The sequence below is a fragment of the Hemibagrus wyckioides genome, linkage group LG21, assembly GCF_019097595.1.
Source record: "Hemibagrus wyckioides isolate EC202008001 linkage group LG21, SWU_Hwy_1.0, whole genome shotgun sequence".
NCBI classification, from domain to species: domain Eukaryota; kingdom Metazoa; phylum Chordata; class Actinopteri; order Siluriformes; family Bagridae; genus Hemibagrus; species Hemibagrus wyckioides.
The window spans coordinates 3,533,381-3,677,559 of NC_080730.1; the positions used below are offsets into that span (position 1 = coordinate 3,533,381).

Consider the following 144,179-nt stretch of genomic DNA (forward strand, 5'->3'; position numbering starts at 1 on the left):
GTTTTTCCTCACCACCGTCACCTCAGGCTTCTCATTATGGTTAAATAGTAACTTAACTTTAAACTTTTTTAATTTCTATGTTTCTATACTTCTGTAAAGCTGCTTTGAGACAATGTCCATTGTTAAAAACACTATATAAATAAATTGAATTGTGTCTGTGGGGATTTGTGCTCATTCATTCGCTGCTGTCAAAGGGGAGGTCTGATTTTCCACTGAATCCCCCAATGGTGCAGAGTCAAGGCTCTTTGCAGGAATTTGTATTCTTCTACTCCAACCTTGACAAACCATGTCTTCATGGAGCTCATTTTGTGTCCACGAGCATTGTCCTGCTGGAACAAGTTTGGTCCTCTTAAGGCCAATCTTAACCTAGCATGCAAAGACATTCTAGACGATTATGGGCTTCCAACAGTTTTGGAAAGACCCACATATTGTTGTGAAGGTCAGGTGTCCACATACATTTGGCCAGGTAGCTTATCAGACCCTTAAAGGACACCGTATGTAGAGTGAACCGTGGTGGTGGTGGCATCATGTGATAGGTCTGCTTTTCTTCAGCTGAGACTAGAGATCTATTCTTCAAAGAAGAAGCACAACAATCGTGCAAGCCCTGTAGGTCTCTTTTAGGCAGCTGAAGATGAAGAAAATGTTACTCTGCAGCATAATAAAGACCTTTAGAAAACTTTAAATCAACTAAATCAACAAATTTTGAAGCATTAGTAGCCATTGAAAGTAGATAATCAACATGTTGGTCATAGTCCAGCTCTAAATCCTATGGAAACTGGTGAAATATTGTCAAATCAGGATGTGTAAAGGCGTTGGTAGACTTTTATCACTAAAGACTGAGTGCTGTATTTCAAGCAAAATCTGCCCCAACAACAAAAAACGGTGCCTTACGTCATATTAATGGGGACAAATATGTAATGATCTCTGATTGCGTAGACTTTGTTTATCTCCCGTAATCAACGGACTTTACACAAGATAATCGGTGAATGTTTTGTGGCTGTTTTCACAAATGGCTTCATTGTTTGACCACAGACAAAAGTTGTGACATACACAGTGGGGTCACAGTAATGTAACTATATATAACAACCTGCTTCACAATGTGTGTTATGACCTTTGTCAGTGTGCGCTGTCCTCTTGTCTCTCCAGTATAAATGTCACAAAGTGTAAATAAATAGTCTAAGACCCTGTGGGTACCAGAGGACAGTGTAAATACAGCGGTCACTCCATGTTATGTAACCAACGTACAGAGTATCCATCTGTTTTGGACATGGTGTACAAAAAAAAAGGAAAAAGTCATGCAAAAATCGCACGAGTTGTTGTTTGTTTTTTTCTGAAATCATGAAAGAAGATATAAACTCTAACTTCATCCTTACATTGAAACTTTAATACATTTTTCTCAAACTATATTGGCTTTATTTAAAAAAAAATATTTCTAATAACATTTAATGCACATAATTATAGGGAATCTACAGTATTAATATTTGTATTAATAATTCTTATTTTATTAAAAATTAATTCATAAAAATGTCATAATTTTTCGCTTTTTTTCCTTCAGAAATCTTTCAGTAAAATGCGATCCATTTGCGTACATGTTCCTTTTCGTGTTTAGTAAGCGAGTAATTCATTACAGTAATACTTATTAAAATAAAATGAGCCTACGCTAATGAAGTCATTTCATGTTTATATCGGATTAGCGCGCTGCTAATTTGCAGGTTTTTTCTACTGTATGTAAGTCAAGTAGACTTTCCCTTAATCTATTAGTCATTCATTCATATACTGTACATGAATAAAAATATAATTACATTTTCAGTAAATGGTAAAGGAGTAAGTTCTTCTTATTTGTCTTTCCCGACACCTCGACTATTTTTACATGGTGAAATGAGTTTATTTAGTCTGCCGTCCTTAAGCTCTAATTTTGTTGATTCTTATGTGGGGGGAAGAAAACAAAAAAATCCAACCCAAATGAACCACCATCTCGAGAATTAGGAAATCTCGGTGTCCGAAAACCTAACACTTATCATCTGGGTGAGAAAATGTGCAAGGTGCTGATCCAACACAGCATTGTGACAGCCATGTTTGTTCCTGTCGGCCTCGCTCGGTCTAAAGGGGCTGCTCGGGGTGGCATTAAGCTATTCAGCACTGTCCACGTCCAACCAAACATTCTTCTCAGAGGGGGAACAAAAAAAAAAAGAAAAAGGAGTGCAGAGGACAGAGCTGGCAGAAATTTCCCTGAAGGTTGCCAAGGAGAGAGAACTTGTACTGAAATCGTCGCTATGAAGCCATTTGTTTTGTCTCTCCTCATGCCACATCACTTCCTGCTTGGAAAAAGAGGAGGGAAATAATCAGTGCTCGAGGAAAATCATTAACTCGGAGCATCTGCGCTGACCGAATGACCGATTTAACCAGGTTTTGACATGTTAAAGTTGTCATACAACAGCTGGAACAGGATGACGTCTAATCAGAGACACAAGTTCACCTCCATATAAGCCTAGAAAAGATATTTATTTTTATATTTTCATGATCTCAGCTCGGATTAGAAAGAAGGTGTTTCCGATGTTCGTTACATGAACAGGTCATTGGTTCGACACGAACGGCTCATTCACACAGAGTGTATGGAAACTCGTGCATAGTGCACTAGGGGATGTTTATTTAACACTGATGGAAGGAGTCTCCAGTGTCACAGCAAGTCTTAGCAGACTTAGTAAGCTGTGTTTTTTGTCTTGTTAACTTCCTGACAGAGAAAAAAAAGAGAGACGGATCGGGAACTATTGTTCACAGGCGCTTTAATATTAGTAGGGACTTTAGATAGATTTGGAAATGTGCAATAAAATTTAAAAGAGGAATCAAAGACAGTGATTGTTTTCCTATTCCTTCCTTAAAAGCAGTTTGTGTTTATTTAAGCTGAGTTTTAAGCAGTTTGTGGTCATGCTTTTAGTATTTAGTGTCCTTTCCGACAGCCGTAAGCTTCGGTATCGCTCTGTCATGGTGTCTCTGTTTTCAACATATATTTCTGTACACACACACACGCTGCCATGTGTTTCATCTGTCTTCTGCCTTGATGTAGGCCTCTGACAGTTTCCACTGGCTGACCCCATGTCATCACGTGCATGATCCTAACTCCTAACCCTACATTCCTCATCTGTTTAATTACTTATGTGGTGCGCTGCAGCGAGTCCTGCGTGAAACCAGCAGCAGAGTCGGCTCTTGGAATGTCACAGGTCTTCTCGGTATGACTATGCATATTTTCTCTTATACTCTCTCTCTCCCTCTCTCTCTCTCTCTCTCTCTCTCTAGCTTAAGAGACTCAGTTACTCATACTTACCCTAATTCTTTAGTCAAGGTTAAAATGATCCCCACTACATCCACAGCTCTAATCACGTGAAGGGAAATGTGCACTATGACGTTTTTTATGCTGTCGTTGTTTGTAAATAAAGGAAACATTGACTCAGGAATGGGTTAGACATTTTCCATGAACTATAATGAGGACTGGCATCAGTAAACACAAGCAAAAATAAGCATCGAAAAGAAAATATGGCAGAATCGTTACGGTATTAGCCTTGCACTTTTATGCTAGATAGTTTTATAGAGTCATGTGAAAAACGCGTGCCTGGAAATGAACGCAGGTCATTAGGGTCATGAAAGAGACAGTTCTCCGGCATGTATGGGCCTCAGGGTAGAAAACATAATATCAGTTGTCCTTTATTTGTCACTGTCAAGGCAAAGACAGCGAGTTTGTGTATGAAGACGGATCATAGACTCCTAAGCATTGGCACCAAACAAGGAAAACGTTTTCTTGGACAGAAATGTCATTGAAATGTTTTAGCTAACTGTATGTGAGATAGTTTGCATGATAAGTGCATTTATACTGGAGAGACTAAGCGAAATGTACAAGTTTATGCTCATAAATCCTCTTTAAGGACAGGAAAATAACTTTTTTGTTGCAATATGTAAGAGAATCTGATCTAATCTATACTATAGATATTATGTACATGAATGTGTGTGTGTGCTGTTGCTTGTAGTTATAGCTGTGTGTATGAGTGTGTCTCCATGAAACAGATAAAAGAACTGATGTCCGATCAGACGTCCCATTCAGAACCCTTGATGCCTTCGCTCCTCCTGAAACACTCTGCATTCAGCTGTGACATTTAGTGTTGTCTTTTCGCATCACATCTAAAATAATACACTACATGGTATATACATCGATTAGCCTGAGCAGTGAGAGGTGAAGTGAATAAGACTGATGATCTCCTCATCATGGCACCTGTTAGTGGGTGGGATATATTAGGCAGCAAGTGAACATTTTGTCCTCAAAGTTGATGTTAGAAGCAGGAAAAATGGACAAGTGTAAGGATTTGAGCGAGTTTGATGAAGGACCAAATTGTGATGGCTAGACCACTGGATCAGAGCATCTCCAAAACTGCAGCTCTTGTGGGGTGTTCCCGGTCTGCAGTGGTCAGTATCTATCAAAAGTGGTCCAAGGAACGAACAGTGGTGAACCGGCGACAGGGTCATGGGCGGCCAAGGCTCATTGATGCACGTGGGGAGAGAAGGCTGGCCCGTGTGATCCGATCCAACAGATGAGCTACTGTTGCTCAAACTGCTGAAGAAGTTAATGCTGGTTCTGATAGAAAGGTGTCAGAATACACAGTGCAGGACGGGTCAGGGCTGTGATGGCTGCAAAAGGGAGACCCACACAATATTAGGCAGGTGGTCATAATGTTATGGCTGATCGGTGTATATAACCATCACGCTCACATATATGCTTCCATTCCAGTTCTTCTGAAAAAGCTTTCCACTAGACATAAGATCAGACACTGATGCTGGGATGTTGACGAGGCTCCAGTTCCAGTTCTTCCCAAAGGTGTTCAGTAAGGCTGAGTCAGAATCAGGGCAGTCAAGTTCTTCCACCTACATTAAGCTTAACACAGCACATCGTCATGGAGCTGGCTTTGTGCACGAGGGCATTGTCATGCTGGAAGAGATTTTTTTTTTGGGTCTCTTGGTTCCAAAGACATTCAAGATGATTGTCTTGAACTTCTAGCCATGCTATGTGTCAGACTGATGTGTGAGCTCCTACTATAGTAACAGCATTATTTTTTAAATATACACCCCAACGAAAAATCAAAAATGGGTCATTTTCTGGTACTTCTCTGTTGGCTAAGTATGAAACACAGCTGTAAATTTTTGTTTGGTTGCTAGCAGCTAGTGTCACCAAGTAACCTGTATTCTCCTTTAAAGGCTTTAAGAAACACCACAAGTGTACCTGAGGGATCTTGTTAGGGCCAGGACACGGTGTTTCAAGTTCATTCTTAAGGGAGTGAGTAGTGCATGTGTTGTCCCCATGAGCACTGGTGTCGATCCTCTCTCTGTGATGACGTCCTGACAGAGCTGGAGTCCAGAGAACAATGTTCTGCATTGTGGTTGTTGTTTTTTTTTTCAGTTCAGACATTTCAACACACTGATCACTGTTTCTAAGGATACAGTTCCAAACTGGATAGCTTTTGACTTGTTCTATTACTTCCTTCTGGATGACTGAGGAGTGGTTCAGGTTCTCATAATCAACATGCTGGAGGCAGGAATTCTGGGAAAAACTTGTGTTTTTTAGTGTTTGGGTAAACATGCCTGAGCCATACTCTGAAAAGAAAACTCAGACACTTCTTCAGGTAGAGTGAGAGATGCGAGCGTGTCAGAGTTTACCTTGCAGCTTGCAATGGAAAGTTCCAGGAGTTCCCAGATAAAATCTAAGAAGTCATGTCAGGATACAGAATGAAAGTACACATGCGTTTCGGAGCCGTTCAGCAAAACTGCTAATTTGTAAAAACAAAAAAGGGTTCACCACAAGAAAAATGGCTGCTGTGAAATTACCGGGTTTGATTGCGGCTCTCGTTTTGGTAGAACGTGCTCAGAATGCCACAATCATCGATTTCCCTTGAATAGAAAACCTACTATTTGTTATCATATTTTTGTTAGAAATAGGTCAGGTGATCAGGAGAGGGTTATTTAACATTTATGGAAGGAGTGTCCAGTGTCAGCACTATGGAACCTTCTGAGGTAAAGTGTGTTTATGGTTTCTGACATGTGTACAGATATACTGATATACAGTACAGTCTATTATGATGTTATGGTGTAGATCAGAGATGTCCTCTATATATTGTTGACATCTGTATCATCCTGTTATAGACCCCTGACTGTCATGTGATCTTGATTGACCTCTAGCAAAATATAAGTTGAGTATGTTCATCCGTCTGTTTTGGTCCTACTGAACATGTAAATATACAATAAATATATATTGCCATTTGTGCCATAGCTTTATTGGTACATTAGCAAAGCAATCTAACTGTACTAGCCACATGCTAGCAGAGGCAGCAACAATCTTTGCTACTTCCTTCTAAGACTTATTGTTCTTCCTAACATCTCCGTACACGTTTAATGAGAGGTCGTATATACAGTATATAATGACTGGATAAGTCAAATTGTGAATGAGATTCAGTTGTAGGTGTGAGTGGACTCCTCGTTCGCTTCACGGCTCACACCTCATGCATCATAAAATTCATCTAAAGGAATAATCGGAACCGTCTGTGAATCTATACAGTATTGAGAATATCTCAAGTGACAAAATGTCTCTGAAATCATTCAAGGCTCCATGTGGCTTTGTGGCAGTGTTGAAAATGGCCGCCTGTAGCTTTGTTTTTTTTTTTTTTCTCTTGTATGGACTAAACGTTTGAGTCTAATCTGCTTTTAAGTACTAGCTTATTAGCTTATTTTAGATCACATTTGTACAATGGAGGTTATCTGTATAATGACAGTTATTCCAGTGTTAATAGTGATAATATTTACTCTGTGATATTGCGCAAGACACACGGCGCGCACACTATTTACCACGCGCGCCTCTCGGACACTGCGGGTCACATGGTATACATTTCGAATCGAGCCGAGCCGAGCCGAGTCGAGCCGAGCTGAGGGCGCAAGCGGTGGCGTGATTGGTCCACTGCGCTACGCTGCTCCGCTCCGCTCTGCTCTGCGCTCGAGCCGGGGAAAATTATCATCATCATTATCAATCCGGCTCGCGCTCGCTCTTACGCACGGCACTTCCTGCTTTCGCGCGAGTGATAAAAAGAGGGAGAGAGACAGAGGGAGAGAGGGACTGTGTGTGTGTTAGAGAGAGAGAGAGAGAGAGAGAGCGTCCAATGGAGCTATGTAACTAACTAACGGCTCGGTCACTTATTAACCCGTGTCCGGCGCAACAACCCCGCTACATAAGGCATGCGAAGCGGCGTGGAGGCCGGAGGCTACCGGGGAACGTCGGCGCAGGAAGGTAATGACGAGTGTGCTGTGAATATACTCCTCTTCTTCTTCTTCTTCTTCTTCTTCTTCTTCTTCTTCTTCCTCAGCTGGCCCTGCTTCGGTGTGCGCGCGTGGTGCTTATAGATCTATAATCATATATAGAAATAATCATAATCATATATAATAACATTCAGGATGATGATGATGATGATGATGATGACGATAGACAAGAAGATGATGAGTGCATATTAAATCCATTTCTTACAAGAATTTTCTATTCACTTCTATTCATGTATTATTTATAAGTATAAATATATTATTTATGGGATCGGGATTTTTTATATGCCGGATGTGATGGCATGGTGTGTTGATAAATATGGGCTGGTTGAAAGGATGAGAATGTGAAGCAGAGGCAGAAGCTGCAAACCGGGAGGTTTTAATTTACGCCGCTCGGTGTTGGAGTGTATTTGATCAGACTACTAAGTAGGGGAGTTTGTTTCGGTGTTGGAGGTAATGAGGTAATTGAGGAAACTGGCCTTCGTCCATTGCCGTGGACACGCTGGAAGTGAGAGGTGGCTGCTTATTTAAAGATTAGAATCAGATTATTAAAACAAAACAAAAGAGAGAGAGAGAAACAAAATCATTCAATGTATAAAAGTTGAGTCGAGGAGGAACTTTGCTGAAAAATGTCCAGCTTAGTCTGAGAGGCTATTAGCCTCTAAAACACAGGTCAGGGAAGCTAAGCTCGAGCAGCTGCTTGCCGGTCAGTCCAAGCAGAAAAAGTTTCACAAATAATAAACTAATATAAGGTAAACCTTGTATGTTGTTTTGTACTTGAAAGTCTAAAACAAAGCAAATGAAAATTAGTTGAAAGTTGATTTCCTTTCACTTTTTCTGATTGGTGTGATATATTCAAAAAATATAGATATATTTCAATTCTTTTTCCTTTGTCAGGTGATCACTGGACGACGATCTGACCCTATACACATGTTCCTGAGCCTTGTAACACGATCGCTCAGCTCCAGAGACCTTTAAATATATTTCAGGGTCCACGTGGTGTAAAGTGAGCCAGTACAACTGTCCAGAGCTGCTCGGGACAGTCCTGCCAAGTAAGTGCCTTTTTTTTTGTCACACCGAAAGAGAAGAGAGAGACGTGGATTGCTTCTCGGACGTTCAGATCCTCCCCTGACTTAAATACTGCTGTGAAGTTCTTCTGAGCGGATTGTGAAATGTACCCTCCTCTTATCGGTTGGCCTTAAAAAAAAAAAAAAAAAAAACGGACAAGAAGAAGAAACGGCTGCGGTGAATGGGGAACGTAATTTGTATGCTACCGAAGTTCAGGCAGGATCTTATGCAAAGCCTGGAGAAGGCTAAAGCACCTGCCTCTTTTACTCAACCTGTAGAGCGCGAATTATAAAACCCGAGGAGCCGAGGATCCACGTCTTGGATGGGATAGGTCGACACTGTAGATCAGGTGAAGCGCCGATCGAAAACGTAAAAACTAAAAGCGTCCTTGGTTTCTTCTGATACGACTCACGACTTCAAGGCTTCCGCATGGTCCTCTGGTCGAAAGAGCAAGACAAACTGCCCGACATGTCCGCGGGGACGGAAATCATAGAGGTGAAGAAGGACTTCATCTCGTCGAACGGCTCGGTGCACCCGGTCATCCTGGCCGCAGGGGCTGAGGAGAGGCAGCCGAGCGGCGGCGAGTACGAGCTCACTGAGGTGACCTCTTTGCCGGAGCGACCCGAGGCGGAAAACGAGCGGACGGAAATGGTAGTGATCGACTGTCGCGCCAACGCCAAGGGTCAGAGGGAGGAGGACGCTCTGCTGGAGAATGGCAGCCAAAGCAACGAGAGCGACGACACGAGCACGGACCAAAGCCCAGTGCCACCAGTTCCTCTGAAGGAGACGTCTTTTTCCATAGGACTGCAGGTCGTGTTCCCTTTCCTGCTGGCCGGGTTTGGGACGGTGGCGGCCGGGATGGTCCTGGACATCGTTCAAGTAAGTGTGTGTTGAATCAGACGTCCTGCTCGACCCATACTTTCTATTTAAACCCTAAATTTAACGCGAATTGTCTTACCACAAAATGTCCTACTACTGACATTTGCTTTTATTTCCACTCCAAGAGCATTTTGTGAAAGAGAGAAGATTTATTTATTGGTCTTGAAAGTTCCCCAGAGACCCCAGAGTTTTACAGTGTTTGGCTCTGCTAGGCTTTTGAGCCACTGAAGAGATATTAGGAGTCAAGGTGTTTACATTACACACCATAAAAAGCCCTGGGATGTGCTGATCCAAGCACGTTGCTCCTTGACGATGTGCTTTTGTCCCCCAGAGGCTTCACTACGCTGGTTTACTGTAAATCTGCACAAGGGCTGTTTGTGGAACAGTTTTTCAATACAATTCCACTTTATTACTCAGTCACCTCTTCCTGTTGCCCTCATCTGAATCAGTCAGGCTCCAGAACTGGACTTTTGTTCCAAGTGTGGTTTTAAATATGAACCTTTTTAATGATGAACTCAGAGCAGAAAGACACTTTAGTCAAGGAATTATTTCTCTTTAAAACTGGTCAATTCCATTGGCGACAGATCGAAGACGAGGGCAATATGGTACAAAATATCTTATCACAATACTTAGAACTGATTCCACAGTCTCCGTGAAGGTGTCATGATTGTTATTCTTAAGCTTCACGAAATAAATACGAACAAACACACATTTCGTTCTCATGCCGTCGTTCAAGGATCGAAGAAGAAAGGAAGAAGATACAAAATACAACAAAACACAATCACGTTAGCGAAGCTATTCAGTTATAATATCACTCATTTCCTAACCATTGTCATCAGATTGCAAATCAGTCTGTATTTACTATTTGAGAAAGGCCCGAAAAGTGTATTGTGACATCATTAATCATGATATCAGTATAATATCATCACATCATCCAGCACCAGCACTCAGGCCTTTCACTGGACCGTGACAATAACCATGTTCAGGTCGAGTGTCTCCTGAGTTAAACCTTAAAACCAGCAGAAAGTGAAGCTGAGTGATTTCTGATGAACTCTAAATGACATGCAGATGTGGGATGAAGAAGTTTTCAGCTATTTGCTACAAAATACAGCTGAAGTGTTTCTTTTGTTCTGGCAGAAAGTCAACTATTCAGAGGACTCGTGTAAAGCAAAGGGACTCGGGATGTTAATAACCAGAGAGAGAGAGAGATTAAGAAATAGAGAGAGAACAAGAGATTGTAAGAGAGAGTGTAAGAAATTGCGAGAGAGAACGAGAAAGAGAGAGAGCGAGTGTGATTATGGAAGAAAGAGAGAGATAGACAGACACAGAGAGAGAGAGAACAAGAGATTGTGAGAGAGAGAGAGAGTGTAAGAAAGAGAGAGAAATTATGAGAGAGAACGAGAGAGAGCGCGAATGAGATTATGAAAGAGAGAGAGACAGACAGACAGAGAGAACAAGAGATTGTAAAAGTGAGTGTTAGAAAGAGAGAGAAATTACGAGAGAGAACGATAGAGAGAGAGAGATTATGGAAGAGAGAGAGAGAAAGAGAGAGAAATACTGGGAGAGAATGAGAGACAGAGCCAGCGAGTGAGATTATGGAAGAGAGAGAGAGGCAGTGATACAGAGAGAACAAGAGTGTAAGAGAGAGTGTAAGAAAGAGAGAGAGAGACATGGACAGAACAAGAGTGCAAGGAAGAGAGAGAAATAACAAGAGAGAACGACAGAGAGATATAGAGAATAAGAAATTCAGAGAAAGAGAACAAGAGATTGAGATAGAGAGAAATACCGAGAGTGAGTGAGAGTATAGAAGAGTGAGAGACAGACAGACAGAGAGAGAGTGAGAGAGAGAGAGTGAGAGAGAGAGAGAACGCTGTAATTACTCGCCCATTCTTTTCCCTGTTTACTTTGTGTGCTTTTGTTTTATGTGCTTTTTTATTCCAGAAGGTTTAAAAATAACTTTAAAAGACTCTTGGTTCTCTAAAGTGACATTCAGGAAGCACTGATAGAAATGACAGGCCATCATTATCAAAATAATTCTATTTGTATTTATATTTATATTTATATTTATATTTATATTTATTATTGCATTCTTCTGATTACTCTGTAACCTGCAGCTTATTTCACTGGCCACTGGAATTATATAGGATTAATCTGAACTGGAAAAAATACAAGACTGCTTATAAATAACCTCAGATTTAATCCAGAGTTGTTGATTTGATAGATTATATGATATGATATAATATGATATGATATGATGTGATATGATATGATATGATATGATATGATATGATGTGATATGATATGATATGATATGATATGATATGATATGATATGATATGATGTGATATGATGTGATATGATGTGATATGATGTGATATGATATGATATGATGTGATATGATATGGTGTCACAGTACTTGCTGCACGACATATACAGAGCAAAATATTTAGTTTTGCTCAAAACCTCCCAAGAAAAACGTGTGAATTTAATCATAGACTTTTATTTGTGATAACACGGTAAAGCACAGGGCAAGGAAAATCTACATACATCTAATCAACCTTAAATCTAATATAATTTATCATTTTTTTAACATTCATTCTGGAAAAATGAGCAACAAAGTATTTATTTTTTTTTAAAATTAATTATTAAAAATAAAAATAAAAGATGACTACAGTATCAGAATAAAGTTCTCTCCTTTCACCTAGCCATACTTGGACCTTGGGTGTTTTGTCTGTTGAAATAAATAAATAATATTTAATAATAAATAAATAAATATTTAATTAATAAATAAATAAATAAAAAGCTCTGTGTTTGAAATAAAAATCCTCATTATGAAATAATATTTATTTATGTATTTATTTATATTTATATATTTATTTTGTTTGTTTGTTTGCTTACTTTTATTAAACTAAAGTTTTAATAAATTATATTTTATTAAATTTTAATATTTAATAAAATATAAATGTATAAAATAATAAATGTAACAAAATATAATATATAATAATAAATGTATTTTTTTTTAATATACAATTAGAGTCTGCTGCTTTAGCTTCTATTATTATAACATTTCTGTTTCTTAAAAGAAGTCCAAAATTCCACCTGAACATCATGTTTTTGTATTCCTTTATTCATTTTATTTGTTCTTTTACGCCGAGGATTTTTACTAATAATGCCGCATCATCCCTCCGTCACTTTGACGTCACCCGTGCGTGCTCTGGACCACGCCGAGCCTCATGGGAAATTGATTAATGAACTGATTATCAGAGCAAACAGGACATCAGAACACGAGTGATTTATTTCCCAGTTTCAGTCACAGACACCTTAGCACAAATACACTCAATAACAACACGCACTTACAGGAAGCATGAGGTAAACTGTTTTCTTTTTTCTTTCTTCTTGTAACTTTATGACCTTGAGATATAAAGGCAGGAAATTAACTTGAAAACCCGCTAAAGGTGTTTATTTGGAAACTGGTGAGTTTGTTTTTTTAGCGTAAGAATTGATGGCGTAATATTTCTGGAAAGTGTTCAAGAAAAAAAACACGTAAGATCAGTTTCCTTACATGTGGTGAAGACGGTGTGATCTTTGAGCTTGATGAGGCGCTACACTGGAACCGCATGATGCAGAGACGGGTGGATTAGGATTAGACTTTAGCATCCGGCAGAAATCCGATCTCGATCTGTACTGTGGATCGAGCAGAGAAAACATCAGGATGTTTCCTAACCCGCTTTCATCGATTACTTTACCTCTGAATGTATCCTGACGTATCGTGAGTCATCTGTTACGACTAATGACCGCATTTTAACGACCGGGTCAAAAACGTCAATCAAATCAAAAGCCAGTCATATCAGTCACATCATAGCTAAAGTGCGTAGGAGAGAGAGAGAGAGAGAGAGTAGACTCTGATGCTCACTCGACAAGTCAGCGAATTCTCCATTCAGGCTTGTTATCACGTCTCTAATCGATGCCTGGACATGTGCAGATAAGAAAAAGTGATCGCTGTTTATAATTTGTCTTTAGAAGTCTTAAGAAGATTTCCAGCTAAATCAAAGCAAAGCATGGTCTAGTAAGGTTGTTTGGAAAGTATGGAAAGTGCCTGGTGGTTTGGTCAAGACACAAAAACAAAAACGAGAAGAAGGCGAGAAGGAGAGCGAGTCCAGACAGTCAGCAGCCTATTTTTACCAGCAGGAGGAAAACAGACTCAACATCAAGCCCTCACACCAGCCGGTGTCTCAGCACTCCCACAGGAAGCCATTTTGGGTCTACCGCATCCAGACTGTCACTCCATTCTTACAGGAATCAGTGCAGACAAACAAGCGTGGGCAGTGCTGTGTTCTCGTTCCACACGCTCTCTTACCAACCTCATCGTTTTACAACAAGAAGCTTCTTTTTTTTTTTTTTATGTACTATACCGACGGGAGCTTTATTATTTTCTTTATTTTTCTTCCGTCTGTTTTTAACTCTTATGCTGTTTTGAAGTCTAAAGCAACACATCACATCCCTGACTTCCTGTGGGGGTAAAAAAAAACGCGTCCGGTTATCAGGAAGTCGAGTTTTTCCGCCTTTGAGTCACTGAAAGAAAGAATCGCCCCGGATTTTTTTACGAGGCCATAAACCAAAGTTCAGCTGATAGATAAATACCTTTATACACACAGGTGGTTTATAGCAAGTTTTTCAGCTTCTATAATAATAAAAATAATGATACTACTACTACTACTACTAATAATAATAATAATAGTAATATTGAAACATTTTTTAATGCACCTGAAAGAAAAAGTATAAATAAACAAACAAATTAATAAATAAGGAAGAAAAACTACATCTATCTAAAATACATTTTAAAAATGCGTCAAATGAGAGCAGTGAAATAAAAAAGGAAAATGAAAACAATATTAAATGTAATAAATAATAAGAAAGAAAGAAAGAAAGAAAAACATTCTATTTAAAAAATTAAATAAATAAAAAAATACAACAAATGAAAGCAGTGACAGAAAATAAAAGAAAAACAATATAAAATGTGAATAATAAATAAAAAGTATAAATAAATAAGGAGGAAAAACAGTCAATTGAAAGATAAAATAAATTTAAAAAATGCAACAAATGACAGCAGTCACACAAAAAAGAAAATTGAAAACAATCTAAAATGTAAATAATAATGTATAAATAAACAAATAATGAATACATGAAAATGTAATAAATAAATACATAAATAAAAAGAACAGAGTAGGGAGTTAATAGTTGACTGAAGCAGAGAAACAGAAGTGTATTAGTTAGTTTTGATTAGTATGGCTGCCTGGGTCACGGGGATCAGCACTGCACACTGACTCCATGACGCTGGTGTCTTCTCGGCTGCGTCACTGGATTCCTCTGTGACCATATATACCACAGCTTTAGAGGCTGTGCAATCTGAGACACGCTAAACCTGCAAGTGCTCAGGCTTCGAGGAGGCGCTGGCCGAGGCAGAGCTGCTCCCCAGAGACATCATCTAATATCTCAGAAGATGAGTGAGTTTACAGGAGAGGAGAGGAGGGAGGGGAGAGAAGAAAGAAGGAGAGGAGAATAGGAGGACAGGATTGGGGAAATTAGTAGAAAAGAGAAGGGGAGAGGTGAAGAGAAAAGGTGGAGAAGAGAAGGGAGGAGAAAAAAAGAGAAGGGAGGAGAGAAGAATGGAGGGGAACAAACAAGAAGGAAGAAGAAGAGAAGGGAAGAGTGGAGAGGAGATAAAGAGGATAGGATTGGAGAAAAGCGAAGGAAAGAGGAGAGGAGAGAAGGGAGGAGAGGAGATAAAGAGGATAGGATTGGAGAAAAGCGAAGGAAGGAGAAGAGGAGAGGAGAAGTGGAGAGGAAAAGAGAAGGGAGGAGAGCAGAAAAGGAGAACAGAGGAGAGGATAGGAGAAAAGGTGGAGAAGAAAAGGGAGGAAGGGAGAGATGAGAAGAGAGGAGAAAAGGAGGAGAGGAGAGAAGCAGGGAAGAGAGGAGAGGAAAAAAGGAGGACTCTCAGTAGCAAAGAAACCAAAGCCAATGTGGCAGCTGGCCAATTTCCAATTGATGTAGACCTTTTTTCTTCAGAGTGGCCCCTGTACTGCCAGGAAACCAGAAAAATGCCTGTTGGTTGTAGGTGGCCAAGCAGAAAGCCCTTAAGTACAATTTTTGCTACATTCATTTTTTTTAAAGAGGAACGCTCTGGTTAAATCCCAAGTGTTGCGTTTGGAGGCCGGAGAGCTCAGCACTTTTCTCTCCTCTCCGAGCTCGGGTGAATCCTCTGCATTGATTTAGTTGTCCAACGTCAGGGCTGTAATTGCAGTGCGCCAGTGGGAAGAGCTCTAAAGATAAGCACTTTCTCCACTTATCGATCCACACCGACTCTTGCTGCATTGCATCAAAAAAAAAAAAGGAAGAAAGAAAGCGCTAGCGGCTGCCGGTTACTCCAGTCATCAACTATTTCTTAAGGAGGAAAGTTGGATGAGGTTCAAACGGATGCGAGCGGCGATGACTCCGTATCTGCTTTTTGGCAGATGATGCTTGTGAAATCTGTGTCAGCATAAATTTACTGCCGGAGGATGAAAAAGTAAAGGAGCAGGAAGCTGGAGGCTCGAGCGCAGTTTGTAAAAGAGAAGAAACCGCATCTTTGTCTAAAAAACGTTCCTTGAAGGAATTAAAATTAATTTTGTTTCAGAATGGGGTGGGGGGGGGGGGTTTGGGGTACAAACTTTTGCACTGTACTCTAGTGTATTAATATCATGTAAATGTGATTAATAACACCTTTTTCTGCCTCTGCCAGGAGGTCACAGTAGATTTCCTCTCAGATGTTCACTCTCTCATGCTAATATTTTTCATAACCCATGGTTGCCAAGGGTGCCAGTAATTTTGATAGTTTGAATAACGTTGCGTTATAACAAGTGTAGCAGCTTTGCCTGGCACAGAATCCAGCAAATACAGAGAGAGAGAAGAGAGAGAGTTCTATCGAGTTACAGCTCTGAATCAATACACTGGTAACTGAAGGTCACGGAGAACCCACTGACCTCACACGCATGGTGCTGAAACGCGATAAAGGTTTGTCTTGTTCTCCTCGTCTCTCCCTGCAGCACTGGAAGGTGTTCTCCGAGGTGAACGAGGTCTTCATCCTGGTGCCTGCTCTTCTGGGTCTGAAGGGGAACCTGGAAATGACACTGGCCTCCAGACTGTCCACCGCAGTGAGTAACCTCCAAAACCGGAGAGAACCGGTTTCTCAGAAGAAGACAACAGGGTCATGCTGTTAAATAAAAGTAATCAATAACAGTGTAGAATTTTTATCCGTTTATAAGTACATATAGTGGTATGTAGGCTTTCTGGAAATGGCTGAGATTTTAACTCCAGGGTTTTGTGTTTTGTTTTGTTTTTAAATCAACCACAGAACATTTTTTTCATCATCTATTAAAGATCTACCATCATCAATGAAAGTCTACTACCAACTTCAACAATATCAGCACCTATCTAAGTAGCCTTAACTTGGTTAGCAAGCTATTCCACACCTCCAGTTTTATCAACTCCATTCATCCTTCATTTGGTGTGAAACCTTTATTATTCAAAGTTTATTAAAGATCGCAGGACGAGTAGAAGCCGATACACAGGTTTTCTTTTACTCTCAGCTTTATGACCTGACCTTTGGACACATGGCTGATGTGTAGCTGAAGGTGTGCTCGGGTCTCCGGGATGCGTGACCTTTGCGAGACTGTGTTTACGCTGAACGCTCCCTTATTTGTGGTTTAAGACCAACGGTTTATTTTGCTGACTTTGGACCAGTAAAAGACAGACAACGCTAAAAAAAATTGTCCGACTAAGAGAACTAGCAGAAAGAAGGATAGAGGAAAGCGTCACGGATATCAGCTACTGTTTGTGTTTGTTACTTTTATCTCACGAGCGAAGCCGTTTTCACGAGCGGCCGATCGCTGTAATAAAAGTGAATCAGATTGCGATCCTGTGTGACACGTTATCACACAGGAGTGACTGGAGGAGGAAACCAGAGCATCCGGAAAAAAACCCTCAAAGCCCGGAAGAGAACATGCAAACTCCGCCCACACTGGGTGGAGACAGGAATCCCTGAAGGTGCTACTCGAGTTAGCTTGATAACACTATAGAAGTGAGTGTGTATGGTATAGCTGCTATCATTTCTGATCCGGACTAAAGGTGTTATGTTTTAGCCTTTGATTCTCAGTCAATATTGCCAAGACGTCTCATTTTACCAGGAAGACACACAAGCAGGTGAACAAACGAGTTCAGTATTTAGTTATGTCATTTTTGTCGCCATTATCACGAGAAATAGTAACATCCAGTACTGGAGTAGAGAGATTCGAGCGACACTCGATGAAAAAAAAATGACCACGGGATTGATCTTAGGTTCAGTGACGGACCTTAAACAAGTCCCATAAAAATGCCCAGTGCTGTACCTGCTTAAAACCTCGCTAATCCTGATAAGCACAGGAGCGAGCGAGCGCACCCGTTGCCCTAAAGCGGCTTTCTACCCTCTCTGATTTGTCCTAAACAGCTGGAGCTGAATTGTGTGGAGGTGGATTGCTGCTGCAGACATTCCTGTGGCTGGTCTCTCACCACACAGACTCCACGAGAAACTTCAACACGTCTTTATAGCTGGGGCTTTTTAAGCACGCTCGCTGTACAACGCTGGTGTGAAGAAGCGTGCGCGTGACAGAAAACATCCTAAAATCTGATTAATGACTATAAAATGTCTGTAAGAGCTGGGCAGAGAGTTCACACAAGTCCAGCTTTATAAACAGATATTTTTACTTTCGGTCTGGAGAGGTTATGGAGAAACCAACAGCAAAAATTTCTTTATTTTATTTTACTTATTTTTTTGTTGCTGTTAAATGTTATTATACTTAATCTGTTAAGTAAAAATCTATTAATATTTTATATAATATAAAAAAAAACTTAAAAAATAACATTTTTATTATATTTTATTATATATATTTTTTCTTTTGTTATTAATATTATTTGACTATTAAATTTGAATACAATATAATATATTATTTTTATTTTTATTAAAATTCTTGATGTAGGTCTTTTGTATGTATCACTAAATATTTGTATATTTTTAGTAATTAAAATAATTTTATTATTATGATGACTATTTTTTTTCCTCTGATTTTAGTATTTATTTATTTGTTTATTTTATTTTATTTTTATTTTATTTTGTAGTAAAGCTATCTATGGTGATTATGCATCATGTATCATAGAAATCTCTTCAACTATCATAATATTTTTGTCGCATAATCCACATCGCCAGCCGTTGCATCTGAATTTACCTGAAATGTCCGGCAGCTTCTTTGCTGCTACCTTTTCTGTGTGAACAAAGCAGTTTTTTTAATTGGCAATTGAGAAAAGCAAGATGGATTAACATTTTGGACTTTTTATAAAACCCCAATCCAATTACCAGCAGATTAACAGCACTGTTTGTTCCTAATAATCATATTACATAAAAATATAATCCCACGCTCCGGCTGTATTAAATACACCTGCTGCTGTTTTGCCTAGAGGTCTGGCATCAGACGACAAAAAAATTCATGCACAAAAATGTCTCCAAAAATTTTATTATACAGATTTAAAGATTAAACTTAATAGTAATATTCGAATCAATATCAGTGTAGATATTTTAAAATTATTTTTATTGTGTGAAAATCCACGTTTGTTTAGTAGTGACAGAAAGACGTTTAGTTTGACGCCTGATGCTTGACAAAGGTGAAGTAGCCACAGGACACCCACCTTACAGCGAGTTAATGGCATAATAAATCCTGATGACATGATAAGGTCGTGATAACTTCCTTAACGCTGCAGCTGGTAAATTAAGCAATAAAAGTGATGATTATCATCGGATTAGCATCCCAACACACATGAGCAAGATCCGTGTTTGTATTTCTTCTATATTCAGTCACGATTCATAATATGGTCATTTTTATACCTAACTAATATACAAATTCTACACTGAAACATATTATAACATTCCTCAGTGCATATTATTTATATTATTATGTCATTATATCATACAGTCCAGTATAACAACACAGTACATTGTCATGTATAACTAATTCTCTGAGTCTAGAATATTCCGGATATCATTACCAGGCTCATGACTCAGCTGTCTATCTCATTATCTCCACAGTTATCTGTGATCTGTTTAGCGTCCTAATCTCGATAATATGCCCGTGACCCTATATATGTATGAAGGTTGAAACCCCTGGAGCTTTAGATCACACGTCTACGCCGAAAAGTAAAGGCACCGAGGTTGACCAGGTTATCGGTACCGTTTCTGCGGCAGCTGCTTGAATTCACATGCAGCTTATCTGTTATCAGGTCCGACTCGGTGTGAGAGCCAGACTGGCCGGGTTTTCCCCCCGCCTCTGTTTGTGCCACGTAAGATCTCGCACTGCAGAAGAGGCCAGTAAACTCCTGGCACAAATCCTGTTTCCTCCAATTTCAAACTCACACAAACACACACACACACGGATCCTCACACATCCACATATGGTACTTCCCCCGCTGAATGGCCTCTACCACCTTTGTCCTGCTGCCAGGGACATTTGTTACATAGCAGTGTAGCTAATATTCCCTTCTACCGTGGCAGCGGTAAAAAGAGAGCTGGACATTTCATTGACATCCCGGTGTGACCAATCAGGGGGAGCGAACACAGCCTGATTTCCTTAATAAGTCGGAAGAGACTCTGTATGCTAGGAGCGGTTTAACCTCAACGTGTTTGCACAAGTGAGAGATAAAGCGAAGGGCTGCACAGGAAGTACTACTACTGCTTTGAAAGATAATGAACGAGAAGCCCAGGCTCAATGGCAGTGAGAGGCCGCTCCTCTCCGGGGAAATGTATTCCTCCCTCGTCCTCATGCTATTGTCCTCGTCGCCGGTTTGGCCAAAGCTATGCTTCCACTATACTTCAGCGGGAGGCCACTGGTTAGTGTAAAGAAGGTTTAACCACACCCGGAAATTCACTTGAGCCTTACGTACGTATGTTTAGATTCAAATGCACTGAATTCATTTTGAAAACGTGGAAAGCGATCATCCCTTAAAGCTGTACTGCAGGGTCCGAGCCCCTCAACGTTAGCGTGCTTAGAGAGAGGGATGAGATAAGTGCGGGTCAGTCAGCAGGAGGAAGATGAGATGGATGCGTAAGTCAGTGGCTCAAACCCTCTTTTGTCCCAAGAACTGACCGCTGTTTGTTCTCAGCAGGCTTCGAGCCGATGCCATTTCACAACACTGGATATTCTCATTGTCTCAACACCAAGGTAGATGTTCAGCTCATGGCTGCTTATTTTGCAGTACTTGAAACAAACAGACACTTTTAACTGATACTTGATATTCACGTGCATGAAATTATTTTGTGTTAGAAGTCCCACAGCGATGTGGGATTCTAAATCACAGTGACTTTTATGACGGACACTTCGCATAAACCTAATTTTAAAATACGGGCGTATTCGGTGAGATAGATCTGTCAGGACATGTTCAATTAGAAGAAGAAGCCTTTACTGTCACCACAGGTAAAATACAGCACACTAGAATTCTTTTCTTCGCATATCCCAGCAGAGGAAGTTCGAGTCAGAGCGCAGGGGCAGCTATGATACAGTGCCCCTGGAGCAGAGAGAGGGTTGCTTAATTGCCCAACAGTGGCAGCTTGCCAGCACTGGGGCTTGAACCCCAACCTTCCAATAAACAACCAAGACCCACTTGAGCTTCCACTGTCCAATAAGCAAGTCAAGCAGGGGGCACCCAGATTTGAACCGGGGACCTCTTGATCTGCAGTCAAATGCTCTACCACTGAGCTATACCCCCACTCAGCCTTAACAGAAGGAGTCTCCAGTGTCCGAGGTAAAGCTGTAAACGGAAGTCTTCGGGACTTGCACCAAAAGTGCAACGTCATTCTTTATTTCATATCATTTATAATTCGCTGTGCTACAAGAGGAATCATCTCTTCATTTATAGAAAATGAATCAACGTTACCATGGTAGCAGTAACTCTGATGGATCACGTCACTGCATCGTTGATTATTTTACTATAACTGAAGGTTCTGAAGTGTTTACCTGCTTAATAATGAGCCAGTTTGACTGTCATTTCAGACCAAACAACAATCCAGGCAGCTTTCTTAGCATTAGAGTAGCTGAAAAATTTCCCAGAGTAATTCTGATATTATTCACAGCCTATATATTGAGCTGTTTGGGTTTCAACCAGAGGGAAAAAAAACTCCTTTGAACAGTGTCCAACAAACCTGACCATCAACATACTTGTACATGTGTTGTATTTTTAAAGAAACTTTGTTATACCATGTTGACAAAACCTCATGACGTTTGTCTCTTGTGGGAACTGCACAGCATGTTCAGTGGTGGCTGAAATGTATATATATATATATATATATATATATATATATATATATATATATATATATATATATATATATATATATATGTTACCTGGTGGAATATATGAAGCATTAAGTGAACAGAGAGTTCTGGAAGTTAAACATGCTGTATAATAGAATAGACTTCACAGAGAATCCAACGATCTTAAAAAGAAAGGATCTTGAATGTGTTGTTTTTTTTTGTCAGGGTGAATGGCTCTTGGTTAGAACATTTAACATCAATGAACATTTTCAAAAATAAATATGCCATTAGAACAACCATTTTCAGTTTGCCAGAAAACCAATACAGTGGAACCTCAGCATACGAATTTAATACGATTTTAATTATTGAATTCATTTTAATCATTTAGTTCTTAAGATGAAAATTTGTATAGCGAAATCAATTTTCTCATAAGAAATAATGTAAATGCAAATAATCCGTTCCAGCCGCCCAAAAATATGACCAATATTCCCAATATGAAGTGTATGTAAACTGTATGGCTGCTTACAAAGAACTGACCAAGCCAAGAATTCCATGTCAAGGGTCCTCACAGGAAGTCATGCCACCAAGCTTGGACTAAAAATAGAACAGACCAATCTGTCAACAAAAAAACACCCAAAAAGTCACACAACGAAGACAACGTTTGTATCGTGGGGTGACTCTTTCCAAACAGCTTTCACTGACTGAAATAAAATTAAGAAAATTCGTAAAGCAGCATTCGGTCCGGTTCAGTTCGTTCGTATGCCAAAAATGGTAAGTATGCCGATGTGAATGTCTTGCGCAATTTCAATTCTTAAGGCGAAATTAATAAGGGAGGGCATTCCAGTATGCCGAAGTTCCACTGTGCTTCTGGGCAAAGAACCGCTTTTTTCCTTAGTGCCATAAAGAACATTTGTATAGTCATACAGAACCTGTTTTTTACTACAAAGTACCTTTTATGCAATGGAAACATTTCTAGGTTCTTCACTGAACCATACATCTGAACAAAGAACCATTTAATAAACATTTTCTATGAAGAACAAACTGAAAGGTTCTTCAGAGAACCAAAAATGGTTCTTCTACATCATCACAGAAGACGAAAACCTCTTTCTGCTTGTTCCTGGAACCTTTATGTTTAAGAATTTTCTTTATTTTTCTTTATGTTTTTTCTTTAAGTTTATTGGTGAGTCGAGCAGGAAACGGATTTTAGAAGCTAAAGTTGTTAGAGGTGGAACTGAAGAAAAGGCACACCACACAATCGGTCTGAATCATCTGAGACAATTGTTTGGATTTGTAGCTTTTTTGTGTCATACCTAGACTTGAGAATTTAAAAGACTTTACAAATAAAAGTAATTTGTCGATACAATCAAGGGTACAGGTACATTCTTGTCACTTTGTCACTTGCTAGTATAAAAACAGGCTTGGAAATGTTCCTTTTCTGCCATTATATAGAGGAAATATAGAGGATTTCTTCATTATTTTGTACATCCATACTGATATTGTTAAATAATTCTTGTGTCATAATGTCGAAAGGGAAATTGTTTGAGCGTCGGATATTCAATGTTAGCAGTAAGCTTCCTAATCCTCTCGCCCTCTCATAAAGCTTTCTGCGATGGTGCTATAACAGGATCTGCTGTAAATACACTTCCTGTGTTCTCCTTCTGTCCCTCTAGGCTAATATTGGACAGATGGACACAGCCAAGGAGATGTGGAAAATGATCATGGGAAACCTCGCACTAATTCAGGTACCAGAATCCAGGAGATCCTGTTGACACGGCGTTTCACTAAACACACGACTATCAAATGTTTGAACAGTGTTTCGTTTTTCCTGGAAATAATCCAAAAGTTTAGACGGAGTAAAATGTTCTGTTCTACAAGAGATGATAAGAAAAAGCAGAGAGCCGAATATTTCAGAGAATTCAGAATATTTCAGAGACCCTGATGTTCATATTCCAGGTTCAGGCCACAGTGGTCGGTTTCCTAGCCTCCATCGCGGCGGTCATTTTTGGCTGGATCCCAGAGGGTCAATTCAAGATAGGTCATGCTGTTCTGCTGTGTGCAAGCAGCGTAGCTACAGCCTTCATCGCCTCCCTGCTGCTAGGTGAGAAACTGACGTCTTTCTGTTTAATTCTGTACAGAAAATCGTATAGTTAATTATATAGTAAAGACTGTATAAGGTGAAGAGTAACATGTGACGGTTAATATGGCGGCTGTATGATGTTCCGTACTTTAAGAAAACGATCCACTTGGAAAAGATGATTCAGAATGTTAGAAAGTGGATTGGATTCAATTCTAAAATCTGATAAATTTGGGAACTGCGTGGCTAAGTAGCTATTCTTCACTGAGCTGAACTCATTGTGTACGGATCTCCGAGTCTTTCCTGTGTTTGCTTAAACATCTCAACACCATCACAGCTAATATTTCCTCCAAAACAGGTCTTATCATGATCGGCGTGATCATCGGCTCCAGAAAGGTTGGCATCAACCCAGACAACGTGGCCACGCCCATCGCAGCCAGCCTCGGAGACCTGATTACTCTGGCGCTACTGTCTGGTATCAGTACTGGACTCTACCAGGAGCTGGGTGAGTGAGGGAATTTGGGTAAACTACTGCTTTTAAGGGATTTCAGGTGGCATCTAGTGGCAGCATGCGCTTACAGTGTGAAACAAACAAACTTTTTGTGCAGTTTTAATTGTTTAATATTTCTAGATTTCCTAGCTTTTTTAATAGAAGTCAACTTGTACCGTGGAATAACTAAAATTCTGTGAAGTTCTTTACCTTTTCCACATTTACTTTGCCTGTGTGTAACTATGCTACAGGTCAACGTCGCAAATCTCAGCCTCAAAATGTTTCACCTTTTATTATGTAAATTTGCTTTGTTGCATCTTTATGAGATCAAATCCTGACCTGGAGTCCTGAATTAGTCTTCTAAACATCAATAAAAAAAGAAAAATAATAATAAAAGCTGCAGAAATTCCCAGTCTCGGTTTTGCAGCAATTTCTCTGACCACACTTTGGGTTTATAAAGTGCAATTCTGCATCAATTTGCATAAAAAAGGCATGAAAACCGCTAAGAGTAATTGCATGTTTTCCTAAAAGTCAAAACAGTCAAGATATAAACATGTCCTAAAAGGTGAACCAACACTTACCCGATGTCTACACGGCAGAGAGTGGGTGCTAAATTACGCCCAAAAGAGCGCTGTTTGCGTCTGGTCTCACCAGGTGTCTGATTTGTGGTTAGCGTGGTGTCATGTTTGTGTACATATTACCACTCGTTAGATGCTAATTTTCATGCTTGGTGTAAAAATAACTCCTCTGAATTTATTTAAATTGAATTGCATCAACTCAACCTGCTCTCTCTGTTTCTCGCAGATTATAACGATTACGCCAATCCGCTAGTCTGCGTCTTTTTCATCGCCTTGACGCCCATCTGGATCCTGATCGCCCGGCGAATCCCCTCCACCCGAGAGGTGCTCTACTCAGGGTGGGAGCCTGTGATTATCGCCATGGCGATCAGCAGGTACAATATAGAGATACTTACACACCTGAGATCTTTCATCTCAAACTGTTTTAAGGTCTGAAAGTTAACTGAAATCATTTTGCAGTGTCGGAGGCCTCATCCTGGACAAAACCGTCTCCAATCCCAACTACGCTGGAATGGCGGTGTTTACTCCGGTCATCAACGGTGAGCATCAGATCACTGGTCATTAATTCTAGGCTTTTCAGCAGGCAAAAGTAATCAGATATATGCCTTTTACAGTAACTGATCCAACATAAGTTTGTTTTTTTATATTGTTCCTCTTTTTTAATCTAAGCTGGGTTATATTGAGTCTGTGATAGAGTGTGAATGTTGTTTGTGTTGCCCTGCTGTAGGTGTGGCAGGTAACCTGGTGGCGGTGCAGGCCAGTCGCATCTCTACATACCTGCACATGAATGGTCTCCCTATCACCGAGGCAAATCCGCCGCCTCAGAAATGCCCCACCCCCTGCAGCACATTCTTTGGCTCAGGTAGCTAAACCAGAACTCGCCCGGTCGCTCTGACCTGTTAGATCAAATCTGGGTAGGAAGATTGGGATGGTTTGGATTGGCTAGGAAAGACATAATAAAAAATTTATTTGTGTTATGGTGAACAGAAACTGATATTTTGATCGTATGGTTTTCCTATGAATATTATTAATATTATGTTAATGAATATTAACATCTGTGATTGTTAGCCATTTTTAAGAGAATGAGAAGGTTGTATTTAGACAAATGTATTTAAATATGGAAATTGCTAGAATAGTTTAATTGCTAGCAATTTTTATTTTTAGAAGCTAAAACTTGTTGAGAGAAATGTACTGTATATCTTGTATTTGTTCTTTAAAAACCATGATTATTTTTTATTTATTTATCATTAATATTTAAATATAATATAATATAGTGTTATTTAATAGATGTAATTATTTAGGTATAATACTGGCTGTTTAACCTATTAACTGAAACATTATTTAAAATTGCACTTTATATGAATTATTTTTTCTTAAAATCATTTATTATGTAAGAGGTCACTGTGCATAAAAAAAAACTATGACCTCAATGTCTGAAACTCACCCAGATGATGGACAGGGTTTCCTCCTACATCTCTCCACAGGTGTGAATTCTCGTTCTGCCCGAGTGCTCTTCCTCCTGGTGGCTCCTGGTCACCTTGTTTTCCTGTACACCATTAGCTTAATGCGGGCCGGACACACCACCCTCACCTACATCTTCATCGCCGTCTACCTGACCGCTGCCTTACTCCAGGTACGTGTGCTGATTCATCAGCCCCAGAGTGCGGTGTAAAAGAATCTGTAATAAAAGAAACTACAGGTCTGTCAGGTTTCTTTATTAAATAAATAATAAAATATAGTTTTAAAATAAAATATCATTCTATTCTACTGTAATAATAGTATAGTCTACAACACTAAAATACTGTACAATATTAAAAAACTATACAACTACACTGCTATACTACACTCAAATATTATACTATAGTATTCTACTAATATATTCTAAAATACTGAAATACTATACTACTATAACATACTAAAATACTCTAATACTATACAACACTATTATAGTCTAATACTATACTATTACATAACATTAAATGCTATACAACTATATTACAATAATACCATACTACTATACTACTCTAATACACTCTAATACTATAGTGTTCCATAACATAAAATACTACACTACTATAACACACTAAAATACTACACTACACTAATATTCTCTAATACTACACAATTCCATACACATTAATTACTATAACACACTGAAATACTACACTACACTAATATTCTCTAATACTACACAATTCCATGCACATTAATTACTATAACACACTAAAATACTACACTACACTAATATTCTCTAATACTACACAATTCCATGCACATTAATTACTATAACACACTAAAATACTACACTACACTAATATTCTCTAATACTACACAATTCCATGCACATTAATTACTATAACACACTAAAATACTACACTACACTAATATTCTCTAATACTACACAATTCCATACACATTAATTACTATAACACACTGAAATACTACACTACACTAATATTCTCTAATACTACACAATTCCATACACATTAATTACTATAACACACTGAAATACTACACTACACTAATATTCTCTAATACTACACAATTCCATACACATTAATTACTATAACACACTGAAATACTACACTACACTAATATTCTCTAATACTACACAATTCCATACACATTAATTACTATAACACACTGAAATACTACACTACACTAATATTCTCTAATACTACACAATTCCATACACATTACTATAACACACTGAAATACTACACTACACTAATATTCTCTAATACTACACAATTCCATACACATTAATTACTATAACACACTGAAATACTACACTACACTAATATTCTCTAATACTACACAATTCCATGCACATTAATTACTATAACACACTAAAATACTACACTACACTAATATTCTCTAATACTACACAATTCCATGCACATTAATTACTATAACACACTAAAATACTACACTACACTAATATTCTCTAATACTACACAATTCCATGCACATTAATTACTATAACACACTAAAATACTACACTACACTAATATTCTCTAATACTACACAATTCCATGCACATTAATTACTATAACACACTAAAATACTACACTACACTAATATTCTCTAATACTACACAATTCCATACACATTAATTACTATAACACACTGAAATACTACACTACACTAATATTCTCTAATACTACACAATTCCATACACATTAATTACTATAACACACTGAAATACTACACTACACTAATATTCTCTAATACTACACAATTCCATGCACATTAATTACTATAACACACTGAAATACTACACTACACTAATATTCTCTACTACACAATTCCATGCACATTAATTACTATAACACACTGAAATACTACACTACACTAATATTCTCTAATACTACACAATTCCATACACATTAATTACTATAACACACTAAAATACTATACCACTATAGTACATTCATATTCTCTCATATAATACTATACTATTACATAACTCTAAAGGCTATATTACTATACTACACTACAATAATACTATACCACTATACTACACTATTGTAGTCGAACACTATATTGTTACATAACATTAAATGCTACATTACTATACTACACTACACTAATATTCTCTGATACTACACAATTCCATACACATTAATTACTATACTACACTAAAATACTATACTACATTTATATTCTCTAATACTACACTATTATATTACATTGCATTATATAGTAATATACATAACATTAAAGGCTATATTGCTATACTATACTTATATTATCTAATTCTACACAATTCCATACACATTAATTACTATACTACACTAAAATACTATACTACATTTATATTCTCTAATACTACACTATTATATTACATTGCATTATATAGTAATATACATAACATTAAAGGCTATATTGCTATACTATACTTATATTATCTAATTCTATACTATTCCATACACATTAATTACTATACTACATTCGTATTCTCTAATACTATACTATTACATAACATAAAATGCTATATTACTGTACTATACTACAATAATACTTTACTACTATACTACACTATTATAGTCTAACACTATACAATACACATTATAAACACTAAATGACACTAAAATGTTACACTATTCTACAACAGTAAAATACTGTACAACTATATTACACTGTTAGAGTCTAATACTATACTATACGACACTAAAATACTACACTAATATACTTTAATACTATACCATTCAATAACATTAAATACTACACTAAATTTCTATACTACTATGTTGTTGTTGTTCTTCTTTCAGCTGCTCCCTGTTACTATTCCATAAACATTATATACTACACTACTAAACACTAAAACTCTCTAATACTGTACTGTTCAGTGTTATTCAATTTACTACACTACACTAAAATACTATACTATTCTACATTCTACTATAGTATTCAACCTAAAAAAAAATACTATAATGCATATTCCAGAAAGCATATATTTTGGTTTATAGCTACGAATATATATTGCGATATAAATATATATCCAATATGGATTTGGAATACAATTCCTGGAATATAATAAAATATTAATATAGTTTTAGCAGCAGTATGTTGTAATGAGTTCTGCTCCCCTGCTGAAGTTGACTTCCTGTAATTACCACTGTAAACACTTCACTGTATCACATTTCCATGTTAGTTGTTACTATAGAAACGCTAATGTTTTTAACCCTGTGATATCCTGCAGGTGATGATCCTGCTGTATCTGGCTGACTGGATGGTGCAGTGGATGTGGAAGCGAGGGATGGATCCCGATAACTTTTCCATTCCCTACCTAACGGCCCTGGGCGACTTGCTAGGCACGGGCTTCCTGGCTCTGTGCTTCCACATCCTGTGGACGATCGGCGATAGAGACACGGACGTGGGTGACTGAAAGGCTGTGCTGACGACCCGCGGAAAACCTCACGAGCCTTTATTTATCAAAAAACAAACCAACATCAACACAAAAAAAAATCACCACAATGAGATCTGCGATATTATGGCTACACTAGCCACTATGATTATAATAATAACTCGTAATACTATTGCTGTAGTAGCGGTATGTAATGATTATTACATTATGGCTTATCTTCTCATGGGAGAAGAGGAATCCTCATTATTTTTCAATGGGGATGTTCAGCCCCTTCTTTTATTGCTCAGAGGTGTTGGCAGCAACGTGGCGGGGGTTAAAAAAAAGAGAAAAAAAAAGAAAGATCGACTTAAACTTGAAGTTTTCACCAGAATTAGGATGTTCCGACACCAAGTGCTCTATGTGTAAGTGATATAAATGAAGCAATTAGTGGAAGTTTCCAGACCACAGCAAAGTGACCTTGAGTATGTGTTGATTACCTCTTAAGTTCCTCATTAATCTTTGAAAAGTTGGAAAACTGGAACGTTTCTTCTTTCTTTTTTTCTCTCCGAGCGACAAGCAAGTGCTCTTAGCTCGCAGACGACGGAACGAATCGGCCTTCAGGTCCCAAGGTTTTTTTGTTGTCGTTGTTGTAGTACTACTAAAGACCAAAATGGTAAACTTCCCTCATTGAAATGTCTAAAATTGTTCAAAGCCGCGAAAGCAAAAGACGTGGCTAGAAGTCTGAGTTACACACCAAGCTGCACATGAATCTAATATCAGATGGAGATCAGATATATCACCTCCACCAGGGAGTGTTATGGAATAAGATTAAACAAGCCTGCTGCTAAGAAAAGCTCCTGTGCTGTACGATTAGAGGGATGAATGCACCCCTTACGGTTAGCCACTTCACTTTCAGACAGTCCGAGGGGAACCTGAGCAGGTCGCTGTGCTTTTTTATTTTTCGGATTCTTTGCGAGCATGTAACATTTTTCTATTAAACTGTCTTCTTAATAACCGTGCTACGGAGCTTAGAAGGGCTACTTTGTAATGCAGATCCGCTGCATGATGGGGCGGGGCAGGATGGGGTGGGATATTTAAAAAAACAAAAACAAATACTGGCTTTCTCAGAGATGAGCCACAAGGATTTGCACCAACAGTTGACTAAAAGTCACTGATGAATAGAAGACCTGAACGAAGACCACAATGGTATAATAGTTGTATTTTTTTTGGTGAATCCGTCCCCTATGAAAACTTGAACTTGCTAATGGTTTGTCTTACACGAGCAGATAATCCTCGGTACTAGGCTTTAGAACAGGGAGATCTTTAACTCCTTTTAATCACTAGTTAATACATGTACACAGAGGTGCCAATATTTACGGTTTTAGTCATAGGATTTAGGATTTTTGGACACACACAAAATAATAAGGTTTTCTGCTTTTTTCCAATAAAAAATTACTGAAGGGGAAAGGACACAGGATGTGCTTGACCCTGTGTAGGATCAACACTGCAGAAAATGGATGGATGGATGGATGGATGGAGGGTTAGATGATGGATGGTTGGATGGGAAAAAAGGATGGATGGATGATCTTGCCGTTCAGTCATGTTAGCAGCTTAGGAGAACTTTTAAAGAAGACCTTTTATCTAACGGGACCTTCACAATTTGTCTCTGATCTAGCAATGTTGGCACCTCTGTGTAAACACACACACACACACACACAGAGTCACCTTTAACCCCCTAAGAGTTCAGTTCTAGTGTCTTCACTTGTCTGGTGTGTTTGAAGTGAAGGGTCTGTCTTTGCTTTATGTTATGCTTTATGCTACAACGGGGCCAGCAGAATGGATTGTGCTGAGCACAGAACATTTAAAAAACAAACAAACAAACAAACAAACGAAAGCACTGTGCGTATAATAGACACGGATTCCCTTCATACTGTAAACGTCGTCTCGCGACACCAGAAAGGTTCACTGTGCAAAGCGTACTGTAATCCAGGGAGCACTCGCTTCATTAGACTCCCGCCGTCTCGCGCATCACGTACGCAAAGCGTGCTGCGACGACGCGTCCAGCCGTCCTGAAGTCGTCTCGCCGCGCGGCTCGCGCCACCGCCGTTCCCCTGACTGCCCTCTGGTTGTGTATACTTCTTCAGGGTTTGGGATTGCTCTGTTTATTTATTTCTAGAGATGCATACAAAGCAAAAATGTGTATATATAATATATTTATTCTATAAATAAGCTGTTTATTTTTAATTGTATTCAATGTTCTTTTTTTTTTTCCTTTGCATTTTTTTTGGGCCAGAAGAGATGTAATTTACTGTATTTTTTTTTTTTAACATACATATCAGATGTCGGTGCCTAATACTTTCTGAAACCTCACACTCAAGCTGGTTCAGTAGCTCGCTGAACGTCGTAGGCCTTAACTGCAGCACGGCTCAACAACAACTAGCTTTTGATATGTTTTTGTTTTGTTTTTTTGTCCCTTTTTGTTCGTCTGTATTTTTTTTTTTTTTTTTTTTTGTACACCGCAAATGATTTTTAATGCATAAAATAGGAAATGTTTTGATTTTTGATTGAGCTGTTTTGCCGGCAGCAGAAGATCAGTGTACGATCGTAGGTAGAAGAGCAGAAACCACGAATAATCATAAAATAAATAAATAAATAAATCAAGCCAAGGTCAAATCTTTAGCTGAGCTCAGATATCGATTCAGTGTATGTTAAGCTTCTTCGAAGAGGAGCCAAACTGTGTAACAGCTATTTAGAGGTGCAGGAGAGAGCGAGAGAGAGAGCGAGAGAGAGAGAGAGAGAGAGAGAGAGAGATGTGTTTTGTCTATAAGAGTTTTGTAGACACGTGTAATCCACTCTTTCTTCCTGCTTCCTTCTACCCTGCACTCTGCTGCTCCAGAGGGGACTCAACAGCGGTACTTGTAAATTGCTGGAAATAAAGGAATATATTATTCCGTCTATGTGGCGTCTTTTCTTTCTAATGAGTTTTCATTCAGTTTATATGATTTAAATATTATGTTTTTTTTATTTTATATTAATATTATTTTTTATATTAATTAATTATTTTTTATTAATTTTTTATATTAATATATTTTTTCTAGATTAATTTTTATTAATTTTTCAATATATAAAACCCATCACCACATGGACTAATGAGTTTTATTTTATTTTATTTTATTTTATTTTATTTTATTTTATTTTATTTTATTTTATTTTATTTTATTTTTATAGTAGTCTCAGGGCTTCTTAATTTATTTCATAAAAGGAATTAATTGTTCCCCTGCAGAAACATCTCATCTCATTTTTGGAGTCGTTTACTTGTTTTTGCTTTATTAAATTTCGATCTGAATCCATTTGCATAAGTGAATAATTAGAAGAACACAATTATTAATAAAATAGCTTTATGTTGTAATTAAAAAATAATAAAATAAGAGGTCATTACGGTGTCTGACGACTTCACATTACTTTAAAACATTTGTTTAGTTTTATTTTTGTCTTATACACGACCCCGTGAAGGAAAAAAGCCTTGACCTTTTACAGATCTGGAGAAAAGGATTTGAGTGTTTATGCAGATAGAGGTTAAAAAAAAAAAAAAGACAGAACCGAATACTGGAAATAAAAACAAGCTACTTATAAAACTTGAAAAGTTCATTCTAAAGCTAAAGCATTTATTAAAGTGGAATATCATGAATATGAATATCATGTTATAAATATCATGAAGCTCTTTAGAAGGAGAGAAGAATACATGAAAACCTTCAGAAAGACGGACGAAATGAAACGGTTAAAGATGAGCTGTGTGTGTAGATAAACAGATATGTGGAGGAATGAGGTGACGTGTGGACCCCGGTGTCCTGTGGGGTCATGAACAAAACGTTCTTATGAGAGAGAGAGAGAGAGAGAGAGAGAGAGAGACAGAGGCAGGCTCTGGGAAAATGACTGACCGTTATTGTTCTCACACAGATGTGTCGAATCGTCCCTCACCATCGGGCTAAACAAGGGCAGAACATCCCCTCTCTGCGCTTTACACAATCAACAATCTCTGAACCGAAGACTATAAAATGTTCTCGATTTCCAACCTTTGCCATTTGACATCATAGAACCCAGAACATTAATCAGTTTAATCTAATGAATGATGTTCAGGCTGTGAGTCTGATCTAAAACGAGTCTGTTGGCTTTCAGTGTGTTTTAGACGTGTGTTTTTCCCTCTGTTGGAGGACCTTACACAGAATTTTACTGGTTGAAGATCAAATCTGAGCTGCTTTTTAGATGAACAAGCATTTGGAGCATCTCAGAGAGCAGGAATGGGTTTGAGATCAACGTTTACTTTGAAGATACAAACATTTGTGTGGAAAAAAAAGGAACTTTTCTATGAATATATTGCCTCTAGAGAGAAACAGAAATACTTCTTGAGTGTCTACTTTCATATGAGCTTCATATGAACCACCACTGTGGCGTGAGACATGACAAAGGCAACTCTCTGGTGATATGGAGTTTACACGTTCTGGGACTCGGATTAATCTGCCCAGGTTTCAGGATTTACTTTAGGAGAACATGTGATGTTCCTAGAGTATATACCAGATTAGAAGAAATCCATACATCGGTCACGTCTCTCATTAGAAGATAGATAGATAGATAGATAGATAGATAGATAGATAGATAGATAGATAGATAGATAGATAGATAGATAGATAGATAGATAGATAGATAGATACCCTTTACATTTACATTACCGTTTCAGGTGAATGTTAGCTTCTCCATATGATGTGACATCATGCCAGTCCTAAAACTGTAGCAGGAATCTTGTAGTAGTTCCTGATGGTGTGAATAAAGGGATGTAAAGGAGTGGGTCTCGTTCCTGATGGTTCTGTGACAGCAGACTAGTGGGTTCTAGTGATATTTAATAAGAAGCAGGGATTTGTAAGAATCTGGTGGAAAGCATTACAGTTTACTGATTTTATATAATGGAAATATAGACAGCTGTGATTGCAGATGTGCGTGATTGTGGTCTCTAACGGTGATTGTTTTAACGAGCTTCAGTATGAGTTTCATCCTGGAGTTTAGACCAGGAACACAACAAGGAAGCAGGTGACCAAACAACATGAACAGGATGTCTCTCTCTCCATCTCTATCTCTCTCTGTCTCTCTCTCTCTGTCTTCTTCCTTCTCTCTTTATCTCCCCCTCTCTCCCTCTGCCTCTCTCTCTCTTTCTATCTCCCCCTCTCACCCTCTGTCTCTTTCTATCTGCCCCTCTTTCCCTCTCTATCCCTCTCTGTCTTTTTCTCCCTCTCTCTATCACTTGGACTCTCTCAGTCTTTCTCTACCTCCCTCTCTCTCTTTCCCTCTATTTCTGTCTCTCTCTCTCTCTCTCTCTGTGTCTCTCTCTCACACACACACACACACACACACACACACTTTATCACACTGAGGGGCATTTCAAAGCTCACCAGTCCACCTACTGGTCTGTTTTTGAAGTTCAGATGGAACCAGATAACCCCTTTGGGAAACCGGCATGGAGATCCTGAGATTCTCGGGGTTTGAACCTGGAATCCCGGAGCTGTGATACAATCTGCCGTGAACAGATTTAATTCCTGATGGGAAAATGTTTACAGCAGTTCCGATTAGAGTATTGCGATATTTGTTTTTACTCTTTCCAGCAAGGATAAGTGGTGACTTGGAAGTAAGGCAATACCATAATACGCGGATATGCATCTGTAACCGAATCCTGGAAAACACAATTAGATCCTGATGGGAAAATAGTTTAATGGCAGCCACTAAGTTTTTCTTAGGAAGTGAGACAATATGTTTATTTTTCTTTCTAGGAAGTCAACACACCCTGTTTTTAGATGTTTTTAATTCTTATATATAATTCTGAGAAACTGATTAGATACAGATCATACACACAGCTATAGATTTGACTTATTTAGATTGAAGCTTTCATCACAAGGTATGGATTTAAGGACCTTCTTCAATGACGAGCCTGAACCCCTTCACAGCACATCCCTGGATGAAGCAGATGAGTGTCAGCAGGAGATGAGGAGAGAGTTTGTGGAGTTCCTGTGATGTGGGTTCACACCTCGCCACGCTGTAACGTCTTCCTCTACACACACAACCTCGCTGGAGATCAGCTGCTGACAAAGAGCCTCCACCACCTGGAAGATGGGGATCCATTCTATAGCAAAGACACACGTTAGGTCATTTATGCACGTCGAAATCTGTGCACTAATCTGAAGCTGTGTACAAAATAATAGGTATTTTGTTTTGTTTTGTTTTTTGCTTTAACTGTAAAATAGACCTAAATATTCCCTTCTTTAGCCCAGAAACCATCGGGGGAGCTGAGCAACACATCTTATTGACCCAGACCATCGGTTTATATCACTTTTATTTCATTTTAATAAACTATTAAATACTAATACTCATTAAATTCATTACATATTTTTCATAACGCCTACCTTGGCCTTTGGTGTTGCAGAGCTCCAGTGTGTTCATCAGGATTTTTCCGAGAGTTCTCCGCGAGATTCTCTGTCAACAAAAACAAAAAAATACATATATATATATATATATATATATATATGTTTTGATATGTTTTCTTATTTTTTGACAATTTTAAACAAGTTCATCACCATAAACAAGGCGGAGGCGGTGCAGTGACACGGTTTGGCCACAAGATGGAGATGCGGCGCTATTGTTTCTACAACAAGGCGGAGGCGGTGTTGTGACATAGTTTGGCCACAAGATGGCGGTGCGGCGCTATAATTACTATAACCAGCCAGTTTCAGTTTACAAAACAACACGGAAATCATTATAAAGGAAACGTTAAACGTCATTATAATAAATAAATCGTAGAGAAATCTTATACAAAATTGTCTCCATGAACAAACAAACACATTCATTATACCAGATTACAGATTATATCACAATTTTTGACACATAAATGATGTATAGAAACCGGATTAGCCGTCCATAACAATGTAGTTTCAACTATGATTATTTTGTAACTGGCCAATGGATCTGAGGATAATGTTGTTATTTCTGAGCTTTTAGTGTAACTGTCATTAGACTTCAGAATGTGGGAAGGTTTGAGGAGAATTTACAAGTATTTCCTATGACATTCTGAGGTAAATTTGTGAGATAAAGTAAAGGGAATTTTTGTTAATTCTCCCCTGTAGCCACGTCTTGTCAAGTTCCATAAAACTATAAAGAGAATCTTCTTCTTTCGGCTTTTCCCTTCAGGGGTCTCCACAGCGAATCATCTCTCTCCACCTATCCCTATCTTCTGCATCCTCAACACTTACACCCACTAGCTTCCTATCCTCATTTATTCCATCCATATACCTCCTCTTTGGCCTTCCTCTTTGCCTCCTGCCTGGCAGCTCCATGTCCAACATTCTCCTACTCATATACTCATATACTACTAATATACTCACTCTCCCTCCTCTGATGTCCAAACCATCTTAATCTGTCCTCCCTAACTTTGTCCCCCAAACATCCTACATGAGAGAATATTGATACATAAATACTGAACAAGTTAAATGACGCTAGTTCAGTGCTAACCCTCGGACACACCTTTAGAAAGCTGACTAGCATGTAGAAATGAGAAACTGCACACAAATTCACCCGATTCCATGCTTTCGATCCCGAGCTGCTGTTAACAAATATCAATATAGTTATTGACTCTACTGAGTATTCTGCCACAGATTTTTTGAAGAAACACCAAATAAAACAAGGGCTATGTCACCTAAGAAGGTTTTGCGCCTGCAGTGCTAGGACTACTAACAACAGATCGCTATAGCACAAAGCCTTTATCACCACGGCAAAGTGGAATATTTTTCCTCATATATCCCGGCAGAGGAAGTTCAGAGCACAGGGATAGCTATGATGCAACAACGGGGCTTGAACCCTGATCCTCCGATCAACAGCCCTGAGCCTTATCCACTTGAGCCACCACTAGAACATAGAAAAAGAAACCTTTATTTGCATTCTTTCTTCGCATATCCTTTGGATAACCTTGGATGATGGGGTCAGAGCACAGGGGCAGCTATGATACAGCACCCTGGAGCAGGAGGAGTTGAGGGCCTTGCTCAAGTGCTCAATGGTGGCAGTGCTGGGGCTTGAACCCTGAGCCTTTGATCAACAACCCAGATCCTTTAACCCAGATTCCTGCTACTACTGGAAGGATAGTTATAGAATGTTTCATGTAAACACCTCATACACTCGTTTTTCTCAAGTGTTCTTACTTTATCTGTTTTCTTTTCATCCAGAAGCGTGTGATGCCTTCGTCCCCTCGCTTTTGACTCTGGTGGTCCGGAGCAGCCGTTCGGACTGCTATGGTGTCCTGTAGAGTTCTGTGACAGGATCAGATGACACAGCGCCATCTTCTGACAGCTAGAACATATAAATAAAGGAGAAAAACTTTACTCTGTGTGTCCAGTTCTGCTTGCTACATGTTTAACCTTGGCATTTTATTGAGAATCATTTTCTTGGCAAACTGCAGTTGGAATGGCGTGTTTGGCGTTATCAGAGTGCTAGCAAGCTAGCAACAAGTTTTTGGCTATATAAAACCATTATCTTTTTAAATTTTTCGCACTTATTCAGCATCATGAGTGCAAATGTTATCTATCTGGAAACAAATTTTAGCTCCTGAAGGCTACAGTACAAGCAAAATCCTGAGGAACTGAATTGTGTGTGTGTGTGTGTGTGTGTGTGTTGTGACAATCTCCTTACCCCTTTGCACAGTTGTGGAGTTTGTTAATAAGTCTCTTCACCTCCAGCAGACAGCACTGGCCTTCCTCCTTCATCTTCACCTTCACCTCCTCCTCCTCATCCGAGGCTGCTTGACCCTCCACCGCCCTCTGCAGGGCTTCCTCTGCCATAACACCATGAGTCATTCATTTACTCTACACATAAATAAACCATTTCAAATAAGTATGCAAACGATAGAATATATAAAAATCTACAGGTGTGTTTCCTTCCTCAAACATCTCACTTATAATTTGGTGATAAAATGCCACGGATCATTAGTGGCACAAAGAAAAACAGACAATTAAACTTTCATAAAGTGGAAAAAAAGTTTTTAATCTCATTTAAATGGATCTTTCTCACCTCCTCTTATGAGCACCTCGTCTCGGCCTGTGGGAATCACCCGCGCCGTGGGCTCCACGGGCTCAGCCGGAGGTTCGGGTCTTCTATCATGTTCAACCGTACAGGTGCACCGAGATCTGCGATCAAATCAAATGCATGTAAAAATCAGAACCAGAGGAAATGTTGTGCCAAATATTCAATTTCGGTAGACCAACAGATTTTTAAATGTGAAAAATTAAAGTTTTAATTAAAAATTAATGTATTAAACAGAAATACTTCTGAAAGTCCTCAGTGTCTACTTTCATATGAGCTTCATATTAACCTCCACTGTGGAGTGAGACATGACAAAGACACTCAATCATCAACATGGACACAATAATAACAGGAGCAAACTCCATTTTTTCACCCGTGTGAGGAAAAAGAGTGAATTCTGGTGGTAATTTATCGATCTGAGCTGGTTTGGGTTTTGTTCTGTCTGAGAGAAGGTAGCGGATTTCTGGTGTCACTGAGTGATGATGGAATTGCTAATGCGGTTACACTGGAGAGAATATTACAACAATCCCAAACATCAGTGATAGAGATCAGGATTCACTTTTCAACATCACGGTAATGAGAAATCCAGTGTGGATGTAAACATTAGATTTAAAGTCCCAGAATGCAAAGCAGCATTTCTGGATTTTTCTGGACCCACTACATCAACCACAAACTGCAGCGATCTGTAAATCTCATACATCGTACTTTTTTATATTTCCTATTAATTTTTCTCCTTCCAACCTGCAAAAGATAAATTCCACTTTATTGTAATTCTACTTGTATTTGATTTTTATACCATTTTTATTCTATTTCTATGACACAAACAGTCAAAAAAGTTAAAAAGTATTGAGTTTGAGACTCAACTTGGCTAGTTAGCAATCTAGGAGATGAAAAAACATCATGATTTTGGTGTTGATTAGCATGAAAGTTCTGGAAGGTGACCAAAGTGTGTATTAAAGTGGTGTAAAGGTAACTAAAAGGGACAAATTAAAGGATTAAAGCGCCGCTGCATCGCTCTCTCCAGGTTAGAGATGAAGCGAGGGCTAACGTCTTACTGCACCACAATCAGAATAATAGGAATGGAATTATAGGTAATGTAGTGAACATAGATCATGATGAAGCATGTTGTGTGTTAATCGAAAGATAAACCTGACTTTCCTCTTTAAGCTCTGTGCTCCAGATTGGTGTATTATATCTATACTTAGCGTGTGTAAGTGTAGATACAGCGCTGTGTGTTGTCGGCGTAGACAGTAAGCGACGCTGCAGGCTGAAACGTGTCTGTTTAGGAAAGGAATGAGCATTACACCATCACTGAGCCAGTCTGATGAGTTCAATTAATCACGGCTTCAGGCGTATGGGCGGATCAGTAATCACCATAAACATGGAGAAATTATTTTTTTACTGACTGGAATTTCTTTCAACGTCATCGTCACAGACTTCCCAACCTTAATCTATGTTAAGTTGTAGTATTATTATTTTTTTTTTTTTTAAATGAAGGATTAGGGTTATATATTGTAGTCTGGATTATGATTGGTCAGAAGCTTGGGTACTAGATCAGGAGAGAGAGAGAAAGAGCTAACGTTCAGTATAAATGTATAAAAAAGCACATAAAAGTAATAAAGCACCGTGTATGTGTTTTTATTAGGAAGTAAATGTCAGACTATTAGCAGAAAATGCTTCATCACACCACCACTGATTATTTTCTCATGACATCACAACCCCAACTCACTTAATTCAGCAGCTATGTGACTAGCGCAATTTCCGAACCACTTCCGTGTACAGAGTCTCAGGGTCATGCTTGCAGCCCTGCCCTGGATATTTTATTCTCTGTATAAGTGTCAGATAGCGTGATACGTGTCAGATGGCGTGATACTGAGTTTGGGATCACTTTGGAAATTACCTTGTTTTCCAGTTGGGGCCTTCCACTCCCTTTTTTCTGTTTCCATTCACAGCATGGTGAGATCTTCCCATGAAAAGAAAGAATGAAAGTTCTTTCTTTCTGGTCATTTTGATCCTGTAAACAAACCCAAAACTATTGATGCTTCAGATACTAAACTAACCTAAAGAAGGCCACTTTTATCTCTCGCTTAATCAGTACAACAGTTTTCAATTGCGCTAGCAGAATTACAAAAGGCTTTCCTCATAATTAATTAGCCTGATGAAATATTTAACTTGGATTAGCAAACCTTACATGCGATTGAAACAGAGGACTGATAATAAGGTTGCTTATAATGGGCCTCTGTGGAACGATCTTTCTTTAGAAATCATTTCATGTTTTGAAATGGAAAGAACAAGGAGAATTCCACGTAATCCCAAACTTCTGAACGTTACTGTATATGACGTCGAAGTCACTGAAGCCATCGTCCCCTCTGGCTGTTTTGGTGTTTGAATCAGAGCGAGAGCGAGCTCTAGACCGGAGAGGGAGGAGACTAAACCGCACAGCTTTGAAGTTTGATGGAGTTTGTGTGCACTTGATTCACTGCCAGCGTCGAGAGCAAACCTGGCGCTAGAACAGGATACGCTAATGACACGCTGCAGCGACTGTCTGCTTTAGTCATGCTTAAAGGATCATGCCTATAACAGGAAACTAACCTGAGCTGTGTTGCAATTGTCATGAAGAGGTTTTTAAGGTAAAAATGCCAGCATCCCTAAACGTTTTGTACTCGTCGATGGAATTCCGCTCCTGGGCCACGCCCATCGCTCGACTCATCTCTGATCCTCCTTATCCTCGGGGCTCAAATTAATATCCACCAACAGTGAAAACTTCTAAACATCTGCACGATGTGAGAGATCTCCTGCGCCTATTAGTGGAAACTGAGCTTCTTCATAAAAGAAAAGTCTGTGATTATCGTAATGACATGAGAAACTTTGATGGTCTATTTTCAAAAATGAAACCTTCCTTTGTTGGGTTTTTTCTTCACACTACTACACTGGAGGTGTATAATGGTTGGACGTTTGTGTGTGTGTGTGTGTGTGTGAACACACTGCTTTGCAACAAGTGATAACAAACCTGAAATAAAATTAAAAAAAAACAATACATAATCAATGGCTTTTCAATAATACAGTGAACTCAATGACAGAGGTGGGCGTGGCCTAATATTCTAATGAGAAGTTTGATTGACAGCCATCTATCCAACTACACTAATCAAATAAACACTAAACTCAACAAAACACATGTGGAGACACAGGTTTAAGTTGTACTTAGTAACTTATCAATAATTTTGAGAATTAGATAAGGAACAAGGAATCCTGTTAATCATTAAATCCAGCCAAAATCTGACCAAATTGTATGTTTGTAGGTTAATTTATTAATATATTATATATTAAGAGAGACCGCGATGCTGTTTTAACTTGAGTATCTAATCATTAGACAATATGACAAAACAGCAACGTTGCACACTTACTGCACTGACTTATGTCCCTTATGTCCCTTATGTCCCTTATGATGTCCTACAGAGGAGTTTAAACTTTGTGGTTTCTCATTTATATGACTAGAGAGAGAGAGAGAGAGAGAGAGACGGAGAGAGACATACAGAGAGAGAGATGTACAGAGAAAGAGAGATGTACAAAGAGAGAGAGAGACATACAGAGAGAGAGAGAGATGTGCGGAGAGAGAGATGTACAGAGAGGGAGACAGAGAGAGAGAGACATATAGAGAGACATACAGTGACAGAGAGAGAGAGAGAGAGGGAGAGAGAGAGAAATTCAAACGCTGGTGAGGAATGAATATGAAATGTATTGCTACTATAATAAATCTAATAACAGGTAGCAGCTACTCTGCTTCATCACACCCCTCTGTTATTGATTATTTTTCTATAATTGCATGATACAGAATGATTTAATCTTTACATAATGCTTAAGCTCATGTATTAGAGACCTCTGAGTACAGAGAATTTTATCATTTATCATTAAGGGAAGCAGTTCTGGAAGAATGCACGATGATCCTGAAAATTATTTCAGTGTTAATTACTTAATCATTTATTTATTTTATCCAAAATATTATTGGATTTGTTCTAATTGTTATAAAATACCATTTACACAGTAGCTACCTGAACGTCTCCAGGTGACACTCCAGGTTCTGGACTTTCTCCTGCAGTGGCTTGACTTGCTGCGCCCGATCCTGGATGTCTTTGACCCACGCCAGACCTGCGGCGAGAGCCGCCCTCGCCTCCTCCGCCCTCCTCTTGATCTCGGCGCTCTCTCTTCTCAACCTCGCCACTGTTTCCTCCAGCCTGCTGACCTCGCCATACGCCGACATAAGCTCCTCCTCCAGCCTCTGGTTGAACCTCATCGCCTCCTCCAGCTGGCCGTCACGTGAAGCTCGGATCAGCTCCAGCTCTCGGAGAAGGTCCTTTGTACGCCTGGTTTGTTTAGTTTGCCTCGGTGTGGGCTCGCTGCCAGCAGGGCAGGTTTGCCTTTCAGTGATTTGTGGAGAGTTTTCGGCAGGTGCGTACAGATGCTCCCTCTTCAGAGCCACTTCGAGGGACATGCAGCGAGCGTCGCTGCTCTGCAGAGCTGAACGCAGGTCTTCCACAAGCTCTCTCAGACCAGCGTTCTCCATCTCCACCTGCTCCTGCCAGGATCTCTGCTGAACTTTCTGTGCTGCAGTTAATGAAGAAAATAAGACTTAGAAATTTACCTTTTCATTCATAATGTCCACACTTACTGTCAATAACTCCCGGGACCATCAGTCTAACTTAACATACATCATTTTTTCTTCTTCCTGTTGCAGAAGCAAACTTTCTACACACGTTCTGCATATTTAATGGAAAAAATGTCTTATGGATCAAACTGTGTTAAAATTGTGACAAGAAACTTTCAAATGAAGATAAACAGAAAGTGAAGACAGAATGCATTCACGTGGATTGTACCACAGGAAGTAGTGATGCATCATATAAACACCACAGTAGACCATAAAAAATAAATTCAGGACACTGGATGAATCTTCCTGCGTCTTTTTTACCTGATTCCGTTGCGTTTTCCGTCCTGTCGCGTGATGTCTTGTTTGCAGAGCTCGTTTCCCGGCTTAAGTCGAAGCTGACGCACTTTCTCCGCCGCACTCGCGGACACCGGAGCCTGATCTCGCGCTCCACGTGCTCCGTTTCCTCGGTGACCGGAAGGCGCACGGATGTCGGAGAGTCTCGCGCTCGGACGGTGAAGAAACCGCAGAGGCGCGAGTGAAACTCCCTGAAGCTGAGCGCGGGTGGAAGCGCCGTGCACACGTCCCGGTCCTCTCGCGCGCTGTGCTCCTCTTCCTCCGTCTTCTCCGAGCTCACACCGAGTACCGAACAGAGCAGACGGAAGTCCTGCTCGGACACCAGATCGCTGCTGCTGTTGTAAGCGAGGTGATGGAAGACCTCTTGCACGTACTGGTCGATGCCGGTCGCCAGCACCACGATCTCGTTGTCGACTCCAGGCTCACGGGAGAAGTGGTGCGCGAGGGCGCAGCGGAGCCACTCGGTTTTGCGCGCGGCGCGAATCGGCTGCGTTGGCGCACACGCGAGAGACATTTGCCTGACTAAAGTTGTAAAAATTCAGAGAAATCAGTGACAGCTCTTGAAGAAGGCATCAGACGAGTTATTAATAAACCCGCGAGCCTTGGAAATTAAAAGAACTGCTGGAGATATGAAGAGTTATGTATAAGATTCAGTGCGCGCGCGCTTCAAGAAGTCCAAATATTGTGCCTCCACCCACAGGACTGACAGATGAGATGAAGCTCTGGACTTGTACAGGCTCTGAGCCTCGCCCAGGCACTTCACTACTCCGCTCAGGTTAGAACCGCGATCAAAACAGTGACGCCTGCAGGCACAGCAATCAGAAAGATCAGACCCGGGGTTGCCAGGTTGGTCGTTTTGGAAAATACAGTGCAGGGAAAGTTTTTTGGAGGTTGGAGATGACATCATTTGTAAATTTTATATAGTTATAGTGAAATAAAAAAAAAAAACACCATTTGGACATATGTACAGTTAAATGAGATTATTTTAATCATGTGGTGTTACCGGAAATGAATCAACAACAGCATGGTGCATCTGCATGGCAACGTTACCACAACAAAGCTGACTATTTTCCTGTAAAAGCACGTCTTACTTTTTATCCATTTATAGCTACACATAAAGTGTGGAAAACTCGAGAAACAAGATTTTGGTTCCTGTTACATCACAGCAGCTATAAACAGTCGTTTCTTCAACAAGCTTCTACATTTTCTCGGACTCTGGCACTGGAGATAAATGTTAAATAAACATCTCCTCACAGAAAATCATCATCATATCAGCGATTATGCAGCATTTTACTTTGTTAAATAAAGACAATTTTAAATCTTATTATTATTAGTCCCTGTGAATGAGATAGAGTTACTATAGAAACGATAATGCATGCGAATGAGCGCATTAATATTAACCTGTGATTTGTCTGACAGCCGGCACTACTTTCTGATCAGATCTGAGAATTCAACACCGCTGTGATCAAAATATTGGCAACCAAAACTTTCTTCGTAGTCTGTTCAACATCTCAGGACAGTCAGGTAGCTGCTGTTGCTATAGAAACACCTAAATATAAACCTGCATTGCGCTCAGAGCTGCTTTTAGAGAAAATGAACGACATGTTAGCTTAGCATCGTAAATCTTAAGACGTCCAACTAAAGCAAATGACTTCCTTTTGCTGTTCATGCGGGCAAAGTTTAAACAGCCCAAGTTCCTCGCCGCTGTTTGCCCAAGGTACAGCGCAAACCAAACAGAGAACGGTCCTAAAGAAGATACAGCATGAGAAGCCAAACATCCTAAATTACCTTTAATACACATGCCTCATGATTAACCTCGCGGTTAACCTCAAGTTTTTTTTTTTAACAGAAACTGTTACCGCCTCCAATAGATATTTCGGTGTGTAAGATACACACTCTGTCCTTCTTCCCGTTAGCGTTTACGGCTAACCGAGGGTCAGTTAAATCACAAAGCGCAGAGCCTCATTTATTTTCTCAGTGACTCTGACGGAAAGGTGCTGTTGTTAAAAAGGACACAAAGGTAGGCCGTATCATATGACTTCTCACACGGCGAGGTTTCGTTTCTAGCTGTAGGAGAGTGAGTCACTTGTGCCGCCGGTCACGCTTTTGTTATTTTTCGTCTGAATCTTGATATCTGGACGGCGAGATCACGCCACCGCTCCTCGGGTTCTCACTATCAGTTCGGTCTTTATCACAATTTCTAGACAAGCTCAGACTAGAAATTCAAATCTTCTGTCTTTCTTTGTTTGTCTATTCTGTACATTTCTTTTTAGAACGTCCTTAGGTACATGCGTAAGTCTGATGTATGTAAAATCCGCAATCTGATGTATGTTCTTATAGGAAAACAATCAAAGACCAAGTGGTGAAGCTTCAGAGTTTTTTTACTTGGTTCACTTGTTTAGTTCACAGCAATTTACCTAATTTATTAACATTTAATTAAAAAAAAAACACAATTCTTTGTACTTTTTTATCCATTTCTAGTTACATAAGCTCGATGATAATCGAAGCAACTAGTGAGTTAGTTCCTGTAAAGACGTATATTCTTAGCATTTCTCTTATTATGAGAAACTGTTCTGCGTTTATCTCGACTCTAAATTTTTTAGTAAACAAGCTCAGACTCGTTCAGATCCTCAGCTCTGTGCCTAAAAAAAGTCTTTAGGTTAATGTACGGTATATTAGATTCACGTCTAAAGTATAATATGTAGATTTAACCAAAATTAACACTTGAAAAATATTTTTTTTTTCTATATTGTCTCCCAAACAAGGTCTGCCAAATGCCATAAATGTAAATGTAAATATACACGCTTAAAAGTTAAGGTTCTTGAATGGTTCTTCGTCAGGGTGGATGGTTTTATGGAGAACCTTTAACATCTAGGGAAGGCTTCCAATGCACAAAAGGTTCTTCATGGCACTTACTAATCAAGAACCATTCCCTGAATAGTTCTTTGGGGAACCAAAAATGGTTCTTCTATGGTACCAATGTCAAAAGAAGCCTTTTTGGTTCTTCTTCCTGGCAACTTTTTTAAGAGTATAGAGGTTGTTATCATGTTTTGTCACATTATGTGAAGCATAATCAGTAAAAGTTATATTACATTACAATTACAATTTTTTTTCCATCAGGAAACCAGCTTGCTTATCTTCGAGCCTGATGATTTGCTGGAACAGTGTTAAGCAGGACGCTGGACCTGGAGTTGTGGTGTAGCTCCACCATCATGACTGTTGGTGAACTGTACAGATTGTCTATAAATTTTCTTTATTTAATCATCATTACAGAGAAACTCCCCTTCCTCCTCTTCCTCCTGCTCCTAATAAGCCCCATAATTATCAGATGTGACTTTTCAGCCTCCTGCACCGGTAAATAATGAGTTGGAAGATAAATGAACCTCCATCAGATCACCGGGACGTTGGGACGCGTGACCTCGTCTTTGTGTCCTCAGCCAGCAGCTGCTTCTTTAAAGCCTGTTTATGTTGGCTGAATGGATCTGATTTGAAACTGAATGGTGCCTGTGGAGAAAAAAATAAAAGGAAGTGGAATCGGGGGGTCATGAGCGAACAGGGAGGCGATAAACACTAGGGTTTTGTGCACTTAAGGGCATGAAGTCTACAGTATTGACCCGGTCTTGCAACCGGAGCCTTTGTCTGAACCATATGTCTCACTATACACTATACAGACACAAGAAACCGCAATTATTACATCAGCTATGAAACAAAACACATCACACACAGTGACTGTACAGTCCGCAGTACTGTAGGATTTATTACTATAGTATTTACAATGAATTCTGTGTATTTTGTCCGATTATATTTCTCAAATAAGATTGTGTTACTATTTACTAATATTCATAAAAGAAATTGTCATTAATATTAGTGATAAAAAATAGTGCACAGTTAAAAAAATAAAACTGTATAAACAAATCAGTATTTCTATAAATAAGGATTAATTTATGATTTACTTTTTTATTTCATTTAATGTTTATTTAAAGCCATTTTACAGGGGAAAAACACTTGGTAAGCACTTATACTGTATATTTATTTATTTATTTATTTATTTATTTATTTATTTATTTATTTATTTATTTATTTAATGTGCTAATGTTTGACCCCATTTACTAAATAAATATTATAAATTAATTAAATAGTAAATGTTATATCAGGTTTTTTAATTAAGTCAATTAATGATTATTAATCAATTATTTATTTAAGTCAATTATTTATTTGTTTACTTACTTATTTATTTCGCTTAGCTTTGTTTATATATTTATTTGCTTAATTACTTTTTTTGCTCAGCTTTATTTATTTATTAATTTATTTATTTACTTATTTATTTATTTTGCTTAGGTTTGTTTGTTTTATTTATGTTTGTTATCTTTTTTTTTCCACAGCAGAAAATGTATTGCGTGTAATTTTTCTTGTTTCTGTTTGTTTGTTGAAAGCAAGCTAGACTAGGCTAGTTACTTAGCAGATACTAGCTAGGACTGGTTGCTATGGTAACAGTGTGCATGTCATGAGAGCCAATTCTTTTATATCAGCACGAAAAAAACAGCCAGCATGAACGCATCCAAAAAAATACCCACAAAGGGATGTATTCATCACACACACTTCATACCTTCATAGCACTACAATCACTTTCTCTCCCAGAAACTCTCCGAGACCCAGATCTGGATCAAAGCGATGTATCTCGCTCAGCTCTAATCTTTTTCGCATCTCATTCACACGCTTGACGAAGCAACACGGAATCCAGATCAGGGTCCAAAACACGGCCAGCGTTAGCGTTCCAGCACTTAACTTTTACCTGGGCCGGGTTTTGAAAATTTCCTAAGTGTTATTTGAGCTCTTCCTTATCATAACTTATCTCTGTAACTGTGGTCAATCAGAAGCTAAGCTCTTCAGCGCTTGCTCGTATTCTGTTTGATGGTTGTAACACTTTATTGCTGCGTGATTCAGAGGTAAACAGTGAAGCAAGGTGACCTCGAAGGAATTCTCAATCACAGAGGACGCCGCTGGAGACGGGCCGAGATAAGAGACGTCTGACAGACATGATGTAAACACTGCAGACTGTGATTAAAGTACACCTGAGAACAAAAATGTGGTGTTTAAATGAATGGCTTTTGAATGGCTGCACGTGATTTACCAAAAACAATAAAAAGAGAGGATGAATGTTACATAATTAATACTATTAACAATAATAATAATAATAATAATAATAAAAACAATATTATATAGTAACAACAACCTTTACAATATTGTGAACTGTAGAACAGTTTTTCACCCCAAAAATGTAAAATATTCATTACAAAATATGAACAAAATCGATAATATGAAATTCTATGTTTGTCTAATTTCTATGTTCAATCAAAAATGTGATAGAAAGTTCTAGAAGGTTCATCATTTCTAAGGTTTCAGAGAGATTTTATAGTCAGGGAGAGACAGATGTGAGGAAATCCACTAGAGATGACTGAGAGGGTTCAGGATTATTAGGATCCTCCATTCAGAGGGACATAAAAAGGGACATAAAGTCTCCGGAAACAGCAGATGGTCTTGGTGTGCTGGATTCAGGACGCTAGCTGACTGAGAGCTGTAACGTGTAGGTCCACATCTTCATGTTTTTTTTTCTGTTTCTTGTCATTTCATCTATTCATTCGAATCCGCTTTTATTCCCTTCTTAACATCCGTAAGCATGAAGACGATAAAGTTTATTTCGTTTGCTTTAGAGCTGTGGAGTTTCTCTGTATTCATCCATGTTAGGGGTTTGGGGCAATTAATGTGGTTTTAATAGAGCAGAGTTAATTATTAATGGATTCTGTTTCCCATCTGCCACCTGAACAGCTTTACATTTAGTCGAGGTTTTTTTCAAGTTCTGATTTGGACGTATCAGATAGAAACTGAGCGATGGAGCAGAAATCGATAGTGTGGCTGTTTGTGGAGAAACTAGCTAAAGAAAACATTTTGCATCACTAATATGCGTCTCTTCAATATCTACGATGTATGACGCCTAAAAAAACAAAAGACCAAAGACCGTCAGAGGAAAAACCCCAGAGAAAACGCCAGAGCAAACATTTCCTCAATGCTGTGGTGGAGAAAGAGCTTTTCAAGATCATAATGCTCTTCCCAGTTTAGGAGTGACAAGTTCATGACTATCAGAATACACCCATCAACCACACACACAAACACACACACACACACACAAACAGAAATTTCTCCATATACAAAGAGCATTCCATTCCCAATGAACAATGCAGCAGTATGCGAGCGAGAGGAAGCAGCACATAGAGGCATGTATGTGCAAGCATGATGGCATGACATCAGTCTCTGTATGTGTGTGTGTGTGTGTGTGTGTGTGACCTTTAAACACTGACATGCTTGGAATATTTAAAATCTCTCTAATGATGTAAAAAAAACAAGACACTCGGGTTTGCTATAGGAAAATAACGATCGGTGTTGATTATTTCCTACTTTATATAACAACTCATCTTTTATTCCTCAGAAATTTTATAAGAAGAATTTTCATATGGTAATAAACAAGGCCGTCTGATTCTAGTTACTTTTAGTGTTATATAACGCCTATGAAACATGATAGTTCCTGTGCTTACTTACTTTACAGCAGCTAGAAACCAGCAGCTCCATCACCAACCTCACAAAATAATGCAGCTTGTCATGTATCAAAGAAACCACAGAGTGCACACTGGTCTGTTGTGAAGACTTTTCTGTGTCAGGAAATGTACTGACTGCTCCTGAAGAGTCAGACTGAAAATATTAAGAGAAAACTTCACCATATCAACAAGATTGTCTTTTTTTAATAATTAAATTATTTTAATTAATTTATTAATTTTTAAAATATTAATTTAATATTTTTTTAATAACAGTTTTTGTCTGTTTATTATTAAGCTTAGATTCTGTGCAGCATTCACCATATAAGTACCTGAGAGAGAGTTCTATAGAAGCGTATGAACAGGTACGTGATATGAACCTGTGATTTGTCTTACAATTCGATTTGAGCCTCAATTATTGTGAAATATATATAACATTATTATTTATTTAGCATTGTTTTTTGTTTCAGGACTAATCATTTTATTGTATGGTGATCTGATGTTTTAGAAACATTTTTTTCCCCATTTATAGTTTTTTACATTATTTACACGATAAATGACACTGACTTAACATGTACTTTTTAAAAAAAATGCAATAAAATAATACGAATATACAATATCCTTCTTACTGACTCAGTAAAAGACTAGAGCACACACACACACACACACACACACACTAATGAACAAGATTTTACAAAACAGCTGTTTTTTTTAATGTACAATATTTATTCAAGATTTACAAATAATATCTTTATATGTATACAAGCCTAAATAAATAATAGTATATAAGATATACTGAATATAAATTAATTTTCTCTTCATTTTGTTATTGCTGTTTAACATTATTACACAGAAATAGAGTGTAGGGAATATGATATTATATATATATATATATATATATATATATATATATATATATATATATATATATATATATCAGCAAGGCCTTCTCTGCTGGCCTAAACAGCAGTGATCTGAATCACTGACTTGCATTTTAATATATTTCATATATTTTTCCATGAATGTGTATTCAATTATTCTCAATAGTCTATTCTCTGCATTTCACAGCTTTTTCTCTTGGTTGCGCTGCTTCCAGTAGTGTATATTTATGATAAGAGTATTTATCCAGAATTGCCAGAATGAAAATGAAATTGTTACATTAACCAATCAGATTTCGAGTTGGCGTCACGGGGGCCATCTAGCAGGCATACGATTACATCGGCAATTTCCCGTCCTTTGATTGGATAATTGGAGTAGTCAGAGGCAGCGAACCGCACAAACTAAGTAAAATATATATATTATAATTTGTTATACACTGTTAGATATATATATAACAGGAATAGAACTAGTTAAAGCCCACATTTATTTTCGCAGTGTTTAAAGGTGCTCTTTAATCAGCTGGCTCCATTTTTGCTCTCGGGATTGAACGGATGACGTCATAATGGCCGTTCTGTTTCCTTGACGCCCGTTCTTTTGCACATTTCCTCCATACAGTCTAAAACCAAATTCAGACAAAAACAACACTGACTCGGTAAGTAGACTGTTGAGCAAAGCTGATTGTCTTTTTTATTTGAATATAGTTATGTATCGATCAGTTGACAACCTGCCAATTAATCTAACCAAGTAGGGTCAGTGGAAAAACAAAATGGCGCCGCCATTTCGTTTGCGCCGTTTTACTCTTCGCGGACCCTACGTGGTTAGATTAATTCGCAGGTTATCAATCGATCGATCAACAACCAATCAATAATCAAAAACTTATCACGATGACGTTTAAAGCATAGCTGCCTTCCCCCGATCCTCGTCTCTGATCGCCGCCATTTCGTGACGCTTACGACTAATTCAGAAATATGTACAGTTAAACAAAATGGAGGACAGTTATCCCGTTATGCGACAGTATTCATTAAAACTTTTTAACAAGCTGTTTTTAACATTCTGGTGACAGTGACATCTCGTGGTGAGAATTGGTATCGCTTTGTCTTGTCCTGTGTTTTGTTTTGATTAAGTGCTGATCAAATGAATAACCTGTACATGTCAAATGTTTTACAGCTTTACAGAAGGTTGAAGAATGGTACCGACCAATGAGATATCTGCTTCAGGTTCAGGCACACACCTGAACACACACACACACACACACACACACACACGTCTTGACAAACTTGATGATGTGTTGTGTTATTTCATTCTGCACACAGTTATAGAAAAAATCTGTCAAATTAATAGCATTCATATGAGAATAAAGTCATGTAATGGTTGATTTCCATTTTTTGTTCTTTTGTTTTTTCCCTCCAGCCAGCAACAGTGCCCAACAATGTGCCAACGTTGTGGTTGATCAGAATTTTCCCTGTCCTCTTCTGAGGTGAAAACTTCTTTGTCCTCTCATAAAATACACAAAAGTTAATTTAAAAGCAGTTGTAAACAGTTTTACACCACATGGCCATGAGTTTAACGTGTGGGTTGTAACCTACATCTGTTCCAACATCTGTTGCAGCAAAAAAATGAAGAAGGATAACTTGATGTTGTTTATCAAAAAGATATCACAAAAGTGTCTCAGTGATACCAAGGACCCTTTCCGAGTGGAGGCTTATTTCTACTGGCAGATCATGGAATTGTTCTGCCGTCGAAATGGAGTAAGTGTTACAGCTCGTCATGAGTCAAAATGAATTGTTTAACCGCATGGCTGAATACCTGTAGTAGGGGTGTAACACAGTAATACAAACTGTAACTGTTTAGTGCTTCAGATATCTGTATTTGGATTATGGATTAAACTAGAAGGCATATACAGATGGTATTATTATACTGAAAAATTATTCAATATCAAATCATCACCATAAGGATGTTCACCCTGATTACTACTAATAATAATGATCATATTTCTTTTACAGAAAGCTTTAATGTGTGAGGTTGCCTTACTCCTCTTGAAGGGCCACCACAAGCTTAGGAAGAAGGTTAGTATATGGCACATCAGGGTCAGCATCTGTATGTGATTATGTAGCGCTGCATCGTTTCGGTCAGTATCACACGGACTAACGTGTCGTTTTGTGCTACAGCTCAGAGATGCAGTGCACTATAAGAGCTGGTGCATTCCTCTCACGCAACTGTTGTTCTCCTCTGCCCCTGATGATGAGCACAGAGAAGCTGTGATTAAGATGGGAGATGATTTTGGTAGGGAAACGGCGTGTGTTTTATTTTTAATTTATTATTATTATTATATTGTAACTCTGTGTAATGCTGTGTCATGGACGCTGATTCGTATGTATATGCAGCCTCTAAAGGACTGACCTACCCAGCTCATATCTGCTATGTGGTGGCGAAAATGGATCTGGGTTCACGTGACCAGTTTCGTCTGATCGGATGCGACAGGTATTGTGTGTGTGATGGTGTGTGTGTTTAAGACTTGGCACTAACTAACGCAATGTATTATTCGCACCAGTGTGCCATTTGGAGTGACGGTCCTGAAAGAAGCCATTATAAGAACTGAGACGTACGAATACATGCTGTCACTGACCTCAGGGGTCGTCCAGCCCAGCTTCCAGGTTGGAATATCTCTTCTCCTCTTATTTTTTTTCCATGGGCTCTGATTACACAAATACAGCCATTGTACTAAAAAAATAATGTTTGTGTCTGTTAGATCTTCAAGTTGTTCAACACCAACCGGCTGCCCATGATCAGACATAGCGATATCGCCCTTGAGTACTGTGAGACCATTGCTAGGGCCATCATCTCTATCCCTAACAGCTTCAAACCGTCCTTTTTGCAACGGGTGATTATGGTAAATAAGTTTGTTATTAATTGTCACATTTTAGGTTTCCGGCTTTTAAATGCAGAGTGTTGATTTCATCACTGATTTATTTCCCTTGTGAAGCTGTCTTGCAACCTGCAAAAGGCCCTACAGCAGGAAAAGGAACCCGAGTGGCTGCTGGAACTTCGGCAGCTGCACCGTGACAAAATAGCTGATGCAAATGCAAACAATAATGCAGAAGCAGAGCAGAACATGCCGTCTACCAGCTCGGATGTGATTCCTGAGCTTCTGGATTTAGAATGTGACCTGGAGACCCCCGCTGACAGGTTTCCTGATCCGGGCCTGAACATTAACCAGGAGGGTATGTTAGAATCCGCTATATGGATAAGATCTATTTTGGACATTTCAGAATCATATAGTAAGCCATGGACAGTGCTGTGTGAAGAGATATAGATTTAAGAATACCAAAAGAGCACTAAATCGAAGGATTTCTGCGATTTCTATTCATTCATAAGGTAAAGCCTAGGTTAGTGATGAGAATAATCGTAGCTGCAAACATGATTTCACTGTATAGTGTAGATTCAAGATTTTATAAACAGTTGCAGTGACACGAAAACCCCGGCGTCTCCTCCTTAGACGGTTGCATATAAACAACTATACTAAAAATAAGAATGATGTCAGCCAGAATGTGCAAAAAATGCTGGACACAGTAGTGTGCTGTAAGCTGTACAGTGAATCTCCAGAGTACTCGCAGATAACGACTCAATCTCACATATCTTCCCTGATTCTCTCTTTTTCTTTCATTCATTTGATCTGCATCTTATGTTGAACTTGTGTTATATTGTACCAGTAGAGAAAGGAGAACATCTTAACGTCATGTAAATTAATGGGAGGAGCGTGATGCTTTTTCATTCTTAACAGAATTTTTTCTCTGTTTAACAGATTTGTTTAATTTGAAGTACGAAATGGGATACCTGCTGGGGCAGGGAAGCTTCGGCGCCGTGTTCGCAGGTTTGCGTAAAAAAGACTGGAAACAGGTAAATGTTCCGCTGCAACACCATGAGAACTTCTACTACCAAGCTTTGAGTTTCTCCCCAGTTTTTTGCTAACAGAATGACTGTGGATGTGTACTAATTAAGCTAATTAGAAAAATAATACGGCTCCCTAATCGTGTTTTGCAGGTTGCCATTAAATGTGTGAACAAGAGTCGCTTCAATGCGCTCATGCGCATAGTAAGTAAACTTATTTATTTATTTTATTTTTGAGATTTGTTTATTAATGAATTAAAATGTTTTCATTCAAATTCATATATTTATTTATTTGTTCATTTCATTCTTTTATTTATCTGATAACTTATCAGTTTATTTATTTGGTGGACTAACAGTATATTACATTCTACATACATGGTAGCTTTTATAGTGCCTTGTGGTCTATAACCATGCTAATGTTGATGCCATTTTGCCCCCAAGGGAAGGATTTATCTGTTCTGGTGCAAAAAAAAGTAGCTATATGATTGCGAGGTCCACATTATATGGTCACTGTCTTATTAATCACGATTATAGCAACTCTGCTTATCGGGTAGTTTCGACCCTATTCACACCCAACCTCTGTTCTAATTTCAGCCCAGAGACACGGACGCAATGCCTATGGAGGTGATTCTGTTGAAGAGAGTGTCCCAACCACCACGGTGCAGCAACATAGTGAATCTGCTGGAGTGGTTTGACCTGCCGCACGAGATCATCATTGTTCTGGAGTGGCCCAGGCCCTGCATGAACCTTAAAAGTTTCGCTGACCTTCAGAAAGGTTGTCTGACCGAAGCCCAGACTCGAGACGTCATGCTGCAGGTGATTCGAGCGGCTCGTCACTGCTGTGAGCGTGGAGTTTTGCACCGCGACCTCAAGGCCTCGAATATCCTAATCAATCCTGAAACAATGCAAGTCAAGGTGATAGATTTTGGCTGTGGTGACTTGCTGAAGGACACACCCTTCGACAGCTATTTTGGTAACGTCATAATAGATATACTTGAGGATAGGATCTAAGGAAAGAGAAACTTACGGTTCTGGACGTTCTGACGGTGCTTTTTCTCTTATTTACGCTCAGGCACTCCTACTTTCTGTCCTCCTGAGTGGTTCATTTTCAAGGAGTATAATGGCATTCCTGCTACCATCTGGGGTCTCGGCATCCTCCTGTACAGTTTACTCACTGGAACATACCCCTTTAAAACGGAGCAGGACATGGATACTGGGCACCTGAAATTAATTCCTGGTTTGTCTCAAGGTGAGTCGATACAGAAGCAACACACTTATAGCTGTGTAATAAAACCATAAAAACAGCCAAGGAGAAATGAATCTAATTCAGATGCTCTGTGTCATGACTACAGATTGCTTGGATTTGATGCTGTGGTGCCTGGAGTTAAACTCCGATTTGCGTCCAACCTTCGAGGATTTGCTCACGCATGAGTGGTTTACAAAGGGGAGCTCAGGACAAAGTCCAGGTTCGACAGCGAACACATCTAATAGTTGATCTCATTAATATGAGCCAAGGTGTGCTGTAGCAGTCTGTGTTATAGCATCGAACCAAATCATACATCTGTTTTAGATCTATCCTGAAATCCACTTTTGTTAAACTGTAAGAGAAAAGAAACATCTTCATTAAAAAAAAAACACATTTAAATATAAGGATACACACATAAAAACCGTAATAGAAAATCCCCTTTCTCATTCCAATTGGTGCCACCGGTGCCTTTGTGAAAAGCTGCTCGAAAGCCTCATCAAATTCTGATCTCACGTCAGTGCGTAAGCTCCCGAAATGCCTAGCTGTCTTAGCGCTCCACTGATGACGCACAAGGTCATGCTACGGCGGATGCTTGCTGCTGTTGCTGCGTGCGTGTGTGTGTGTGTGTGTGGGAGGGTTTCTTCAAGTCTTTTCAGGGCAAAATCCTCTGACTACCTCTGTGACTCACCGACATCCCAAATCGACCTGGAATCACGGGAGGTGACTGGACTCATCGGTACATCGTCTCTTCATGCCGCGTTGCTGCGAGAACCGTTCTTCTTTCTCCAGACGTAAGTCCTGCATGTTAGTGGGTGGAGGTTACCGAAAATCAGAAATGTACCTCAGATACTGGACATTCTCATATTGATGTTTCAGGTGGAGTTTAGTCCAGTATGGCATTTAAAAATTCATTCATATTTTGACTGAAAAATTTGTGCCACATCATTTATAATAAATGTAAAGATAATAAATGTAAAGAGTGACTCTATCTGATCTTACTTGAAATTCCCTCCTAATGTATATGTACGTTAATCAACAAATTAAAGCGATTAAATAATGTCTTTACTTGGATGGACACACACACAGGTTTAATGTCCACAGTTATTTTCTGCACCACAGATTTGTTACCATCTTATTACAAGACCTTAGGAGTCACTTCAACACCATGAAATAAATCCAACCCAAATTCACAGAATTTCTTTTTTTTTTTTTTTACAGTGTGGTCAAAAGAAGAGAAAGCCCGTCACAGGACCCTTGTGTGAACTGGGAGTAAGAGAGAAGGAGAGACCGAGATCTGATGACAAATTAAAAAAAATCCATTATTATCCAATTCATTAAACACACTGAACGTTCTGATATTTAAAAAACATTTCTGTGTACGATGGACTCGAATGCTATTTAAGCACAGGAAACCATCCTCCATTTTCTATAACTTTAACATTCTTCCTGTTGCGAAGCAGATTTATTTCTCCACACAACATTTTGTCATCGCTCCCTGTAGTCTTGACTATGTTGGAAAAATATGATATATATTTTTTTATTGATGTTTCTTAGGATGGTGGTTGTCACTGAGTTTTATTTTTACACACACACATATTTCTACTTAATCAGTAATTATGTTGATATCCTTAATAGTTTCACCTCATGTCCAGGGTCATTCTATCTATACATCGTTAATATAAAGTTTTCCTGGTTGCTTAGCAACAAGATTCTCAGACTCTACCCGCTTGTGTATCCTCAATCACTAGTTATTTTTAGAAAACACCATCAGACTGTAACTCTCTTGTATTGTCCCATTGTATGTTTATGTACCGTTTTGTCCTCTTTTTGCTGTATACTTGTATATGGCTAGAATGACAATAAAAACATCTATAGTGTAATCTTTCTTCTAATCTAATCTTTTATCAATCAAGCTTTCAATTTCTTCTCATATATAAGGAACTCTTAATGCTAAGACATTTTGGACAATTTCATGCTGTTTCCCTTCCTGTTCCAACATGACTGCACACCAGTGCACAAAACAAGGTCCATAAAGACATGGATGAGTGAGTTTGGTGTGGAGGAACTTTACTGGCCTACACAGAGTCCTGACCTCAACCCCATTGAAATTAATTAGAGTGGAGACTGTGAGCCAGACCTTCTCATCCAACATCAGGGCCTGACCTCACAAATGTGCTTCTAGAGGAATGGTCAAAAATTCCCATAAACACACTCCTAAACCTTGTGGGAAGCCTTCCCAGAAGAGCTGAAGCTGTTAAAGCTGCGAAGGGGCGGGACAACTCCATATTACATTCATGTGCATGTAAAGGCAGACGTCATACTGTGAATTACCGTGTTATGTATAAATTAGTTTAAAAAAAAAAGAAAAGAAAAAAGTAATGGCACCCAGCTGAATTACTGGAAGATTCCGGAGGGGTTTAGTTTTTCTTCTATCCTTTTTTTTTAGCCGTCACTATGCGTAAACCAGTCGTGTGCTGTGAACATGCTTTGCAATACAGGGATTTATCACTATATTTGTGTTATTATGGCAAAACTCAGCATCAACTTAACATATAAAAATCCTTAAATCTGATGGAAAGTGTTTCATTCTGCTTGGAAAACAAAAACATTTACACAGTAGTGAGTGTTTAACCTGTGAAGTCATATTTACTCAGATTTATTTGAAGATCAAAATGTGTATCTGATTTATTTATTTATTTATCTATCTGTTTATAGAGACTTATCTAAAGTATAATTTAAATTTAAGGGATTACAAATCTTGCACCCAATAGGTCAGGTTGAGTGCTATATTTGGAAAGGTCACTCTGAGGTTAGTGTAATGTGAATTTTGGCCACTAGATGCTGCACAACAATTACCCAACAAACATCCAGGTCAGTGACTTGGAGGCCAGGAAAGATCTAGTAAGGTTCACATGACAGAATTATATACAGCAAAGCCTAGTGAACTATATCGTTAAAAAAACTACATTTACTAGTAAAGATAAATAAAAAAATAAAAAAATAAAATGACAGATGTGCTGACTGACACAAGCAGAAGATTAAATCTAGTATTTGCTTTATTATAATCTGAAGGAAATGTCGATCTTAATTTGACATCAGAAGGTTAAATATGATAATTATTTTATTTCAAAACTGTGAAAATGTTCAGGAATTTGTTAAGCACTAAAAATAAATACATAAATACATAAATACATAAATACATAAATAAATAAATAAATAAATAATAATAATAATAATAATAATTATTATTATTATTATTACTATTATTATTATTATTATTATTATTATAAATACTAATAACAATAATACTAACAGCATCAACAACAACAATAATAGTTATCAGTAACAGTATAATTATTATTAATAATATCATAATTATATTATAATTACAATATATTAATATAATTAATAGCATTGCATTTATCTGCCATTAAAAAAATGCAAAATCATCATCATCATCGTCATCATCAAACAATAATTATTGCATTGATCTGAAAGCATTCGCGAAAGAAAATGATCATAATTTCACATTAATAAAATGTTAGATTTATTATTTATAAATGTAGTGCTTGAAGCCATGTAACGGCGGGATTTGAGAAGTGGGCGTGGCCTGGTATTCGGGTGAAAGGGAAGGAGGGCGTTGGAGTGCTGTGGAAAAGTGGGCGTGGCCTCGGTCGTCATCTGTCCGTGATCAGTGATCGGATGATTCGCTGTGGGCGGAGCTTGTTGAGGAAGCCATAGTGGCCGGCGCCTGAATCGTGTCGTACCGGCTTCTTAATCCGCGCCTCACTGATCACATCCTGTAGAGTCCTGAACGCTTCAGTAGTACAAACAGTCAGTCCTTTCATCCATCAATTCAGCAGTGTACAGTGTGCAACTTTACTTCTTTCTTTTGTCTTTTATTTCCATGTCGCAAGAGCGAATAATATCAGACATTTCGGTCTCAGAACGGAAAATAAATCATATTATAATGGAAACTGAAATACACGTGCCTGTGGGCTCGCCGACAATCAGAAAATTCCCCATACACGTCGATGAGCATAACGTTAAAGATGGGGCGATGAAATTAATAAAAGAACTGCGGCCAACATGGGACATTAACCGGGTCAAGACCAAGGTAGGTTGGGCGTTTTCATATAAAAACCGCGTCTTGTCATGTGCACTAGCTAGCTCTCTTAACATCTTACCACTACCAAATAAACTAGCTAACCTTACTTACACCACTTCTTTATGACTAGAAGCGAAATAAATCCCATCTAAAAGCTATATGTGTGTGTGTGTGTGACAGCTAGCTCGCGCGTATGAATGATACCGGCGCTAGCATTAGCATAGCAACCGACGCTTAGCCATGTCTCCTCCTGCGTCTGAATGAGGCTTTCTCGCTAAGTTTAAGTACCCAGACTTGGTTATTTATCCTTTATTTAGATACGCACTCGATCCAGACCAGGTTTTGAATGAAAAACAAACAAAAAAAAAAAAAGATGTAAATGAGTTGTTAATAATCTAGCCAGCTAGCTGTCTTGTGTTGTCAGGTACCAGCTGGCAGTGACGGGATGGAGGGATGGAGATTTAACTCGGATGTCTACTGATGACTCTGAGTAACTTATTAACCAGCTAACTAATCACCCTGTTGATTAATTCAGTGTTAACGTGTGAATGGACTAGTTTTGCTGTCCTGATAGGAATTTTAATATCAGCTGAATATCCAGCATTAGACATCTAAACAGCTTTGTCATGTAACTACTCAGGACTAGTTCATACTAACTATTAACTACTTAACTGGTTTAACCTGATCATTATGTTCAGATTGATTCTGGTTCGTTTCTCATCATCACCGGGCAGATTTGCGGTTCATTCCCATCCTTTAACGAACACGTTAGAGTCGAGTCCATGAGTGTGGGGAAGGAAACCTTGAGAGGAACCAGACTTGGTCCTGTTCTTCACCCTGGATCATTAAATCAAGATTTTAAATCATTCCAGGTGAAGAAGAGACAAGACGAATGTTGAAAGGGTGATGAGTACGAGCGGATTGTGAGCGAGTCCTGGGATGAATATATATGATTACAGCAGCAGCATATTTAAAATTATTTTGTATTAATCCCTAATAAGCAAACCTAGGGCGTCTGTGGCGAGGAAAAACTCCCTTAGATGGTAAGAGGAAGAAACCTTCAGAGGAACCGGACTCAAATGGAAACCTCGTCCTCATTTGGGTGACAGAAAATGTGAATTATTATAAACACCGGAGAGTTTGATTATGAATAATGTCCTTTCTGCAATCGTATATAGTCACTTGGAGTTGTGCAACCAGGAGATAATGATTATAAAAGCTTTAGCAGTGCTTAAACACTTCGGAGGTGTTTGAGGACGTCAAACTAAGACGTTGAGACAAATTCAGGGATGACTGCACAGCTGTAATGCAGAGGTGTTTTTACTGAGCTTTGCTGCAATAGACCGAGTATCATTAAAATCTCTCTCTCTCTCTCTCTCTCTCTCTCTCTCTCTCTCTCTCTCGTGAAAATGCGCCTTGTCCCTTCCAGGTGATTAACACTAAGACAATACTAATCTACGATATTGATATTCTGACATAATTGACAATAATACACTTGTAGTAGGAATATTATCAAGTGTTGGTGATTTTAGAACTCCACTGTTACTCCCCAACATCATCTCCACTATAAATAAAGTTTGAAGAGTATGTGACAAACATTTGTAGGACAGAGCGATAAATCTCCAGGTCAGACAAAACATGACTGGAGCCACGTCACATTTATTTCAGATGACTCATTAACCTAATCATGACCTCCTCCCTTCGTACTGTATCACCCACGTTATACTGCTGTTAACACACAGGATGTGACCCGGGTTTATTTCCTGCTGTCAGTGTTCCAATACAGTCACTGATGTAGGTTTTGAAGGTGTTTGGGTGACATTAGAGTAACTTTCAGTGCTATACAGACGATTCTATACCGAGAAAAATGTTTCATCGTTGAATTCTGGATTCTGATTGGTCAGAAGGTGTAGCCGAAAGTTTTGACGTCAGTGCATGCAGATCTCAGGTTGATGTTAATGCATCAGTGTTCCAATCATTTCTGTCATTACAGCTAAACGGAGACTCTTTATTCTTTAACAAACTCTTAGAATCATTGCGATTAAAATAAGTAGTCTCCAGTGTTAGTGCTTTGTAACAGGAAATTCTTTCACGTACAGCATGCAATTTCTAGATTCACGATAACATTTTTGTCTTTGTAGCTTGGTGATAAGTTGCTTGTGGATGTTCCACGACGTTAACTGTAACTACAGTCCGACAAAATCTGAGATGTTTTGTTCTTTTATGCATTTACAATTGTAATTGTGGACAAACCATTGTAGCAGAATTTACGTCACAGTACATGGCAGTGTTTTTTAATAACAAGTACATGTCCATATTTTGTGCTGAATCCCAAAAAAAAAAGACAGAATTTCTATTATTCTTTGTTAAATATATAGAATTTTCTAGCTGTTAAATATAAATCAAATAAATTTCTAATTTCCCCCCTTTTTTAAATGATCGATTTCATTCTTTTCAAGCACCATAATATGATCTTTCGTGTTCTCTCGCCCACAAAACCCTATCACTTTCACTTTTATTCTAATACATTCCTCCTACATCTCCTCCCCGGCGTTCACTTTCTCCCTGCATAACCTCCATAGCTTTCTAAAAGAAAGAAGGCCTGCATTGTTTCTCAGCGCGTTATTCACTGCAGAATGCCATTCAGACCAGACCAGAGTTTGGCACCGAGCCTCAAAGAATCATCATTCATTAGATTAGAAAGATTACCAGAGTCACCTTCATCACAGACTGATTAGGGGACGCGGGACGACTGTGGTGGTCACATGACCTGCCGGAAAGAGAGTGAGAGAGGAACGAAGTGTGGTATCGACTTCATTTGATTAAAATATTGTGGGTTTTTTTCTTCTTGCCTTAGAATCCGCCATCTATTTATGTTCATCAGTTCAAGACTTGGGTTAATATCCTGTTTCCTAAACACCTGTTCAAAGCAGAAATGAGCGCTTTATCATGAGCAACAAAAAAATAAAGGCTGGGTTGTTTGTAAGTGAGAAACAGCAGGTGTTACTCACCTCTTTGTTTTCTCTCCCAGAATAGATCAGTCAGAATAATGTGCCAACAAAATCGGGTATAAGTGCTGACCCATGCCCAGGATCTCCGCCACTGGGCCAATTCGACGTAAAGCCATGTCAGGAATGTCAGAAATGTTGTGGTGGGCAAATAGTTGTGGATTGTTTGGGTCTGTTTTTCTCTGAAACGCAGCAGATTCATCCAGCGAGATGGACGAGGTTCAAATTCCTGTCAGATTCCTGTGAGCGAGTTCAAGGTTAAGCTAGTTTGAGGATAAGTTAGTTGCAGGACATGCAAACGAGTACGGGGAGAGGTTCCAGGTTAAATAAGTGAGATCCAGGATCTATTAGGAAAAGTTCCAGGATAAACAAATTCATACAAAAAAAGAAACAAGCTCCAGGATAAGCTAGTTTGTGGATAAGTAAGCAGGTTTCAGGACCATTAAGTTAGTACCAGGATAGGTTCCAGGATAATTAAGTTAGTCCAAGAAAGAGTTCCAAGGTTCACAAGTTCCTACCAGAAAAGCAAGTAAGCTAGTTTGAGGATAAGTAAGCAGGTTTCAGGACCATTAAGCGAGTACCAGGATAGGTTCCAGGATAAATAACTTAGTCCCAGGAAAAGTTCTAGGACAAGTAAGTTAGGATTAAGGATAAATTTCAGGATATGTAATTATGGCCCAGGATAAGTAAGTTAATTCCAGGAAAAGTCCCAAGGTAAGCAAGTTCCTACCAGAAAAGCAAGTTCAAGGCTATATGAGTTAGTGCCAGGATAAGTAAGTTTGAGGATAAGTAAGCAAGTTCCAGGACATGTAATTGGGAACGAGGATAGGTTTTAGGATATGTAAGTAAGTTCGAGTAAAAGTTCCGGGATTAATAGGTACATACCAGGAAAATCGAGTTCCAAGATAAATACGTTCAAGGATAAGCGACTCAGTTTGAGGATAAATAAAGTAATAACCCGATTTACATCAGATATTATTATTTGTTTGTTACACTTAATGTTGAGTATTTTACAGACTAGTGTGCTTCTCTGTATGTGAAATTTGGAGAGTAGCATCGGGACTCTGGTTCCGTTCGCATGCTTTGCGAACACGGACATGGCTGATGAATACAGTTAGAAAGTTAAACGTTTTCTTCCTTATCTTTCGGTGCTTTTCCACCTTGATGGAGTTTGTTGATCTTCCTCAAGCATGTCAATGAACTTTGATGCCAGTTTGGTGTAAAGGAAAGAGAGTTATTGTTTACAGACTGCACTCTGATAAAAATTTAACTCTGATATAATTGTTATATATATGTGCCCTGCGATGGGTTGGCACTCCGTCCAGGATGTATCCTGCCTTGATGCCCGATGACTCCTGAGATAGGCACAGGCTCCCCGTGACCCGAGGATAGATCAGATAAGCGGTACAGACAATGAATAATTGTTATATAGGCCTTGTTTAAATTGGTGAAGTGAATTTAATCATCACATCCTGGTCATTCTTGTTGCATACTGACATTTTGGCATGTTTCTTTGCATTATTATGAAATCATTTGGATTTCATTCTGATTTTGTCATTTTTTTGCCACCAGGTTTTTACTGATTTAACTAAGCAAACTGTGCCTGATCACGTTAGACATCCTGGAAACCGTGGGAGTTGGCCCATGGTTTGTCCAAGTGCTCTCTGCTTTCATTAGAGGTGAATTAGTTTGAATCTAAATTGATGTCATTCTTAAGTCATGACCATTCATGATATTTAAGGGCTACATCGATCCTTCATCTCTTGACATGAACACTGTGCTAATTAATGCCATTAGTTCGCTAGTGGACAAGTGCAACGCAGTGCCCGCTGATGCCCAGCAGAATTACTGGAAATGTTGCCTGTTTTCTGGTGTGAAACCTACCCAGAGTGGGGAGGAGGAATATGATGCTTGAGCAGAACAGACAGTGCATTTGTTGGAGGCATGGCGATGCGGTAAACAGGCAGGGGATAATGGAAAGTTGAAAGGACCCAGCTGCTGACATAATTAGGTCTTTAAGGGCACAGAATACTGCTGCTACATGACTATAAGCTCTTGGAACCACTGAAAGACCGTCTTGACAAATTCAGACACACTCAAAGTCCACAGTCTGGAGTCCCTGTCAAGACAAAGTACTGGAGACTTCAAAGAACACAAAGGGTTAGATGTGAAGAAGTGAGACCTGGTGTGTTCTACTACAGGTGTAGGGAGTACGGACATTTGGATATTTTAAAAGGGATTGTAAAAGTGAAGAGAACTTGAAGAAAGTGCCTCCTTAAACTCATCAAGAATTCGGGAAGCTACCACGGGTCCTAGTGAAGGAACTGTCTGGTGTCCCGGTGGTGAAAGCACATTCCGACAAGTACATCTACTCAGAGAAAATGGGAGGAGACGCTGTACCTAAAGGTTTAATAGGCCCAAGCTCTGCTGTAACAGTACAGGTTGAAGGCATTTATGCTAAAGCCATTCTCGACACTGGTTCTCAAGTGACCTTGCAGAACAGATCCTATTATGACAGATATCAGCCCCTGTCACCCATCAGTGAACTACAGATATGGGGTCTTAGCTCTGATGATCACCCTTATGATGGCTATTTGTCACTTAAGCTGGAGTTCTTGGAATCTGATATGGGGATCACTGAGGCCATTGATGCCCTTGTGTTGGTCTGTCCCGACCCAGTTGTGAGAAATGAAGTGCACGAACAACACCAATGGTGAGGCGACTGTTAAAGAGCTGTGAAGAGGAAGGGGTAGATGAGCTCAAAGCATGTTCATCCCGCCTTCAGAAAAGTTTTGAAAGAACTGTCAGCACTCTAAACCAATGATAATGGCCACAAGAGAGGAGCTGTTGGTTCACACAAACAGCAGTTACTTTGTGCAGGAGGTGTAGCTAGGGTGATGGGATTCAGGGAACGACAGGCTCCCAAGCTGTTCTTGTAGATTTGCCTGATGAGTCGGTAGAGGAACAAGATTTCTGGAGAAGCTCTTGGTAAGGCCAGAAAACTGCACGATTACCTGTACGGGGCGAAGTTTGAAGTAAGGACCAGCAACAACCCCATGACTTATGTGCACAAGTCGGATGCAATGGGTCACCACTGGCTAGCTGCATTGTCCACCTACGAATTCAGCCTCAAGTGCAGATTGGGGGTTCAGAACATTGATGCAGATGCTCTTTCTCGTCGCGTGCTAGGATAAAGGACATGTCTTGTTTGGAAGGGGGAGAATGTAACAACATGATTTGCATCACATATTATCTTTTTCTTTTGTTAGCTGCTTCCGGACTAGTGTGCTTCGCTTTATGTGAAATTTGGAGAGTTGCATCACTTCTCTCAGACTCACACTGACATGGCTGCATTTTTTCTTCCTGCTCTTTGCATCCTGTTCCACTTCGATGGAGTTTGTTGATCTTGGTCAAGCGTGCCAACGAACTTTGATGCCAATTTGGTTTAAAGGAAAGAGCGTTTTTGTTTACGGAGTGCACTCTGATAAAAACTGATCTGTAATAAACATTGAACTCTGATAAAATTGTTATTGTATTGGCCTTGTTTAAATTGGTGATGATAATTTAATCCTGACCACATCCTGGGTCATTCTTGTTGCATGCTGACCTTTTGGTTAATTCTGTGACACCGGTTATTTTCTGTACATATTTCTTTTGCATTTCTTTTTTTTTTTTCTTTTAAACATACATGTTCATTTGGGTGCCTCCTTGTCTGATTTTCGCACTTTGTCAATATAAAAATTTTACGTGAGAAATTGTTGAGTTGTAGTGTCACATTCCCTCTAATGTTCCACAGTTGAGCATACTCAAAATCGAATAGTTTGTGTAACTTAGATCCTTTACTGTTGAAGTTTAGTTAAGCCCGGAGTCTCTCCAATAGTAATGAAGTGAAGTGAGAATCATAGTTTACCCTAAACAGATTTCTTTTGTTAATGAGACGCCCCCCCAGTCCGTATTCAGGTTTAAGGGTTGGAACAGTAACCCTGTATGTAAATAGTGGGGTTTAAATTGACTTAGACGTATCATACAATAGAATGGAATAGAATAGAATAGATGAATAGAAAAGATGTTTGTCATTGTACCATTTGTATGTACAACGAAATTAAAAAAGTGTCAAGTCAGAAGTGCAGCAGTCATACATACATTCAAACCCTCAACCATTTAAAGAAGGTACTAATTAGTATATAAAAAATAATAAATAAATAAATTAATTAATTAATAGGTATGGAATTGTACATATTCACCTACTTGATCATGCTCCTAGGCAAAAAGGGCAGTAAGTTATATCTAGGATAAGTAGGTAAATACTTGTATATGTTCCAGGATAGGTTTCAGGATACAGCATATGGGTTAGGTTTTATGATATGTAAGTTCAAGGATAAGTAGGTTACTTTTGAGGGTAAGTAAGCAAGGTCAAGTACAGGTTATTGAGTTACCAGGATATGTTCCAGGATAAAGTTCCAGGAGAACAAGTTCATATCAGGAAAAACAAATTCCAGGATAAATAAGTTGAAGAGGATGAAAAAGGCAAGTACATTAGTACCAGGTTAGATTTCAGGAAGTTTGTCACGCAGATCTTTCCAGTTTTTTTTTTAAGACTTTTCCATTTTTTTAAGATTTATAAATGTGAATATATATAAAAATTCAGCCTCATGATTGACCACGTGTCTCTGTATTCTAGCTTTTCACAGATGGAACGACCAACAAGCTGGTGGGCTGCTACACGGACGAGAGCCCAGAGGACGTGGTGCTGGTGAGAGTGTACGGCAACAAGACGGAGCTGATCGTGGACCGTGACAACGAGCTGAAGAGCTTCCAGGTTCTCCATGCCAACGGCTGTGCTCCTCACCTCTACTGCACCTTCAACAACGGCATCTGCTACGAGTTCATGCAGGGAGACGCTCTCGGCACACAGGACGTCAGAGACCCCGTGCTGCTCAAGTGAGTACCCTTGGTGAAGCTGAAGAAGCTCTAGCTAGGAATTTTCATTTAGATGTATCTAGAATACTGAGCCATGACCTTGAGGAAATTATACTCCACTTATTTATTAATTTATTTATTTTGATTCCATGATTTCAGTCTTGTTTGCTGCTCCTCGTAAATCTCTGTGTTGCAGAATTGCTAATGCTCTATCGTTAAGAGGAGACTTTTCCAGATCCCCAAGATTAACAGGATCAGGTGTTCCATTAGCATTGGAACTAAATGCAGGGCTGTAGATTTGAGCAGCAGATTCGGCCACTTTGTTCCAGGTCAGATTGTGAAATTTTAAAAAGTTACCACATTACAACGAGTTCTAAAGTGTAATGGTGTTTGGTAGAATGTGTGTGTATGTATATGTAAACATTATAATGTGACTGCTGTACAGTATTAATGCTATTATGATACTGCTAGTAGATTTATACTATACTATACTATAGAAATCCTAATAATTTATTAACACACTGGACCCATACTTGCTTTATACTATACTAATACAAATACTAGATTAATACTGTATTACACTCTATCTATATGCTATATTAACACACTAGGCTCATATTCAATAAACGTACTATACTATACTACATTCATCTGGACCCATACTTATACTGTACTATAATAATACTAATGCTAGTTTAATACTATACTACATTATACCTATACTATATTAACACACTGGACCCACATCTACACTATACACCAATCAGGCATAACATTATGACCACCTGCTTAATATTGTGTGGGTCCCCCTTTTGCTGCTAAAACAGCCCTGACCCGTCATCACTGTGACGCCTTTCTATCAGAATCAGCATTAACTTCTTTAGCAATTTGAGCAACAGTAGCTCGTCTGTTGGATCGGATCACACGGTCCAGCCTTCTCTCCCCACGTGCATCAATGAGCCTTGGCCGTCCATGACCCTGTCGCCGGTTCACTGCTCCTTCCTTGGACCACTTTTGATAGATACTGACCACTGCAGACCGGGAACACCCCACAAGAGCTGCAGTTTTGGAGATGCTCTGCTCCAGTGGTCTAGCCATCACAATTTTGGCCCTTCATCAAACTCGCTCAAATCCTTACGCTTGCCCAATTTTCCTGCTTCTAACACATCAACTTTGAGGACAAAATGTTGCCTTGCTGCCTAATATATCCCACCCACTAACAGGTGCCATGACGAGGAGATCATCAGCCTTATTCACTTCACCTCTTAGTGCTCAGAATGTTATGACTGATCGGTGTATATACTAAACACATTGGACCAAACTTGCAATAAACTCTACACTATACTATAATATACTAATCCTAATTCTGTATTAACACACAGGACCCATAATTGTACCGTAATGTACTGTACTGTACTGTATTATAATTATACTATACCAAATACTATACTAATCCTAATACTAACACACTGGACCCAAAGACCTCTAAAGAAAAACTCGCACACAGGAAGTCTTTTCATAAACGCTAGTGGAATAAAGAAACATCAACCTATGTCCTTTTCATATCTATTGCCATTATTCACGTCACCTTCAGTCTGATCTTTTTTTCTTTTGTAATCTTTAATTTCTTCTTTGTGTCTGTCATCAGACTCATCGCTACAGAAATGGCCCGCATCCATGCCATCCACGCCCACAACGGCTGCATCCCCAAACCCAATCTGTGGATCAAGATGCGCAAGTACTTCTCTCTAGTGGCCACCGAGTTTACTGACCAAGCCTCCAACAGCAGGTGAGCTGAGCACCGGTGTACAGATGGAGCGAGTCTGAAAACCTAGCTCAAACAAATCATTTCAGAATTGATTTTTATCACACACAGTACACCTCGAATAAACAACCAGACTACAACAAACACAACTAATTAGCTCGTTTTATTTATATATTTATTTACAACAAAGGAAGCATTGTAAGTCTAATAACAATAGATCTGTTATTTATATACATGAAATACAGATTTTTTTTTGTCTGTGTTGTAAAACGGCAGTGCGTTTTTATTTTTCTTTGCTCTCCGTGGCAGATCTCTAGCCGAGCGAGCGGAATTATTGATGATACAAGCGTTATCAGTGTCACCGTGCACCAGTAAGGCCATTATGTAAGGACAGTCCGGCATCACCAGCTGGTGAATTGCAGAGACGCAGGCGCTCCAAGCCCTGCAGATGTTTACATTCCTGCGTTTATCAGGAACAGCGTGATGAACCACGTGCGTCACACGCCAGAGACAAGTTATCAGTCGTTAGACCGTAAGATGCAAGGTCGTCGAGAGCGGAGCCGGCAATCCAGAGTTTTACATTTTAGTCAGTTTTAATGGAAATTCCAGAACGTTTCCAGTTTCGTCAAGGTTACAGTGTTCAAAAATGAACGTTTAATGATACTTTTATTGCACTTCCACATGCTGTATGTTAATGAATTCATTGTAATTCTAATAATAATATTTGCTTTGGTTGTTTAAGATTCCTTCAAAATCTTTAAACATCATTCTTCCAATGAGCTGAGCTGTAATTGTAAATCAATCTTATTTCTTGCTGAGGTGAACAAATCTTTCAGATAAAAATGTATTGAGAGAATTTATCACCATGGTCATACAAGAACCAAATCGAAATAAACCGTGGGCGGGGCTTAATGGTGTAACATGAGGTCATGCAGGATTAAAGTAATAAAGCAAATAATAATTATATCATTAAACATTTTTAAACACTCCGTTCACAGTTTGAATCTTGACGTTAAAGAACTATGTAAATCACGATCAGAAAAGTAAGTCTAGCTGGAGTCTTCACGTATTACAGCGCGTGAGTGACGCTGCTAGGTGTGAGTGACCGATTTGTTCTCACCGTCGTCTCCTACAGACAGACTCGCTACCTGTGTTGACGAAGCAGGTCTCAGATTAGGGCCAAAGGGTGACATGCAGCCGTGTCAATCCGAGAGAGAGAGAGTGGGTCAGTCATGGTGTGTGTGTGTTTGTAGATGACCGCAGCTCCAGAATTAGTCTCCTAAGCCCATTACTCAAGGAGAGCGCTCCATGGCAGTGGCTGTCTGATTGGTTTCAGAGCTTCGTGTGCTCAGAGAAGGATGTCAGGGTGCGATCGGGAACGTTCCCGCTTTTTAGAAAGTAGGCGGGTTTATGCAAGTTCTCGAAATGGGAAGATCAGAGCTGCGGATAAAGCTACGGAAGTAGTCCCTCACAAGTCCTGAGTTTAGAACACTACTTTTTCATCTCTGAGGGAATTCCTGATCCATAAAATAAGTCAAGAAAAAATAAAATGTTTGAAACAAATGTCACTATACCACTCATTTAATAGGAGCAGATTCACGCTGGCGTGAATCTATATAAAAAAATCTATATAAAAGCACATATGACTCTAGGAGCACATTCTGAACATGGAGCTACAGCCTTCCGATGTTTATTTATTAGAGTTTATTTATATAGAGCATTCTTTTATTTATTCATTTATTTTTTTTGTAAAGTATTTCTTGCTGTTTGTGTTTATTCCTGGAGAAATGACCAAACCAGTCCAAACCGTTTGCGTTTCTCCTCCCTAGAATCCGAGAGGAAGTTCCCAGTAAGGAAGTGCTGGAAGAGGAGATGACGTGGATGAAGGAGCACCTGTCTCAGCTCGGCTCGCCTGTGGTGCTGTGCCACAACGACCTGCTCTGCAAGAACATCATACACAACATAAAGGAAGGTGAGTGGAGGATGTGTTTGATTTTTATTTCACAGCGAGGGAAATTATTTCAACACTGTTGAGGTTTTTTTTGATTAGTTTCTATAAATCGTGGATTTTTTTTATTTTTTTTTGTAATTGTTGTGGCCAGAGATGCTCAGAGATTTAAACTCCTACCAGTGAAGACACATATGTAATGACTTTTTTGGATGAATGCGTGTTTTGATGATGTCACATGACACCCCTTGGGCCCAAATCAGCAGAAAATCTGCAGCCATCTTGAAAAATCACAAACTCCTCAACAGTTGGAGTTTGTGCAATCACAAAATCCTACAGCCGACCACGTCGCTTTTAGTGTCCTCTATTTACCTATGCAGAGCGGGTCAACAAGCCCATAACTGTGTTGTTAACATATAAAATAATAACATCCATCATAAATAAGATAAACAGCAGGTTTACGGTCTTTTAAAAATCTTTTAATAATCTGCAGACTAATAAATGGTTTGATACGTTCTTATACCACGGCTTCATTCAAGATGCTTCATTCTGATTGGTCAGAAGGTGTTGATTCATTTTCCATAACATCAGCTTGGAAGGAAAATCACAGGTTTATATTAATGCATAAGTTTTAATACATTAATGTTAACAGTTTCCGCAGGGATTTCTTCAGGAGTAAACAGATTATTATATCAATCATGCTCTCATTAACAATATCATCATCTATATGCATGAATATCTGAGTCTGATATCACTAACATAGTCATTTAACTGACATTCCCGTACATGAATCTCAATTATTTAATACACCGATCAGCCATAACATTATGACCAGTGAGAGGTGAAGTGAATAAGACTGATGATCTCATCATGGCACCTGTTAGTGGGTGGGATATATTAGGCAGCAAGGCAACATTTTGTCCTCAAAGTTGATGTGTTAGAAGCAGGAAAAATGGATAAGTGTAAGGATTTGAGCGAGTTTGACCAAAAGGGCCAAATTGTGATGGCTAGACCACTGGATCAGAGCATCTCCAAAACTGCAGCTCTTGTGGGGTGTTCCCGGTCTGCAGTGGTCACTATCTATCAAAAGTGGTCCAAGGAAGGAACAGTGGTGAACCGGCGACAGGGTCATGGGCGGTCAAGACTCATTGATGCACGTGGGGAGAGAAGGCTGGACCGTGTGATCCGATCCAACAGACGAGCTACTGTTGCTCAGATTGCTGAAGAAGTTAATGCTGGTTCTGATAGAAAGGTGTCAGAATACACAGTGCAGGACGGGTCAGGGCTGTTTTGGCAGCAAATGGGGACCAACACTATATTAGGCAGCTGGTGATAATGTTATGCCTGATCGGTGTATACCCGATCAATCTACAGTGCTTTATTCGTCACAGATAGCTAGAAAGCTTAGCAGTGATTAAATGTTACCAGGCATCGAAATCCTCCAACCCTCAAAGCATTTTTAGTTGAGATGATTGAGTGCGGCTCTGTTCATTTACGAACTGTTTTGCTTTTACAGGTTATGTTCGCTTCATAGACTACGAGTACTCGAGCTACAACTACCAGGCGTTTGACATTGGGAACCATTTCAATGAATTTGCCGGTGAGTGAGTCGCACACGATGATTGATTAATACTGTAGCCTGGAGTGTTAAAGCTTATATATATATATATCTGTGTGTGTCTGTGACAGGCATGAGTGAACTGGACTACGCTCTGTACCCGAGTCGGGAGCTGCAGCTGGATTGGCTGCACACCTACCTGAAGGCCTACAAGCTCTTCACCAAGAAGGGAGAGGACGTGAGCCAGCGTGAGCTGGAGACCCTGTATGTGCAGGTCAACAAGTTCTCACTGGTGAGTGAATCAGAAAACTAAGATTAAAAGTGTGGGAGATGAGAAACTTTCTCATTAAAAGGTTCAGCTTGAGATAAAAGACGGAGATGTTTTGTGCTTGAGGCTTCACCCTCATGTATGTGGATCACACACACACACACACACAAAGATTTACAAACTGGTATGAAAAAAATATTTATATATACATATATTTTTTAATTATTGTGTAAATACTTGATTTAGTGATTTGCTCAGAACACTGATAGAAACACTGAGAGAAAAGAGACCTTCTCTACCCTGCCATCATCATCATCATCATCATCATCATCGTTGTCGTCGTTTATGAAAAAATGGTACACCTATCCCAGATTCCTAACATATCACATTAGGTGAATCGAAATTGTTTCATGGATTTCATGTGGAACCAGTGATCCAAAAAAAAAAAAAACAGTATCTGTCTATTTATTTATTTATTTTGTTTTAATTTTCTGAAGATTGTAATGTTTTTAAAAATATCCACATGTGTGCGGATGAGACGATTCACCTCCTGTTCCTCTTTTCTGACAGGCGTCACATTTCTTCTGGGGCTTCTGGGCCCTCATCCAGGCCAAGTACTCCACCATCGACTTCGACTTTCTCGGGTAAGCGGCTTTCCCAAAGCGCTATCGTCTCAATGGCTTTTATTTCGCTAAGGAAGATTAGCAAAACCCAGTCAGTGCAGCAGAAACAAATGAGCTCATCCCAGACACCATCAGAGTACTAACCTGATATCAGGAGAACCAAATGTTTATTAAAGCTAACTCAAATATAATTCTGAACCCAAGCCAATATGTTTGTGTGTATTACCTGTTTGGTTGGTGTATTATCTGGTGGTACACGGAAACCGGAAGTTTTAATTTTATTGTTAATGTATACATTTTTTTATTTTAACCACAGTTACACATTTAGACTCATAAGCATTTGTGTAAACGTTGTTTACTATTCATCTATACATCGCCGCCTACTGGATGTATTTTGAAACGCAGATAGTAAATATTGATCTCAAACCCATTCCTGCTCTCTGAGATGCTCTGAGTGCTTGTTCATCTAAAAAGCAGCTCAGATTTTATCTTCAACCAGTAAAATTCTGTGTAAGGTTCTCCAACAGAGGGAAAAACACACGTCTAAAACACACTGAAAGCCAACAGACTCGTTATATATCAGACTCACAGCCTGAACATCATTCATTAGATTAAACTGATTAAAAATCTCCCATTTCTATTTCAAGTGACTAGAGTAATGCTTGGACCCGTACTTGTCGCAACAAACAAACCTCCGGTGTTTCAGATGGCTAGTCGGCGTGTTGGGTAATGTTTGTTCTGTTTTAAAAATACATTGCCTATCAGCATGGGGTGGAGCTTGTGAAAGAGTGGACTCCATAGCGTTTTTCTCCTCAGCTCCCCCGAATAAAAGGTGCCGAACACCATAGTGACCATTAATAAAGGACGCCGGTGTCTGTTTGCAGCGGAAACACGGAAACATGAGTCAACAGAAAGCGCAGGCTCGGCCACATTTACCCCATCGACCTGCGGCAGGATTTCTGTTTCGGGCGGATCTGTTGACTTCCAGACTTAAACACACGCTGCATCAAAACAAACGCTTTCGATAAAGACCAGACCTCAAACCCCGTGTCCTTGTGTCATTATAGCAACAGTCTGATTTATAAAGGACAGAGTTCTGGTGTGATTTATGAGTTGAACAGGCTTAGACAGGATTTGAGGTGTGCAATGTATTTATAAAACAGGCTTAATGTGAGATTCGAGAGATTTCTTATTACAATAAATTTTAACGATCACACATTTATAAAATAATATAAAAAAATAATGATATTAAATAATAAATAAATAATAATAATAAATAATGATAAAATAATAAATGATTTTATTGACCATGACAAGGTTAGATTAAATTAATATAAAAGATGTATGATGCAACAAAATGGCACAAAAATAGGAAATTGTTCAGACATTAACAGTTTGTTTGTTTGTTTATTTATTTATTTATTTTGAGCATGTTGTTGCCACAATTCCACAAGACTTTTCCACGAACCTGGAAATTTCCAGAATTTCTACACGTTATTTATTTATTTATTTTTTTTTTTTTATTTAAATAATTATTTTATGGTCTAGAAGTAAGTCATATGGCAGCAATACTCACATCATGTCACTTTACTATACTTCAAATAATAAATAAATAAATAAATAAAAATTATATTATTTTGCTGAGATTTATCGTGAAATCTATATGCATAAAGATTTATTAGCTTAAATAATCATAGAATTGCAGATGGATTACACTCTCAAACTATCATGATCCAGATCTCAGGGTTTTTTGGGTTTTTTTTTTACCGTTTATTTGTCATTTTCAGCTGTGAGCTTTGCCTTTTATGGAGTTTTGTGGGCGTGGCTAAGTGTCAATTTATGCCAAAAACATGCTTGGTTAATTCACAGCTGATCAGGAAAACCTGTTTTGGGAATTTGGGGAGTTTGGCCTCAACATCAGTTGATAACAGGATACTAAGAGGCTCTACTGAGGCTCTAAAAGTCAAATTTAACTTTCAGAAATGTTATTTAACAAATTTTATATTCTACATATATACGAGTCTTGGAATAAGTTCCTAAAAGGAGTACTCCTGATCTTATTTTTATTTCCCGTTTCCCCTCTTCCCCCAGATATGCCGTCCTGCGCTTCAATCAGTACTTCAAGACCAAGCCGGACGTCATGGCCCTGAAGATCCCGGAGTGAGAGACCAGACGCAAGAAGCTGAGCTGACGCTTTGACCTTGGGAGCAGAGGAACTTTTTTTCTGGATGGGGAGGGTTCAGGGTTACAGCAAGGGTTCCCGGGTCCCTCCACTCAATCACAACTCGGTCCACCTGTGTGTCTTTACTTCCGCATTACATCACATCATAAAGCACTTGGTTATTTTATTTTTTCCTCCTTTTTTTTTATTTTTTATTTTTTGCACTTTATTTATTCTTTTCTATTTATCATCACATGCATCATTCACCCAAACTTCTTTTGCTGTGGGCTTTAACAGTGTGTCTCTGCAACTATGTAAATTGCCTTTGCTTGCCTGCTTTCCTTCTTTCTTTTTTTCTTTCTTTTTTAGAGAGAGAAAGATGACGTCTCAGCTGCACCCCCCAACCAAAAAAAATGAGAGAGAGAGAGAGAGAGAGAGAAATGAGGTTTCAGACCTGTAGCAGCACACATCGTGGTCTGGAAGCGTATGCTTGGTTAAGCATGACTTTTTTAACTTTTTTTTCCGTGCCCCAGAAATTCCTGAGATGTTAAGGCCATCACCCTGCTCTTTCTGGGGCCAGTTTTTTCTGCCTTTTAAGCTTTTATGGTAACGAGTAACTCTGTTGAATTATCCATTCAGCGCAGGTGATGGAAAAATCTCAGCCCTGGCCTCCTCCTCCTCCCTCATTTGCCCTCGTGTTACCTGCAGGCGGACGTACCGGGTAACCAAAGTTCCAGACACTAGTCTGGAAATTTCTTTCTAATGACTAAAAAAAAAAAAAAAGGTCAATCTGTTCAACCAGTTCCTGAAATTAAAGAGGTGCTGAAGGTTATATAAGCACGCTGCATAATTTGATCCGGCAGATGTTAAGGCTTTGTGTGGCCTTCGAGCTCTTCAAGCATTAAATCCAGAGGCAGTAGAAAAGGGTTTAGCCTTTACACTAATGATGTGCATGTTATTAATGATCACAGCAGATGGGTGACAAATTAAAGGGGAGAAGGAAAAAAAAACGTTTAGGGTTATTCATTTTCCTGGCATCTTTCCACTCGAGTCAGAGATCGATCGATCGTGTCTTTTATTTTAGCACGAAACATTTGATCCCGAATGGAGGCGTGGTGTCTTGTCTCTGTCTTTCAGCTAGACTCCGCCCCCATTCACAGGGTAGGAAAGCTTGAATGGTTTGAGGATGATAAAGTGAGACGTTAGACAGCGCTCTATATCATCCTCCTCCTCCTCCTCCTCCTCAATAAACCGAATGAATTTATACCTTATATAAACAGATAATTAAATCAAAAACAGCTGAGAACTTCAGTTAAAATAACGGCATATAGAATACGATCGACATATCGTAAAAAATATTACATTATTATATTGAAAAATCAACATATCTTGAAGTAATGAGTTGTTAAGTCAGAATAATGAGAGATCGCATCACGTGGTGAAATAACCAGCTGTTAAGTCAAAACAACTTCAACAACATCTGTTATCAAAATAAGATCTTCAGCTGAAATAACGAAATATTATGTAGAAATATCTTGAAAGTCGAAAAAGGATTTCGACTTGAGACCTCTTTATTCAATATTAAATTTTAAACACAGGTATTATATCAAAATCAGGACATATCGTGATCTGTATTAAGTTGAAATTAAGTAAAATAAGTCAGAATAACAAGATGTTACCTCGAATGAGTTATAATTTCGAGGTACTGTACCATCTAATTATTGCAGTTTAATAGCTAATTTCGGGAGATGTCTTCAGAATTACATGATGTCATTATCTATTATTTAAGATTTTCCTATTTCCGCTTCTTTCAAGACATTTTTAAGATATTATTCGGATGTAGTAATCTGTAATTTATTATCATATCAACGCATTAGGTTACAGTGATGATATGGAAACAGCTTGTGCTTTAGTGCTTGTGCAAAAATGCATCATTTGAGCCATAACCTTCAGCATCTCATTCTATCCATCCATCTCGAGTCTAGCCCCAAATCCTTATGTTTTCACCTGAGTGGCGTTTTCACTGCAACGTAAAAGCAGATCGATTCCACGATTCTCCGTGGATGAGCTCGAGCTGTCCGTGTCCTCCGTGTGTTCTCGTGCGTCCCCGCCGCTCAGCTGCGTTAATGGTTGATGACGCTGGTTAATAATGAAACGGCCGAACCTGCGGGCAATAACTGGAGCCGAGAGGCACTTCAACAACACCATGAATAATTTTGTAGCCAACCCGAGTCACTAATGATCCCGAACGATCTGAGTTTCTCCCGACTTTGACTTCTTTTTTTTTTTTTCTTTCCTCTCTCTTCTTTTCTTCCATATTTTATTTATTCCACTTTTTATTTGAAAGCTTTATAGGATTTCTTGGAGGGTTTTCTGAGACATGGCTGAATGCTGCTGCCACACTCAGAAATAAAGGCACCAAACTCTCTGTCTTTGTAAACTATCATTTAGTGTCTTATTCAATACAATAAATCCGCTTTTAGATTAAAAATACAGCGTTCATTGGGCCTAATGGTCCGAATTTATCCTTTTTAGTTGTTGTTTTTTTTTCTTTTTAAGGTGAAAAATGATGTAGATATAATAGTACAGAGTCAAAGTACCCTCGGTGCCTTTATTATTTCTGAGTGTGTTTCAGTAGTGTAATGAAATGCACTAATGTTCACTGTATGTGTGTGTGTGTATATATATATATAATAATAATGTTCATCGTTAAGATTGTCCCAGAAAGAAAATATCACAAAAACAAAGCTATACCCGGATGATTACAGTCCAGAAGAACGGTACCAAACTACTTGACCTTGGCCCAGGCACTGTACTTTCGGGATCTTTTGTACCTTTAGTGTGTATTTTTGTACATGTTAAGGTATTCAACTGGACCTTATGTTCCTTTTAAAGCTTTAAAAGGCAGTCAAAGGTCCACACATATACACACACACACACACCACTGTGGTAGTAGCCTAGCGACAAGGAGAAGTACAGCTTGGTCCAGAGATTTCTGAGAGCGATGAAGGAAAACCTGTGCTTTGTATCAGTGACGCAGCTTTTGTGGCATTTTTATAACACACACACACAGTAATGTACAAAAGAACTTGAAAGTGAAGACCCATGTTTATAAAATATGCACAAGTTCTCATTGCGTCTATTTTAAAACCACCTTCTAGACCTTTCTTTCTCATTTCTGTGATGGATGAATGGCGTGTGTCTACTGAGGTTGTTGATTTCTTCATTTTTCCATTACAGTTCTTTTGTTTTTCCAGCTTGCAGTTATTTTGCAAAATGTGTCGTCGTTGTTCTGTGAATGTATTGAACTGACTTGAAGCAGTGTACAGATAACAGTGTGTTTCTCGTAAATCTTGACATTACCATTTTATACCTGGAATTGGACTGGACTGGACTGGACCGGACTGGTTCCTGGTGTTTTTTCTCTCTGACATGGTCACTACTAAACAGGAGGTGCGGTGTGTACAGACGCATCGCCACCACCAGAGAGCGCTGTAGGTTTGGGGTGAAACCCAGGTGACGTGGAAGGGGATGTATATACTGTGAAATATTGTGAAAAAGACGATACTGTACTGTAAAATGACCCTTTCGATTTGAAAAAGAGTAATTTAACATTTTTGTTCTTAAAGATTTCCATTAAAAATATGCTGTCTGAATTGAAAGTGTCCATTCTAGTCATTTCAGATCCAGAATTGTGTTGAATTAGTTTTAATAAACACCACAAAGCTGATGTGGAGTGATATTAGAGTGATGTGATCTCTATAACAGCAGACAAACAGCCTTAAACCACAAATGTGTGTGATGATTCAAACAGACCACAACGTATTGTATAATGAAAAAGTACCTTTTTGAAATGATAAAATGTAAATAATTTTTAAAATGTTTAATTTAAAAATAATACAATAATAAATCAAATTAATTTGTTTTTTTGTATATTTCTTAAATTAAAATAAAATTTTTATATTAACTGTATAATAATTTTAAAAAATCTTAAACACCATTTAAATAAAATAAATATATTTATTATATATTTAGATGTATTTAGTTTAAAAATAAATACTTCTAAATAATTAATTAATAATTTATTTGATTTATTAATCTATAATAATTTAATACATTTTTAGATTAACATGAGTACTTATTGTTATTTATTGATTATTAATGTAATTATTATATGTAATAATAAATTAAAAATAAATAAAATGTATAATAAATAAAATGTGAAAATAAATAAAATGTGGGGTGAAAAAACACTGCAAAGTGAAGAAATATATTTATTATATATTATTTAGATTTATTTAATTAAATAATTTTTTAGATTAGCATGATTAATGATAGTGTTATTTATTGATTTTATTAATGTAATAACTATATGTAATAATAAATTAAAAATAAATAATAAATAAAATGTGGGGGGGGGACACTGCAAAGTGAATAAATAGATTTATTATATATTATTTAGATTTACTTAATTTTAAAAAAATACATTTTTAGATTAACATGATTAATGATAGTGTTATTTATTGATTTTATTAATATAATTATTATATGTAATAAATAAATAAATAAAATGTAAAAAAGTGAAGAAATATATTTATTATATATTATTTAGAATTATTTAATTAAAAAAATTTGTTTTGATTAACATAATGACTTATTTATTTATTTTATTAATGTAATTATTTTATGTAATAATTCAATTTAATTTTTTTTTTATATCCCCTTTAAATCCCTGTGTGCTTCTGATTCTCCATCATATAAGAAACTGTAAGGTGTAGACTTGCAAAAAGACAATTCCAGAACGAACGAATAAAAGAATCAGCAGGTTGTAGATACGAGCTGACTGAACCGGTCGATTTGTAGAATTCTCTCTTCTGATTGGTCAGAATGAGAGCTTGGTTTTAAAGCCATTTGAAAACTTTGTAAAAGTCCAAAAAAGACTTGTCCTATGATAAGATAAGAGATGGGAAAAGAGGTTGAGAGGTTGTTGACAGGAACGATTGTTATCTGCTATAACGTGATAACAGGAACTAACTTGTCTCATGGATGTTAACTATAGCAGGATACAAACTATGACATCATCCTGTTGCTGGTGTTGGCAGCAGGCTGTGGTAGGTATAAGATGAATAGCAGAAATCTAATCAGCGTTGCCATGGTAACCGTAACTCCACTTTATCATTGTCTTTTATTATTATTTTCCTCTAACAGCATATCCACTCTTTTATTCCTGACCTCCAGTACATTATTAAGTTGATTGTTTTTGGTCACTAGATGTGTTCTGTGGCCATTTTAACTCAACACCCCACTACAACGATCTTTAACCCTACGTGGTTTGTTATTAGTCTCACATTAAGGAACGTTGCCTGGTGAAAGTAAAGGGTCAGGTTTGTGTTTCTTTAATCAGGTTTCATCCTTGAACTTTTGCCTGTCTCAGATGCCTCGTAACCTGGAGTCACTCTCCGTTCCTCGGGAAAGCGAACACAGGAAGGCTACTATTGAGGATATCCTGAATCAAACAAACACACACACACACACACACACACACTCAGCCTAGAATTCTCAAGGCTAAGTCAGTCAAGCATTGTGCTTGTTGTTTTCCCTTGTAGTGTCAAATCACATCAGTGATCTAATATCAATGGAAATATTTGTTTTTAATAAATTCTATAAGATTAACATTGTGGTGCATTTCAATTCTCAACACACTTCTTGAGTGCTTCATGCGGATTGCTGAACTTCCTTTAGTAACTATTTACACAGGGACTTGTACAGCAGATGATCCACATAAACTCAGTCTCCAGTGTTAGAGCTGAGGTTAAAGCTGTAACGTCATGAGGTTTCTTTGTTTTGTGCACATGAAATACACCGACAAGGCATAACATTATGACCAGCTGCCCAATATTGTGTTGTTCCCCCTTTTGCTGCCAAATCAGCCCTGACCCGTCCTGCACTGTGTATTCTGACACCTTTCTATCAGAACCAGTATTAACTTCTTGAGCAACAGTAGCTCACCTGTTGGATCGGATCACACGGGCCAGCCTTCTCTCCCCACGTGCATCAATATGCCTTGGCCGCCCATGACCCCGTTTCTGGTCACTACTCTTCCTTCCTTGGATCATTTCTGATAGATACTGACCACTGCAGACCGCACAAGAGCCGTAGTTTTGGAGATGCTCTGATCCAGTGGTCTAGCCATCACAATTTGGTCAAACTCACTCAAATCCTTACACTTGTCCATTTTCCCTGCTTCTAACATCAACTTTGAGGACAAAATGTTGACTTGCTGCCTAATATATCCCACCCACTAACAGGTGCCATGATGAGGAGATCATCAGTCTTATTCACTTCGCCTCTCACTGCTCACAATGTTATACCTGATCGGTGTATAACCATAAACAAAGAAAAAAAAAAGAGACAGACAGAGAATTATTATTATTATTATTATTTTTTATTAAAACCTCAAAACAAACCAAAAAAAAAACATACAGGGGGGAAAAAATGTACACCTTTAACTTATACACTTTTATAAACAAAATAAAGTCTATAATCTATATTTACATCAACAGCTGGTTCTGAACAGTAGTTTTGTTTTTCCAAATAAGTTTTTTTTTTTTTAAAAGGTTTTCTTCCCTAAAATCTGATTTTACAGGTAAAAGATACAAACGGTATCCGTTCCTTTTTGTGTTAATATATATACACGATTCCAGCATGTTTGTTTAATACGCCAGCTAACGATAGAATCCGCTCTCTCTTTCTTTCATTCCTCAGCTTCTCTCCTTACTGATTTCTTTAAAAATGTCTCTCAACTTCAAACAAACAAACAAACAAAAACAAACAGTAACTGTTAAAATGGCAGTTCTAACTTTCGAGTCTCTGGCACGGTCACGCGCTGTGAGGTGGAGGGAAGGTTCGAGAAGTCAAAGAATCACAAACGTAAACGCAAACCCACGCTATTTACACTAAAATGACAGGGACGAGAAAAAAAAAAAAAAGCGAGGCTAGATGGATCACTGCTCACATTTTCCAATAAACTTTTACCGACACTGGCCAAATATATGTATTTATATATATTTAACTATATAGGTCTTTTTTAAATAAAAGAAAGAAAATAAAAAGTGCATTTTCAGGCCTCACATACTGTAGGCATACCGCTTCTGGACAGCAGAGGGCGCACACTTTCAGAAAAAAAAAAAAAAAAAAAAAAAAGGTACCGAACTTCACACTATTCCTTGTCGTTAAAATCGTTTACACAGCTTCAGGGTGTCAAAAAATTTTTTTATAAGCTATAAAAGCTAATTAGAATGAAACCACAAGCACCTTTACAGTCAAAAGATACTAAAGACACAAACGTTAGCATGGCATCGACAAGGAAAAGTAGAGATCGGTATCGGTCTGTTGAAGGTTCTGGGTAGATATCTTAACGAATCCGGGAAACTTTTCTTTTTGAACATTCCCATTCCCTTCAAGGAAGAGCGTGTGTTTGTAACTGTTTAGCTTTCAGCACTCCAAACCGTGGAAAGTACCTTGTTCGGCTCCGAACAGGAAGTCTAACTTAAGGCAGGGGGGAAGCGTTTTCCGGAAAGTCTGAGAGACATCAACAATAGTAATAACGACATTTAAAACATTATTTTTCCTTTTTTTTTTAAAAAAACAAAACAAAAACAAACGTCAGGAGAAGCATTAAAACAGCGATCATACCTTAAAAAACAAAACAAAAATATATATACGGGACGGTGAAACTGAAAATAGATTATTTACGTAAAGTTATTCACCGATTCCAACTTTCACTGCATAAAACAATAAACAAAACCCAGCATGGTGTGAATAGCTAAAAATAAACGCTTCCTCACAGGATGAACTGGTCCAACTGGTAGAACGTTTGGGTCGCCAGCTCGTTAGTAATTTTCCAGTTTCCTTGTTATGGTGATTAAATCAATAAGTGCCTTTAAATGGAGGCAATTTTCAAAATGCCAAGCCGTTGTTTATTCTCATAAAACAGAAATATTTTAAGATAGGTTAATGATGAGGATTAGTGGCAGTAATTAAGTCACTGGTTTTGTTCTACCAGTTGGACCGGTGTTTATTATTTTCTTTTTCCATCCAGTATTGTGATATATTACAGGCGTGTTCCAAATGTTTATTATATAGGTATTATGAATGGAAATAAATTGATCATGATTTTAAAAAGGAGGTTTTAGGTAACGGGACACGATAGATTTTAGTCTAAAGTCGTATGGACTGGACCAAAAACTTAAAAAGGTTTTGATTGCATAAGTATTCACACACACACACACACACACCCATTTCTGTGAATCACCTACATTTGGTTCTTTCATGTGAAATTTTACATCTTTAGAACTTTTTGCCTCAAGCCGGAGGTTTATCGCTCTATTTGCCTCTTTTTTTCCCCCTGACAGTACATTTACAGCTTCTAAACACATCTCGTAATGCAGATTAAGACCTCAGTCAGGCCGGACGCCGGACGTGTTAGCCGGATGGACGTCCAGCTCTTCGCTTATAATAGAAGTTAACATAAATTCTAAAAACGTCATGATTAGTCTCTACGATTTTAGCTTTGTAGCTCCAGTGCAAAACTAAACCTGAAACACATCATAGGTGATCAGCTGCGTTCGAGGTAAATTCTACCTTTAAATCGATTGTTATATATATAATGTAAACTTATTGATTGATTTCAGCTTCAAACTAAATGAATCGTTTGGCCAAAAATCGGAGAACAGTCTACCGAGAATTCCGCACACGTTTCCGTTAATCCGAGAGTCCAAGTGCAAAGCTAAAGTAAGCGTTAGACATTGATTGGGGTAAATAGTAAACGTATTAACGATTCTTTTTAGCCTCAGCTAGACGTTTAAGCCCAGTGTTTATCTGCTGCACGTGTGTGTGCGTGTGTCTTCTTCTTCCTGATGTCTTCTGCATTTTAAAGCCCTTTTCAGTGAAAGAACAAAAGTGCAGCACTCTGACCATCAGCAGCACTGAAAGACTTTCAAAATACATTTATTATTATTATTATTATTATTTTTCAATACCGAGCATTTTTATTAAAATAATCCGTCTTTTAAACTTTGTCATCGTCGCTGGCGTGAAAAGTAGTCTAACAAAAAAAAAGCAAAGATTCTCTCTCTCCTGGGTGACGTGTGAAAGCACCTCGCCCCCTGGAAGTTTCACCTCACAGCACCCTGCTCCCTCATCTCAGTCAGTGAGGACCACCAGCTCGCCCTCGCTGCGCTCTCCTCCGTCACTCTCTTCTCCCTCGCTGTACTGCGGTTTGGAACGAGGCCCGTCCTCCTCCGCCGGGCCACGTGGGGCTTGGGGTGGATCGAGGGAACGAGGGAGGTAGTGCTCCAGAAGGGAAGGGTGCAGAGGCAGGGTCATGGACATGGGTTTGGTGGAGTACGGAGCGTCGGCCGTGGAGTAATGCAGCTGCTGATCTGATTGGCTGTGAGGTAAAGAAGAGAAGACCATTGTTAGAAGATCTCAAGAAGCAGGAAATTCATAGAACCAAGACGTAAGAGTATTTTAATATCAGAGGAGGATTGAAATTTTTGAAGTTGGGGTCAAAGTGCAGGTCAAGCGATAATACAGCACCCTAGAGCAGAAAGGTTTTAAAGCATTGCACAGTGGCAGATTAACAATGCTGGAGCTTGAACCTCTGACCTTTTGCTCACTAACCCAGATCCTTAACCTTTGAGCCACTTCTTTCAAACTCAACACCTTTGATTACCTGGGTGGGTACGAGGCCCGCTGCTCCTGTCTGCGGCTCTTCATCATGGCTTTGTACTCGCCTACGCGCAGCCGTCTGCCCTCTACGATGCAGGTACGCTTCGGCCGGGGCTTGTACTTGTAGTCTGGGTAGCGCTCCAGGTGCTGTCTGCTCAGCCTGGCCTGCTCCTCATAGTACGGCTGCTTCTCCTGGTTGGACATGGACTTCCAGCGTGAGCCTACAGGGGGCGACATAGAGGTGCGAATAAGACTATATAGAGCTCTTTGTATTTGCAAATTAAATTAAATTAAGCCTCATTAAACAATCCTATGTTTTATTCTACACCTTTCTTTTGACATTAGGTAAAAAATAAACTACTTTCTGACTCAGTAAAGGACACTGTTTATCTGCTCAGACATTTTTTAAAGAAACTTTGAGGAAATTAACATGCACATGAATGCCAGGAATCAAGTATTCTTAGCTGAACATCGCCTAGAGCATCACCGTGCATCCTGGTACGAACCCACTGCACACTTTGAGCACACAGAATTTTACTGGTATATAGCTATATATACCTACAATATTTTATATCCCTTCAAATTTTAGATGTTTATGAACAAGCACTTGGAGCATCTCAGAGAGAAGAAATGGCTTCGATATCAACATTTACTTTGAAGATTTTTGGGTGTTTTTTCTGGAACTTTTCTATGAATATATCGCCCCAAGCAGGCTAGGGATAAACAGAAATACTTCTGGAACACTAGTCCTGAGTGTCTAATCTTTCATATGAGCTTCATATCACCCTCCACTGAGCACCAAGAGTCAATTAAATACGCTAAAGTGAAGAAGAATGTTAAGGAGATGCACAGACATGTGAAAAATGCAGACAAGGTGATGACCCAAGTAACAAAAGGTGAGTAAATGAATTCAGTCAGGGTCAAAGGCAGGAGGAGGAGAGGGGTGGAGAGGAGTGAGGGGGTAGGAGCGAGGGGCGATGTGCTTGCGGTTATGTCGTGAGTTTTGCACAATGGAAAGGAATGTCAGTGTTTTGTCAGAGGAAGGGGGGAGGAAGGCAGCTGGAGGAGGAGGAGGGGGTGGCTCTGGGTGGTGTTTTCCTGTCAGCCAGAGAAGCCAGGTGGCAGTTCATGCCCTAAGCAGTGCCGCCTTCCAACTTTCTCCATCGCCCCAACAACTACCTCCACCCCCTTCATCCGCCCGCTCGTCAGTGCCAGCGGCGGCACATGAAACGGCCGAAGAATCTGTAAGCAACACCTGGACAGATTGAGGAAACCACCGGGCAACAATGAGGGGCGAGTGTTACGTGGACAAAGACGGTGTGAGAATGTAAGGTGGAGAACAAGAGATAATTACAAAGAATGTGCCGAGGGGGGAAAAAAACAGGTGCAGATTGAGTGAGACTCCCTGAGGTTAATATTGTGCAAACACAAAAAAATAAGGCAAAAGGTGATAGAACAGTCAAGAAAGGTGTTAAAATAAAAATCTCACCCAGGATCTTGCTGATGCTCGAGTTATGCATATCAGGAAAGGCTTGCAGGATGCGCCGGCGCTCGTCCTTCGCCCACACCATGAAGGCATTCATGGGTCTCTTGATGTGACCGGAAGAGGAGCTCCGGCTGTCGCTGTAGCCTCCGACTCCAGAGACGATCTGCCCTAATAAAACACCATGTGACAAAAATCACATCAAGTCCTTTTGTTTTCTTTTCTTTTACCAGTAATCCTGTCTTTTAAAAATCCTGCCAAGTGAGCCTTTAATCATCGTTCTTACGTCTGTTATGAATTTCCAAAAGAATAATGGTTCCCTGCAGTGATTTAATTAGAGCGATGTATGCAAATTCTTCTGTGTGCTCCAGGCACAATGACCTTACAATGCGCTACCACAAGCACAACAGAACTAGGAAGCAAGTAACTATCAGGAAGTTCTTGTGATAAAATATATTAGGGTGAGGTTTACCATCCCAACCCTCCATTGTGAAAGAAAGATACCTTCAGAGTCGCTGCTGAGATGCTCGTCGTTCGTCCGTACGGACTGTCTGTCCTCGGCCCGGTCCGAGTGGAGCATGCGCTCGGCTCTGGACGCGTCCTTGTAATCGTTCTGCGCAAAACAAACAAAACAAAACACTGACTTTTAGGTAACAGCGTGTTACACCACTAACCCAGTGACACCAGGCAAAAAAAACCAAAAAAACAAAGGCGTGAAGATATTCGCACAAACCTTGAAATAATTACGCGCCTCTTCATATTTAACTAAGTACACACTCACCTTTAGGGTGAGCAACCCCTGTCATTATATTAATAATGATCAAAAAATAAAAACAAGTTTGAAGATGTCTGAATAGTGACAGGCAATTAAAGCAGGTTCAAGAGGAATGCCTGAAGAGGAACAGCCTGAATTCACAAGACAAAGAGCAAATTATCATTCCTTCCTGCAGTTAAGGTTGAAAATACTGGAGAAACAAAAGTGACTTGTTGACAGACTTCAGAAGTCGTCAGCCACGCCAAGAAAAATAAACTTTGATCGAGAATGGGACGAAGGAACAGCTGTTCCCGTAAATCGATATGTGAGCTCTCAGAGTTTCGCTATGAACGGCGGTGACAAACGGCGAGCTCCAGGTGCCACCGAAATGTGTGTGTGTGTGTGTGTGAGAGAGAGACAATACTCGGGTGCTTGCTGCTTTAAGACGCTGACTCACCAGCCTCGTGCTGCCGTCTCTCTCTCGGCTCGCTGGACCTTGGCCTCCTCGCAACAGCTGCTGGGCTTCGTGGATAGTTTGGCTCACGAGATCGCCCTCTCCCAAGAAGCCTGGAGAAGCAGACAAGAGCAAGATTTACACATGATCATTTATCCTCTCACCCTCCTTCGGTCTAACACCTAAAGGAACTTGGGTCTGTTCCAAGCTCGTGGTCTTTAAAAGAAAAAAAGAAAGAAAGAAAGAAAAGAACGAAGAAAAGGAACCAAGGCCGCATTTCAAAGGCCTGCGCTACAGGATACGCCCGAAAGCTCTAACGCATTTTGATGTTTAGATCAGGGAGACACTGGAGGTGATGACAATGTCTAAATTACAGCAGATATAGAAGAATAAAAGAGAAGAGTTAGTCTTCTATAGAGTCTAGGAAACTCTCATGAGTGAACAATTACGAACAATCAACATCAAATGACACCTTGTTTAAAAACGGCGTTTCATTTCCGCGCACCATGAATTAAAAACATGCGTGCAATTTTTTAAAAGAATTTCTCCGCGCGTGACAAAAACGTCAGCTAGATAAAAAAGTTCTGTGGCCTCCAAGTTTTCATCCTTTAACACGATGAATTTATTCTTCTTACTGAACCGCAAACACACCGCTCCAGAGAAGTCTTCCCGTTAAATATAAAAAAAAATCAGCCATACGTATGAATCTGAATCGTACGGAATGACGGAAAAAACGGGAAAACTCGAAAAGAAATAAACAAGCAGAAAGAAGGTCAATAGGAAAAGACACGAGCTAATGATTCAACGCCGAGGAGCAGAAGGGCGAACATATTGATTGTGTACTATTGACTACACAACAGCGAAAATATTATGTAGCTCTTTATCAGTGTGTGAAACACAGATACTTTTGGGGGGGTTTTCTCGCTGTTTTTGTCGCGGCAGGATGATAAGAAAATGTAAAATAGGCATTTGGCAGGAAACCATGAAAGCCTGAGAATTAAAAAAAAGAAGAAAAAAAAGCCTCAGGCCTAAATGTAGGAACAAGTATTTTCATATTTACGTAAGTTAATATACGTTGAACTGCTGAATTATTATTATTATAATCTACACCAATATAGACTGGTGAAGTGTATTACTGTTCTGAAGGTTCTGTGCATTTTTGCTCATTAATAGCCTTTATAGTTTCAACCGTTCTATTCAGTCTTCATTTTATTCCTTTATTCTATTTAACACTGTCTCACTAAAACACCGAGAAATACTCGACACCTTCTCACTAAAACACCGAGAAATACTCGACACTTTCTCACTAAAACACCGAGAAATACTCGACACTTTCTCACTAAAACACCGAGAAATACTCGACACTTTCTCACTAAAACACCGAGAAATACTCGACACTTTCTCACTAAAACACAGAGAAATACTCGACACCGTCTCACTAAAACACCGAGAAATACTCGACACCTTCTCACTAAAACACCGAGAAATACTCGACACTTTCTCACTAAAACACTGAGAAATACTCGACACTTTCTCACTAAAACACCGAGAAATACTCGACACTTTCTCACTAAAACACAGAGAAATACTCGACACTGTCTCACTAAAACACCGAGAAATACTCGACACCTTCTCACTAAAACACCGAGAAATACTCGACACTTTCTCACTAAAACACCGAGAAATACTCGACACTGTCTCACTAAAACACCGAGAAATACTCGACACTGTCTCACTAAAACACCGAGAAATACTCGACACTGTCTCACTAAAACACCGAGAAATACTCGACACTGTCTCACTAAAACACCGAGAAATACTCGACACCTTCTCACTAAAACACCGAGAAATACTCGACACTGTCTCACTAAAACACCGAGAAATACTCGACACCTTCTCACTAAAACACAGAGAAATACTCGACACCTTCTCACTAAAACACCGAGAAATACTCGACACTGTCTCACTAAAACACCGAGAAATACTCGACACTGTCTCACTAAAACACCGAGAAATACTCGACACCTTCTCACTAAAACACCGAGAAATACTCGACACTGTCTCACTAAAACACCGAGAAATACTCGACACTGTCTCACTAAAACACCGAGAAATACTCGACACTGTCTCACTAAAACACTCTCTCAAATACTTAGAAATAAACACTTTCACTAAACCACTGATTACTACTCAACAATTTCTGACTAAACCACTGAAATACTCAACATTTTCTCTGAAACACTGACTAATACTGGGGATTTTCTCACTAAAACACTGAGAAATATCCACTTTCACTGAAACAATGATTACTTAACATTTTCGTACTAATGCTCAACAGTGTCTCACTAAAATATTGAGAAAAACACTTTACCTGAAACACTGAACACTACTCAACACTTTCACTGAAACACTGACTACTACATAACCATTTCTCACTGAAACACTGACAGATACTCACCATTTTCACCAAAACACTCACTACTACTCAATACTTTCTGACTAAAACACTGACAAATACTCAACATGTTCACAGAAACACTGAACACTACAACACTGTCTCACTAAAATACTGAGAAATAAACACTTTCACTGAAACACTGACTACTACTCTGTACCTTCTCACTAAAACATTGACTACTCAGCACTTTCACTGACTACTACATAACAATTTCTCACTAAAACACTGACAAATACTCAATATTTTCACCAAAACACTCACTACTACTCAACACTTTCTCACTAAAACACTGAGAAATATCCACTTTCACTAAACCCATGACTAACACTCAACATTTTCACAGAAACACTGACTAATACTGAGTATTTTCTCACTAAAACACTGACTACAACACTTTCTTCCCAGATCACTGACAAATACTCAACATTTTTACTGAAACACTGAACACTACAACACTTTCTCACTAAAACACTGACTAATACTAAACACTTTCTCACTAAAACACGGAATAATACTCGACAATTTCTCATTAAAACTTTTACTGAACTAATGGCAAATACTCAACATTTTCACTAAAACACTGAACACTACACCACTTTCTCACTAAAATACTAACAGTATTAGTTACTCAACAATTTCTCATTACAACACTTGAATAGAAGCACTTTCACTGAAACAAAGACTAATACTAAACACTTTCTCACTAAGACACGGACAAATACTCAACACTTTTACTGAAACACTGACTAATATTCAACAATGTCTCACTACAACACTGAGAAATAAACACTTTTACTGAATCAACGGCAAATACTCAACATTTCCACCGAAACACTGACAAATACTCCATACTAAAACATGGACTACTCAACACTTTCACCGAAACCCTCAACATTTTTACCAAAACACTGAACACTACAACACTCTCACTGAAACACTGACTACTACTTAACAATTTCTTACTAAAACACTGAGAAATAAGCACTCTCACTGAAACACTGACAAATACTCAACATTTTCACTGAAACACTGCTATTTCTCGCTTAAAACACTCTCTCACTAAAACTTTGACTACTCAACACTTTCACTGAAATACTAATACTGAACATTATCACTGAAAATATACAGTTTTACTGAAACAATGACTAATACTCAACATTTTGACTGAAACACTGAACACTACTCAATACTTTCTCACTGAAACACTGACTAATACTCATCACTTTCCCGCTAACTACTCAACTCGTTCTCACTCAACACGTTCTTAATCAACACGTTCTCAATCAACACTTTAACTAAAACTCTCTCTTGCCTCAATCACCGAGTCTAAACCCTGACACACAGTGTAGACACCTACAAATGTACCAGAAAGAGAAGAATCCCTGCAGACCAACACACAGATTAGAGACTTCTCCATTAATATGCTCTTAGACCTTAATATGTTGATATTAACGTTAATAATCACACGCTGACCAAAACTCTACAGCAGACTGATCATAGTTTCCACAGTTAAAAATAAAATCAAAGAGAAAATGTTCCATCAGAGCAAAAAAGGGAAAATATTCATCCCTGTGTAATCCTACACAATCTATAGGTGAGTGTTTTGCTGAATTTCCTCCCCATCACTGGTTTTTCCACCACCCAGACTCATGACATCAGCACAACCAACTGGGGTACAATACTGTCGGTGTATCGAGGGGTGATTGGTGTTAGTTAAAGAATTTGAGTTGAATTCAAATGACGAACCCAGGCTAAGCGCAGGCCGAGGCGGGCTGTGCTGGACATCTCTGCTCCTGTAGGTGGACTGCAGGTGTGAAGAGGGAAGATCCAGACTCTGGGGGCTCTTCGGTTTGGCTGTGAGGTTCAACGGCTGACTGCTCTCCTGTAAAAACAACAGGAATTCCAGAAAATATTCCATAAATAGGAAAAGAGATCCAATGTTGAGAGAAAATCCCTAAAGGTAGATATGTACCTGACGAAAGACTGTACCACTGGATCTTTTCAGAGGGTTGGAGTGAGGGTTTGGGAGGAGCTGCATGGGATATTCCACTAAAAAATGAAAAGAAATATCTATGATGAAAATGAAAAACAATGTTTAGTCATTTCTTCATTTGAACAAAAAAAAAAAAATCTAATAAAATGTGGAGCATTTTCACACCGACAGTCGTCATGTTCCTAACCCCAATCTTTGACCTGTGACAAAACACCACGTCCAACAGCTTCTTCTTCTCTCCCATTGTGCTCCGTTCTTTTCAGTCACTCTTTCCTTAAGGGAACATGCAGTACTTTTGTGCTCCGGCATGTCCGTGGCTTTTCCTTCACCACCACCACCACCACCACGGGTACGCTCTCCGAATGAAAAGACGACCCTGAGCCTCTGCTGAGGCCTTCTACAGTCTGCGCACCGAGAAGCAATTCAACTCGGCTGACCTCTAGTCGAGCTTCTCATGTTTACACAAGAGGAACAAAAGCGGGAACACCAGCGCCGAGGCTTTCACTCGCACAATTACCGCTTTTATTTAAAAATTAGACCTTGAGATTAAGGGAAGAGGAAAGAAAGAGAGAAATCGAAAACCGAGATGCACTGAGGTCAGAAACTCGGAGCTTTCTGAGAATTTTATTCATCGGAAAAATTGCCTACGACCCAGATGTCATGGTTTTCTTTCTTTTCTTTTTCTCTAAACTCATTGTGCATTGCGACACATTAACAAAAGACAAATCACACTCGCTAACCTTGGTCCACAAAAAAAAAAAAACTTTTTTAAAAAGGTGTGGAGGTTGTTAATATTTGAAATCATTGGCTTAGATCTGGTAGACAGAAAGCATTTGATCGATGTGAGAAGATCAGGCCGCTGAACCCGGTTCCTCCACTCGAAGTGTAAAAGCTAACAGTTACACAATGAAGAGCTGACGTTTGATCTGACAGGAGAGCAGGATTCATGAAACAAAACACTCCGTTTTTATTGAGTGATGAAGGAAGGAAGGAAGGAAGGAAGGACGAAAAGAAAGAAGGCAAAAAAAAAAAAAACGCTGAGAGAAAGGAAGGAACAAAGAGAAAAGCAATAAAAAATGACCCAAGAAGAAAAAGAGAATGAAATGAAAGAGCAGAACAATAAGGGAGGAAAGATGAAAAGAACAGAGTGAATAAAGGAGGACAAAAACAAGATGCTTCTAAAGGAAGATGGACGGAGAGAAAGAGGAAAGAAAGAACAGGAAGGAGGAAGTGACTAGAATTGAGGTAGAGTTATATAAATTGAGTCTTTACTTAATAAACATAATCGTTTTTTGGAACGAGGTGGACGGAAAGCAGCGACGGAAACACTTCGTGGCAGTCATCTGAACAAAAACCAAAGTATTTCTCGATGCACTTTCCAGAATCTTTGTTCACACCTCGGGGCCTCCTTCTACCGCACCTACGTCCCCATCGGCTCGTCGCTGCCGCTGGATGTGTCTTTGAGGCTAAGTTTGTAACAGCGAACGGAAACTCAAGCTAAACGTACGTATTCGTCCGAGATCTGCTGAACGCCCCCTGGAACTTTGACATGGCTTCAAGAAATCAGAGAAGATTTGGTGTACAATGGTGTGTGGTGTTTTGCGAACGCTGTAGCATTGCAGCTCGAGTACTGCGTCAGCTAGCTGGCATTCATCGTTAGCGACTGCCTGGTCGGCTGCTATTTTGTTAATATTTTGTGAATTAGAAAAAGTGTGATGTTTTTGTCAACTAAGGAAATAAACAGATCGGTCAAAACAACAAGAGCACTGACTTTCTGTCAAAACGATTAACATTCCACAATACAAAGATTAGAATGCAAAAAATCCTCGTGTGTATGTGTTACAGGAAACGTTTGGACAAAGACGGGGTGGGGCAGGGACACTGAAAACATCTCAACTTTTAAAAATATGATAATAAACAAATCAAATTGTCAGTTTGCTGGCTATGTCACAGTACAGGGTGGAGGAGGGAGGGGGGAAGGGGGGGCAAATGCAGTTTGTGTCTCACATTTTCTACCCTTTCTTGATGGAAAGACATGTGACACACACACACCTACACCTACACACACACACACACACAAGGACAATTATGTGCACACTGCATTCTCTTTCAGAGGTATTTCTATTTCCTCATTGTTAGAACTTCATACATTCTCATTTAGGGATAAACTCTAATCATGCTTTCTGAGTATGATGGAGATGATAATGATGGTGATGATTGATGGTGGTGGTGTTTGTGATGATTCATGATGATGATGATGATGAAGATGGTGATGATGGTGGTGTTGGTGAAGATGGTGGTGGTGTTGGTGAAGATGGTGATGATGGTGGTGGTGTTGGTGATGATGGTGGTGGTGTTGGTGAAGATGGTGATGATGGTGGTGGTGGTGGTGATGAAGATGGTGATGATGGTGGTGTTGGTGAAGATGGTGGTGGTGTTGGTGAAGATGGTGATGATGGTGGTGGTGGTGGTGAAGATGGTGGTGATTGTGATGATTATTGTGATGATGGTGATAGTGATTCATGATGATGGTGATGATGATAGTGATTCATGATGTTGATGATGGTGATGATAATGGTGGTGATAATTATTGTGATGATGGTGATGATGACGGTGATAAAGATGGTGATGATTCATGATGATGGTGATGCAGATGGTGGTAATGGTGGTGATGGTGATGATGATAGTGGTGGTGATGATGATTATTGTGATGAAGGTGATGATGATAATTATTGTGATGATGATGATAATTATTGTGATGATGGTGATGAAAGCGGTGATGATGGTGATTATTGTGATGATAATGGTGATGAAGGTGGTGATGATTGTGATGATTCATGATGGTGATGATAATTATTGTGATGGTGATTCATGATGATGGTGATGATGACGATGATGGTGATGATGATAATAGTGATGATAATGATTGTGATATTTATGATGATGCTGATGATGATGGGTTAAGAACACGTTTAAACACAGTCCCCCTGAGACACTCACCTGGCTTGCAGGGAATGGGCTGAAGCGGGAGCCCCATCTGCGTATCAGAGGACACGGGCAGCGGCTGCGTGTTCGGGTGGAAAGCCGGAATCATCACGTAGGGCAGGTTCACCTGCTGAGGCAAAGGTCAAAGGGAGTTCGGTCACTCCAGCAGAACAGAACAGATCTACTCCGCTAAATAAAAAACCACAGGGATTTACACTGAGGCTTCACCTGGATCTGCTGCTGCAGGAGGTTGATCTTGTGCTGCTGTTGGATCAGCTGCTGCTGCTGTTTAGCAATCTAAAACACACACACACAGTGAAACATGATGGCTCCAGTACATTACATGAACTTTATTCCTTCTCTTTAACTCTCATGACTGAATGACCATGTACTAAACAGCTGCAGTTGCAGTTTCAGTCAGTGAAAGCTGTTTGGAAAGAGTCAACCCAAGATAGAAGAGTTTCCTTCGACATGCGTTCAAAATCTAGGTGATTTTTTTGTTGACAGATAGGTTGTCTGACAGGTTTGTTGACAGATGGGTGGTCTGTTCTATTTTTAGCCCAAGCTTGGTGGCACGACTTCCTGTGAGGAGCCTTGACATGGAATGCTTGGCATGGAATTCTTTGTAAGCAGCCATACAGTTAACATACGCTTCGTATTGGGAATATTGCTAATATTTTTGCGTGGCTGGAACAGATTATGTGCATTTACATTATTTCTTACGGGAAAATTAATTTCGCAATACAAATTTTTGCCTTAAGAACTCGCCTCCAGAACCAATTAAATTCGTATGTCGAGGTTCCAGTGTACAGGGTTATTTGGACCCTGCAGACACGGATACGTCGATCCACCTTTACTGGGCACTAGAATTAAGCAGCTTGAAGCAGTTCTCTTCTCTTGTTATACTTTGATCTCTTTGATCATGTCATGAGCATTGTTGCCTCCTCTGAACCCCCTTCTCATCTACACACACACACACACACACACACACACACACCTCTTCACTACCCTCCACTTGCTATTTACTTGTTCGTCTCCTCACCTGCTCCTGCTGCTGTCGAGCCAGCTCCATCTGCTGCTGCTGTTTCTCCAGGAGCAAGGCAGCCATGTTCCTCTGCTCAGAGTGCGCTCCTAACAACTGCTCCCTCAGAGCAGACAGCTGGTTAATCATCAGCAACAGGTGAAGCTCCTTCTCAGCCAGGCTTTCTGGAGTGCCTACACACACACACACACACACAGTTTGTCATGTCATTTAGGATAAACAAGAACACAGCACACCTTTAGAAAAAAAACCACCCACGTATAATTTTTACACAATGAATCATTTCCTGGATGATTGCAATTGCAGTATGATCCATCAGCATGGTACGTGACACTCTGACACACGTCAAACAGCCATCAAATCTGCACCAGCTTTCTTTACCTTTCACATTAGCAGTGCCTTGGATCTTCTCCCTCCAGTCTGAGTTCAGGATTTTCTCGATGGTGGGCAGCACTGAGGACCAAACCGGGAGTAAAAATCAAAACACCAGCCTTTAATCATAAGACATTAATTAATTAATAAATAAATAAATAAATAAATAAATAAATAAATAAATAAATAAATAAATGTAACTTTACAGTAGGGCTGGAGATTTATGGGTGGAAGTGCAAGGTTGCGAGAAAAATAAATAAATAAATAATAATTTTAAAAAATCAGCTAGGAAAAGGAACCTTACTGTAATAAAACATCTCATTATCATATTCTAGTAATAATTATTACATTATTATAACATCTGGTTATTACAAAAAAGCAGCTTGTTATTATTACAAAGAAAACATCTGGTTACTTAAAAAACATTTCATTATTATTAAAAGAATCTGTTTTTTTTTTTACTTTAAAAGTACCATATTGCTTTGTTTTAAATATCTGCTGATTATTTAATTTAAAATTTTATTATTGGTATTATTATTTCAAAAAAAACAACAGCTGCTTATTACTTAAAAAATAAGTTTGTTATTATTTAAAAAAGATCTTACTGTTTTTTTAAAATCAAGTTATTACTTAAAAAGAAGCTAATTATTTAAAAATAAATAAATAAACACCCAAACCATAAAAATGACACATTATTATTACTTTAAAAGCCAAAAAAGCAAAATAAATACATAAATAATAACAATAATTAAAAAAAAAAAATTTATATATATATATATATATATATATATATATATATATATATATATATATATATATATATATATATAATTTTATTATTTATTTATTTATTTAATATATAATTATAATTATACATTAAATATATAAAATAAACATATAAATTAAAAAAAGCAAAAAAACCTATTACATTTTAATAGCATCTTATTATCTTACTATTAAGAACACCTCCTTTAATGACAGAAGCATCTTGGCATTATTATCTCCTTATTACGAAAATGATTTCAAATAAACATCTCATCATTTTCATAACATCTAATTATTCGCATACCTCTGATCAGAATTTTTTTTCTTACACAGAAGCAACGTGATTCTGTACGATATTTTATATACAAAATGGAATTAAAAAAAAAAAAGTCAAACTTTCTCAGCGAATCAGCAGACGTGACACATGACCAACCCTCAAACCATCAAACTCATCAGAAACTCGATCATATTTTGTAATACCTGGATTTGTTTATTCCTCGAGATTTTTTATCTTGCAGCGTTATATCATATACTTCAAAGTTCAAAATCAGTTGTCATTACTGTGACGAGAAGTTTTATTTAAAAACAAAGGCACCTACGTCTACATTGTACTCTGTAATTAGCGCTGCGCAAACTACATAATCATCCGTCTTCCTACACTACGACTCAATGACATGATTGGATTGGAAGGAACGTTCGTCACAATATAAATTGCTTCAGCAAAATAGCAGAATCATTGAGCGCTATTAGCTTGGAATGACATTATTAAACAAAGATAATTTCACCTTCACACCCTGGGAGGAAGCCGTGACATGGGCGTGTTGCTAACAATGGAAACTAACACTGCTGCCGTACTTTTTTTAAGCGGGCTTTATTGCAGCTTTGTAGCTCACAAAATACAAGACTACAGTGTCAACCAGCATGTATGAGCATGTGGGGGGGAAATGTCATGTCTTATTGAGCAAAAACACAGAAATCTGTGAAAACATTTTTATTTATTATTCATCGATTTAGCTCTCTGTGTTTGAACACCAACAACTGTCTAAAACTTGGCCTTTTATTAAACTTTAGCAAAGATTTATCCATAAGGGCAGAACTCACCCTCGCTGACATTCGGCTGGGTTCTGCTGTTGGGTCTGTTCAGCACGTCCTGGCTGCTGGGACTGACACTGTGTGCTTGATCTTTGCTGGGTGAACTGGCCTGGATGAAAAGATGTTCAAAGTTACACTAAAGTCTAAACTGGACGTTCATGACAGTAAGGTCTGGTAGAGGATAAATACTCATTGTTACAGTGTAATGTGGCTATAAATGAATAATTAATTACTTAATAACACCTATTTAGGAGCAAAAATTACGGCGTGATTAGCTGAGAGCTGTTAGTCAGTGGAAACCGCATCTCTAAAGTGCTTCAGGCTCCTTGTTTCCGACCCTAACCTCTAAAAAGCTGGTTACAAATGAGTACCACTTTGTTCTAGCTCAAGGGGTGGTGTTCATGGGGCAGTAGAAGCTTTAGGCAATCTGAAAGGTTAACATTTTCCAAAACTAATCTTAGAATCAACCCATCAACCCTGATTGAAGCTACAATTTGCCTCGTTGATATCTACCTGCTCTATTAAACACCTCCATGTTTACAGACACAACGTAGCATGAGCACCATCCTTACCAAAGGAGACCGAGTGCTGCGAGATGCCAACTTCTCTGGATCCCCCGGCGGCTGCAATGACCAATCGCACGATGGAGAGGACCGCTGCGACTCCCTGACTCCGCCTCCGTCTCCGGATGCCTCCTCCAGCTTGATGCCGATGCCCACCATGGTTACGTTACCACTAGCATGGGGTTGTATCGCAGGAGGACTGCGCTCACACATTCTGCGAAAGCAAGAACATTCAACAACTTAGCCTGGATTCATTTAAGCAGCAAATTAGTTCCTGTTGCCATATCAGGATGAGGGATCTCTAATCAGGGCATTCCGCTACCATTCTTCAGTTATCTGAGCGGGCAGGAAGGCTCGGGCCAACAGCTGACTGCTTTGCATGAGTAACAGAAGGGCTTTGTGAGCACCACACACAGGCCGGCCCCATTCAATCGCTTTTCAACAAAGACCAGAATACGGTAGCACTTCTTGTGGAGCTCCAGGGCTTCAGAGCACTCGGGGTTGAAAGCAGAGGTAGTGCTGTGTGTGTTTGTGTGTGTGTGTGTGTGTGTGTGTGTGGGAGTACACTTCTTCTCAAGGACCCGAGTCTATCAACACAGCGTCAGAAGACAGATGGAAGACTCATGTTCTCCCTAGACCTCGTCTCAAGTGGCAAACCAAGCACATGTGCCACGAAAGATGAAAGCAAAAAAAAAAAAATACATACACAAGACATTATTATAGAACTATGGAACTGTAGCTTTTTTAGCGTAGTCATAGATATACATTACATTTATATATCCACCCTACAAGGCCTGTTGTTGCATAGACGGAACAAAGGAAGTACAACAATGGGAAGGAGATTGACAAAAGCAATAGGCTGGGAATGCAGCAGGGTAACAATGCAGCTACAATGTGCCAAAAGGCTGCGGCTGGGGAAAGAAAAACAAACAAAAAAAAAAATGGGGAAGACGAGCAATGCTGCCAAAGGCAACAGTTCCTCCTTCGGTTTTCACTGGCAACACAGAGCCACCTATATGTCCGCATTACTCTCACACAAGGCTAGTCTTCAGAGTTTAGCTACATCCGAGATCTGGGGGAAAAGTGGCTGCGAAAAAGTGGAAACTACGAGACAGTTGATCACTGACAGCTCTGTAGTTGCCTTAAGGACAGCTCCAGTGGCTGAAATTTTCTCAATAGGGTTCTGACCTGCATCCTGTAGAGAGAGGAAATGGAATCAAAATGACACGGAGAACAAAAGAGCAGTGTGTGGACAGACATGTGCAAGAGTTTTATAAAAATCTCAACACCAATTTAGCTCGTACGCACTGGGTATCGGTTGTTATGTGACACTGGCATGCGAGGCTGGTATGCGATCCGATACGTTTCCCAGAGTCTACTCTTCAAGAGTTATGCAAAAAGAGTCACTGCGTTGTATCGATCCAACCCGATTCTGATCAAACAACCTAAGAATAAGAACAATCTCTTTAATCCATGACAGATTCTTTCAAATCACTTACACACACTTAAATCCCCGGGTCTCATCCAGACTAGTCTATTAAAAGTCATCTGGTTGTTCCACTGTTAAAATGTCAGAAGAACTATGCGGGAATTAGAGACGTGCAAGAAAGCTCGTTTTCAAGGCCGCACTCCAAGACAAGTGCAAAGCACTCACAACAGGTGGAGAGTCGGCTTCCCTCCGCTGATAAGATTTACTGACTGGGTGACTGACAGGTATGCAGATAATGGACAAAAAAAATTACTTCTCACAGTCCTAACTCCGAACACACTGTAAAAACTGAGGTCCTGATGCTACAGACTTCAGTATTTATTTCTAGCAGAACAGGATTGTGCAGTCAAGATTTTAACACACTTCTGTCACGCACAATAGCCAGAATAATAACCTGGTAGAAGAATCAGAACAACCACCGTGGACGGATTTTTCAGTGACACGTAATGGAGAGGATTCCACTTCGTTTGTTTTAAAGGATTGACTTAAATTTTTGGGAATGATGTCAGACACAATTGTTAAAAATTGTTAAATAAATAGAAATTGAACTGATGCTGCTTGCTTTCTCTTGACCACGGAGTCCCAAACTAGATGAGACAATTTTCTTCTTACCTGTTGCTCGGTTGAGGAGCCATTTCTCTTTCTCAAGTCCGAAATTGGATTTTTAGCATATTATCAGTATGTACGCTATGTACAGCAGTCTAATACACTAGTACTACGCGGTTTGGAATCGAGCCTCAGCCTCAGAGCCTGGGATATCGAACTCTTTCCACGCGCACGACAATAGAACGAATGCCACAGGTCGTCTAACAAGTCGCGGCACGTTAGTTCAACCAGCTAACTAACATCGTGCCCCTGGCGCCGCAGATGCAAATATCACATTACTCCCTCCACCTCCTTCCCTCCAAGGGTTCCACGGTGGTTAATTTCCTCATTATGACAAGTTATTTTTGAAAAAGCCCAAACAATAAGGAAGATCAGTGCCAGGAAAACGCCTGAGCTCCAGGAGAAGTCAGTGTCCGACACATGAAAGACAAGCGCAGCGCTTGTAGTAACACGAATGACATGATGCCTGTATGAACTTGCTGTCTGCGAGCAAGACAGTACTCTTCCTTTTCATTTCTTTTCTTCTTTTCTTTAATATCTCTAATATGGCGTGCACAAAATAATCCTGACATTTTGCCTTTGGCAAGCAGCACGCTGTGTTGAGTAACAGTTTGGCGCTGAGAGAAACCAACACACGCTCAGTAACGCAATATTCATTCAGAGATGATGATTTTATTGGGGTTTGTTTTTGGGGTTTTTTTTAAATCCAAATCAACCTAGAGTATAAATCAAGCGAAGAGTGATATATAGCTCTATAGATACAACATATGCAAATACTAATAATGTAAATCCTCCAGCTCTGGAACGCAAGACTCAAATAAATGCCTGGGTTTTCTGCTCCAGCACATCTTAAAAAAATGATTCGAGGGGTGTTAAAGCAGAGAACCAGACCAATCCTTGTCGGACAAACCGGCATGGTCACAGTTGTTCACTCCTGGTAAGCATACCAAGCGACACCAAGCGTAAGCCCGGTCAGCTGTCGGATGCCAAAAGCCGGAGCTTCTCAAAACCTCTTCCCGTTCACACATACACTCCGGAGAACCCCGAGAAGCGTCCCTGACCTGCGAAGAGCGTGCATGCACCGACCTCAAGAATTCCTGATCAGCCCTCATCAGCCACGGCTCGTCTCTCGGGTGCAGGGTCGTCTGCCAGCGTGGGAAAGCGGTGAAGCAAGTCATGGCACAGCTGCTGAGGTTCTCGGCGACCCAAGTGGCCAGTGACCTCCTCGGAATGGAAACGCTCGTCTTGTTTTTCAGGCTATCCCTGGCTCGGTCTGACACGGTGTAGCCACAGACGCGTGCCTTTATCCAAAGCAAACAGTGGCATTTGCATGAAGGGACTGCCTTCCCAATATTTACAGATAGTTTAGAGAGTGTAGTTATAAAAATAGTCTGATATGAGATTTAATTTTAAATAGGTGTTGGATGAAGGGAAATTTGAGCTGGGTCCTGAGCTGTGGAGAATGATTTAAACGATTTTTTACAAAAAGAACTTCTCTCCAATTTAGACAGAGTAAAGGACAACACTGGGTTTTTACAAAGCAGAACCAAATGTAATAATAAACAGGGATGTTGTTTGTACAATGCGGCTCTTTATTTTAGCCCGTTTAATGCTGTGACAGGATAATAAGGGGTAAAAAAAAGAAAACAAGTGTATCCCTGGTTATTTAAACAAATTTCATTTTCTCTTTAAACCTCCTGGACAAATAAAATGCAAACGATTGCAAACAATGTCACTATTCATCTGGCGAATTTTAGAGAATTAAAAAGTCATGGACGCTGTTTATCCAGCTTCATTTGTGCGTAACGCTGTTTACGGTCAGGGCTCTACAGGCGGACGTGTCGAGCGAGGAAAAACGTTTTAATAAACCTTCGGATTAATTCTGGAACGAGCCGTCTCTACAAACGAAACATCCTACCATGTGAAGGAAATCAGCGGGCCATTATTCGAGCATGTGGCACAATGAGAGAGAGAGAGAGAGAGAGAGAGAGTGTGAGTAGAGACTCTTTATTCTTTATACTCCAGGTCATAATGGTCCTTTAATATGGATTTTCCACTTCCCTCCCAGGGACAGCCCCCGCTCAGTCCCCTCCACACAGGTATGGGTCTTTGGATGTTTTGAATAAAGGAAGGAAAAAAAACAAATGCAAATCGACAAGGATCCAAGAGGAGACAAAACTCTAAAGACGGTTGCCTTTTCTGTGAAAAAAAAAAACAAAATATGACCACTGATGCCACGATTTTGTATCCAAACAAAGTTTTGACTCCCTCTTTACACGCTAAATAAAAAACACTAACGTCTAGGTGTGATTAGATCTAGGCATATGAATAGATGAATACATCATTAATAATAATAACAACTACATTTTAATATCGGCACGTCTGCACGTCGGCATCTACACCGCCGGTTTCGATGTTTATCTGCGAAGGTCCAAAAATTCTACATGGCATCATCAGGCCTGTGTCTTTAAAGAGCCTAAGACGGGGGAAAAAAACAAATCTCCTAAATAAGACGTATTAACAGGATGATGACACAAGCGTGGATTGGACACACACACAAAAAAAAAAAAAAAAAAAAAAAGAGAGAAGAAAGGCGTGCGCTGCTGCTGGGGTTTTTTCCCCCCTCTGCTTTTCAGAAATAGAGGTTAAAAAGCGCACTCTTTCATCGTAGCTCTCCGGGCCTGAAACAGTCCGCTTATTGTGCCACCGAGCGAAAGGCTAGTGTGGCATTTATCTGAGACACAAGAGGAGGACGGGGAGAGGGGGGGCAGTGAATGAGGGGGAAGGCACACACACAAACACACTCCGAATAAAGAAACATAACAAGAGAAGAGGAATAAAGGATGTTTGTGAAGGGCCCCCTTTCACGCAAAGGCAAAAAAAAAAAAAGCCTCACAAAAACCAGCTCTCCAATTTGCCAATTTTCTTCAGGCGAAGTAAGAGAAAAAAAAAGATATTAAAAATGTACTGTTTTCTAAATCAGGCGCACTTTTATGTCCCATCCTGCACTACATGCACTTTTGCATTGTGTGTGTGTGTGTGTGTGTGGTGGAGAATTGGTCTCGAGAACACATCACACTACTAGCTTCATAATATTCGGCCCATCGCTCGCGCGCCCTTGAACCACGGGATAAACAGAGATCTTTAAGATGCCAGGGCCACGCATCTGTGGTGTTGCCATGGCGACCCGGCCATCCTCTTTTGTGTGGCGAGGAACACAACAGGTAATTCTGAGCAACCGCTGGTCCCATTATTGAACCCGCTGTCAAGCTCGGCTCACAAAAAAAAAAACAAAAAAAAAAAAACACGGGGCGTAACCTTAGAATCCAGATTTAAAAATAGCAGAAGTTTCAATAAAGAAATAGAATGATGAATTAAATGGAATAAAGAGCTTAGGGACGAGGAATGAAAAGAAAACGAGGTAGAAAGCTGTTATGTCAGATTTCGGTACATGATAAAGAAGGATGGTACTAAAAATGACCTAAAAACAACTTTCTCTCATAGCAACCTAATAACAACTTTATTTACAAATTTGCTAAAATCGCTAAAAAATACGTCACAGCGAAGAAAGAGTAAAAGTAAAAGTAGATTAACTTCCCTAATAGCGTACGGTAAGAAGAAACGAGTAGCTTGTCAAACAGAGTACTGTGTTCGTCACAAGCTAGCCTAGTTAGCAAACCTACTTAGCATCAAACTGAGAATACCTCAAAGCCAATATCATGACGGGTTTCTCACAACAAAGTCCACACGCCACAAAAGTACACTTTGTACTCACGACTCTGAAAAAGCTCACAAATTCAGCCGTGGATGTTTCTGTACTGTAGCGCTAACGCATCCCCACCCAAAACCTCAGTGATTATTATCAGCTGGCGCCCAGTTCTCAGATTCTCTCTGTGTGTATCTGATCAGCTCAAGAGTTAAAACAGCCCGGTCTCCGTGAGCGGAGTCAAATGATGTTGAAAACCGGGAAAAAGTGAAGTGGAACATGGATACTTTAAATGTGCTAAGCTAGCTAGCTTGTTTAGCACTGTCTAGCTAGCCTGACAGCTCGATTAGCTGGAGTTTCAAAGTGGTTCCTTTTTGACATGGTTCTGTCTCGCTACAGATACATAAAAGACTCAGCGCATGGTGACGCAAATCTAAACTCTGACAAATGATGACTTCGTGTTCTAGTGGTTAACTAGACTCTCTAGTTTGCTAGCTAGCTTGCTTACCTGGAGGGGAAAAGTGTTAAACGACTATGTTATGCTTATATTTTGACACGTCCTGTTTCAGTTAAATAAAACACTTAGGACATGATGAGGCAAATCAAAACTCTGGCAAATGGTGACTGTGGATTAGTGGCCAACTAGCCTCTTTAGCTAGCTAGCTTGATTAGCTTCTTTTTAAAAGATTTTCAACCACATTATGTTTAAAGTTTTCAAGACATTTCCAGTTACGGTTAAATAAAACAGTAACAATAAAGTGAAGCAAATCAAAAGTGTGCTAGCAGTTAACTAGCCTCTCTAAGTAAACTCTGGTTAAAGTAATTGGTTAGTTTCTCCTCAGGAACTGTACTCAGTAACAAGAGGATTTCTAACATGTTACTTTACACCCCTGTATATAAATTATACCCTCATGCCCTGCTCTCACAAGAAGGAAGCAAGCTAGTTAATTACTAGTTGACCTAGTTGCATTCATCATCAAATTCTAAGCACATTTAGATCAAAATATAATACTTTTTAACTCTAGCTACAAAAGCTAGCTAGCTTAGCTCACTGACCTTTTTTATTGTACCAGCCTCTCAAACTTGATTGGTTCAAACTGTATATTTAGTGACATCACAAACAAAGCTAATGTGTAGCCCCATAAATACACTGTACATATACAGATGTTTCGAGTAAATCTTCAACTTAAATGGAAAAAATCTTAATTTTTTTTATGCTGTGGCAACAAAATGAATCAGATTATCAAAATAAAAGTCACATTTCGATAGGTCAGAACTGAAGACTAAAATCTTCCATGTTCCAGACTTGGACTAATCTCAGACCTGATTGGTCCAAACTGTGCTAATGTGTAACTCCGCCCCAAAAGGAAATCTCTGACTTAAACAGACAGCTTTTGTATCGTGGCAACAAATGAGATCGGATTATGAAATTAAAAAGTCACATTTACGATATTTTTACTCTTAGTAAGCTAGTAACTGTTTCAGACTTTAATCTCAAATCTTTATATTTAGTGCTAATGTGTAGCCCCACCCCCAAAGTAAATCTCTAACCTGAATGAAAAAGCTTTTCTGCTGTGGCAACAAATGAGATCAGATTTTTGAAATTTAAAGTCACATTATGTATATTTTTACTCTGTGAAACTAGCTAACTGTTTCAGACTTTAATCTCAAACCTGATTGGTCCAAGCTGTATGTTTAGTGACATCACAAACAGTGCTAATGTGTAAATTGTGCTAAATTGAATATCTGACTTAAATGGAAAATTTAATGATCAAATTATTACATCAAATAAGTTACATTTTGGACATTTTTAGGGATAGACGCCACATTTGACAGACTGTCTTCCACAACTTTGATAAAAGAAAAGGACAAAAGAAAAGAAAGAAAAAAAACGATATAAATGCTATATATAAACTATAAAGGCATGAGATCAATCAGAAACTGCTGATTTAAAACAAGAGTAAAAGTAAACCTTGACATCTTCTCAAATCCATCAATGACTGATATATTGATTTGATGCATCGATAGTGAAATAATGGGTTGTCCAGATTTAAAAAAAATAAATAAAAATGAAACAAAAACGTGAGACCTTCACCATTCAGGACATCCTGAGGCAGTCCAGATCTCACCAGAACACGTGTTCTCGTCCTGCTACAAACAGGATACATGCTTTCTGTACATGCCTGGACACGGACGCCACAAACAACAGGGGGAATACGGAGAAAGAAGAAAAGGTGATTAGACGAACCCTGAAAAGAGCGAAAAGAATAGAGAAGAGAAGAGAAGAAAAGATAGATTATGAAAGGAAGAATCAAAAGCAGCGGAAAGGTGGGCGAAACGGTCCCACGTAATAAACTCGAAACTTCCATTACACACTACTTACACGGCAGTAAAGGAAATACAGTTCGCTTTGCTCTTGGCTTTGCCTAATAGAAAACATCAGAAGGTGTTGATTAGGTTGCAGCGAAGGCAGAAGTTCGGCTGCAAATCACGGCTTTTTAGTAACGTCCTTCCACGTCAGGGAGGATTAATGAAAAAATGTCATTAATTCAAACAGACATTTTCCGTCATGTTTCTGGAAGGAGTCTCCAGTATCAGTGACATTTTTCCGACACGGGGAAAAGGCGAGCGCTCAGTGGTTTTCTCGGTAACACGATTTTTGTTATCGCCTTGTTAACTTCTACAGAGTAACAAAGCAGGAGGGGAAGCCTCGATAACGTGAACCGACTCGTTTCCTGAACATTCCACAACCGTAAACCTGGCTGTATTTAAAGCGATTAAAAAAGCCGCCGGTTTAATTCATTCATAAATAATAAAACAGTGTAATTGGTGGCAAATTGCTGCGGTAAAGGAGGAACAATTCGGGGTGTGCTGTTAGCTGAGAACACTTCAGGGGGGTAAATTTCCTGTTGTTTTTTTTTTCACTTGATAATCATCGTTTCATAGAATTATGTTCAAAGAGACATCAGATACAAGACGCAGTATCTCCTAGAAACTTAGATAGACCATCTCTCTCTCTCTGTGTCATTGGGGTCGCTAACTGATACGTTAACAAGAACGCCATATATAAGAATGCCATTCGATTCGACATCCAGCTTGTAAACGTCAATCGCCTTACCCCTGTTTGAGAAAAAAAAGAGAAAGATAATTGGAAAATATTTTTCTGCGAGCGAGTGTGAAGTTTGCTCAGTGGTTCTCGACCACATCAATGATGGAACAGAGCTCCTTTTTTCGCTCACACACACACACACACACACACACAGTATACACACACTGTACCCTCTACACACTCAGCTTCCCACCAGTAAAATACCAAAAAGTTCTAAGAAGGCAAAGATAATATCAAATCTGTTAAAAATGTTATCGCATGAGATACCGGAAATAAAGAGCTCATAAGCTAATGAGATGAGCAAGAGTGTAAAGTGTGTGTGTGTGTGTGAAAACAGAAATCAGAAACCATGTATATAAATCATGTTTAACCCACACCGACTAAATCTCTTCGGTATAACCGAGCAAAATAAACGAATAAATATATAGTCAGACACAGATTCTGGGCAGAAACGAAAGAAGAATTCCAACCCACGTTTCCGACTTTCTCTAACTTTCTTTTACACGGCATCATCTGACACTCTTTAATGATTACACGTTTCAGTTACAGTGCTGGATGAGTCAGTCCAAGCGACGCCATCAAACCAGTTATTTCTTCCTTCGGTAATGAAGTGAAAAACACTGCAGTACCGTGCAACTGTCACTCTTTAGGGATGAAATAAAAGTTGGGACGCCATCAGAACAGCCAGATTTCTCTGTCGGAGAAACGCAAAGCGAGGGAATATCCAACAGGTTTTTTTTATTTTAACCAAATCGTGAAGTATAGCGGGCTAGTAAGTCATCGAACGATATGAATGGCGTCGGTGTTCTCGTGGGCGACGGAGGGGGACATGCAAATGGGCTTGCGGTGATATTTCCATGGCACATTCTTCGCCGCTGAAAGCCCTTGCTGTGCTCAAAAGAACTGTTGTGAATTATTCCAGTTTGTGAAAAGGGGAATGAATACACAAATAACCAAACAAAATAAAAGTCCAAACAAATCTGTCGGTGATAGCCGTGTAGAAAACCAGCAGGATTACCAGGCCACCCTTCCCTTATCTTATCTCTCGTAACACTAGCGCGCCTTGTGCGGGATTCTACGAGGGGCAACACCAAATTTGAGTTTATGCCGCTGGAGAAATTATTAATCCAATCAGTTAGAGGTGTGTTTTTATTATATGGCAAACACACACATACTCACAGAGAGAGGAAAAAACTGTGTGTGTGTGTGTGTGTGTGTGTGTGTATATAAAGAATTCTTTGTATTTGTATGACAAGCGAGGAACGCACAAATCCTCAGCATTTAGATTTCATTTAACTCGATTTTTAAAAAAATTAAGTTATCGGAAATATCTACCTGGAACTTTTGCATATGAAAATAAAAAAATAAATAAATAAAAAAAGTTGTAAACATATTATGACAGGATGTTAAAGAAGAATCCGAAACCGTCCTGGTGTTAACGTTAAAGATTAAAATCTCATTAAGTAAATTTTTTAAAAAAGATTAAAACATCACCCAAAGACGCTTAGTGCAACTTTAAATTTTTCCTCAAATGCCTGAACAGTGCTTTACATTCGAAACATTTTTTAACTCCAATAAATTATCATCGCTTTTAATACTCCGAGCGAGTTACAAATCATCTTCGTCGCCTTGTTTTTTTTCCCCTCATGCATTTCTTTTGCACGTAAAAGAAAAGAAAATTCATCAAGTCACAAAAGACACACACACAAAAAAAAAAACACATGCTCAAGCTTGCAGGATCATTTTCCCCCTAAATGCTCCCAACACCTTCTTAGGCAAGAAAAAAAAAAAGAAAGAAAGGAGACAAAGTAAAATAGAAAATGGTAGGACACCACAAACAAAAAAAAGAAAAGAAAGGAATGAAAAGAAAAGAGGAGTATATTGACCAGTCTTGCCTTCTGTATTTGGAGTAGAACCTGTTTGGCAGTTGTGAGTGGAAGCCGTAATTCAAAGGGATCAGTTTCCTTTTATTCTTGTTCAGGCAGATTTACGGCTTTTAGTAAACGCTACCGCGACGTGAACGTAGCCGCTGCTAACGACCCTCGCGCTGAGAGCTGGGCCTGGAGAAAACTCTCCGAAAGTTTAGATTGCTTAATTAGGAAAATGAAAGACAGGATAATAATAATAATAATCATAATAATAATAATAATAAAAATGTAAAAAAAAATGCAATGAGAAATTTTTTTTTTAATTATTTAAAAAAAAAAATTTTTAATTACTTATTTATTTATTTATTTTGTTGTTGCTGCATTTCCCAGCTTTGCTAGACCTCCTGCCTTTGCATGATGCTCTCAACACCGCTTAACCCGATTGACCTCGAATATTTCTATCTCGAGACTTAAAGTTTGTCATGTAAACACGAACAAAATAAGGACCAGAAGAAAAGGAAAAAAAAAAAACCCCGTCAGCGTTTGTTAGCCATAAATTACAAGCGACACCTTCAGATCTTTACAAGCCCATAAAATATGTAAAATATAAAAACAGCCTGACATTTGAGCTATTATGCAAATATTTATCGGTAGACTCAAAAGGCACAGATGTTTACATAGGAAAAGTAATGATACTTACTTGAAGTAAAGTAATGGGCGCCCCCCCCACCTTCTTCTCTGCTGGACAATATTGAGGATTTTACTTTTGGCTGCTGACTTTGTTTCACCTTATTTCTTTTCTGCAGCTATGTAATGAACTCTGTTCTTACATCTGATTTCCGATGCTGCACTGCTTTCATGCCACCGCTGATAGAGTGAGAGAGAGAGAGAGAGAGAGAAAGAGGGGGGTAGGTGGCAGCGGAGGACGAGTGTTTGGGAACATGTGGGCTGCTGTGAAAAAGTATCGATAGCACTTTCCATCTGTAACAAACGAAGGCGTTGTCTAATCCACACAAATTATGACCAGTTCTATTTAATTTGCCGTAACTAATGCAAACACTTTGTTTTCGTACCCCAGGCGTCTTTAAAGAGTGTTTTAGAGAAGAAAATTAAAGCTTACTAAAGAAGAAAAAAATCCTGCAAATGCGTGACGGGTTAACAAAACTGGAACATTAAGCCTTAATAAACATTCATGATCTATAATCTTGATATTTGAATCATGTTACAGATTAAAATGTCAGACAAAAGATTATTATTATTATCTGTTTAGATCAAATGCACTCAAATAAATAATAATTAATAAATAAATAAATAAATAAATAAATAAATAAAAAGTTTTGTTTTTTGTTTTTTTTGCATGACTTTCTGTTGGAAAAGTTCACGTCGTATCTTTTGAAGAAAGAATCGGAAGTTAGTTTTATATTTAGTTCCTGTTAGCTTTAAAAATATATATATGTAAATATTTACAAAACGGCAAATATTTTAATTGTAAATTTCAGATATTTTTTATGTCCACTTCTTACAAATGTTTTTTTTAGGCGTTTTTGTTTCATCCAGATGTTTAAAACTACCCCCATTTTTTTTTTTTTACTAAAAAGTTTATTTATTTTGCTTTTTTATTTTTTAAATAATTCAAAAAGCTCTATGGCAGAGAATCAGAGGTGCAGTTTTGTGAGAATAGACAGGTTTCCACATGACTGGGGTGTTTTTTGTTTTGTTTTGGGTTTTTTTTTTTGGAAACCAAGTGCCAAAAGAAATTAAGAAAGAAAGAAAAAAATTAACCAGGTTTGTATACGTACATGAACGTGCAAATTATATTTCCAGATGTCAGATCTGGTAACCTGGATTCTTTAGCTAATTGATTTTGAGTCCAGTCTTCTCTCTCTCTCTCTCTCTCTCTCTCTCTGTGTGTGTGTCAGACTGACATTTTGAACCGTTCTCCATTGAATTTGCATTTTATGCTACTTTCAGTAAACACAGATGGTCAAAAAGTTAAGTAATCTGATTTAACCGACAGGAAAGTTTCTCAGGATCTGGTTAGTCGAGGAGCGAGCGTCCTAACAAAGCCGATTTCCAAAAATATCCAAGCACTGAATGATCGCAATGCCGTTGTACGCTAAAAAAAAAAAAGCACTATGTTTAACAGCATAGAATGATGTTTTCATACCGTTCCACCACTTGTTAGAAACTCAAGACAGAACAAAGCATGATACATTCCCTCTCTCACTAAACACAATGCCATCCTGTGTGTAACACTAACTGGCTGCATTACTTTCTCACTCCTAGTGACACAAGAAACAAAGAAGATTAAGTGAAGAAGTCAGACAGAGGATTTGACAGACAGCGACAACGCAAGCATGCACCCATCATTGTGTCTGTTTTTGAAAGACTGACTCATTTGATCTCATTGACAAGGCGTCAGGCCCGGAGGAAACACACTTCACAGGCCATTGTTACGGCTACTCTCCTCGGACCTGGAGTTCAATAGGACACTGAGGGATAAAAACAAAGCAAAAAAAACAAAACAATGTGGCACTGAACACATAAGGCCGAAGTTTGAAAACAGGACGAAATGCACTTCTGGTCTCTCCGCTGATTTGGACCGGCAGAGGAAGCGTGATTAGGAGGCTATCAGGACTAAAATGGGTCCAGCGGAGTTACGTAACGCTGCTGTGTGTCATCTGAAAAAAATCTTCCGGACTGGGATTGGACAGGAGATCAGATCAGATCTGCGGCGTCTGACCGTCCTGTTCGGACTGGTCACTCCAAACAGGCCAACATCAGAGATCTATCGGAGATCCATGAGATTCATCAGAGATCTAAGAGATCCATCAGAGAGACTCATAAGCGATCCTTCAGGAATCCATCAGAGATCCATCAGGAATCCTTCAGCGAGCCATGAGATCCATCAGAGACTCGACAGAGAGCCATGAGATCCATCAGAGACTCATAAAAGATCCATCAGGGATCCATCAGAGACCCATGAAATTCATCAGAGACTCACAACAGAGACTCATAATAGATCCATCAGAGATCCATCAGAAACTCATAAGAGATTCATCAGAGATCCATGAGATCCATCAGAGACTCATCAGAGATCCAGCAAGAATACATCAGAGACCCATGAGATTCATCAGAGATTCATAACAGATCCATTAGAGACTCATAACAGAGCCATCAGAGATTTATAACATCCATCAGAGGTGTTGTTTTTGAGTTTGATTGTTTGAGTAATCACTTAAGCTACATGTCAACAGGACAAGAAAATAAGTTTATAAAAACACACAATCCTCTCCCAGGACGAACAGATAAAAAACTAATGTTGTCTGAACAAAAGAAAGAAAAACAAACTATGTGATAGACAAAGAAAGAAAGAAAAGCAAACTGCATGTCAGAGGCAGAAAGAAAAACAAACTATGTGATAGACAAAGAAAAACAAAAGAAAGAACACAATAGAGAGACAGTGAGAGAGAGAGAGTGAAAGAGAGAGAGAGAGAGAGAGAGAGAGAGAGAGAGAACAAAGAACAGAGAACAAGGAAATAAAAAGGGAAATTGAAGAAGAAGGAAGAAAGAAGGACCAGGAAAGACGGACAAAATAGAAAGCAAGAACAGAACAGGTACAGAAGAGGTCTGAGCGAGAGGCAGGGATGGAGGGGGAGAAAAAAAAGGAGAGAATGGTGGAATGGTGGAGGAAAAGGTCAGGGACTCCCTGCTGTCAGGCTGCTTTGTGAACTCGGCCACTGCAGAGTCGAGACACTCGCTGCCACTTTGCCAACTTCCTCCACCGGGAATCTTCACTCCAGACCCAGTGACATCACACAGAAATGTCCCGGAGAACTGGGCTCTGACACACTGGGGTACTGTCTTACACTGACATCCCTGACACACACTCACACACACACACACACACACACAAACATGCATGCACATACCCGTACACACACACACACACACAAACATGCACGCACATTCACATACGCACACACACACATACAAACATGCATGCACATACCCGTACACACACACACACACAGACACAAACATGCACGCACATGCACATACGCGTACACACACACACACACACACAAACATGCATGCACATACGCATACACCCACTCACATACAAACATGCAAGCACATGTACATAAACATACACACATGTACACACACACACAAACATGCATGTGTACACAAACATACACAAACACATACACAGACAAACATGCATGCACATCTGCGTGCGCACACACAAACTCACAGATAAACACGCATGTGTACACAAACTCACACACAAATACACACAAACATGCACACACAGACAAACACGCATGTGTACACATACAGACACACACACACAGTCATGTGTACACACACACACCCACACAAACATGCATGCACATACACACACATGCACATACACACACATGCGCACACACACAACACAAACGTGGCTTTCTGATGGTTTAATTTCTTTCTCCTGTGTGAGACCAGAGCACTAAAATTCTTCATGACCTTTAACCTGGTTGTTCACTAGCGTTGTTGTACAAACTGATTACAGCGTGTCAGCAGCTCATTAGCCTGAACTCCGTCACAGAGCAGTGAATTAGACCGAGTGTCTTCGGTGAGCGTAACAGCCTGCAGGGCGACTCTGTACAGATGTGCCCTTCTGCCCCTCTTAACCTGCAGAGACACTTAACAGAGTGGCTAGAAGGAGTGAGGTCATATGACTGATGTGTGTTCTGAACAGTGCTGCCCAGTTGCCGCTGCTCTTCCTGCCGGGCACTTTCTTTACACCAGACACGTTTTGCCGGTCCTGTCCACGGAGACGTACGTCTACAATCTGCACCTTCCATCAGATACAGTCACACATCCACACACACCTCGGCTACGTCTCAAACCACACGTCACTGTACACTAGCTACGGCAGGGAGGAAGAGGAGCGTGAACCAGAACACGGTGAAATCCACAATGGGATAGAGAAAAGTCTCACGAAAGAAAGAAAGAAAGAAAGAAAGAAAGAAAGAAAGAAATGCAAAAAGGGGGTATTGTAAGAAAGAAACCACAAAATGTGTCAAGAAAGAAAGAAAGAAAGAAAGAAAGAAAGAAAGAAACAAAATGTGTCAAGAAAGAAAGAAAGAAAGAAAGAAAGAAAGAAAGAAAGAAAGAAGATACAGTCAGCGGATCCGTTCAATAAAATGTATGGGTGATCGTTGTCACGTGTAAAGAAGCACGAGCTTATTTTGTGTTGTTGCTATAAACCCCTTACACACGTGTGAAGCACAGATTTCTCTTCAGACATTCCTCTCTCCGGTTTTGTTTACAGCACAATAAATCAGAGATGCAGCTGTCACATGAACAAAAACAAGAAGTGAAGACCTGGCACACGTAGCAGCAGCGCACAGTTCCCACAGCTCCCACTTCACTGGGGCTTTTTAACGGGTGCCACGGGCTCGCGTGCTGGAGAGCGGAATGGAGTTGAAGTTTGAACGCTGCATGGCCATTAGTGTTAGTGTTGAGTGTTAGTGCATGGTACAGAACTAACACACACTGTGCGTGCTGAACCAGCGCGTGCTGGATTAAAGAAGTGACACCAAACTGGAGATCCAGGAGCGACTTCTGAACCTGATCTACCGCAAGCAGCCTTCACATGGAGCCAAGTCTAATCACTAACTTTCCCTCGTCTAAATTAACCAACATTATGCAAAACACACACACACACTCTCTCTTTCTCTCTCTCTCTCTCTCTCTCACACACACACACACACTTTCTTTCCCCACGTCACGTTACGTTACGGACCACGCGGTAAACTTTCAGACTTACCACACTCCAGGGGAAACCGTACTGCCGCCCAGAAAAAAACCCAGAACTTCTTATTCCTTTGCGGAGTCACACAGACCGCATGCGTTAGTGTTCGTGTTGATGTTGATGTTTGTTTGTTTTCTGAGAACAGAGAGAGAGAGAAAGAGAGAGAGAGCGCGCTTTAATCGGTGGGCACGCGCTCAAAAGAAAAATCTCGAGATCATTACAGCTTGCGCTCCCGTCTACACGTCTAGGCGCTGTCCGGTCTCCCTGCACACACAAGTCACTTTCTGGTGCTTGTGTGTGTGTGCGCGCGCGCGTGTGTGTGTCCATTTCTGTCTCCTGCCGTTCACCTCCCTCTTAAAGGGAAAGCTCGTGTCATTAAAACTGCTGAACAACAGACACGGGAAAAGAGGGGAACTATTATTATTATTATTATTATTATTATTATTATTATTGTTAGTCCTTTCTTTCTTTCTTTCTTTCTTTCTTTCTTTCTTTCTTTCTTTCTTTCTCTTTCTTTCTTCAACATTTGCGTGTCTTCTCTACGTATTATTGTTGTTGTTAGTATCCTCAGTTCTTTCTTTCTTTCTTTCTTTCTTTCTTTCTTTCTTTTGTTTCTTCTTCTTCTTAATGTTGTTGCTGCTAATACTATTGTTGGTAGTATCCTCAGTCCTTTTCTTTCTTTCTTTCTTTCTTTCTTTCTTTCTTTCTTTCTTTCTTTCTTTCTGTCTTTCTTTCTTTCTGTTTGTCTGTCCTTCTTTCTTTCTTTCTTTCTTTCTTTCTTTCTTTCTTCTTCTTCTTATTATTATTAGTATTATTATTGTTGCTGCTGCTGCTTCTGCTGCTGTTAGTATTCTCAGTCCTTTCTTTCTTTTTTTCTTTCTTTTTATTTTGATATTTTGCTCGGAGAAAGACAGTTTAAGCTTGACAGAAGATCGCTGTGGATAAATACAGTTGAACTAAATGAGTGTGTTAATTAGCGCACTTTCCACTCATCCCAATAACACCGGAAGTCCTTAAAATGAAGCCCGTGCTTTTAAAAAAGAGCATTAATATGCTAGGTAGTGTGTGAATTACTGTAATGGACTTAATCAGGTGAAAGTAGTAGACTGTGATAATGTGGATTATCTGAGGGGATCAGGGTGAGAGTGTCTCAGAGTGGAGAACTATCCCAAATGTTACTTCAGGAGCTGAGCGTGTTTATGGGCCGCGCGCTGAGCTCGGGACGTGGGTGATGCCATCTGCGCTTACGGAGGGGGGGAGAAGGGGATACCACCTTGAGTGAATTACACAGGTGAACTCGCTGGTTTTGAACCCAAGCTTTTTGTAACGTCTCTTTTTGTCGTATTTTCCCCGCGTGTGCGCTCACAGCTCGCCGCAGCTTTGCCGGCCCGAGAGTCCAGCGCCATTGTGCCATTTCTAATCCCCTCTGTTCCTGCCTTTGTGCGGCCGCCCAGCAGGAAGTGGGAGCCGAGCAGACAACAATTAACAAAAGAGCTGCGAGGAATACAATTAGCCATCAATAGGAAACCGCGCTCTTTTGTGCCTGTTGCCATGGCGACGCTCGACAACCACCATTGCAGGATTACGGAACCTTTTACCTCTCTCTCTCTCTCTCTCTCTCTCTCTCTCTCTTACTAGAAGAAAGAGATCTCCTCTACGTTGTGCACCATCTTTCACCACTTTCTTCTTTCTGTCCATTTCCTTTTATTCCTCATCTTTCCATCTCTTTTTCTCTTTGAACCTTTTCTCTGTCCACCTCCTATCTGACCTTTTCTCTCCAAGTCCATCTTTCTTTCTTAGATTTCTTTTTTTTCTCTCTCGTTTTACACTTCATTATTTTTATTGGACTTTCCCTTTCTTTCTTTCTTTCTTTCTTTCTTTCTTTCTTTCTTTCTTTCTTTCTTTCTTTCTTTCTTTCTTTCTTTCTCTCCCTGTCTTCTTTCTTTCTTTCTTTCTCACAATACACTCTTTCTTTCTTTCTTTCTTTCTTTCTTTCTTTCTTTCTTTCTTTCTTTCTTTCTTTCTTTCTTTCTTTCTTTCTCAAAATACCCCCTTTCTTTCTTTCTTTCTTTCTTTCTTTCTTTCTTTCTTTCTTTCTTTCTTTCTTTCTTTCTTTCTCTCCCTGTCTTCTTTCTTTCTTTCTTTCTTTCTTTCTTTCTTTCTTTCTTTCTTTCTTTCTTTCTTTCTTTCTCACAATACACTCTTTCTTTCTTTCTTTCTTTCTTTCTTTCTTTCTTTCTTTCTCACAGTACCCCTTTTTGCATTTCTTTCTTTCTTTCTTTCTTTCTTTCTTTCTTTCTTTCTTTCTTTCTTTCTTTCTTTCTTTCTTTCTTTCTTCCTTTCTCTCCCAGTCTTCTTTCTTTCTTTCTTTCTTTCTTTCTTTCTTTCTTTCTTTCTTTCTTTCTTTCTTTCTCACAATACACTCTTTCTTTCTTTCTTTCTTTCTTTCTTTCTTTCTTTCTTTCTTTCTTTCTTTCTCACAGTACCCCTTTTTGCATTTCTTTCTTTCTTTCTTTCTTTCTTTCTTTCTTTCTTTCTTTCTCAAAATACCCCCTTTTTGCATTTCTTTCTTTCTTTCTTTCTTTCTTTCTTTCTTTCTCTCTTTCTTTCTTTCTTTCTTTCTCACAATACACTCTTTCTTTCTTTCTTTCTTTCTTTCTTTCTTTCTTTCTTTCTTTCTTTCTTTCTTTGTCAACTATTTTTTCCCTTTCCACCTCTCTCTCTCTCTCTCTCTCTCTCTCTCTCTCTCTACTGTTCACCCCATCTCTCTTTCACCCTTTTCACCTCTTCTATTCTTACCATTTTCATCTCTAAGTCTATTATTACTTCTCCGCTCTTTTTCTCTCCATCTTTGTTCTCCGGATCTTTTTTTTTATTGCCCTTTTCATTTCTTTTTCCTTTTATTCTGACCACTCTTTCTTCCTTTATTGTCACAGAGCAGCTCTTTGGGTTTTTATCCGAATGGGCTCTTGCGACCTTTGTTCGCTACTGTGCTTTTCAGGTCTTTCACCTTTATCTCTCCTTGAGGTGAAGTTGGTGACTTTTTTTTCCTCCTCCAGCCTCCTCGTTCATTCTCGTCTTTGGCCTGGAGGATTATCTGCCCCGGAGCTGTGCAAGGTGGCGAGGGAGACGGCCGATATACTGACCGCACTCAGAGGGCTTTCTCTGACAAGAGACAGGGTTTTTTTGTCCGGTCGCAGAATGCACTGCGGCCTTCACAGTTACACAAAGGAACACACTTATCTAACACACACACACACACAAAAAGCAAAGAACAGAGCACTGAATCAACCGACTCATGGACTTTATACACTATATACTGCTCTAAAAAGTAATACAGATCTGATTGAATAACTCCACAAGTCCATGGTGTAAATATAACACTGGTGTGTCCAGCAGTTGAGCAGCAGCAGGACAGGAAAAAATGTAAATAGCTGAGTGTAAAACATTACTTACTTCTATTATTACTTATTGTGATGATTGATTGACTCAAGAGAAGTGTATCATCAATAGCTGTTAGCTTACAATGATGGGTTTTATGGCAGATAGTGGAAAAAATAAATAAAAGAATAATAATAATAATAATAATAATAATAATAATAAATAAATAATTTAAAAATAATTTAAAATTTAAAATAATTAAAAATAATTTAAAAACTATTAAATGTATTACCTATTTATTTAATTTATTAAATAATTTAATAATTATTTGAATTTGTCAAAAAAAATTAATAGTTATGATAGTGGAAAAAAAATAGTAATAATAATATAAATTACAAATTTTTCCAAATATTATAAAAAAAATTATTATTATTAATAAAATAATTCCCTAAAAATATTTAATTAACTATTAAATTTATTACCTATTTATTTAATTAATAATTCATTTAATAATTATTTAAAACTGTCAAAAAATTATTTAATAGTTATGATAGTGGAAAAAATAAATAAAATAAAATAAAATAATAATTATAATAATAATAAATTAATATTTCAAAATATTATAAATATATATATACATTATTATTAATATTAACAAAATAATTCAAAAAAGGTATTTATTAACTATTAAATTTATTACCTATTTATTTAATTTATTAATTAATTTAATAATTATTTGAAACTGTCAAAAAATAATTTAATAATTATGATAGTGGAAAAATTAAATAAAGTAAAATAAAACAATAATTATAATAATCAAATAAATTACTAATATTTCCAAATATTATAAAAAAATATATATTATAAAATAATTTAATTTTTTTTATTAACTATTACATTTATGACCTATTTATTTAATTTTAATTATTAATTAATAGTTATAATTATATCAGATATATCTAAAAACAAATATGCATTTTTATAGCATCGTATTGCTCAATGCTGTGCCCACCCTACATGACTAATCCCAGCTTCTATTTGCTTCTCTCAAATGTAGCTTGGGACTGACACTGCATCCAGTGGCTGGGGTTTGGGCACTGGGTAGGACTTGAACCTGCTATGAGTTTTCTTTCTTTTTTTAAGCACTTTTGAAGCTATCATTTGGTCCCCTTCGTTTCCTCTGTAAAACCCTCCTCCTAGATTTGGCTCACTGCTTATCAAACCCTACATCTTTTCTTACAGATTAGATTCTGCACCTATGAGGCAGGCTGCAGTGCTGCCGCTGATCATGGATCACGCAAAGAAAAGGCACTGCAGTGTTTGCTCACTAATTACATACCCATGAGTACTAAGCAATGTCAATATATCTCTGTATTTGTATTTGGCTTCGAAGTACAATTCAATAAGTGCTTTAGGACACTGCTGGGTGTGAAGCCTGGCAGTTTTGCATGAACGGAGCGAGCCATGGGTTGCAGAGGAACCCAAATAGACAAAGAAAAGAAAACCAAAAGGTAAAAAAGAGAAAGGGTAAAACCATCACAACTGAATACTGCGAGGTAATATACAGCTATGGGGCTCGATAAGGGATGATTGCGCAATCATTGATTGGGGATGATTGCAAGGTAACGTAAATCTATTGCAATATAGCGTAAACATTTTGAGAGAGAGAGAGCACAAAAAATGTTTGTTTTATTGCAAGCTTTATTGAAAAACCTGCGAGCGAATGCAAATATTATTATTATTATTAGGAACGGGAATGCACAAGCATTGCGAAGAAAAGCGACACAATGCGACATTAGTGCAAGGTATCACGTAACTATTGGGAAGGGACGTAAAAAGTATTTACGGGCGGTGGAAAAGAAAAAATGATTTGCGAGATCGCATAACTTTTATGAGGTAACAAAATACTATTGTAATGGAATGTAAAAAATGTTGCGACGCAATGCAAAACGTATTGTGCGGAAATGCAAAACTGGTGCGATAATGCACGATAGTTATTTAGAAGAACTGCAAACAGTATTGCAAGTTCATGCAAATCTATTGTGACTGGATGCAAAAACGATTGCAAGGTAGCGCGTAGATAATGTGCGGGAAGAGAAAGGAACGGTAGAATGATTTTAATAGAATGCAAAACCATCGAGAGGAAAGACAAAGATTATGGCGGGGTAACAAATCCTGCACTAGCATGCCGGTAAAGGAAAGCGAAGGTACCACGTAAAAGTTGCAAGAGGATGAATTATAAATATATATTTGTTTCGAATTTTTAGGTTCCTTTGAAGCTGCTTTGAGATAAAATATCCACTGTTAAAATTGCTAAACAAATTTGTCAATTGTTAGGGAATGTAAAAACTATCGGGACTCAATTGATTAATTGTGAGCGAAAATGATTGCGAAAGAACGCAGAACTGTCACGAGGGAACTTTATAGTAGAAACTTTTTGCAAGAAACCACAAGAATTATTGGGTGAGAAAAGAAAATTTGTTGGGAACCATCCATTTCCTATACCCGCTTTATTCCTAATTAGGGTCACGGGGATCTGCTGGAGCCTATCCCAGTACACATTGGGTGAAAGGCAGGGGTACACCATGGACAGGTCACCAGTCCATCACAGGGCCACATATAGACAGACAACCACACACACTCACACTCACTCCTATGGGCAATTTAGAATTACCAATCAACCTAATGTACATGTCTTGGAACATGTCAAGGAACAATTTCCAATTAAAACCCATGAATTTATTGGAAAAAGAAATCTCATTCTGTTTTTTTACAGGTTTTGTATCAAGGTCTTGGTTTTGGTTCAATTTTATTATGTTCTAGTTTTATTTTTTCTTCATTGTCATCTTTTGCACTCGGAAAACATAAGCGTCAAGTGTTTCGGTGTTAAACGCGGTACTCCAACAACGCACGAGTTCAAAATCCACTTTTATCCAAATTGTCTTATAAGTGAGTTTGACTTCATCACTCGAGCAATTACGGGTCAAGCGCTTCGCTCGAGAGAGCAACAATGGAGAGGTGCGGAAACTTCACCGCTGATGAGCCAATTCCCGGCGGACGTGTTTATGAAAATCTTCAACTCGCACCTCTCACAACTGGCTTATTTTATAGTATTCAATAGTCTAGAACAAGCAATAAAGACTACGACAGTGAGAATACAGGAAGCCGACATTAAACGCTTTCTCGAGCATTACTGTGATGCTTGCCTGTTTACTGCCTTATCACACTTCAAAACTACACACTGCCTTTGCCTCTCCTTCCTGTCAGAACCCACTCGGTGTTTTTTTTTTTATCTTGTTTTTGTAGTGTGTGGGGGCAAAAAAAAACAGATCCCTGTACCTATGTTATCCCCAGTTTCATGTAGGTGGAGATATTAAAGGTTAAAAGACAAAAAAACAAACACTATATTCATGTCCGTCGTAATTAATTAATTGGCTGATTAATTGGTCGATTTGGTCAAACGGCACCATTGCTAGTAGTTCAGGTGCAAATCATTCGTTTTTGTATTGAATGCACTCATGATAGCGTGTTATCGTTGCTATAGCAGCAGCTCAGCTTGTGTGGTGGAAGTCTGGTCATTTCAGACAGATTTCGAAATGTGTTCTTATTTACAAGTGAAAAAACCCCATCTCATCTGGGATATGACGAGGAGATTCAAACATTTATGTAAGGAGTCAATTTATGGTTTTCCGCTACAGGATAGTCTTCAGGATAGAGGAGTTAGTGTTTTGTGGTAAACATGGGAAATGATGGCATATAAATATATCACTTATATATGATAGACATAGATTAGCACTACAGAAAAATGGATGGATGGATTGATGGATGGATGGATTGATGAATGGATGGATGGATGGATGGATGGATGGATAAAAATAGGTGCTACAGAAAGATGGATGGATGGAGGGATGGATGGATGGATGGATGGATGGACATAGATTAGCACTACAGAAAAATGGATGGATTGATGGATGTATGGATTGATGAATGGATAGATGGATGGATAAAAATAAGTGCTACAGAAAGATGGATGGATGGATGGATAGATGAAGGGATGAAGGGATGAAGGGATAAAGATAAGTGCTACAGAAAAATTGATTGATGGCTGAAAGGATGTAGATAAGCACTACACGTATATCTACATGGATGAATGGAAGGGTGGATAGATGGTGAGGGATATAGATAATTGCTACAGAAAAATGGATGGATGGATGGATGGATGGATGTAGATAAGCACTACATGCATGACTACATGGATGGATGTGTAGATGAATGGATGGAGGGATATAGATAAGTGCTACAGAAAAAAGGATAGATAGATGGAAGAAGATAAACACTACATGCATATCTAAATGGATGGATGGATGGATGGATGGATTGATGAATGGATGCAGGGATAAATATAGGTGCTACAGAAAAATGGATTGATGGATGGTTGAAGGGATGTAGATAAGAACTACACGCATATCTACGTGGATGGATGTGTGGATGAATGGATGGATGGAGGAATGTATATAAGTGCTATAGAAAAATGGATGGATAGATCTAATTATTATGAAACTGCTATCCTATTTGAGGAATAAAACCCTTTTAGATGAGCGCTATAAGCTCATTGTGTCTTTTCATTAAAAAATAATCATGTTTCATTCCTTATGTACCTGTCAACATTATTTACTTAAATCAGGTAACAATAACAAAACATAGACCTGAACACTGTCAGCGTCATCCAGCTGAACCTTTACCTCCTCTAACACCAGAGTTTATTCCTGTTGACTTTACACCAGAACTGATACTATTTAACCGTTATTCTAAAGTGTAGTAACATCGTTTATGAAGTCCCCTGACCTTTGCTAATGACCTCATTTGGATACCGAGCCCACAGAACCATCAGAGGCAGAAGCTGTGTGGTGCAGAGAGAGAGAGAGAAAGAGAGAGAAAAAGCAGGAGAGGAAAGAAAACCCACACGATATACCTATTTTGCTTGGTAGGTACAATTTTTTGATAACACCCAAACCAATATAGAAGTTTTGTCTATGTGTGCATTCTACCTCACCCCCTCCCACCAATGGCACCCTCACTAACCTGCAACACGGAGCGTATACAGAGATCGAGTCTCACGTATACCGCAGCGCTTTCGGGCTGATACAGAACAGCCGAGGTGAGTAAAAAAAAAACAGAAATCCGATAACATCGAGCGCATTATTTCTGAGAAACCATCGGAAGACCGCAACCTATTCCAAATTCGCTTCCGCTGTCAAGCGGCAACAAACAAGTTCACAATTCGAATGCATTAAACACCCCAAACCCTTCGCTTCTGACATATCGAGCTGGTAAAAATGAGAAGAATTCGGTTAAAGCCCAAATGAGGTTAAAACCAGAAAAGGCAGATGGTCCGGGTGACCTAGCCTCAAATGTTATCTCATCTGAAAGCTTTATATGTAATGATGCCACTGAAAAATTAGATTACACCTGAAACAACTAGCCTAGTTTGAGAGAAAAAAATTGAGAACTGGATCGTGCAAAAGATACAAATGCAAATCGTATGTAGCGATAATAATCTTGTCCAAAGTTTACTGGAGCCAACTCACGATGCGTCACAGGGTTTTTCAGGAAACGGCGACGAGAACTATCAGAATGTTGCACCGAACTTCTCTATAAGCAGAGAAATCAAAAATACAATGAATTTTCTGATCAAATTATATCCGATATGACTTTATAAACTGAACACACTTTAATTGCTCTGTTTTTCCAGTTTGGTTAACGGTCACGTCACCCACCGTGTGCTGACACACTGAGGAAAAAAAAACAAATCTAAACACATTTCTTAATGACTAGATCGAATAATGCAGAGCGAGCGTGATCGATTCATGTAATATAATCACTCTCTCTGGTCACCCACATGACGATGTGGTTCTCTTCTGAGTCTGGGTCCTCTTAAGGTTTCTTCTTAATATCGTCCGAGGTTTTTTATCACCCTTACTCATGAAATTTGACATTTCTGTAAAAAAAACCCTCCATTAATAAATGCACCATATAACTGAAATGAATTGAACTCGATTCAGAGCGGAGTTTTCCCTTCAGCTTTAGGGCACAGTGAGCATCTGTGAAGCTTCATCAACAGCCTGTATAATAGACCAGACCAGATGGTTTGTTGTGAAAGAGATCATGTTATTACGTTGTTATAACCCTTTTAATTGCATAACGCACTCTTAAAAATAAAACTGACAGGAAAGAAACGAACACAAAGGGGTTTCCACAACCAAGCCAACGAAGAACCTTCCTCAAACGACCTTTCAGCTCCACTTTTTTCTTAGTGCCCCCCCCCCTTTTTTTAATAGTCTAAAGAACCTTTTTCCTCAACAAAAAACCTTTTTGTGCAATGGAAACCTTCCACGGGTGTTAAAGGTTCTTCATAGAACCGGACGCACCATGACAAAGAACCATTTATGAAGCTTTATTGCAGCTTTTTGACAGGTCGCTTCAATACGTCGAGACACAAAAGCACGTCCAACGCGTTCCGTATGCGTGGTATATACGCCGCAGCACGAGGTCACGTCCAATGAGGAGGAATGAAACCCTCGTACAAAATACACGTCTAATGAATGCATGCAACAGCCTGAGCGCATCCAGCTTAGATCCATGTTTAATCTAATTGTCTGAAAGGCTACGAAGGCAAAGGTAGAACCCTATCCTCTTTTTTTTTTTCCTTCTTTCCGTAGACAGTTTGTTCTCAGCCACCCACAGTTTAGTGCTGAGCAAAAAACAAACAGTGGAGAGAATAAAAGGGCCGGCTCTCTCTGTGGGGGCTGAAGGGAATATTGGCGGTGGCCCACACAAAGCCGGCCCTGAAAATAGCCCCCCGGCACAATGAGACCTGCCACTCGGTGTATGAGATAATGTCTAATTGAAAACAGTGCGCCTATTGTCCTGCTGTCACCGGCCCTATTGTCCAGGTCCACCCCCCCCCTCCTTTTTTTTCCATTGATGCGGCACGATTGTTCCCTGCCATTGTGGTTCGCGTACCTCTCTCTCTCTGTCTGTATTGTTATAATTTCATTACTCGTTTGTTTTTTGTTCCCTGTCTCTTTTCGCTCTGCTGCAGGTCTTTTGTTCGGAACATTTAAGCACTCCATACCGAGTCGCCACCACGGTACGTGTGTCTGTGTGAGTGTATTTTATTGACAAATAAACAGAAAGCTAGTTGTAAAAGGAGGGAAATGGCCCGTTTTAGTGGCACGAAGGGTGAGAAGTTCTTTTTGTTGTTTGCATAAAGCAATAAATACGACTAACGCTTTCAGTAAGCCCATTTGACTATTCATGCAAATGGAAGATATGGGGTTTAGGTTAATAACAGACGCAGCACCGAAGCAATTAGACCGACACCTGAACAACCTTGTTCATAAGGGCACTGGATATAAGTCAACGTAACCCACTTGTCTTTTACTATAGACTACAAGAAGAAGCCCCATGTTGCACTTTCACGACCCTGTCTCCTATCATCGACTTTTTAACAGCATGGCGATGTTAAAATGGTGCTGAAAAGCAGGCATGTTTGGAACTCACTCGTTATTTCCTCAGACAAAGGACGGACCCTTTCTCACCTTCGGTTTTACCCTGGACCGATTCCCACCTTTCCCACCGCGCGTTATAGCCAAAAGAGTTAGAACAATGAAAAATGCTACTCTGTTTCCTCGGCCTGAACGCTCGAACAAAAGGCCTTATCAGAAGCTGGAGATTATTGTATGTGTTAATTGTAGAAATATGAAGGTACTATGTGTTGCTGCGGCGCTGTTTAAACAAGATAAGAAACGCCGTAATGTCATGAACCGCTCAGTCCGAGCCGTTTCACTGGAAAACATGATGGCTTTTTTCTTTAAAAAGTGAGCCTGGTGTGAGTGTGGAGGTTAGGACTGGGTGTTTTAGGTGAAAGCTCTTGAGATACAGGATTCTCAAAAGCTGGGTGAAGAGCCGGTCATCAGCGAGCCTTCGTCGGGGCTGAAGACTTTCTGAATGTGATTTAAAAATGACTTCATGGTTTTGTTGATCTGAGACCATACACTTTATAATGCTACAGAAAAAGATTTTCAAGGCTGTTTAAATACAACACAATGAACGGAAAATTGAAAAGCGGGGAATGTTAAGTAGAAAACGAATCCAATTATTACCGAGTTATTTTCATTTCAGGCGATTCCAGAATTTTTCCAGCTTATCTGTTTTGTCGCATTTTTCTATCATTTTTTTAAATAGCGCTTTTTGGTATTGTCACCAAAAAAAAAGGCAAAACCATACATTTATTTCGATAAACTTTTCAAGTATTTATGTATATACTTTTACTCTATTTTACAAATATTTCACACAATAGGACTATATTGTATACGTTTTTAATATTATGAATAAAACCAATTAAAGGTACAAGATCATTCTCACAGATTGTTAAAGACTACTTTCAGGTAAAAAAAGTAATAATGTGTATTATAAAAGTGACAAGGAGAAGTAAACTTTTCTGAGAGGTCATAGTATTTTAATGGCACAGATTTAGATAATAACATAATATATTATAATTATAAATATTATAATATATTATATAAGAGAACTATCCATCCATCCATCTTCAATACCCACTTTATTCCTAATTAGGGTCACGGGGATCTGCTGGAGCCTATCAAAGCACATATTAGGTGAAAGGCAGGGGTACACCATGGACAGGTCACCAGTCCATCACAGGGCCACACATATAAACAGACAATGTGCTGTACATGTTTTTGGACTGTGGGAGGAAACCAGAGTACCCGGAGTAAACCCACGCAAGCACGGGGAGAACATGCAAACTCTACATAGAAAGGCCCCAAACTGTTCGAGCCTAGTATTCGAACCCAGGACCTTCTTACTGTGAGTGCTAACCACTAAGCCACTGTGCTGCCTATAAGAGAACTAATGAGATGAATTAAAGAGGCGGAGAGATAAAGGAGACGTGAAAATGTTTCAGCAATTCTTTTACACGCCTTTAATAGAATCAGAAAAGCAGTAACTTTAAAGAAAATTTAAAGGATGGTTCGGGTCATGCTATTCAGGCCAAAACGGACATTTCTGGTCATCTAGTTAACAAGTATATATGTATGTATTTATATATACATGTATGAATGTATGTATGTATGTGTGTGTGTGTGTGTGTGTGTGTGTGTGTGTGTGTATGTGTGATCCTTGTGGGTGGTGAGTTAGTGAGATGTGAGCCGGACAGCCACCTGGCTAGTCAGAGCTAAGGTATGAGACAGGTCATGGGGAGAGACCAAACAAAGGAGCTGCTTCTAACAATCACTCCCGCTGGAACAGGAAGGCCTCACGGGATCAGGCAGGATAGCGATCTGACCCGGGCAGCGTTTCCGTCGGATAAATCCCGAGAGCCACCGACAGCTAAGCCGACTATGACAGGCTCGGTCATGGAGTTTCCCACAGCCTGGCTACGTCGATATGAGGCAGAGGCCCAGTCTCTGGGGCTCATGGGCAGACGAAAAAGCACAAAAGACTTGGATGAGAGGCGTTTTTTTTTTGGTAACTTGGCAAACATGGAAACCTCCAGAAAACATGGCATCTGCCAACATGTTGGACTGAGAGAACAAAAGGGCCACCTAGTTTGTTCCGGGTGTTGAACACTTTCTTTCAAGTCACCATTTTTGTGATATCTTCTGATAAAATACTCGTGGAGGAATCCAATGTGCAAAATGTACAGTCGCTACAAGGAACAGCTAAAATCCTCCGAATTAGTATTAAACACATGCCATGCAGGGTTATCGTGTCATAAAATATAAGACCCAATCATGTGGCAATATGCAAATGAAGGCTATGAAAAGCCCAGTTTACCCAGGAGGAAGCAGCAGAGCATGTGAAGATGGTGCAAATGTAATATTTTACACATAAAACAAGGCCTTGAAACTAAACAGGTGCTATAAAAAGCTTTTAGATAAAAACTTAGTAACATTTATGGATAATGTCTGAACAGATGTGAATAATGTAGCTGAGGGACAGCTACATCTGTCCGGTGCATGGGCTTCATTAACCAACTCGGGATTTCTTATCATCTATATATTAATGACAAAAAAATTGTAGACATTTTCTATTTTCTATCCACGAAAACGAGCATTATTATCACAATATTCAGTGCTCCACAAAGGATGTATACTTTATGAAGGATTGTTATACTTTACAAGATATTTCATGAAGTTATATTTTTTCAGCCATACAAGGCATTAGAAAAAACATTATTCTTGTCGCAGTAATTCACCATCTGTTGCACTTCCTGGAAGTCTTTCCATCCAAATGGCTCCATTAGTGGTCAAGAAAAAGGTCAACCAAAAAGACATGGAAATCACCCGGAAAGAGATCTGTGTGTGTTTCGGGAAAGCGGCTCAAACCGATCGTATTGCAACAAGACCCCAGTGCACAATAGGTTTAGGCCGCGTCAGCCTTTATCACGGATGTTGATGTCGTATGAGTGACTGCTGATGAATCATGTAAATGACAGAAATCTACAGTCTGTCTGTGTTGCACTTTCAAAGTTTTCAATTGACTCACCTAGCAGCTTTGAGCTTGAGGAACTGCCAGAGACACTATTCAAACACCAGGCTGACATGGTTGACATTTTTTTTTTTATTACTTTCATTGCTCATCTTTCTATCATGTCCTGGGGCGAAGTGTTAGGCTTCATTCAAAACATGCATATAATAAGATGCAGATAGCAGCACTGTGTTACGCGACACCATAGGCCGATCGTTTTACTAACATATCAGTCATCTGATGCTGTTTACTTAAACTAAATCAGTGTATCAGGTGAAACCATCCGTGAACTTTAAGAACATAACCTCATGAACGACAAGAATGAATTCCCTGATCACATAATTATGCATTTTCACCAGATAGTACAGTTACAGGAGGGGACGCCTGTGTCACCCAGATGAGGACGATGCGAGTCTGGTTTCTTCCTTGTGTCATCTCAGAGAGTTTTTCCCTCGCCGACGTCACCTCTCACTTGCTCAGTAGGAATGAATTCATCATTTATTTCCTGGATTTGTATGTACATTTCTGCTATATAAAGCTGCTCCGCGACAATGTCGTTGTTGCTGATACAAATAAAAAACTGGTCTCTGGAGCAGTTCCTTATGAACTTATGCTAAAGACATTTCCTGGGCTAAGCTGAGGTTCAAAATGAATTATTAGTTGATATTTTTGGGGGGAATGGAACCTACTATAGCGTGTCAGTAAGAATGGGACCCCTGTGTAAGGGCCAAACTTTCACAAGAGGTTTGATTAGACGCTCCTCTACAAGCGGGCATCTTTCAGAATGCCGGACAATGGAGCTTAAGACATTAAGATAATACCAAATCTCGCTGAGTGGCACACGGCCTTTAATCGTGCACACACAAAAAAACAACAACAACCCCTACCTCTAAACTCACACTATATTCACATCCCCACAGAGATAAAACGAAAGCCTGATGCAGTATCACTGCGGTTTCAATCCACAGGCAGCTACCGAGCGCTTGTGGTCGCAGTTATGAAGTAACGCTTGGTTGGGGGGGGCGGGGGGGCGGTAGGGGGTCTGGAGTCAGCAACTGACTTCCTCCCACTGAAGCTGCAGAAAGCTGCACATATACGGTACTCCACAGCTTTCCACGAGAACTTGCAAAGTCGCTGAAAGTAAATTGCGATGCCACTTCCTATCTCAGGTTGTCGGTGAGTCCCTATCTATACAGCTTCCCCTCCAGCAGCAGCAGAACCTCCTGCCTCAGTAAGAGAGCTCATCAATGGAGGAACGTGGCACCGTGGTGCTTTTGCTGACGTGCGACACCTTTCATATTTTCAGATCGTTATCGCACTTCCCGTTGAAGAAGACGCCTGTTATTAATAGATAATGCGTTTGGGTTTTGTTCCCTTGAGATTTTTTTTTTACTAAACAGATTGCATCGATTACAATTGAGTTGCGTGGATCATATATATATATATATAAAGGAAGTCTTTTAATAGCTTATAGCTGAATCTATTAAATGAAAAAAAAAAAAAAAAAACACGCGTATACATTTGTCTATAAACCTCTACAAGTATTCTCATGAAACTATAACTATGACTTTTTTTGTTTAAAAAAGGGGGGGGGCAATGTGGCTGGTTTATTTATTTATTAATAAAATGTGATGATTCTTCAACAGGTGTTTAGTCTTCAAGCTCAAGGGACTTTATGCTTCTACTGCCCTCTTGTGGGTTGGTAAAACATTTGTTTGAGATAAAAAAAAAAACAAACAAACAAAACAGACCACTGTCCAATAAATCATGAGCGATTTGGTGGTATCATGAACTCGCACAGATTAGATTCATAAAGTGTCTTGAACGAGGTCAGAGCCAGGATTGTTAAGTAAAATTGCCTTCTTGAACAGAGGTTAGGAGTTCTACCTGCCTTCTTCTTCTTTCAGCTTTTCCCTTCAGGGGTCTCCACAGCGAATCATCTCTATCCCTATCTTCTGCAACACTTGTACCCACTAGTTTCATATCCTCATTTATTCCATCCATATACCTCCTCTTTGCCTCCTGCCTGGCAGCTCCATGTCCAACATTCTCCTACCGATATATAATCACTCTCCCTCCTCTGAACATGTCCAAACCGTCTTAATCTGGCCTTCCTAACTCTGTCCCCCAAATGTCCAACATGAGCTGTCCCACTGATGTACTCTTTCCTAATCCTGTCCAACCGTGTCACTCGCAAAGAGAACCTCAACATCTTCAGCTCTGACTCCTGTCTCTTCCTAAGTGCGTCTCTAAACCATACAGCATGGCCGGTCTCACCACTGTCTTGTACAGGAGTTCTACCAGCCTAAAGAAGCTAAAACATCAGAAATATACTGCTTTAAAGTATATTAGAGGGTCATTATATCCCTTCAATTAGGGAACTTAGAGGTTCTAAATAGTCAGTATATAGCTGTAAAAACAGTAACATCCCTTAAACAAATTTAGTTTTTCACACCACACTTTTCAGTTCTTTGCCAACATCCTCGAGAGGCACCGCAACTCGATTAGCTTCTTAGCATGAAGACAAATATTAAGTTAGGAAAATGTCACTATGTCGTAAGCTAAAAAAACATTAAGCTCATTATTTGGAGAGGAAAAAACCTTTCTGCTACACATTTCTTTTCTTTATTTTAAAGAATGTCCTTGGTTTAGTTTATACATATACACTATTTTGGCAAAAGTTTTGGGACACCCCTCCAAATCATTGAATTCAGGTGTTGTTTTTCAGGGGTTGGGCTCGGCCCCTTTGTTCCAGTGAAAGGAACTCTTAATGCTTCGGCTTCATACCAAGACATTTTGGACAATTTCATGCTCCCAACTTTTTATGAACAGTTTGGGGATGACCCCTTCCTGTTCCAACATGACTGTGCACCAGTGCACAAAGCAAGGTCCATAGAGACATGGATAAATGAGTTTGGTGTGGAGGAACTTGACTGGCCTGCACAGAGTCCTGACCTCAACCCCATAGAACACCTTTGGGATGAATTAGAGCTCAGACTGTGAGAAAACTGGGATGTCTGCCTTTACATGCACATGAATGTAATATGGAGTTGTCCCGCTCCTTTGCAGCTATAACAGCTTCAACTCTTCTGGGAAGGCTTTCCACAAGGTTTAGGAGTGTGTTTATGGGAATTTTTGACCATTCGTCTAGAAGAGCATTGGGGAGGTCAGGCACTGATATTGGATGAGAAGGTCTGGCTCACAGTCTCCACTCTAATTCATCCCAAAGGTGTTCTATTGGTGCACTGGTGTTCAGTCATGTTGGAACAGGAAGGGGTCATCCCCAAACTGTTCCCACAAAGGAGCATGAAATTGTCCAAAATGTCTTGGTATGAAGCTGAAGCATTAGGAGTTCCTTTCACTGGAACCAAGGTGCCCAACCCCTGAAAAACAACACCTGATGTCAGAAACTATTTAATTCTGAGTCATAACTAACAGATTTAGCCTTAAACTTTTTCCAAGGTTCTAAAAAAGTCTAGTAAAATAAACAATAGCAAAACAAATTTGGTATATTACAGTACGAATATTTAGCTATTTAGCTTAAATTGGGGGATTGTTACGCAGCCTAGACATTTAAAATACAACACTAATTTATTTTTATTCATGGTAATAAACGTTACAGATTAAAACTAATATGTAATAATTTGTTCAGACCGATCAAAACAAGACAAGGAAGAAAAAAACAAACAAAACACAACATGGTCGATAAACAAATAAACAAAACATTCTTTAATGATGCTCGGTTAGAAAAACATGACGCAAAATTATCATGGCTTAGAAACAAATGAAAAATCCAACAAATAAACGTAATCAGACAAAAAACTCCATCATGGTTCTGTGACACGAGGTTAATTCGAGACGCTCTGTAGCAGCGTGATGTTGTCTCCTTTCAGCATGATCCTCCCTGATGAAGAACAGAAAGGACACAACATGAAATTACAACTAATAATCTTTATATTTTTTTTAAAACACAAACACATTCAGTGAAGAGGTTTTTACCTAAAGGCTTCCTGTTCTTGGTCTTCATGTGCACTTCCTCTGCATCATCCAGAACTAAGTTCATGTACTCGTCAAAACCCTAGAATTATAAAACAAGCTTTTTATCAGCTTTTCCAATCCCATGGAACAATATATGTTTTAACTGAGAATGACTTTCTTAAGAAAATCTTGCTCTTAAACCAGCAACATAAGTTTCATTAATTGCTCTACAGTAAATACTACATCAACTATAAATGCTCATTTTTTTATTGATTTATTGTCTATAACAGCAGCTCTAAAAGTAGTGCCTCTGTCAGTCACAAGACTATATTAAACTGTTTACAATTCAGTTTATTTATATAGCGCTTTTAACAATGGACATTGTTACTATTTATCTCTATTTTATCCCTAATGAGAAGCCTGAATTCGACGGTGGTGAGGAAAAACTCCGAGACGATGTGAGGAAGAAACCTTGAGAGGAACCAGGCTCAGAAGGGAACCTCATCCTCATTTGGGTGACACTGGACAGTAAATAACGTAAATGTAAATAATTTCTCCAACAGCAACCTGAGGAACTAATAGGTCAGTGTAGTTTCTGAGTTCATTATAGACTTAGCATGAATTCTTCAGAAATGGCTAAGGGACAGAGTCAGGGAATATAATTAAGCCACATTTTATCAGAATTGCTTTCTTCCTAATTGTATATTTTGGTTTAGGTGACAGTGCAGTTGAATTTGCAAAATCTGATTGGTCGGAAGGTGGCATTTATTTATTTATTTATTTATTTTTAATCTCCAGCTGTTACATTACCGACAAGTTAATATTCATGCATTCATTCTGATGTTACTGTTACTATAGTAACAGCTCATTTACATGGATTTGCAAAATAAACAGCAAATAATCCAAGAAGACTAAAGTGTTCTTTAATAAAGCAAGTATGATTAGCAATATGGTGGTGCTTTGGTTAGGAGACATTTATATAACATTTATAGGAGGAGTCTCAAACATCAGCTCTTTGTAATGGTCATGGTGAAGTTTCCTAATTCTTCAGGACAGAGATTTTTACACTTCCTGGTTTCTGTGTAAAATTATGAACTGCTGTCATTGCTATAATGTGAAAGTTTTAACAAGAATTAATGGGTCTAACTAGATATTAAACATAACTATAAACTGTTAAATCGTGTTAAGTAACTAACTAAAAATCGTAATTGTGGCAAACCGCTGTCGTATAAGTGGGAAAACATGCTCCAGACTGTGCCCTGATGACAACAAGGGTTACTCCAGACTGATCCGACACGCTAATCTGTAGCTTTCTTACACCACAGTAAATGATTAACACACAGAAAACTGAAGAAAATCTGACTGACGCAGTAATAAACTTATCGCCTAGTTTTACTCAGTAATCATGATGATTCCTTGTGCAAACAAAACGATCAGCAAGTCAGATTCGATGCCGAAATCTATGGCATGCAATTTGGGTCCACTTGTTAGTCGGTGCACGTGAATTTCACATGATTACACACAAGAAGGCAGAAATCAATCACGGCAAATGTAACGGTCAGAATCAAAAACGCCACAGCGTAGATCCTTCCACAAACAATGCTGTACATTTTAACTGCGGTGATGCTGCACGTTTACTCACAATAATGCAGCCTTCTATCCGCATGTTGATCTGCTCGTAAAGCCACACCTGGATACGGGATCGCTGCAAGGGAGAAAAGAAAGACAGGGAGATTAATGTTTGATTATCAAAGACAAAATAACAATGTGTGCTTGAATTATATGTGCAGACAAATGTCCTAAAAGGATTTAAAAATAGTCTTGGATAAACATTACATTGATAATACAGTACATGAAAAAGAGCATAGGAGATAGAATGAATGAGAATTAGATATATTGAAAAAAGTAAGACTTACATTCTGTAGATACCTGAAAATAAGGTTCTGGGAAGATAAAGTCAAGGCTATGTAACAAGAATTATATGGACATTTGATGAAAAAACAAACGTCTTTAGTAGTTTGGGGCAAATACATCTTTTTGACTCAACTAGCGATGGGAATTTTGACTCGTGAGTCGGATCACTCATTTGAGCTCACAGATGAGTCGATTCTTTTACCTTCCAATCAGCTAGACTACTTTGTTTTCTTAAATCAGTTTGAGAAAATGGGGCAAATGATTACTCTTCTTAAAATAACTATGGGTGAGCTATTTAACTGTTTTGTGAAATCTTAAATAATAATATAAAAAAAGCTCATCAACCTCCAGCTAAATGAGTCGACTCCAAGTGTCGAATCATCTGCAAACGATACATGACTCTCTCTCTCACACTCACTCACTCACTCACTCACACACACATACACAAAGAACCCAATAGCAGCTTCGATATGCACTCACTACATAAATGTTAAACAAAATACGCAAATAAACCTTAAACTATTAGCTAGCAATACAAAACAGCGAGTCGAATCGCTAAATGAATGAGCTTTGGCAGCTATGCTAACCGGCTAACAGCATGGAAAGGATACAATAGGTTGCACCATAACCTTCTGGACTTTCTGTCCTTGTCCTCTGTACGCCATGATTAAGAGATAATATCAGTATCTTCTTCGATAAAGGTTTAAAAAACTGAAAGAAACGCAAGATTTTTTGGCGCGTTCAACGAACTCTTCACGTTGTTAAAGGCGACAATGGCCGCGCACCGGAAGTAGAATGACGTTTCAGATAATCGTGCGTCACGGAAAGGCGCAGCGCCGCGTGCGTCCAGGAGGCTGAGCTGTATAAGCGGTTCATGACCACATAATATAACATTTATAACAAACCACAAGTAGTTTGGGTCCAGTACAGGGCAGTGGGTTATACCATTGTCTCATATAAATCAGATAAACCTGCTTTAAAAATAATAATAAAGGTTACGTTGATAGAAATATTTGCTCTCATTGTGATTCCATGGTTATGGTGCTACTGAGCCATTGAAACTCGTTAAACATTTCAACGCAACCTTAATCAGTCTACTCTTATCGCCATGATATCGTGTTGTATATGACGCTTGCATGTGGACATCATTTGGTGTGTCTCAGCCACTGAGTGATGTGTCTGGGGTTTCAAAATTCTCATTATCCTGGCATCCAGTGGCTCACTTTTGCTGACTTAATTTATTTTTTTAATGCATTTAATGCATTTTATGCATTCTGGAAATGCATATGTAATAAGATAGATAGACAAACAGACATACATACATATAGATAGATAGATAGATAGATAGATAGATAGATAGATAGATAGATAGATAGATAGATATGAGACACAGTGGATTTAATCATATTTAGATCAGCATTTACATTACTGTACAGTGCACGTGCAAACTGGCAGCAGAAAATAAATATGAAGAACCTTTCTTATGATACTCCATGCTTTGATACATAGACAGACAGACAGATAGATAGATAGATAGATAGATAGATAGATAGATAGATAGATAGATAGATAGATAGATAGATAGATAGATAGATAGATATGAGACACAGTTGTGGATTTAACCATATTTATATCAGTATTTACATTACAGTACAGTGCACGTGCAAACTGGCAGCAGATAATAAATATTAAGAACCTTTGTTAAGATACTCCATGCTTTGAAGTAGATAATAAATATATAGAACACTGTGTAAATGTAAAAGATTTTCACAATGCATAACTTTTCATTTAAACGAGTGTTTGAGCTCTTTTCAACGAAAATAGAGGGGTCTAATAAACTCGTGTAGTCAAACGAAGAAGTCCACGCACGTTGATGACGAAGTACGCAGACACTGGTGACGACATACTCACCGTGGCTTATTGGCCAGTGTGTCAATTCTGTTGTTGTTATAAGAAGCGCTGCGAGGTGAGTACAATGGAGTACTGAAAATGTATTGAACGTTAAAAATAATTAGATTAAAAATAAACTTCTGACACGTTTATCTACAGCAATACAGAATACAACCGCGATAAACAAACAGAAACAAATCTGCTGAGCTACTTTGGCCAGCCAGCTAATGCTAATTAGCTAGTTCTAGCTAGTTGATTCCCGGTGGTCAGCCTTAGCGCCGGGTAGTTAACACGTTCACGCGCTAAATACAGGTTTAAGCTGTACGTATTTATTACAGATTTTATTTGTGATTTTTTTACACTATTTATGAGATCTAGCCCTGTAGAATATTTATTGTTCTCTGTGTTATAAAGGCAAATAAAATGGCTTCAATTTTATTCTCTTCGGTCACGCGCATAAAAACAAACTAGCGCTATTTATGAGATGATTACAGAAATAAACTTTATTATAAGTATGTTAAAGGTCTTGTAATGTTATATGTCTTATTCCAGCATGTTAAAGTTAGCCTGTTTATTTATAAAAGTGCTGCATCAGTGCCTGTGAGTGGACAATGACAGAGGATGAGCTTTTGTTATACATTACTGTGGTCAGCGACTCTGAGAGCCTGCTCCTGTATTGACCAAATCATTTATTAGGGTAAAAAAATCTCTTTTAAAACACCAAAAACAACGAATCCCACTAAACCAGGGTTCATTCAGGGTGTTATAGAGACATTTTTGTAAGTTAGGGGTAATGTTCTTTGTAGCCGCCATTATCTGTTAAAATATCACCAAACCTAACAGTAGTTTTTTGTTTTTGAGACTTGGATTAAACCTAGTTAGCACTGTTGCCTCACAGTAAGAAGGTCCTGGGTTCGAATCCCGGGTTCGAACAGGTAGGGGCCTTTCTTTGTGGAGTTTGTATGTTCCCCCCGTGCCTTCGTGGGTTTACTCCGGGTACTCCGGTTTCCTCCCACAGTCCAAAAACATGTACATTAGGTTGATTGTTAATTCTAAATTGCCCATAGGAGTGATTGTGAGTGTGTGTGGTTGTGTGTCTATATGTGTGGCCCTGTGATGGACTGGTGACCTGTCCAGGGTGTTGCCTTTCACCCAATGTGTGCTGGGATAGGCTCCAGCAGATCCCTGTGACCCTAATTAGGAATAAAGCAGGTATAGAAGATGGATAGATGGATTAAACCGAGTCACGTGATCAGTTAAACCATTAAAAGGCTTCATTTATCTTCAGTAGGCTCTTTATTCCAGTAACACTGGGTATGAAATGGGAATACAGCCTGGATTCCAGGGCATTATGTAAATACATATCGACACTTAGGGGCAATTTAGTGTAGCTAATCTACCTACCTCCATGTTTTTTCGGAAGGTAGGAGGAAACCGGAGAACCTTGAGGAAACCCACATGCGAGGTTTACTCAAAGAGCAACCTGAGCTCAGGATCGATCCGTGCGTGAGGAGGAAAGCTTCCTGCTTAGTCATAACTCACTAATAAGTAGAAAGCCTTTGTTATCTTTTCATATTAAAAGATGACCAGACTTCATAGCTCTGCAGAAACTATGCATTGTGTCTTATTTTGTGGGTTAAAATATACTATATTAGACAGGCAGACAGGCAGGCAGGCAGACAGACAGACAGACAGACAGACAGACAGACAGACAGACAGACAGACAGACAGATAGATAGAACGCATACAGGGACTCGGGTATCCACCTGGGGATTTTTTTCCCTCAGTTATTATGCACCTTAAGGACTCTCTCACTGCACATTCTAGCACCCAACATGACCAGTTACTTGTATATATTATTTATTTATTACTCATCAGTGCAATAACTTGTGACTTACTGCAACTTGTAAATTATTATACCTGTATATTACCAAGACAACTATTTGTATATTTTCACCTACATATTAGATCACTCTTCTCACTGTTTTTCTATAAATAACCAGTGCAATGTTTTGTAAATATCAACCTTTTTAAATCACTGAAAAATACTTTATTGCTTTTTAATAACCTGTCTGCACTGTATCCCAGTCACATGTTTACATCTTTCTGAACTATTCACAGTATTTGGGTCATGGCACATCTGTTCTGTTACTTTTTTTTTTTTTTAACTGTATTTTTATTATTATTATTATGCCCTTCATGCTGCTCACGTGCCTTTAATTGCCCCTTGGGGACAAATAACGTTTTTTGAATTGAATAGATAGATAGATAGGTAGCGCTGGGTGTTGAGAAACTTTTCACCGGTATTTCTTTCTCTTGTCAGGGACTCAGGATGCTGCGATTGCGGTGTAAGGCTAAGAACGGGACTCATCTGATGCAAGGCCTGACGCACCAGTCCTGTGTTCAGGAGCTGAAAGACAAGGTGGAGGAGCTGACAGGAATCCCATGCGATGTGCAGAAGATCATGGTGGGCTATCCACCCTCCAGCTTGGATCTGCGCAACGGAGATGCACATCTGAAAGATTACCCCATAAAATCAGGTGAGGAGGTTTTAGAGCAGGAGCTGAAAAACACTCAGCTTGATAATGGGTTCGGATCAGGCTTGCTGAAGGAAATTAGAAACTGTCATCAGAGTGAAAGGAGGTCCTTAAGTGAATTGAAAGAAGCTGATCTCTGTTTCTCCACTAGAGGGCAGTGTAGAAATGTAAATTATGAACTGGTATTGATTTGACTGATCATCTGCACAAGCATCCGTGTCCTGTCACGTGACCATTTAAGCAGAATACAGACCAACATTTTAACGTAAGATATTAATTTATACGTTGATTGACTGGCCAGCTATTACCTACTTATGGATCAGCTACAGCAGTGTTATTGCAGAAGTATCAAACTCATGGCCTCATCAAGATTTAAGACCTGATTGTGGCAGGAAGTCTGAGTATCAAAAACAGCATCTTGTGGTCTACAAAACACTGAGCAGCAATAAATTTAAGAGTGCTGATTAAGCGTTTTCAGAATAAGCACCTGCTAGGTGTTGATTATCATCTGATGATCTTTGTTTACTTGTTAAATGTGGGTGTAAATGCCAAAGAATTTTTGAGATTATTGTCAATGTGATGAAGTGAAATAAAGTGTCCTTGTCCTGTCAGTATTTTCTCATGAGTCCTGAATTCTCTCCTAGGAGACACGCTGATTGTAGAGGAGGAAAAGAACAAGCCTAAAGTCGTCACCACTCCAAAACCCCTGCTCCTGGACTGTAGACCTGTGCTGGAGCGTCGCACCGTACCCGCTGATAACTCCTGTCTGTTCACCAGTGTTAATTACGTGGTGGAGGGAGGCGTGTATAACGCGGCCTGTGCGCCCGACTTGCGCCAGCTGATAGCCCACATCGTAGCCCACGATTCCACCGCGTACTCCGAAGCCGTGCTGGGAAAAAGTAACGAGGACTACTGCACTTGGATCCGCCGCAGCGACACGTGGGGCGGAGCCATCGAGCTCTCCATCCTGTCGAAGTATTACCAGTGTGAGATCTGTGTGGTGGACACGCAGACGGTACGCGTGGACCGCTTCGGCGAGGACGCCGGCTACAGAAAGCGTGTGCTGCTCATTTACGACGGCATCCACTACGACCCACTCCAGATGCTCGTACCCGGGACAGACTGTCCGCCGCAGACCATCTTCTCCACGTCTGACGACGTCATCCTGGCACAGGCGCTAGAGCTGGCCGACGAGGCGCGCCGCAAACGCCAGTACACGGACGTGAACCGCTTCGCGCTGCGCTGCATGACATGTCAGACTGGCCTGGTGGGACAGAAGGAGGCGAGGGAACACGCCAAGGAGACGGGCCACACCAATTTCGGCGAGGTTTAAAACTCTCGCAAACGTCAGAAGTGTCTGTTACCACAATGCTACATGTTCTCATGATTTCACAGCTGTGTCTCAGTGCCGTTCTCTACCTCACGTTATTCTGATCCCTCCCCCATCGCAGCTATGGATGACACTGGGTATTGACGTTCTTTAACGAAGTTTAAAGCATTAATTTGGTGTGTGTGTGAGTGTGTGTGCGCGTGTGTGTGTTTGCGTTCACAGTATTGTAATAACATTTTTAAACAAACGTATTAGTAGCAGTTGAGTCTGTTGCCTAATCGACTGAGCCTCGATTCAAACCAAAACTTAAGGGTGCTTTCACATATGCAGTGTTTATCGAACCCTGGCGTGAGTTCCTCGTTTGTGAAGGTGAGAACACAGCAATCGCACTCAGGTGAGGACCAAAACTGCCGGTTCCCGAGGGCGTCCAAGCGAGGTACGGGACGTGAACCATGCATGTGTGTGTTTTGGGTTACAGGCGACATTTTGTTCTGTAGATGCGGACTGCTAGAATGAGCTCGGGTGATTAAGAGGATTTTTACACACTTGGCAAGGGCTTGCTTACTTTATTCTGTCATTTTGTACCTTCTACACGTGCCGTTTTAACTCTACACCTCCCTCAGCCAATATTATTAGTATATTTTTAGCTTTTTGATCCAGGTCTGATTCATATAAATAATTGTGGAAGCATCCTATAACCTGCAGAATCGTCAGATTAGAAGGCATCAATGCATCAGTTGCACTTTGCACATTTTTACCTGCATTTTTCTTAAATACATATTATCACTATGATAAAAAGGTATCAACCAAACCCAACGTTGATCCAGTATCTGAATCGGTGGCACGATGTTGAGGTCAGACTTTAAGACAGTTGCGTCCACATCTGCGTTCTGTCGCTCAACATCGCGGGCTTTCACGGCGCTAAATAAATCAGTGGCTGTGTGGACAGTTAAAGGAAAAATCCACCTTGAACGAAGTGCATATTAATCTTTATCATGAAACACTGAAGGCTGAGAATGAAGATGATGCAGCGGCGCTTTAGTCCTTTTAATGTCTCTCATCAGTACACTCAACTTCTGAAGCTCTGATTTCAATCTGAACATCGCCATCGCGACACCCGAGCTAAGGTTAACGTTTCAGTCATGTCCTGTACCTGCACTTCATTGTGTGTAATGTTTACAATGTGTTTCACAGTGAAGTTTTCCTTTAATATAGTCAAATCTGGAGTGTTGAAGATGTTTTGCTCCGATCCTGCTCCTCGCTCTTCATCCCTGACCTTTTCAGAACAATCGATGACGCCAGACGGTCCTAACGCTCCGTGTCTGAATTTTACCCGTTACTTGAAGTGCTTGCAGAAGGTGTACGGCAGCAATCACGGTTCTGTATTCGCTCTTATCTCTGAGCTTCTCATTCCAAGTGCTTGTTAAACTAACGAGAGTTCAGGCCTTGGTGTGTGTGTGTGTGTGTGTTTGAGTAGAGATAACGGTGCTGATGCTCGACTCGGTTCCACATTAAATTGCCTAGCGGTGTGTGTTTCTCTTAACGGCGTATGCAAAACACTTTGCAAATTGGATAGGAAGTTTTCTTCTTAAGTGACTGAACCATGAG

General features: G+C 39.1%; 7 protein-coding genes and 1 non-coding gene across 17 annotated transcripts in view; 4 read left to right on the plus strand and 4 right to left on the minus strand.

Moving 5' to 3' along the window:
* The first annotated feature begins 6,809 nt into the window (after positions 1 to 6,809).
* slc41a1 (solute carrier family 41 member 1) lies at positions 6,810 to 32,607 on the plus strand. 2 transcript variants are annotated; one of them, XM_058373130.1, is made up of 11 exons: positions 6,810 to 7,315; positions 8,239 to 9,288; positions 16,374 to 16,481; positions 23,330 to 23,401; positions 23,613 to 23,757; positions 24,092 to 24,238; positions 25,028 to 25,175; positions 25,261 to 25,340; positions 25,529 to 25,663; positions 26,286 to 26,434; positions 29,507 to 32,607. In XM_058373130.1, exons 2-11 carry the CDS (start codon positions 8,839 to 8,841, stop codon positions 29,690 to 29,692), a joined length of 1,620 nt encoding a protein of 539 aa, XP_058229113.1. In that variant the 5' UTR covers positions 6,810 to 7,315; positions 8,239 to 8,838; the 3' UTR covers positions 29,693 to 32,607. The 2 variants fall into 2 exon arrangements, with proteins under 2 accessions (XP_058229113.1, XP_058229115.1); XM_058373132.1 differs by lacking the exon at positions 6,810 to 7,315 and adding an exon at positions 7,481 to 8,093.
* On the minus strand, positions 21,043 to 21,114 carry trnac-gca (transfer RNA cysteine (anticodon GCA)). Its single transcript has one exon. It is a non-coding gene; the product is annotated as a tRNA-Cys (tRNA).
* A 2,404-nt stretch (positions 32,608 to 35,011) lies between the features above and the next one.
* On the minus strand, positions 35,012 to 44,578 carry si:ch211-112f3.4 (EF-hand and coiled-coil domain-containing protein 1). 3 transcript variants are annotated; one of them, XM_058372826.1, is made up of 8 exons: positions 43,722 to 44,578; positions 42,808 to 43,360; positions 40,659 to 40,772; positions 38,747 to 38,862; positions 38,369 to 38,510; positions 37,882 to 38,029; positions 36,097 to 36,166; positions 35,012 to 35,816 (listed from the first exon to the last, which is right to left on the minus strand). In XM_058372826.1, the coding sequence occupies exons 1-8, from the start codon at positions 44,266 to 44,268 to the stop codon at positions 35,668 to 35,670; spliced, it is 1,839 nt and encodes a 612-aa protein (XP_058228809.1). In that variant the 5' UTR covers positions 44,269 to 44,578; the 3' UTR covers positions 35,012 to 35,667. The 3 variants fall into 3 exon arrangements, with proteins under 3 accessions (XP_058228809.1, XP_058228810.1, XP_058228811.1); XM_058372827.1 differs by having other exon boundaries at positions 35,013 to 35,816; positions 40,659 to 40,721; positions 43,722 to 44,576; XM_058372828.1 differs by lacking the exon at positions 40,659 to 40,772 and having other exon boundaries at positions 35,021 to 35,816; positions 43,722 to 44,563.
* Positions 44,579 to 51,752: 7,174 nt separating this feature from the next.
* On the plus strand, positions 51,753 to 58,234 carry LOC131342281 (probable serine/threonine-protein kinase MARK-A). Its single transcript, XM_058373002.1, has 16 exons — positions 51,753 to 51,872; positions 52,388 to 52,437; positions 52,631 to 52,697; positions 52,830 to 52,968; positions 53,224 to 53,286; positions 53,389 to 53,503; positions 53,605 to 53,701; positions 53,772 to 53,874; positions 53,970 to 54,110; positions 54,204 to 54,441; positions 55,023 to 55,117; positions 55,262 to 55,312; positions 55,703 to 56,081; positions 56,181 to 56,357; positions 56,461 to 57,145; positions 57,573 to 58,234. The coding sequence occupies exons 2-15, from the start codon at positions 52,407 to 52,409 to the stop codon at positions 56,601 to 56,603; spliced, it is 1,839 nt and encodes a 612-aa protein (XP_058228985.1). The 5' UTR covers positions 51,753 to 51,872; positions 52,388 to 52,406; the 3' UTR covers positions 56,604 to 57,145; positions 57,573 to 58,234.
* Positions 58,235 to 60,107: 1,873 nt separating this feature from the next.
* Positions 60,108 to 80,369, plus strand: etnk2 (ethanolamine kinase 2). The gene is made up of 8 exons (XM_058373048.1): positions 60,108 to 60,471; positions 68,152 to 68,411; positions 70,039 to 70,179; positions 71,985 to 72,127; positions 73,620 to 73,703; positions 73,793 to 73,953; positions 74,500 to 74,573; positions 76,644 to 80,369. The coding sequence occupies exons 1-8, from the start codon at positions 60,262 to 60,264 to the stop codon at positions 76,714 to 76,716; spliced, it is 1,146 nt and encodes a 381-aa protein (XP_058229031.1). The 5' UTR covers positions 60,108 to 60,261; the 3' UTR covers positions 76,717 to 80,369.
* A 2,766-nt stretch (positions 80,370 to 83,135) lies between these two features.
* Positions 83,136 to 117,301, minus strand: LOC131342310 (transcription factor SOX-13-like). Of its 7 annotated transcripts, none has more exons than XM_058373046.1 (14): positions 117,006 to 117,301; positions 100,416 to 100,620; positions 99,853 to 99,952; positions 97,996 to 98,067; positions 97,615 to 97,787; positions 96,801 to 96,869; positions 96,588 to 96,702; positions 93,567 to 93,664; positions 93,341 to 93,476; positions 89,140 to 89,249; positions 88,433 to 88,541; positions 87,935 to 88,099; positions 86,450 to 86,666; positions 83,136 to 86,164 (listed from the first exon to the last, which is right to left on the minus strand). In XM_058373046.1, exons 2-14 carry the CDS (start codon positions 100,617 to 100,619, stop codon positions 85,918 to 85,920), a joined length of 1,815 nt encoding a protein of 604 aa, XP_058229029.1. In that variant the 5' UTR covers position 100,620; positions 117,006 to 117,301; the 3' UTR covers positions 83,136 to 85,917. The 7 variants fall into 7 exon arrangements, with proteins under 7 accessions (XP_058229029.1, XP_058229030.1, XP_058229025.1 ...); XM_058373047.1 differs by lacking the exon at positions 117,006 to 117,301 and adding an exon at positions 111,885 to 112,064; XM_058373042.1 differs by lacking the exon at positions 117,006 to 117,301 and adding an exon at positions 103,588 to 103,738 and having other exon boundaries at positions 96,588 to 96,699.
* A 17,323-nt stretch (positions 117,302 to 134,624) lies between these two features.
* On the minus strand, positions 134,625 to 137,618 carry snrpe (small nuclear ribonucleoprotein polypeptide E). The gene is made up of 5 exons (XM_058373201.1): positions 137,426 to 137,618; positions 136,817 to 136,843; positions 136,543 to 136,605; positions 134,922 to 135,000; positions 134,625 to 134,826 (listed from the first exon to the last, which is right to left on the minus strand). The coding sequence occupies exons 1-5, from the start codon at positions 137,477 to 137,479 to the stop codon at positions 134,771 to 134,773; spliced, it is 279 nt and encodes a 92-aa protein (XP_058229184.1). The 5' UTR covers positions 137,480 to 137,618; the 3' UTR covers positions 134,625 to 134,770.
* A 1,093-nt stretch (positions 137,619 to 138,711) lies between these two features.
* The window catches only part of yod1 (YOD1 deubiquitinase), a 5,736-nt gene continuing 268 nt past the window's right edge, over positions 138,712 to 144,179 (plus strand). The window contains exons 1-3 of the mRNA XM_058373196.1: positions 138,712 to 138,780; positions 141,028 to 141,244; positions 141,886 to 144,179. The exon at positions 141,886 to 144,179 is cut by the window's right edge and continues 268 nt beyond it. Coding sequence (XP_058229179.1) covers positions 141,037 to 141,244; positions 141,886 to 142,574 — 897 coding nt within the window. The 5' untranslated portion in view covers positions 138,712 to 138,780; positions 141,028 to 141,036 and the 3' untranslated portion in view covers positions 142,575 to 144,179. The remainder of the gene's footprint in view (positions 138,781 to 141,027; positions 141,245 to 141,885) is intronic.

Excerpts from the sequence above, each read along its gene's own strand:
- si:ch211-112f3.4 (XM_058372826.1), bottom strand. The coding sequence starts at position 44,268 with ATGTCTCTCGCGTGTGCGCCAACGCAGCCGATTCGCGCCGCGCGCAAA. Across the intron at positions 40,773-42,807 it reads TGTCACCTGGAGACGTTCAG|GATCAAAATGACCAGAAAGA; the intron begins GTAGCTACTGTG and ends GTTTGTTTACAG. Across the intron at positions 38,863-40,658 it reads GGCCCCAACTGGAAAACAAG|ATCTCGGTGCACCTGTACGG; the intron begins GTAATTTCCAAA and ends ATTTGATCGCAG.
- etnk2 (XM_058373048.1), top strand. The coding sequence starts at position 60,262 with ATGTCGCAAGAGCGAATAATATCAGACATTTCGGTCTCAGAACGGAAA. Across the intron at positions 60,472-68,151 it reads TTAACCGGGTCAAGACCAAG|CTTTTCACAGATGGAACGAC; the intron begins GTAGGTTGGGCG and ends TCTGTATTCTAG. Across the intron at positions 73,954-74,499 it reads AGGTCAACAAGTTCTCACTG|GCGTCACATTTCTTCTGGGG; the intron begins GTGAGTGAATCA and ends CTTTTCTGACAG.
- LOC131342281 (XM_058373002.1), top strand. The coding sequence starts at position 52,407 with ATGGTACCGACCAATGAGATATCTGCTTCAG. Across the intron at positions 52,438-52,630 it reads CAATGAGATATCTGCTTCAG|CCAGCAACAGTGCCCAACAA; the intron begins GTTCAGGCACAC and ends TTTTCCCTCCAG. Across the intron at positions 54,111-54,203 it reads TTTTGCAACGGGTGATTATG|CTGTCTTGCAACCTGCAAAA; the intron begins GTAAATAAGTTT and ends TCCCTTGTGAAG.
- LOC131342310 (XM_058373041.1), bottom strand. The coding sequence starts at position 103,679 with ATGACTTGCTTCACCGCTTTCCCACGCTGGCAGACGACCCTGCACCCG. Across the intron at positions 98,068-99,852 it reads CCAGCCGAATGTCAGCGAGG|TGCTGCCCACCATCGAGAAA; the intron begins GTGAGTTCTGCC and ends TTTGGTCCTCAG. Across the intron at positions 96,703-96,800 it reads TCCTGCAGCAGCAGATCCAG|CAGGTGAACCTGCCCTACGT; the intron begins GTGAAGCCTCAG and ends CCTTTGCCTCAG.
- slc41a1 (XM_058373130.1), top strand. The coding sequence starts at position 8,839 with ATGGTCCTCTGGTCGAAAGAGCAAGACAAACTGCCCGACATGTCCGCG. Across the intron at positions 25,176-25,260 it reads ATCGCCATGGCGATCAGCAG|TGTCGGAGGCCTCATCCTGG; the intron begins GTACAATATAGA and ends ATCATTTTGCAG. Across the intron at positions 25,664-26,285 it reads CAGCACATTCTTTGGCTCAG|GTGTGAATTCTCGTTCTGCC; the intron begins GTAGCTAAACCA and ends ATCTCTCCACAG.
- snrpe (XM_058373201.1), bottom strand. The coding sequence starts at position 137,479 with ATGGCGTACAGAGGACAAGGACAGAAAGTCCAGAAGGTTATGGTGCAA. Across the intron at positions 135,001-136,542 it reads GGATAGAAGGCTGCATTATT|GGTTTTGACGAGTACATGAA; the intron begins GTGAGTAAACGT and ends TTATAATTCTAG. Across the intron at positions 134,827-134,921 it reads CAAGAACAGGAAGCCTTTAG|GGAGGATCATGCTGAAAGGA; the intron begins GTAAAAACCTCT and ends GTTCTTCATCAG.